Source organism: Scyliorhinus torazame, chromosome 3, assembly GCF_047496885.1.
Source record: "Scyliorhinus torazame isolate Kashiwa2021f chromosome 3, sScyTor2.1, whole genome shotgun sequence".
In the NCBI taxonomy this organism is placed as follows: domain Eukaryota; kingdom Metazoa; phylum Chordata; class Chondrichthyes; order Carcharhiniformes; family Scyliorhinidae; genus Scyliorhinus; species Scyliorhinus torazame.
This window is the reverse complement of record NC_092709.1, coordinates 315,326,423-315,469,898: the sequence shown is the minus strand read 5'-3', so window position 1 is coordinate 315,469,898 and position 143,476 is coordinate 315,326,423. Positions and strand designations below refer to the sequence as shown.

The following is a 143,476-nucleotide window of genomic DNA, read 5'->3' as shown; positions in this document are numbered from 1 at the left end:
GGGCGAACCGGGACCGCCACCACAACTCGAGCCACGTGCGGCAAGTGGGCACCGCCATCTTCCTTCTCCAGGGCCACGTGCGGCCTCTGGGTGCCGCCATCTTGTTCCCCGGGGACCACGTGCAACTGATGGGTGCCGCCATCTTGTACACCTCCAGCCATGTGCGACCAGTGGGTGCCGCCATCTTGGCTGGACTCTCAGGACCCCTACTCGGGTAACCACACACCGCCCGAGGAAAACATCCAAATTTTGCCACGACTTGCCTCGGTGACCCTGGACCAGTCTCGGCCCCGAATACTCTCGACTGCAACAACGACCATGCTCATCAACGGACATAAAACATCCTGCCTGATTGACTCCGGGAGCACCGAGAGCTTCATACACCCCAATACGGTAAGGCGCAGTCAACCAAAAAATCTCCCTGGCCTCCAGGTCTCACTCTGTAGGGATCAAAGGGTTCTGCATAGCGAACCTCACGGTCCAGGGAAGGGAGTTTAAAAATTACCGGCTGGACGTCCTTCCTCACCTCTGCGCTGCCACGCTCCTAGGGTTAGACTTCCAATGTAACCTCCAGAGCTTAACTTTTAAATTTGGCGGCCCTATACCCCCCCTCACTGTCTGCAGCCTCGCGACCCTCAAAGTCGATCCGCCTTCCCTGTTTGCGAACCTCACCCCGGATTGCAAACTCGTCACCACCAGGAGCAGACGGTACAGTGCTCAGGTCCGGAGTGCTTCATTAGGTCGGAAGTCTAGCAGTTACTGAAGGGAGGTATTATTGATGCTAGCAACAGTCCCTGGAGAGCTCAAGTAGTGGTTGTAAAGACCGGGGAGAAGCATAGGATGGTCATCGATTATAGTCAGACCATCAACAGGTGTATGCAGCTCAATGCGTACCCTCTCCCCCGCATATCTGATCTGGTCAATCAGATTGCACCATACAAAGTCTTTTCCACGGTGGATCTAAAATCCGCCTACCACCAGCTCCCCATCCGCCCTAGCGACCACAAATACACTGCATTCGAAGCAGATGGGCGGCTCTGCCACTTCCTAAGGGTTCCCTTCGGTGTCACAAATGGAGTCTCGGTCTTCCAACCAGAGATGGACCGAATGGTTGACCGGTACAGTTTGCGGGCCACGTTTCCGTACCTCGATGACATCACTATCTGCGGCCACGACCAGCAGGACAACGACACCAACCTCCGAAAATTCCTCCATACCGCAAAAATCCTTAATCTGACATATAACGAGGACAAATGCGTGTTCAGCACCGACCATCTAGCCATCCTCGGATCCCGAACGCATGCGCCCCTCATGGAGTTCCCCCTCCCCCACTGCTCCAAGGCCCTGAAACGCCTGGGCTTTTTTTCGTATTATGCCCAGTAGGTCCCCAACTGTGCGGACAAGGCCCGCCCACTAATTCAATCCACAATTTTTACCCTGTCGGCAGAGGCTTGCCAGGCCTTCAGCCGCATCAAAGCGGACATCGCAAAGGCCACGATGCACGCAATCGATGAATCCCTCCCCTTCTAAGTTGAGAGCGACGCATCCGACATAGCTCTGGCAGCCACCCTCAACCAAGCGGGCAGACTGGTGGCCTTCTTCTCACGCACCCTCCATACTTCAGAAATCCACCATTCCTCAGTTGAAAAGGCGGCCCAGGCCATCGTAGAAGCTGTGCGGCACTGGAGGCATTACCTGGCCGGCAGGAGATTCACTCCTCACTGACCAACAGTCGGTTGCTTTCATGTTCAATAATACACAGCGGGGGAAGATAAAGAACGATAAGATATTACGTTAGAGGATCGAGCTCTCCACCTACAACTATGAAATCTTGTATCGTCCTGGGAAGCTAAACAAGCCTCCTGATGCCCTATCACTCGGCACATGTGCCAATACACAAGTGGACCGCCTCCGGGCCCTCCACGAGGACCTCTGCCACCTGGAGGGTCATTCGATTCTTCCATTTCATTAAGACCTGCCCTACTCCATCGAGGAGGTCAGGACCGCCACCAGGAATTGCCAAATCTGCGCGGAGTGCAAGCCGCACTTCTACAGGCCAGAGAAAGCGCACCTGATAAAAGCTTCCCGTCCCTTTGAACGCCTCAGCATGGACTTCAAAGGGCCCCTCCCCTCCATCGACTGCAACACGTACTTCCTGAACGTGATTGACGAGTACCCCCGGTTCCCATTCGCCATCCCCTGCCCTGACATGACTGCAGCCACCATCATAAAAGCCCTACACAGTATCTTCATGCTGTTTGGTTTCCCCGCCTACATACACAGATAGGGGGTCCTTCTTCATGAGCGACAAACTGCGTCAATTCCTGCTCAGCAAGGGCATTGCCTCGAGCAGGACGACCAGTTACAACCCTGGGGAAACGGGCAGGTGGAGAGGGAGAACGGAACGGTCTGGAAGACCGCCCTACAGGCCCCATGGTCCAGGAATCTCCCAGTCTCCCGCTGACAGGAGGTCCTCCCGGATGCTCTCCACTCTATCTGATCACTGCTGTGTACCACAACCAACCAAACCCCTCACGAACGTCTCCTTGTCTTCCTGAGGAAATCCTCCTCCGGGACCTCGCTCCCAACCTGGCGGGCAGCTCCGACTTGTGCGCCCGCACGTGTTTGCATCTCTTAGCCAGCTTCTAATCCATGCTGCCAAGGACCCATCAATCCCAAATATTTTTAATTTGCTAATCAACCTGTCATGTGGCACTGTATAAAATGCTTTCTGAAAGTCCAAATACACAACATCCATGGCACTTCATCCACTGCCTGTCACTTCATCAAAAAACTTAATTAATTTAACATGACCTGCCCTTGGTAAAGCCATGTTGACTATCAAGTATTAGCTTATTTTTCTTTAACTGTATATTTATCTCATCCCATATTATGGCCTCCATCAGTTTTCTCATTATTGATGTCAAGCTGACAGGTCCATAGTTTCCTGGATTATCATTTGCTCCTTTCTTAAACAATGGCATCAAATTTGCAATCCTCCAGTCCCCCGGGACTAATCCTATGTTCAGAGATGTCTGGAAAATTTCTGCCAACGGCTCCGCAATATGCTCCCTTCCCTCTCTCAGCAATCTAGGATGCATCCCACCCGGGCCTGGCGACTTCTGTACCTGGAGTGTTGACTGCCTTTTTAGCACCTTTTCTTGATCTATCACTCAGTTGCTCAACACCCACATTTTCAACTGGGACATTGTCACCATCTTCTAATTTGGTAAAGACAGAAGCAAAGTACTCATACTACCACTGCCATACCCTCCGCTTCAGTGACCAGTTTACCCCACTTGTCCCTAATGGGCCCTACTCTATCCTCCACTAATCTTTTACCATCCACTGTTTTATCCACCAAATTGTGTTTCCAGTCAACCTGCTCCAGTTCAGCTTTTCCAATCTGGGATCTTAATCCATGAATGATTTTTATCTTTTTCTAACCTAATATTGAATCATATTATATTATGATCGCTACTTCCCAATGACTCCCCAACTCTGAAGTTCTCCACTTGCCCTGCCTCATTTCGTAGGACCAGATCCAGCACAGCTTGCTCCCTGGTAGGACTGGAATGTGCTGTTCCAGAAAGTTTTCCTGCACACTCTGCAGGAATTTCTCCCCTTCCGTGCCACACACTCCACCCTTTTCCCAGTCTACCTTAGGGTAATTGAAATGCCCAACTATCACAACCCTACGTGCCCTGCAGGTTTCCATAATCTGCCTACAAATGCTCTCTTCCCTTCCTCCCCACTATTTGGAAAACTATAGTAAATACCAAACAAGGTCACTGCTGCCTTCCTATTTCTCACCTCTAACCATATAGATTCTAATTCAGGAACTGCATCTCGTTCAAGAGCTATGATATTACCTTTGACTAAGACTGCTACACCTCCTCCCTTCTTACCCACGCTGTTCCTACTAAAAACCTTATAACCGGGATGCTAAGCACCCAGTCCTGTTCTGGCTTGAGCCATGTTTCTGTCAATGCTCCTGTGTCATATACCCCTAAAGCAATGGCAAATATTTTTGCAGGGATCTTTTAATATTTTTGCTGGGATCTTTTAGGGAATCATTACAAGTGGAAGTTACGAAGAAACACCAAACTAGCCATTAGAAGGGCTCAAAACATCTGGAAATTGTAGGTCAATAAACTAGAGGTTGCAAACTATCTGCAAGCATACTGTGGAAGTCCTAGGCATATGAAATTAACAGGGCAATGGATAAATCATGCTTTCAGGAGATAGCAAAGCCTGTAGAAAATTCAGTGGATTGTATTATAAGCGTTGAAATCTGAAAATCGCTTATTGTCACAAGTAGACTTCAAATGTGAAAAGCCCCTCGTCGCCACATTCCAGCATCTGTTTGGGGAGGCTGGTACGGGAATTGAACCCGCGCTGCTGGCCTGCCTTGGTCTGCTTTAAAAGCCAGCTCTTTATCCCTGTTCTAAACCAGCCCCATGATAATTGTTCCCAAATATACCACTTTTTCTTCCAAAATCTGGGCCTTTTTGGGGTTGACTTTACAACCAATTGAATGTAATAGTGCCAGGGGTTCGGACAGAAGCTCAATGTGCTCTTCCTTAGTGTCTGTCTGCAGTAGTAGATCGTCTACATACTGTAACAGACATTCAGGGTGAGAACATTTTGCTAATCCAAATGGAGGGGGAGTTGTGGAATCCTTGTGGCAGGCATGTCCACGTGTACTGCTGTGCTTTAAAGGTGAAGGCAAATTTGTACTGGCACACCTTTGCCAATGGAATGGACCAGAATCCATTACTGATGTCCAAAACCGTGAAGTAGCGGGAATTGAGTCCCTGCTTGAGCATGGTCTTGGGACTTGTTGCTACGGTGGGGGCTGCTGCGGGGGTGACTTTGTTGAGCTCCCGATAATCAATGGTTAGTCGCCATGATCCATCGGGCTTTCTCACTGGCCAAATCGGGGCATTATTAGTGGAGGCTACTGATCTAAGTACGCCCTGCTCTAATAAGCTCTCTATTACTTTTATGACTTCTCCCTCTGCCTCTTGGGGAAATCCGTACTGTTTCTGGGGTCTAGGGTCAGGTCCTGTTACTTGTACGGAGCCAGTCATCCGTCCACAGTCGTGCTTGTGGGTCGCGAATGCTGACCTGTTCTTTTGCAGGACTGCCCTAATCTGCTTGTCCGTGCTAAGCGTGGTGGGGTTGAAACAAAATTCGGCTACGGCGCTAATTTTGTTCATATATTCGCCTATGTTGAGCATTGCAGGGGCTCTTGCTGATTTTGCCATCTTCCAGACACACTGGTTGACTGGATCGAATGAAAGGTGGTGGGAATTCATGAAATCAATTCCCAGAATGTGTTCTGCTGTGTGGGGCAGGTCTACTAAAACCACGGGGTGTTTGGTGGTGATGTTACCAATTTGAATGGGTACAGGGGCTGTGATGTGTCCCTGCTGTGAGTGGCCTGTGAAGCCACTGAGGGTGATTGTGGCTGTAGTGGACCACGTGTCTTTTTGAAATAGGGTGGAGGAATTTTAAAAAAAAAATTCTCCTCCTTTTTCACATTTTCTCCCACATTTACATCCATCAACAATAAACAATAATCAGCAAGATATGTCAGTCCCCATAATAACAACGATCCCATCCGCCCACCAACCCCCAAACCTCAACCCGCATGTTTACATAAACAAATGACAAAAAGGAATCAGGGATTACCCGTAGTCACCCGTAATCTTACACAGCTCTCCCCCCCCCCCCCCCCCCCCCCCCCAGTCTCCAGCTCCTCCCGTCCACGGCCTCTTGTAAAACTCCTCCTCCCAACCTCGGTTCCTTCCCCCCAACTTTCCACCCCGGCTAGACCACTCTGACCCTGTTCTGCCAGGCTCCAATGGCCGCAGCCCCTCCCCCCACCTCACTCCCGTTCACTGGCCGGCTTAAACCGGCCAGCGTGGAGGCCCCCGCCCGGGTCCCTTTCCCACTTGCCCGGCCCTAGGAAAGCCCAAAGATCCCCTTTTAGCACACAAACCCCGCATATCCACCTACACCCCAAAAAACCCTAATTTCGAGTGAATGTCCCGTCCCTTCCCTTGTCCAAATATATAACACATTGGCTCCTTTAGTCTCTACACCCGCGCGCAGTGATACAAAAAAGAAGAAAATACAGTCATGAGGTTACATCGGCACATGGCCATTCCTCAATTTGTCAGTTCTGCCACAGTCCTTCTGCCTTCGCAAACTCCTCCGCTGCTTCTGCCGTTCCAAAATAAAAGTCCCTGAGCTTGTAAGTCACCCTCAGCTTCGCTGGATATACAATGCCGCACCGCACCTTGCTAATGTACAGTGCCCTCTTCACCCGGTTGAAGGCAGCCTGCCTCCTTGCCAGCTCCACCGTAAAGTCCTGGTATACACGTATACCAGCTCCAGCCCACTGCACCACCCGCTTCTGCTTGGCCCAGCTCAGGACCTTCTCCTTCACACTGTACCTACGGAAGCACACAGTCACTGCCCTTGGCGGCTCACTCGCCTTTGGTACAGGCCTCCACGACCGATGAGCCCAATCCAGTTCATATCGGGAGGGATCCTTCCCCCTCCCCCAATAGTTTTGCCAACATCGCGGCAAAATACTCAGTCGGCTTCGGTCCTTCAACTCCTTCGGGCAGCCCCACAATCCTCAAATTCTGTCGCCTGGATCTGTTTTCCAGGTCTTCCATTTTTCCTCGCAGATCCTGGTTAGTATCCATCACCTTCCGCATCTCTTTCCCCATCGAGGCAAGTTGATCACCGTGCTGCAATAACGTCTCCTCCACTTCCTTCAGCGCCTCCCCTTGCTCTCGCACCTCCGCCACTGCACTCGCCCCCTCCGTCCTCACCGGGGAAACCGCCTCCTCCACCAGCACACTCAAAACCTCCCTCATCTCCTTCCTCACCGTCTCCATGCATTTCGCAATCTGCGCCAACTGCTTTTCAAATTCCGCAGCCATCACCTTAGTTATTTCTTCAGCCGGAAGCAGTGCGGCCTTCCCTGGTGCTCCAGCCTCCATTTTCCTTGGTGACCCCGCGGTGACCTTTCCACTCCCCGACGGACCTTCAGCTGGTTTTTTTCCGGCCGTTTTCTTGCTCACCCTCGACATTTTTCTTTGTTCTTTATTTCCTCCTGTGCCTTCACTGTGCCTCCTCCGTGCCTTCTCCCTGCTTCTGCCGCCTCCGTGGACCCTGGGACCGGGCTTAAAGCCCCGAAAATGCCGTTGCCGAAAGGGAGCCCTCCATTGTTAGGCCGCCTCCCGCCCGCCATCACCGGAAGTCTCAGGGTGGAGGAATTTATGGTGGTTCGGGACCCTCCTGTGTCCCAGAGAAATTCGATAGGCTGTCCCCGAATTTTCGCTGCAACTATGGGTCGTCCTGACCTATCCCAAAGGGTGTCACAGACCCAACTGGGGGAGCCCGTACACCGTCAGTCCGTTCCGGTCAAGTCCGTCTGATCCAAATGGGCGCTAACGCTATGGATGGGCTCTGTCTTTTTCTTAATCAGAGCGCCTGTCTGCGGGGCTCTCTGTGGCTTTTTAGGGGCATTGCACTGTCCGAAGTGTCCCAACTGTCCGCAGTTGTAACACTCTACTGACTTGGGTGGGGGGGGCTGTTCTTTCCCTCATTTACCCATGCGGGGTTCTGGTGTGTTGTTTTTACTGCTTGCATATCTGCGCCGGCCTGCTTTTCTTCGGTGTTTTGAACTGTGGGTTTGCTCTGAACAGATTGGTCCCAAACGCGGGACAATCTTTTCACCACCCACTTCTCGTTATGGGCCTCTTCTGAGGGATCATAACTAGTATAGGCTTTCTGTCCTGCATCTGTGGCATGGGAGATAAGGGTGCGGGTCCATTTGGCCATGTTGTCTGGGGATAAATGGGCGCGGTCTACGTCTCCGAAGACTGCTGCGAAGTGAATCCACAGGCGTCCAGCGAACGCTGTGGGGTGCTCAGATTTCTTCTGCCTACATTTATTGAGGCCATCTACGGGGTCACCCCGGTTATACCCGATCGCATCCAGGATCGCGGTATGCATTTCTGCAAGGGTGCCTCCTCCTACGTTCTGTGGGTCGGGAAGGGCTGCTGCTACCGACGGATCTAAACTTAAAACCATGAGCTTTACATGCTCTCTCTCGTCCAGGCCGTACATGTTCGCCTGATGTCTAACTGTGGCAAAGAAATGGTGGGGGTCTGAGGCGGGGAGGAACGGTGTTATCTTCTCGCACGCGTCCCGTAATTGGGTCACTGTTAAGGGGGTGGAATATAGATATTCCGCATCGTCTGATGTGGCGGTGCGGTGGGTGGTTACAGGGTTCATTGGAGCCTGAACTACCTGCTGTGTGGGGGGTTGGGGTGCTTTTCTCTTTTGGGTCTTTCCCTGCGCACATGTTCACTGAACATATCTCTGCGCTGTTTCTTGTAACTCTTCCCAATCAGGGCCGTCTTCCTGGTCTAACTTTTCCCCAAAGGTTTCCTGAAATCCTTTCTGAACAGAAAGCAGTGATTGCAGCTCTGCAATCTGCTTCCGGCACTTTGCGTGATCTAAGGTGCTCTGTCTTTGTTCTGTGGTGGCAGCGTGGAGTGCTCTTAATGCTGCTTTTAACTTCCGGGTGCGGCGATGACCAGCTGAGGCGCACGTTTCGGCAGCTCCCGGTGAAACGGACTTTTGGGCTCTTGATAGGAGCCCCAACGGCAATTTTAACGGCTAAAAACACCGTGCGGTAAACCAGAAGGGAATTCCCCCTGGACACGGATGGAAAAAGGAGAGGAAAGTGGCCGGATTGCAGCGGATCCTTTGGAACAGCGGCAAGGAAGGCAAGCAAAAACCAAGATGGCGTCGGAAGGTGGCAGTTTCACATGGGGCCCTGAACAACAAGAGTTCTTGAAATGCTGCGTGGAAGAGATAAAAAAGGAAATGAAGAAAGAGCTGTTGGCCCCGATACTACAGGCGATTGAAGGGCTAAAGGAGCAACAAAAGACCCAGGAGCGGGAGCTTTGGGTCATGAAGGCGAAGGCAGCCGAGAATGAGGACGATATACAGGGCCTGGTGGTGAAGACGGAGATACAGGAGGCACATCAGAAACGATGTGTGGAGAGGTTGGAGGCACTGGAAAACAACGCAAGGAGGAACAACCTGAGGATTCTTGGTCTTCCTGAAGGTGTGGAGGGTGCGGACGTCGGGGCATATGTGAGCACGATGCTGCACTCGTTAATGGGAGCGGAGGCCCCGGCGGGTCCGTTGGAGGTGGAGGGAGCATACCGAGTTATGGCGCGAGGACCGAGAGCAGGAGAAACTCCCAGAGCCATAGTGGTGAGATTCCTCCGTTTTAAGGATAGAGAAATGGTCCTTAGATGGGCGAAGAAAACTCGGAGCAGTAAATGGGAGAACGCGGTGATCCGCGTTTATCAAGACTGGAGTGCGGAGGTGGCGAGAAGGAGGGCGAGCTTTAATCGGGCCAAGGCGGTGCTTCATAAAAGGAAGATAACATTTGGAATGCTGCAACCGGCAAGACTGTGGGTCACATATCAAGGGAGGCACCACTACTTTGAGACGGCGGATGAAGCGTGGACTTTTATTGTAGAAGAAAAACTGGAATGAGTGGATTATTAAAAAGAACGTTTGGACAAAGTGGTGAGGCGAATGGGGGGGGGGCGAAGAGGGGTTTTATGTTCTAATCCTGCGGTGTGGTAACTTTTCTCTCTCCCACAGGGGGTGATGGGGGGAGGTGGGGAGGGAGAGGAGATGGGGCGTTGGCCATGGGGGGGCGGGGCCAAGGGAGAAGCGCGGGCTTGGCTCCCGCGCTATGATAATTATGGCAGGAATAGAGAAGCAGGAAGGAGGGGGCGTCGCACGGTGCGAGCCGTGGTCACGGGGGGAAGCCGAGGTCAGCCAGAGTTTGCTGACTTCTGGGAGCAACATGGGGGGAGTAATTACGCTAGCGGGGGGTCTAGCGGGGGGGGTGGGAGGGGGGAATTACTGGGTTGCTGCTGCTGGGGAAAGGGGGGAGCGGGTACAGGAGAGGATGGGCGGGGGGGCACCGCCTGGGGGAGATACAGCTGCGTGGGAACTGGGTGAGAAGCTGGAAAAAGATGATGGCTAATCGGCAAGGGGGGGGGGGGGTGGGAAGCCCCCCAACTCGGCTGATCACGTGGAACGTGAGAGGGCTCAACGGGCCGATAAAGAGGGCACGGGTACTCGCACACCTTAAGAAACTTAAAGCAGATGTGGTTATGTTACAGGAAACGCACCTGAAACTGATAGACCAGGTTAGGCTGCGCAAAGGATGGGTGGGGCAGGTGTTCCATTCGGGGCTAGATGCGAAAAACAGGGGGGTGGCTATATTAGTGGGGAAGCGGGTTATGTTCGAGGCAAAGACTATAGTGGCGGATAACGGGGGCAGATACGTGATGGTGAGTGGCAAACTACAGGGAGAGACGGTGGTTTTGGTAAACGTGTATGCCCCGAACTGGGATGATGCCAATTTTATGAGGCGGATGCTAGGACGCATTCCGGACCTGGAGACGGGAAAGCTGATAATGGGGGGAGACTTTAACACGGTGTTGGAACCAGGGCTGGATAGGTCGAAGTCCAGGACTGGAAGGAGGCCGGCAGCAGCCAAGGTGCTTAAAGATTTTATGGAGCAGATGGGAGATGTGGACCCGTGGAGATTCAGTAGACCTAGGAGTAAGGAGTTCTCGTTTTTCTCCTATGTCCATAAAGTCTATTCGCGCATAGACTTTTTCGTGCTGGGTAGGGCATTGATCCCGAAGGTGAGGGGAACGGAGTATACGGCTATAGCCATTTCGGATCACGCCCCACACTGGGTGGACCTGGAGATAGGGGAGGAAACAGGAGGGCGCCCACCCTGGAGAATGGACATGGGACTAATGGCGGATGAGGGGGTGTGTCTAAGGGTGAGGGGATGCATTGAAAAGTACTTGGAACTCAATGACAATGGGGAGGTCCAGGTGGGAGTGGTCTGGGAGGCGTTGAAGGCGGTGGTTAGGGGGGAGCTGATATCAATAAGGGCACATAAAGGGAAGCAGGAGAGTAAGGAACGGGAGCGGTTGCTGCAAGAACTTTTGAGGGTGGACAGACAATATGCGGAAGCACCGGAGGAGGGATTGTACAGGGAAAGGCAAAGGCTGCATGTGGAATTTGACTTGCTGACTACAGGCACTGCAGAGGCACAATGGAGGAAGGCACAGGGTGTACAGTATGAATATGGGGAGAAGGCGAGCAGGTTGCTGGCACACCAATTGAGGAAAAGGGGAGCAGCGAGGGAAATAGGGGGAGTGAGGGACGAGGAAGGAGAGATGGAGCGGGGAGCGGAGAGAGTGAATGAAGTGTTCAAGACATTTTATAAAAAATTATATGAAGCTCAACCCCCGGATGGGAGGGAGAGAATGATGGACTTTTTGGATCGGCTGGAAATTCCCAAGGTGAAAGAGCAGGAAAGGGTGGGACTGGGAGCACAGATCGAGGTAGAAGAAGTGGTGAAAGGAATTAGGAGCATGCAGACGGGAAAGGCCCCGGGATCGGACGGATTCCCAGTCGAATTTTATAGAAAATATTTGGACTTGCTCGCCCCGGTACTGACGAGGACCTTTAATGAGGCAAAGGAAAGGGGACAACTGCCCCCGACTATGTCTGAAGCAACGATATCGCTTCTCTTAAAGAAGGAAAAGGACCCGCTACAATGCGGGTCCTACAGACCAATTTCCCTCCTAAATGTGGATGCCAAGGTCCTGGCCAAGGTAATGGCAATGAGAATAGAGGAATGTGTCCCGGGGGTGGTTCACGAGGACCAAACTGGGTTTGTGAAGGGGAGACAGCTGAACACGAATATACGGAGGTTGTTAGGGGTAATGATGATGGCCCCACCAGAGGGTGAAACAGAGATAGTAGTGGCGATGGATGCCGAGAAAGCATTTGATAGAGTGGAATGGGATTATTTGTGGGAGGTGTGGAGGAGATTTGGTTTTGGAGAGGGGTATGTTAGATGGGTGCAGCTATTGTATAGGGCCCCAGTGGCGAGTGTGGTCACGAATGGACGGGGATCGGCATATTTTCGGCTCCATAGAGGGACAAGGCAGGGATGCCCTCTGTCCCAATTACTGTTTGCACTGGCGATTGAGCCCCTGGCGATAGCGCTGAGGGGCTCCAAGAAGTGGAGGGGAGTACTTAGGGGAGGAGAAGAACACCGGGTATCTTTGCATGCGGACGATTTGCTACTATATGTGGCGGATCCAGCGGAGGGGATGCCAGAAATAATGCGGATACTTGGGGAGTTTGGGGATTTTTCAGGGTATAAATTGAACATGGGGAAGAGTGAGCTGTTTGTGGTGCATCCTGGGGAGCAGAGTAGAGAAATAGAGGACCTACCGTTGAGGAAGGTAACAAGAGACTTTCGTTACCTGGGGATCCAGATAGCTAAGAATTGGGGCACACTGCACAGGTTAAATTTAACGCGGTTGGTGGAACAGATGGAGGAAGATTTCAAGAGATGGGATATGGTAGCCCTGTCAATGGCAGGGAGGGTGCAGGCGGTTAAGATGGTGGTCCTCCCGAGATTCCTCTTTGTGTTTCAGTGCCTCCCGGTGGTGATCACGAAGGCTTTTTTCAAAAGGATTGAAAAGAGCATCATGGGTTTTGTTTGGGCCGGGAAGACCCCGAGAGTGAGGAAGGGATTCTTACAGCGTAGCAGGGATAGGGGGGGGCTGGCACTACCGAGCCTAAGTGAGTACTATTGGGCCGCTAATATTTCAATGGTGAGTAAGTGGATGGGAGAGGAGGAGGGAGCGGCGTGGAAGAGATTAGAGAGGGCGTCCTGTAGGGGGACTAGCCTGCAGGCTATGGTGACAGCCCCATTGCCGTTCTCACCGAGGAACTACACCACAAGCCCGGTGGTGGTAGCTACACTGAAGATTTGGGGACAGTGGAGACGGCATAGGGGAAAGACTGGAGCTTTGGGGGGGTCCCCGATAAGAAACAACCATAGGTTTGCCCCGGGGGGAATGGATGGGGGATATGGAATGTGGCAAAGAGCAGGAATAATGCAACTGAAAGATCTATTTGTGGATGGGAAGTTTGCGAGTCTGGGAGCGCTGACCGAGAAATATGGGTTGCCCCAAGGGAATGCATTCAGGTATATGCAACTGAGGGCTTTTGCGAGGCAACAGGTGAGGGATTTTCCGCAGCTCCCGACACAAGAGGTGCAGGACAGAGTGATCTCAAAGACATGGGTGGGGGATGGTAAGGTGTCAGATATATATAGGGAAATGAGGGACGAAGGGGAGACTATGGTAGATGAACTAAAAGGGAAATGGGAAGAAGAGCTGGGGGAGGAGATCGAGGAGGGGCTGTGGGCGGATGCCCTAAGTAGGGTAAACTCGTCGTCCTCGTGTGCCAGGCTAAGCCTGATTCAGTTTAAGGTATTACACAGGGCGCATATGACTGAAGCGCGGCTCAGTAAATTTTTTGGGGTGGAGGATAGGTGTGCGAGGTGTTCGAGAAGCCCAACGAATCATACCCATATGTTTTGGTCATGCCCGGCACTACGGGGGTTTTGGATGGGGGTGACAAAGGTGCTTTCAAAAGTAGTGGGGGTCCGGGTCGAACCAAGCTGGGGGTTGGCTATATTTGGGGTAGCACAAGAGCCAAGAGTGCAGGAGGCGAGAGAGGCCGATGTTTTGGCCTTTGCGTCCCTAGTAGCCCGGCGCAGGATATTGCTAATGTGGAAGGAAGCCAAGCCCCCGGGGGTGGAGACCTGGATAAATGACATGGCGGGGTTTATAAAGCTAGAGCGGATTAAGTTCGTCCTAAGGGGGTCGGCTCAAGGGTTCACCAGGCGGTGGCAACCGTTCGTCGAATACCTTGCGGATAGATAGATGGAAGGGGAAAAAGAAGGCAGCAGCAGCAGCCCAGGATTTTGGGGGGGGGGGTGGGGTGGGGGGGGGGTGGGCGGGTGTAACTTGTGACAAGGCAGTTGCCAATTAGGGCTAGTTTTCATTTTTGTTATTTAATATTTATTCATTTTTTGTTTTTTGCTTATATAAAATAGGTCATTGTTATTTGTGCTGTTATAATATTGTGTAAAGGATGCACAATGTACTGTGTTGGTTGACCAAAAATTTTCAATAAAATATTTATTTTAAAAAAAAATGCTGCTTTTAGATCGCTACACTGTCTCTGTAACGCTTCTACCTGTTTTTCTGTCTCTTTGAACAGGACTGCACGTTGCGTGTTTTGATAGGCCTTTGCATACTGCGACTGGAAACTGCTTAAGACAAGACTGGTGACCTCGTTTGGCGTCAGCCACCTCTTTATCCTTTGCTGCGAATTTTCTCCTTAATTCTAAATTCTCTTTCTCAACTTCACTCACATCGACTTTACTCATCTGATGTATGCCCTCAACTTCTTTGCGGAGCGTCTTGACGACCTCCTCTGTGCCTCGCAATTGTACCAAACAGGCCATGATTGCCATCGGCTTGCGAGCTTTTCCCAAGCTCTTTTTGTGTATCTCGCTCAGGTTCTCCCACCAAGTATGCCCTATACTCCGGGACCTGATTCCTCATTAATCAGAACTGCTTGAACACTTGTGGTTTTCTGTTTCCAATTGGGTTTCTAATTCAAATTTCTTGGGTTCTCCCGGAGTGGTTTTCCACTTCTAGATCGGGTCTCATCAGGATGTCGCCAAAATGTTGCTCGTTTTAGCCTTAGTTTAATTGCTCTTGTTCTGTCACCTTTGCTCTTGAGTCGCCAGGTATCTTTCTGATACCGCCACGTGATTCAAGTCCGAGTAATGATCAATAATCCAACACACCGCTTAGTAAGCGTTAAATCAATGCACATTTATTATATACCGTAATCAATACTTACCTTAATTCTACTTCTAAGTTACTTTCTACAACTAACAGGCCAATACTTAACTTTGGAAATGGCCCACCAGGTCAGGGAAATGAATGGCCTATCGTATGGGTTCTGAGCCTGCGGGATTCAAAGCTGGTACAGGTCGATAGTCAGGAGTGCCTATCTCGTAGCGAGCGTTGGAGTAAGACTTACTGTTTCTTGCAGCTGTTGTAGAGGATCAGCAGAAGGGTCTCGAAGGGTGCGGAGAGGAGAAGAAGGGTCGATTTGAACTTGGCCCCTATTCTTATAGTCCCCAGGGGCTTCCCGCCTCTCGGGGCAGACCTCGTACCTGGTTCCAAGTGATTGGACTTGGTCCCAATCACTTGGTTCGATATCCTCCAATGCTGGAGTGATTCCTTGATTGAGGGGTGGTCATTCCCCTCTTTGTGTGTAAGCTCCTGCTGGCGCCGAAAAGTCTGGGTCGGCTTTGTGTTACTAATTTGTAGCATATTGTCCCCGAGATTGCTACTTACTATGCAGATGGCTGGTGTGTTGATGGCTGCAGGTATCGATTCGGTCTGGCTTCCCCAGAGGCGAATACACTGTTTTACCTGCAGCTGTCTGTTTGAGTCCTGTTGGCCGATTTTCCCATCAGCCTCTTCCATTTGCCATTTTAAATGGGGGTTTGGCCATTCTAATCGAGAGTTAGCCATTTTACATGGCTACAACAGGGACCTGGGGTCTCAGCCACGTGATGCAGCAGTGCTAACCGCTGTGCCGCCCTTGAAAACTGAGAACTGTAGAGTGGCAAGAAGCTATATACTACTAGGCTAGGCGAACAACTAATGGTGAGAGCTTTGTTCAATGAAATGGGAAATGCAAATATAAGAAAGAATTGCCACCAGTATGAAGCTGGAGGCAGAACATGGTTTAGGAAAATAATTTTTAGGCATATGTAGCTCATTTCATGACTTTAAGATGCTTCAAAATAGTAATTCACTTCCTATGAAGTGTAGTCTCATGGGGAAGAACAGCAGAGAAAAATTACCAGTTCAACTTGTTGGTTATGTGATCAATGGTGCCAAGACACTGTACTTTTTAAATCAACAGTGCTGTGGACTTTTTTTTTACATCTATCAGAGAACAGATGAGGCACCTCAGATAATGCAGCTCTTCATTTTACGGTTATGCCGTCTTGTTTCAAACTCCTGCAGAGGGAATAGTTTCTACCCACCCCATTACATCAGTTAACCTCAAACACACCAGATCACCCCATAATCTATATTCAAGGGAATTCCAGTTGTCAAACGTAACCTTTCCTCTTAATTTAAAGCTTTTAGTCTTGCTCAGCATTCTAGCGAATTTGCACTGTATCCTCTCAAAGGCCAACAGATCCTTCCTTTGGTGTGATACTATGTTGAGGGAGATGTGTATGTTTTTAAAACCAAACACCAGCTGGATGAACATTTCCAGATGCCACATAAACTTGGTCCAGAACCCCCAAGACATGCAGCTGAAGTATTCCTGGAGCCAGTGTGTGAGATCCGGGAAGGGTGGCAAGAACAGAGTGCACTGACAAGGAAGCAGGGCTCTAACTCGTCACTGAGCCCTTTATGTGGAAAGGTCAAATTCCCTCACTATGAAATCTATGTCTAGTGAAACAAGGACATTGCTGACGTCATCGCTCCACCGAGATATTAAGGACATTGCTGCCAAGACATTCAACATTTTGATAAGTAATTGTTATTTCTATGGTGTGTGTAAAAAACGTGTGCTCAACTCTTTAATTAAAACAATGAATTGATAACAAAGCAGCAGCACCTGGAGTAAGGTCACCTCAATAAAACAGACACACATGACAAAAAGGAGGGACTAATTGAGGAGCTAGAAGGGGCGACAGCATAATCATTACCAACTTCTCTGGAAAAAATGGGAGCAGCAGTTGTTGAACTCAATGTTGAACACCGTGCCAGGTCCAAAGAGGAAGTGTTGTCACTTGACAGCCTCCCACCTGATCAGACCTTTGTTTTTGTTCATTCTCCCCTTTCCCTGTCCATACTTCAAAACGGGATGTATATCTAACGTTTTCCAGTTCTGATGAAAGGTTACTGGTCCTGAAACAGGAATGGTTTCTCTCACAAATTGTGGTTTCTGTAGCTGATCATATGAAATTGAATAACAGCAACTCCTTCCTTTCGTGGGTTTGAACACACTGCCAATCATACTTACCAACCTGTCACTTTCCAAATGAATATCAAGATCACATCAAATGTCTTATGAACAGAACATTATTTGAACAAATAGGATTTCTTGTCCTGTCCAGAAGACAGTAAGGAAAATATATCTGTCAACCTGCTACCAAATTTTTTTTTGGCAATGGGCAAAGGCATATCTGACATGCCTGACTAACCAGGATTCATATAATAAGAATTTCCAGCCTTCAGGAACCAGCAGAGACCTTGTTAGCAGTAGCACAGTGGTTAGCACTGTTGCTTCACAGCTCCAGGGTCCCAGGTTCTATTCTGGCTTGGGTCACTGTCTGTGCAGAGTCTGCACGTTCTCCCCCTGTCCTCGTGAGTTTCCTCCGGGTGCTCCGGTTTCCTCACATAAGTCCCGAAAGACATACTATTAGGTAATTTGGACATTCTGAATTATTTCGCTGTGTACCCGAACAGGCGCCGAAATGTGGCGACTAGAGGCTTTTCACAGTAACTTCATTGCAGTGTTAATGTAAGCCTACATGTGAAAATAAAGATTCTTATTATAAGATGAGCTAATACTGCAAAAAAAAAAAAAAAAAAAAAAAAAAAAAAAATCTAATTTCAAAGAACTGCATCAACACCCTTTACATTTCTACGTCATAGCTCTGGCCACCGAGATAGCGTGCCTGCAAGGACAAGGACTCTTCTATTAAACTGCAATATTCTAGACCGGGAAAATACATCCTTTGTCCAAAACGTCGAAGAAGTGTGAGGTGTGACACATCATCTCCCCCAACCTGTAATATTGCTGTGTGGATCTGAACCCTGGCAGTCTCCCATTTTACCACCCATCAAGTAGCAGCAAAGAGAGTTCTGTCCAGGTAAATTGCCTGGCCTCATCTACATTGCATATTACTGGAACATCGAAACCCCTTTATTGGTGCCTATGGGACTAATTCATCTAATTCGTCCATTGTGGAAGTCCTTGCTTCTGGAAAGACTGATCAGCGTGCAAACCTGTGAAGATTATACCATTGGACCTTTGATTGATTCTAGATTCACACAAAATCCTACTATGGCCGGTATCCCTTTTGGGGATTAAGTCGCCAAACCCGCCGGAAAATGGGCAAGTATCACTCCTCCAGACTTTTTCCTCGATGGGGTGATTCTCTGTTTACTCGGGGGCTAGCAGAGCCCCGGCGTACGTCCTGCGGCGCTGGCTGCCGGTGGGGCCCTGCTGTACAGACCGCATGGCGACCGTAAGCGGTTCGGCGCATACGCATGGCGGCCCACCTCGGCGCGGATGCCGCCGACATGGCGGAGCCACACAGCGGGCCTCCGCGGAGGAAGGTAGGTCCCCCCCCCCCAAGATCGCGATGGCCTGCCGATCGTGGCCCCAATCGCAGGGCTGGCCACTGCTGAGCCCCGGCCCCCCCCGGGATTCAGATTCCCCCCCGCCACCCACCAGGACAGCCACCGCGGCCGCGGGTCCCAGCTCCTGCTGGGTGGTTCCAGATGTAAACCACGCCGGCGGGAGTTCGGCCGGTCGCCCGCGGAAAATCGCTGCGGGGCCTATTTCAGCGGCCCTCGACCTGCACCGCAGCGGTCGCGATTGCGCCTATTCTCCGGTCGCTGGAGAATCGGAAGCTCGGCATCGTAGCTGCGTGGCGGGAATTTCCCGCACCCCCAGCAATTCATCGACCCGGCGAGGGCTCGGAGAATCCCGACCCTTATTTTTATCATGGTCTTGTCCTGTACACCACCCCCTTTATCTCTTTTTTTGGGAGAGTACAAAAGAGGCCGACATTACAAATCACCTTTCCTGCTTTGTGCATGTGTAAAATAAATTAACCCCATTATTTTACCTTGGGTTTGCTGTAGGGTTATTAGTAGAGGATCAGATCACTCAAAACTGTAGGGTTGGGGAAAATTTAAAAAACTTTTGTTTACAGGCGAGTATTGAGAGGAACAACCAGGGGTGTTTAAATTAATCCCCACCTCTCCGTAACGCTGTTGCGGGTCAGCTTGACTAAAGAGAAGCTTAAATTGACATCAAATACATACACATTCCTTTTCCCAATCACCTCACACAAGGCATGGAACAAGTCTGGCATTCAAACATCCACAATATGCATCTCAAACACATGGGGGAAGAGGGAGTTGAAAAAAAATAGTTTTTTCCCACAGGTTTACAAGGAAACATACAGTGCCGTAAGGAGGGAGGACATAGAACATAGAACGATACAGCGCAGTACAGGCCCTTCGGCCCACGATGTTGCACCGAAACAAAAGCCATCTAACCTACACTATGCCATTATCCTCCATATGCTTATCCAATAAACTTTTAAATGCCCTCAATGTTGGCGAGTTCGCTACTGTTGCCGGTAGGGCATTCCACGGCCTCACCACTCTTTGCGTAAAGAACCTACCTCTGACCTCTGTCCTATATCTATTACCCCTCAGTTTAAAGCTATGTCCCCCTCGTGCCAGCCATTTCCATCCGCGGGAGAAGGCTCTCACTGTCCACCCTATCTAACCCCCTGATCATTTTGTATGCCTCTATTAAGTCTCCTCTTAACCTTCTTCTCTCCAACGAAAACAACCTCAAGTCCATCAGCCTTTCCTCATAAGAGTTTCCCTCCATACCAGGCAACATCCTGGTAAATCTCCTCTGCACCCGCTCCAAAGCCTCCACGTCCTTCCTATAATGCGGTGACCAGAACTGTACGCAATACTCCAAATGCGGCCGTACCAGAATTTTGTACAGCTGTAACATGACCTCCTGACTCCAGAACCAATCCCTCTACCAATAAAGGCCAACACTCCATAGGCCTTCTTCACAACCCTATCAACCTGGGTGGCAACTTTCAGGGATCTATGTACATGGACACCTAGATCCCTCTGCTCATCCACACTTTCAAGAACTTTACCATTAGCCAAATATTCCGCATTCCTGTTATTCCTTCCAAAGTGAATCACCTCACACTTCTCTACATTAAACTCCATTTGCCACCTCTCAGCCCAGCTCTGCAGCTTATCTATGTCCCTCTGTAACCTGCTACATCCTTCCTCACTGTCGACAACACCACCGACTTTAGTGTCGTCTGCAAATTTACTCACCCACCCTTCTGCGCCTTCCTCTAGGTCATTGATAAAAATGACAAACAGCAACGGCCCCAGAACAGATCCTTGTGGTACGCCACTTGTAACTGAACTCCATTCTGAACATTTCCCATCAACCACCACCCTCTGTCTTCTTTCAGCTAGCCAATTTCTGCTCCATATCTCTAAATCACCCTCAATCCCCAGCCTCCGTATTTTCTGCAATAGTGTACCGTGGCGAACCTTATCAAACGCTTTACTGAAATCCATATACACCACATCAACTGCTCTACCCTCGTCTACCTGTTCAGTCACCTTCTCAAAGAAGGAGGAGATACTTGTTGGGCTGAAAATAAGCTAAGTGAAAGTGGATTTTCAGGCAGGGCCTTACAGGAAGGGGAAGAAGGGTTTAGGAAAGAAATGCCAGGGCATAGCGCCAAGACTCATGTCCAGAACATACTAGCATAGGTATTTGATCCTGCTCCACCATTCGATGTCATGGCTGATCTGATTTTAACTCAGCTTCACATTGCCACATACCCCCAATAAACTTTGAATATTCTTGACTAACAAGGGAGTCAAACTCATGGCCCAAAAGAGAAAGGATTTCTCCTTGTATCCATCTTAAATGGTCGACCCTTTATTTATAAACTGTGTCCCCTAGTTCTAGTCTGTCCCACAAGGGAATCACCTTTCCAGCATCCACCCGGTCAAGTCCACTCAGAGACTTTAGTATGTTTCAGTAAGATTACCTCGTTCATCTAAACTCCAATGGATACAGACCCAACCTTTCATAATAACACCCCCTCCAAATCCAGGTATCAGTCGAGTGACCCTTCTCGGAATTGCTTTAATATTGCTTTAATGCATTTATATCCTTTTTTTTTTTAAATGGATCAAAGCTGTACACTACTTCAGATGTGGTCTTACCAATGTGCTATACAACTGTAGCATAATGTTCCCACTTCGATCTTCAATTCCCTTTCCAATAAATGACAACATTCCATTTGCCATCCTAATCACTTGCTGTGCCTGCATACTAACCTTTTGTGGCTCATGCACAAGGACATGCTGATCCCTCTATAATCGCAGGGTTTTGCTCTCTTTTTAATATGCTGTTTTTCTATTCTTCCTGCCAGAGCGGACAATTTCTCACATTATACTCCATCTGCCAAATGTTTGACCACTCATCTCATTTATATCTCTTTACAGATTCCTACCCACCTTTCTACACAGCATGTTTAGTCACCATAGACCCTTCGTCCAAGTCATTGACAGAAATTGTAAATGGTTGAGGTCCCTGTGGCACTCCGTCACATCGTGTCAACTCAAAAATGACCCAGTTATGCCTACTGTTTCCCGTTAGCTAACCAATCCTCTACCTACCTACACTTCTGGAGTATTGTGAGCAGTTTTGATCCCCATATTTAAGGAAAGATATTATTTCATTGGAGGTGGGTCAGAGAAGGTTCAATAGGATGATCCCCGGTGTGGCGGGATTGTCTTTGAGCAAAAGTTAAACAGGTTGGGACTCTACTCATTGGAATTTAGAAGAATGAGAGGTGATCTCATTGAAACATGTAGGATTCTTACGGAGTTTGATAGGGTAACTGCTGAGAGGATGTTTCCTCTCATGGGAGAGTCTATGACCAAAGGGTAGAGTCTCAGAATAAAGGGGAGCCAATTTAAGACTGAGATGAGCAGGATTTTCTTCTCTCAGAGGGCTGAGAGTCTTTGGAACTCCTTATCACAGAGAGCTGTGGGGGCAGAGTCCGTGTGTATATTTAAGGCTGAAATAATAATAATCTTTGTCACAAGTAGGCTTACATTAACACTGCAATGAAGTTCCTGTGAAAAATCTCCTACACGCCACATTCCGGTGCCTGTTTGGGTACACAGAGAGAATTCAGAATGTGCAATTCACTTAGCAGCACGTCTTTCGGGACTTGTGGGCGGAAACCGGAGCACCGGAGGAAACCCATGCAGACACGGGGAGAATGTGTGGACTCCGCACAGACAGTGAACCAAGCCGGAATCGAACCTGGGACCCTGGGCGCTGTGAAGCAACAGTGCTAACGACTGTGCTACCGTTGATCAGTAAGGGGATCAATGGTTACGGGGCAAGGGCAGGAAAGTGGACGTGAGGAATGTTGGATCAGCCCTGGTCCTATTGAATGGCGGGGCAGGCTCGAGGGGCTGACTGGCCTAGTCCTGTTCCTATTTCTTATGGTTTATGCTAATATGCTAAACCCCCCCAAACACCATGAGTCTAATTTTGCATAGTAACCTTTGACTTGGCACCTTGTCAAATGCCTTTTGAAAATACCAGTATTAGGCGGCACGATGGCGCAGTGGTTAGCACGGCTGCCTCACCGCGCTGAGGACCCAGGATCGGCCCACTGTCTGTGAGAAGTTTGCACATTCTCCCGTGTCCGCGTGGGTCTCGCCCCCACAACCCAAAAGGATTTGCAGGGTAGGTGGATTGGCCAGGCTACATTTCCCCTTTATTGGGGGGAAAGAAAGAAAATACAAGGACGCTACATCACAGGATCCCCTTTACCCACATCACTTATTAACTTCATCAAAGATTTGTAACAAATTAGTCAAATACGATTTCCATTTCACAAATCCAGGTAGCCTCTGCCTGATTGCATTTAGATATTTTCTGCTATAACTCCCTGAATAATAGATTCCAGCATTTTCCTTATGACAGGTGAAGAGAGGGTGGTGGAAGGGGAAGAGAAAGAGAGAGATGGGCTAGTGAAGGTTATTAAGTGAAGCGGTGTGTCGCTATGAAGGGATGTAAATACAAAAGATGGTTTCAGATTTCAAGTTTTCCAAGAGTAGTGAGCCAATGTGAGGACTGTAGCTGGGATGAGGACTAAGTGAAACAATGTGGGAAAGTTGATTTTCTTTTTCAAAAATGCAATAAGGTACTCGAGATGGGGGTCTGGCCAAGGCTCTGCACAGCTGGAACAACTTCATGCACCTTGAGATTCAGGCCAAACATTCCGTTAATCTTCCAGTTTAGCTCACAGATACGAGGAGCTGTTAGTCATTTGTGCACTAGGACAGTCAAATACTTTTGCTTTGCAGCTGTTCCTAGTCTCTTGCCCTTAAAAAATAAATTCTGGATTTGTCTTCCTCAGATTCAAAGTGGGTAACTTCGCATTCCTCTAGATTGAACTCCCATCTGCCAGAGTTCAGTCCACACACTCAGGAGAGCACCATTTCCTGGTGCTTCCACACCAGCCTTTTTCTAAAAAAAAAGAATCAAAATCACCTGAACAGCGTTAGATTGAGCGTATTCTTTTCCTGCATCAGATATATGTGGGACTTCATCCAAGTCTTCCCACCACATTGCAAATATGCGGCATCCACAGAAAAAGGGTTATTCTAACCCTTCCTGATTAATCAATGCTTCACGCACAAAAGAACGTAACCAAAATGGGATTAAAATAAAAACAAGAACATTAAAACCTATTTTGATATTAAAAATGGAGGCTGAGCTGAGTCTCAGAAACATGTTGCTATATTGTGTTTAAAACAAATTATCTGGTGTATAAAAACCATCGTACACAACCTGTAAACAATTCTACTGATTAACTTGTCATTTTCCAGAACGCAAACCTTCAGTTGCACTCTTCTTAAACCACACACACACAAAAAATGTACAAAGCAAACAAACCGACTGGTGTGGATCCCGAGTAATCAAAATTCAATTTACAATGCATTTCCTTTACCTTCGGAAGGACTTTCTGTTTAAAAAAAGCAGCTTGGATAGAATCCTCAACTTAACAGCAGCAAGTAAACCTCAAAAGAAACAAGACACTTGCTTATTGATTAGTACATAGGTTGCATACAAGACTGAAAAAAGTTGCTTTCAAATTCAACGTTCCAGCAACAATAAAATAAAACAGCAGACTGGATGAAAATTACAGTCGAGCATCACCAACTTCAACTAAGTAAACCAAACACAGCTTGAACTGGGCATTAGTGTGAACCCATAATTTACTCGGAGGTAAACTTAGAAAGAAAATGGATCTCTTTGTACAGTACTGGTTTCTCCAGCAATTCAATTTGCTTATATTGCATAATATGTGACATGGTTTTGGAAAATCTCCTGTAGAAATCACTCTCAGCCACCCAATACCGTGCAGCAAATGCTTCCCCTATTTCGAATACTCATCAATGCTTATTCCTCAATAAGTTTTGAATTTAAAAAAACAACCGGAAGTCACTTTAGAACTCTCTGAGGACCTGGATTCAATCCCAGGCCGGGTCACTGTCCGTGTGGAGTTTGCACATTCTCCCAGTGTCTGCGCGGCCCCCACAACCCAAAGTTGTGCAGGATAGGTGGATTGGCCACGCTAAATTGCCCTTTAATTTAAAAAAATACAGAATCCTTGGCTTTTTAAATGTGTTAAGGCAGGAGAAGGCACCGCCACAAACCAAATAAGGTCATTTTATCCGCTTCACTGAGGCAAAATATTTAAATCAGCATTGTGTGAACTGCAGAACCGAAGATTAAATTTAAACAATCCCAATTCCGTACGTCTTTCATTCTTGACTGGTTGTACCCTTTCCAAGTGGCTTAGCTACATTTAACCAGTAAAAGGCCCCCACCTCAAGTATATACAAAATTAATGTGATAAAGTAATAATAAAAAACAAAAGCAGAAGATACATGGTGTCTATCACAATCTGCTGCGTGTGGATAGCAGAATGTCAAAACTAGAATCATAGAATTTACATTGCAGAAGGAGGTCATTCCGCCCATCGAATTTGCACCGGCTCTTGGAAAGAGCACCCCGCTTAAGCCCTCGCCGCCACCCTATCCCCGTAACCCCACCCAACCTTTTTGGACACGAAGGGCAATTTATCATGGCCAATCCACCTAACCTGCACATCTTTGGACTGTGGGAGGAAATCGGAGCACCCGGAGGAAACCCACGCCGACACGGGGAGAACATGCACACTCGGCACAGACAGACCCAAGCTGGGACCCTGGAGCAGTGAACCAACTATGCTAACCACTGTGCTACCGTGCTGCCCCAACTAAATGTATGTTGGACATTGTGCACCATTGGTTAAGCTGGTTAAAGGAGCAGCATCCATTCGTGACTGACGAAGCAACGAGGATACATTCAGGCAGGATTCAGTTTGTTTTTAAGCAGTGACAATGGTAGAAAATGGAAATTTGTTTTCCAACAGAACACACACAGACGTACCGCCAATTACAGCAGAGGCACTGAAAATAACATCCGCAACTAATTCACAGGGGGCTACCCTTTCTATTGGATCCCAGTCGTCTGCTCCAACCTCCATAGTAACCACAAATAAGTTTTTAATCCAAGGTACTTCTCCAGATACCTGTGTCCCAGTACACAATCTCTCTTTGGGAATGTCGGTAGGCCGAAGCACAATGCTACAACCACAAAAAAGAAAATTTGTTTGCTACAAATAGGATGTGGAGTTTACAGACCACCTTCATTTCTCAGTTTTACAAAATAAAAGTAAATTACAGATACTATATTGTGCTTGTTTCCACCCCATTCACGAGAAAAGTTCAACCTGTTTAATGCAAAGATATCATCACGTTGCTTCCTTGAACAAGTCATTTTCTTCTTTTAAAAAAAAAGTTGCCCGTAAGATTATGGTGAAGTTTTTTTCAGGACAACCCAGATTTTAATTGCTGCTTCAGACTGGTGTCTTGAGAAGGCTGGATTCGTGAGCTTTTAACATCCCAACAGCATCCTTCACTGCATGGTAGATAATATTCTTCACCTGTACACAAAATGAAAAACACAAATGTATCACAGAAATCCTATTTCTCCCCGCCCTCATTATTTCAAGCATTGTAGGCATCACTGGCAGAACCAGCATTTGCTAGCCATCCCTTTTTAAAAAAATATATTTATTAAAGTTTTTTACACAATTTTTCTCCCTTACAACCTTACAAACAATAACCCCCCCCCCCCCCCCCCCCGGTAACAAAAAAAAAGAAACGAGAAATCGCGCGGAGCAAGATATATACATGGCAAAATAGTATATTTACATAGCTTTGTACACTGGCTCTCTCCCGTACGTGCCAGTTTCCCCGACTCTTCATGCTATCTCTTGCTCATCCACCCCCCAGGCAGCTCCCCCTCCCCTCCCTCCCAGGTTGCTGCTGCTGCTGACCGACCTGCCTCTAACGCTCCGCGAGGTAGTCTAGGAACGGTTGCCACCGCCTGTAGAACCCCTGCGCAGACCCTCTCAAAGCGAACTTAATCCTCTCCAACTTTATGAACCCAGCCATCTCGTTTATCCAGGCCTCCACGCTGGGGGGCTTCGCCTCCTTCCATATTAGCAAGATCCTTCGCCGGGCTTCTAGGGACGCAAAGGCCAAAATACCGGCCTCTTTCGCCTCCTGCACTCCCGGTTTTGCTATCCATCCCTAATTGCCCTTGAACCGAGTGGCTTGCTCAGCCATTTCAAAAAACAGTTTAAAGTCTGGAGTCACATGTAGGCCAGACCAGTTAAGGATGGCAGATTTCCTGCTCTTAAAAGGACATTAGTGAACCAGATGGGTTTCTGATTTACATCAATCGCAATCAACTGTGGCTGTCATCGTCAAAATGACTCCGAGGAGCTTTCAATTTTATTAATGGAATTCAAATCCCACTGGTTGGTGGATAGGAACCGGTGTCTCCAGGGTATTGGCCTGGGCCAGTGACATTGCCACCACACAACCAGCTCCCCCGATACGGTTACCAAACATTCCACTACCCAAAGCTACAAATTCTTACACCTGATTGACTAATCGGAGTCACAAATTAAGTCAAGCCCTAAACATTGTTCGGATTTTTTTAGGTGGATTGTGGCGGTAAGATGTCTCCATGAGCCGCAGTAGTCCATGTGGTGTAGGTACATGCACAGTGCTAATAGGGAGGGAGTGCCAGGATTTTAACCCAGCGACAGTGAAGGAGCGACGATATATTTCCAAGTCAGGATGATGAACGACTCGGAGGGAAACTTTGAGATGGTGGTGTCCCCATGTATCTGCTGCCCTTGTCCTTCCAGTTTGTAGCGATCGCGGGTTTGGAAGGTGTCGCCTTAAGAGGCATGATGAGCTGCTGCGGTGCATCTTCTAGATGGTACACATTGTCATGGAGTCATTGCATTTTACAGCACAAAAAAGAGGATCTTCAGCCCCATCGTATCTGCACTGGTCATCAAGCACCTATCTAATCCCATTTTCCAGCCCTTAGTCCGTAGCCTTGTATGCTATGGTGTAGCCTTGTATGCTATGGTGTAGCCTTGTATGCTATGGTGTAGCCTTGTATGCTATGGCATTTCAAGTGCTCATCTAAACGCTCCTTAAATGTTGTGAGGGTTCCCGCCTCTACCCACTGTGTGTTTGTGGTGGAAGAAGTGAATGTTGAAGATGGAGGATAGGGCGGCGATCAAGTAGGCTGCGTTTTCTTGGATGGTGTCAAGCTTCTAAGAGAGTGTTGTTGGAGCCACACTCATCCAGGCAAGTGGACATAATATACGCATTCTACTACCCATTTTGTGGTCTCCAGTTACCACACCATCACACTCCATCTACAAGACTCAAGTCAAGAGTACAGACTCTGGGGAGTCAGTGGAGTCACAGAGAATTCGCAGCTGCTGTCCTGCTCTTGTAACCACAGTATTCTATATGGGTGGTTCAGTTCAGCTTCTGGACAATCTGGATTTGGATTTTGTTTATTGTCACGTGTACCGAGGTACAGTGAAAAGTATTTTTCTGCAAGCAGCTCAACAGATCATTAAGTACATGAAAAGAAGCAGGAAATGCTATATGGGCTGGGGGAGAGAGACAAGGCCACGACAGGAGCTGCGCCATGGGGGGGGGGGGGGGCGGGGCAGGCTTTGGAAAGCACGGGGTTGTCTTTCCCGCGCGCGGCAAGAAAGGCGGGAAGGGGAACAAAGGAATGTACATTGATTGGGAGATTCCCACACGGGGGGGGGGGGGGGGGGGGGGGGGGGGGTCAAAGGGATGGCGGGGGAAGCCAGGGTCAGCAGGTGTCAAAATAGAGGGGTGGCAATTCTGCTGGGAAAGCATGTGTCATTTGAGGCCAAGACTATCGTAGCGGATAATGGAGGGAGATATGTGATGGTGAGTGGTAGGTTACAAGGGACGTGGGTGGTGTTGGTAAATGTATACGCCCCGAACTGGGATGATGCTGGATTTATGAAGCGCATGTTGGGGCGCATTCCGGACCTGGAGGTAGGAGGACTGATAATGGGAGGGGACTTCAATACGGTGCTGGACCCAGCACTGGACCGCTCCAGATCTAGGACGGGGAGGAGGCCGGCGGCGGCCAAGGTGCTCAGGGGGTTTATGGATCAGATGGGGAGAGTGGACCCATGGAGGTTTGCAAGACCACAGGCCAGGGAATTTTCTTTTTTCTCCCACGTGCATAAGGCTTACTCCCGGATAGATTTCTTTGTTCTGGGCAGGGCGCTCATCCCGAGAGTGGAGGGGATGGAGTATTCGGCCATAGCCGTTTCGGACCATGCCCCGCACTGGGTGGAACTGGAGCTGGGAGAGGAGAGGGACCAACGCCCGCTGTGGCGGCTGGATGATGAGGTGGTGTGTGGGAAGGTGAGGGGGTGTATTGAAAGGTACTTGGAGGCAAACAACAACGGGGAGGTGCGAGTGGGGGTGGTATGGGAGGCGTTGAAGGTGGTGATCAATCAGGGGAGAGCTGATCTCCATCAGGGCTCATAGGGAGAAGACAGAGGGAATGGAAAGGGAGAGGTTAGTAGGGGAGATCTTGCGAGTGGACAGGAGATACGCAGAGGCCCCGGAGGAAAGATTACTTGGGGAAAGGCGACGGCTCCAGACGGAGTTTGACCTGCTGACCACGGGCAAGGCGGAGGCACAGTGGAGGAAGGCGCAAGGGGCGACCTACGAGTATGGGGAAAAGGCTAGTCGGATGCTGGCGTACCAGCTCCGTAAGAGGGCGGCAGCGAGGGAAATAGGGGGAATCAAAGATGGAAGAGGAGCCACGGTTCGAAGTGCGACGAAAATAAATAAGGTGTTCAAGGCCTTCTATGAAGAGCTGTACAGATCCCAGCCCCCAGGGGGGGGAAGGGGGGAATGAGGCGATTTCTGGACCAGCTAGGGTTCCCGAGGGTGGAGGAGCAGGAGGCGGTTGGTTTGGGTGCACCAATTGGGTTGGAGGAGTTGAGTAAGGGTTTGGGGAGCATGCAGGCGGGGAAGGCCCCGGGGCCGGACGGGTTCCCGGTGGAGCTCTATAGCAAATATGTGGACCTGCTGGTCCCGCTACTAGTGAGGACCTTCAACGAGGCAAGAGAGGAGGGAACCCTGCCCCAGACAATGTCGGAGGCGACAATCTCCTTGATTCTAAAGCGAGACAAGGATCCACTGCAATGTGGATCGTACAAGCCGATTTCGCTCCTCAATGTGGATGCTAAGCTATTGGCGAAGGTACTGGCCACTAGGATTGAGGACTGCGTCCCGGGGGTGATTCACGAGGACCAAACGGGATTCATAAAGGGCAGGCAGTTAAATACCAATGTGCGGTGGCTCTTAAACGTGATAATGATGACATCGGAGGAGGGAGAGGCAGAGATAGTGGCAGCTATGGACGCGGAAAAAGCCTTTGACCGAGTAGAGTGGGAGTACCTCTGGGAGGTATTGCGCAGGTTTGGGTTCGGGGGAGGGTTTATTAGATGGGTTAAGCTCCTTTACAGCGCCCCGGTGGCGAGTGTAGTGACGAACCGGCGGAGGTCGGAGTACTTTCGGCTGTACCGAGGGACGAGGCAGGGGTGCCCCCTGTCCCTCCTGTTGTTTGCATTGGCGATCGAACCCGTGGCCATATCGCTTAGGGAGTCTAAGAAATGACGGGGGATAGTCCGCGGGGGAGAGGAGCATCGGGTATCGCTATACGCGGATGACCTGCTGCTATACGTGCGGACCCAATGGAGGGGATGGTGGAGGTCATGCAGACTCTGAAGGAGTTTGGAGAGTTCTCGGGCTACAGCTTTATGTAGAGAAGAGTGAGCTTTTTGTATTACAGGCAGGGGACCAAGAAAGAGGGATAGGGGACCTACCGCAGAGGAGGGCGGAGAGGAGTTTTCGGTATCTGGGGATCCAGATAGACAGAAGTTGGGGGGCCCTACGTAAACTGAATTTGACGAGGGTGGTGGAGCAAATGGAGGAGGATTTTAAAAGATGGGACATGCTCCCGCTCTCGTTGGCGGGTAGGGTGCAGTCGGTCAAAATGGTGGTCCTTCCGAGGTTCTTGTTCGTGTTTCAGTGCCTCCCCATCGTGATCACCAAGAGCTTTTTCGAGAGAGTAGGTAGGAGTATTATGGGGTATGTGTGGGCAAATAAGACCCCGAGGGTTAGGAGAGGGTTCTTGGAACGCAACAGGGACCGAGGAGGGTTGGCTTTGCCAAACCTAGGGAGCTACTACTGGGCAGCAAATGTGGCAATGATCCGCAAGTGGGTCATGGAGGGAGAGGGGGCGGCATGGAAGAGGATGGCGATGGCGAGGATGTAAAGGAACGAGCCTGGGGGCGTTGGTAACGGCACCGCTGCCGCTCTCGCCGACAAAATACACCACAAGCCCGGTGGTGGCGGCAACACTAAGGATCTGGGGCCAGTGGAGAAGGCACAGGGGTGCAATGGGAGCATTGGTGTGGTCCCCGATCAGGGGTAACCACCGGTTTGTCCCGGGGAAGATGGACGGGGGGCTCCAAGGCTGGCATCGGGCGGGGATAAGAAGAATGGGGGACCTGTTCATTGACGGGACGTTTGCGAGCCTAGGGGCACTGGAGGAGAAATTTGAGCTACCCCCGGGAAATGCATTTAGATATATGCAGGTGAGGGCTTTTGTGAGGCGAATTTCCCTTGCTCCCGGCACAAGAAGTTCAAGATAGGGTGATCTTGGGGATATGGGTCGGGGATGGACGAGCGGGTGATGGCATGGAGGGTGGGGAGAAACGGTACGTGCGGCCAAGAGCCAGTGTATAAAGCTATGTAAATATACCATCTTGCCATGTATATATCTTGCTCAGGGAGATTTTGCGTTATTTTGTTACGGGGGGGGGGGGGGGGTTACTGTTTGTAAGGGGAAAAAATTGTGTTGTTAAAAAAACCTTAATAAAAATGTTTTTTAAAAAAGTACATGAAAAGAAAAGGAAATACAAAACATACATAATAGGGCAACACAACATATACAATGTAACTACATAACACCGGCATCGGGTGAAGCATACAGGGGTGTAGTGTTAATGAGGTCAGTCCACAAGAGGGTCGTTTAGGAGTCTGGTAACAGTGGGGAAGAAGCTGTTTTTGAGTCTGTTTGTGCGTGTTCTCAGACTTTTGTATCTCCTGCCCGATGGAAGAAGTTGAAAGAGTGAGTAAGCCGGGTGGGAGGGGTCTTTGATTATGCTGCCCACTTTCCCCAGGCAGCGGGAGGTGTAGATGGAGTCAATAGATGGGAGGCAGGTCCGTGTGATGGACTGGGCTGGGTTCACGACGCTGAGATTTCTTGCGGTCTTGGGCCGAGCAGTTGCCATACCAGGCTGTGATGCAGCCAGATAGGATGCTTTCTATGGTGCATCAGTAGAAGTTGGTACGGGTTAATGTGGACATGCCAAATGTCCTTAGTTTCCTGTTGTGCTTTCTTGGTGGTAGCGTCGACGTGGGTGGATCAGGACAGATTTTTGGAGATGTGTACTGCTAGGAATTTGAAGTTGCTAACCATCTCTACCTCGGCCCCATTGATGCTGACAGGGTGTGTATAGGACTTTGCTTTCTAAAGTTAATGATCAGCTCTTTAGTTTTGCTGGCATTGAGGGATAGATTGTTTCGCTGCACCACTCCACTAGGTTCTCCATCTCCCTCCTGTATTCCGACTCGTCGTTAGTGGGCCGGATCTCGTTATTTGAGATCCAGCGCACTATGATAACCCCCAAGATGTTGATACAATGCTGATGCTAAGGTTAAATCCTTTCTTGTTGAGATGCTCATTGCCTGGCACTTGTACGGCAAGCAACATCCGTGCCTCACATCAGCCCAAGTGGGGCTGGTTTAGCACAGGGCTAAATCGCTGGCTTTGAAAGCAGACCAAGGCAGCCAGCAGCACGGTTCAATTCCCATACCAGCCTCCCCGAACAGGAGCCGGAATGTGGCGACTAGGGGCTTTTCACAGTAACTTCATTTGAAGCCTACTTGTGACAATAAGCAATTTTCATTTCATTTCAAGTGTCTCAACCAAACAAATAGCACTTCCAAGAGTGGAAAATGGTCCCAAAACCTTCCAATTCAGAAGCAGGAAATGCCACCAATTGAGCCACAGAATGCATTCCCCTGGCCACATAAAGCATGCAATGCTTAGAAACAATATTCAGAGTTAAATGGTGAATGCCTTGTATTTAATTTGGGGCGAGCTTTAACTTGTATTCCAGGAAAGGAAATAATGACTTTATTTAGATTGTGCTTTCGACACCCATCACAGGTCTTAAAAGATTTTTAGACGGACACTTTTCGAAGTGTAGTCACTATTGTAATGTAAGAAACATGGCATCAGTACTCGGCAAACCCCCGTAAGACCACACCTCTTAAGACAGTGCAGCACTTCCTCGATACTGCTCGGAGGGCCAGCCTCGATCTTGTGCGCCTGCCCTGCAGTGGGGCTTGAACCCAGGCCCTTTGTGATTCAGAGTCGAGGGTGCTACCAACCGAGCCACGGCTGAGAAACTTAACCAACTGTGGCTTCCAGAAAAGCACTGGCCTGTAAACAAATCACCTCGAGAGCTGATTTCAGGTACCTGCAGCTTATCCTCGTGGTTGGTATGCGTGTGAGAGAGGTGTCGAAACTCCTGCGTAAGACGGAAACAGTGTCTGACATGTTCAGTAGAAACGAAATCCTCTGCCACTTTGATGCAACTGTACAAGTTGTGAACCTGTAGCAAGCAACATAATATATACTTAAACATTAATCCTATGAAACAAAACTAAAATTACACTTCTGTAAGTGCAGCAGGACTAGATTCCAGCCGCAAGTCTCTTCCCACCTCCTCCTGAAGGCAGTGGTTCATACTGGGCATTTTCTCATGTGCAACATGAACCCCCAATTCAGAGGCCAGTTGCAGTTGTACCTTTACCAAACTTAGCACAGACAGGAAACTTTCACAAATTGCATGGAGCAATAGCATACTCGCCAACAGCTATCCGGGTAGCTATTCAGTAACATTTGGCACAACTTAATAGTCTGCAACTCTGTCTCAGGTTTTTAAAAAAATGTTTAAAAAGAAAATATTGAATAGGCATGAATAGAGCCAATCACCTATCAATCTATTGCCCAGAATTAAGTGGCAATGGGGAAGAAGCAGAAAATGGTACATTAGTTATAATCCCCCCCCACCCCAGTCTAAATATCTGAGGGAACTGGACACTTGGCAGATCCAGGCCCCACCACTCGGGTTACACTAAAAACTTTTTAGTAGCGTTCCACGCTTCCTGTACATATGTAGCTAGATTTAACAACCATTCTGTCAAGTTCATCGAAGTAAGATCCACTGGATGCAGAGATCACACTTTTTCTAGGATTGGAGGAAGGAGAAGTAAGCAAGCCAGTTAACACAGGGCTCTCCTGCACATATCTTGGTGCCCAGGCACGCAGGAACAGATCTTTGGTTTAACCTATTGGTCAGACAATGGGGAACAGCTGATCTATACAGGGTAGTAATAAACAAGGTTTGGGGGGTGGTGGGGGTCACGAAGAGGAGAAGAAAAAAAGAGATAAACACAGTTTTTTTAAAACTGTAGACAAAAGGTGAACCATCACTAACCTGGTGAGGAGCTCCAGCTGGGATGAATACCACATCACCTAGGTACTGCACAATGGCCCAACCCTGGACACCATATTCCTGATAAAGTCTCTTGCGTAGAGTCCTGTCCAGGTACCAGCTTTGATCATGAATGGGATCATGGTCTGGAGGGTTCTCTTGATCCTGTTCTTCTGCCACCTGAAACATTGGACAGTGCGTTGTATGTATCTAGCTGCAATCATTCACAGCTCCAGTCAAGTCAGCTGGGTTAAAAAAAAGAATCCGAACTGTTCCAGTCAATCACCAGATTTAAAACAGAGATGAGAAATGATTTCTCTCAAAGAGCTGTGAATCTGTGGAATTCACTACCCCAGAGTGTGGTGGATGGCTGCTCACATGGAACGTCAGAGGGCTGAATGGGCCGGTCAAGAGGGCTCGCGTATTCGCGCATTTGAGGAGGTTGAAGGCGGATGTGGCAATGTTACAAGAGGCACACCCGAGGGTAGTGGATCAGACTAGGCTGAGGAAGGGGTGGTTCGGGCAGGTATTTCACCCGGGGCTAGACTCTAAAACTAGGGGGGGGGGGACTAGGGGGGGGTTGCGATCTTGATCAATAAGTGGGTGTCATTTGAGGTAGGGAATATAATGGCGGACTCAGGGGGCAGGTATATCACGGTGAGTGAGAAGCTGGAGGGGATGCCGGTGGTACTAGTGAATATCTATGCACAAAATTGGGATGACGCAGAAGTTATGAGGCAGGTGTTGGGGAAGATTCCGGACCTGGACCCGCATAAGCTGATCATGGGGGACTTCAATACGGTCATTGATCTGAGGTTGGATCGTTCGAGTTCAAGGACAGGGAGGGTGCCAGGAGACCATCCAGAATTATTTTGAGATAAATGATACGGGGAAAGTTTCGGCAGCAACGGTATGGGAAGCGCTGAAAGCAGTGGTTAGTGGGGGGAGCTAATTTCGATTCGGGCTCATAGGGAGACGGTGGAGCGGGTTGAGATGGATAGGCTGGGTAGGGAAATACTCCAGGCGGATAGAAGGTATTCTGAAGCCCCGGAGGCGGGGTTGTTGAAGGAGCGGCAGAAGCTTCAGATGGAGTTTGGTCTGTTATCTACAGGGAAGGCGGTGGGGCAGTTGAGGAAGGTGAGGGGGGGCGGTGTATGAGTATGGGGAGAAGGCCAGTAGGATGCTAGCACACCAGCTCAGGAAAAGGGGGGAGGCCAGGCAGATAGGAAGAGTGAAGGACAGAGGAGGGAACACGTTCTTCGACGCAGCAGGGGTGAATGGGGTGTTCAGGGAGTTTTATAGTCGGCTGTATGAGTCGGAACCCCCAGCTGGGATGGAGGGGATGAGGCAGTTTTTGGAAGAGTTGGAGTTTCTGAAGGTGGAGGAAGGGTTAATGGAGGGGTTGGGAGCCCCGATCGGGATTGTGGAAGTAATAGCGGGATTGGAGGCCATGAAGTCGGGCAAGGCCCCGGGACAGGGCGACTACCCTGTGGAATTTTACTAGAAGTTTTCTGGGATGCTGGGTCCGCTGCTGGTGAGGGCATTTAATGAGGCTGGAGAGGGAGGTGTCCTTCCCCCAACAATGTCGCAGGCTTCGATATCATTGATCCTGAAGCGGGAGAAGGACCCAGAGCAATGTGGGTCATACAGACCCTACTGAATGCCGATATCAAATTGCTGACCAAAATTTGGCCTCTAGGATGGAGGATTGTGTTCCGGGGGTGGTGGGGTTTGTTAAAGGCAGGCAGCTAACGGCCGACGTTAGAAGGCTCCTAAACGTGATCATGATGTCCTCCGAGGGAAGGGAGGCAGAGGTAGAGGTCGCTATGGACGCGGAAAAGACCTTAGACCGGGTGGAATGGAATTATTTGTGGGAGGTCCTGGGACGGTTTGGGCAGGGCTTTGATGACTGGGATCGATTGCTGGACCAGGCACCAGTGGCGAGTGTGCGGACGAACCAGGTGAGTTTGGACTATGTTGGGCTGCACCAGGGGTGAAGGCAAGGTTGTCCTCTCTTCCCACTGTTGTTTGCCTTGGCTGTAGAGCCATTGGCGATGGCGCTGAGAGCGTCTAAGGAGTGGGGATATTCCGCGGGGGGGGGGGCCCCCCCGCTATTTGCAGACAACCTACCCATGTATATTTCTGACCCGTTAGGGGGGATGGGAGAGATTATGCGGATCTTAGGGGAATTTGGCCGGTTCTCGGGGTACAAATTGAATGTGGGTAAAAGTGAGGTTTTTGTGATCCAGGTGAGGGGCAGAAGTGGAGACTGGGGGAGCTGCCATATAAAGTGGTGGGAGGGAGTTTCAGTTACCTAGGGATTCAGGTGGCACAGGAATGGGAGCAGTTACATAAATTAAATTTGACCCGGATAGCCCGTGAGGAAAGAAAGTGTTGCCGGAGCGGAGCCGAGGGGGGTGGGGCTGGCGCTGCCGAACTTTAGTAACTACTACTGTGCGGCAAATACAGCCATGATTAGGAAGTGGGTAGTGGTGGCATCATGTAAGGGCACAGGTTTGGGGGCATTGGCAACAGCTCCTCTGCCGTTCTCGCCGGCCCGGTACTCCACAAGCCCAGTGGTAGTTGGGGCTCTTGAGAGTTTGGGGGCAGTGGCGGAAGCATATGGGAGTGAAGGGAGCCTTGGGTATGGGCTCCAATTTGCGGTAACCACAGGTTTGTCCTGGGGAGGCTGGATGGGGAGTTTCGGAGGTGGCAGAGAGCAGGGATTGAGAGGCTGGGGGATCTATTTATTGATGGGAGCTTTCCATGTTTAGTGGATTTAGAGGAGGAGTTTGAATTGCCGGGAGGGAATGGGTTTCAATATCTGCAGATAAGGGATTTTGAGCAAAGGCAGGCTTCGACCGTCCCGATTCTACCGCCACAGGTGATACAGGACAGGGTAGTTTCTAGAATGGGGGTGGGGGAGGGGAAGGTTTCGGAAATCTATAAAGAATTTACGGAGTGGGAGGAAACCCAGATAGGTGAGCTAAAGCGTAAATGGGATTGAGGGATTGCCGAGATCTGTATGAGCAAGTTTTTTGGGGTGGAGGACAGGTGTGTGAGGTATGCGGGAGGGCCCGCAAACCATGTCCACGTTTTGGGCATGCCCGAAGTTTAGGGGATACTGGCAGGGATTTGCGGATGTCATGTCCACGGTGCTAAAAACCAGGGTGGCGCCGAGTCCAGAGGTGGCAATTTTTGGAGTGTCAGAAGATCCGGGAGTCCAGGGGGCGAGAGAGGCTGACGTTTTAGCCTTTGCCTCTTTGGTAGCTCGGAGATGAATACGGTTAGCATGGAGGGACTCGAAGCCCCAGAAATCAGGGGTTTGGGTTAGTGACATGGCTGGGTTTCTTAGACTTGAGAAAATTAAGTTCGCCCTGAGAGGATCAACGTGAGGGTTCGTTCAGAGGTGGCAGCCGTTTATCGACTTCTTCGGAGAAAATTAAACTGTCGGCAGATTCAATAAGGGTGGGGTGGGGGGGGGGGGGGAAATCAGGGGGTAGGGAGGAGTCAGGCTATTTTGTGTCTAGAGTAGGCGGGAACAGTGGGAGATGGAGGGATGTGTTACGCACTGAACTATGTTTACATTTGTATTTGTATTGTTTATTGCTATAAAATCATAAGTGCCTTAATAAAATGTTTTTAAAAATAGAAGACTACAGCACAGAAATGGCCCTTTGGCCCATTGCGTCTGAGCCGGTCAGAAACAACCACCCCTTCTAATCCCTTTTTGCAGACCTTGACCCATAGCCTTGTATGCTTTGGCTGAGATGAGGCAATGCAATTGGAGGTCATCTAGTGAACTCCAATGAATGTGAAATTCACTGAAGATTGTGACTCTCACACGGAGGGTCACAGAGATTGGCTTGATGGCCCTTGGCAAGAGTGAAAGAGAAAAAGGGCACAGCTGGAATACTGAAGTCAGCCACATTGTGGGAAAGAGGTTGCCGAAGACAGAAGGTTGGGTGCCATTTAGCAGGTTGAAACAGCCAACAATGCTGCGCCATGTGGAATCAGAACGGTCAAAGAAGTTTTCTTTTGGCTGGGATGGGGAAGAATGAGGGCCAAAGGATTTGTGGCAGGTCGCAAGGTGCAAACCGTAAAGGATGATTAGAGATGGCCACCTGAAACAGTATTATCTCCCCCATCTCAGCAATCCCTCGATCCTCCTGGAAAACAAGACACACAAATCCCGTTTCTCTTGCCAGCGACTGCAATCTCAGAATAATTACAAATGTTCTCTGCCAAACCTCAACCTTCTCCCCCATCCTACCTTCCTCAGTAGATCTCGGATCTTCTCTGCATCTTTGGCGGAGTAAATGTGCCACAAGGCACCAGGCCTTTGACTGGACTCTGTGAAGCGTTTTATTGTTAACTCATCTGCATCGCCATCCTCCATGGTCTTCAGAATTTCTATAAAAATAAAATGAGTCGTAAACCAAACTCAGCAGGTCCTACATCATCAGTGGAAAGAGAAGCCGAGTTAACGTTTCGAGTCCGTGTGATTCTACTTCAGATCTCCCTGCTGGCAGTGACTGATATTTCTGCTACAACTAATCAGCAGCTAATACTATTGGAATATTAATGCAAAGCATTTGTTTGATTTAAAAAAAAAAACTAGTTTCCCCTCTACTTCCAAAAGTCTGAACTGGTCCTCAGCCAACATCTACATGCCTGCACTTTTCTCCAGCACTCTCCGAATGTCACTCAGAAACAGAAGACCTGGCTATTTTTGTTCTTCCGCATTCTATTCAAGGATACTGGGAGGTTAACCAGCCAGTGTCTTCAGCAGTGAGTCAGTCAGCTGGATCATTAACTCAACACAAACCAGGGTTAGCCCGGGATGTTACTGATTTCTGGTCCACTATCAAACCATCGCCAAAGGGCCTCCGCCGGCCGGCGTGGGTTGGCACACGCGCAGGAGCGCCAGCGTGTGCTGGCGTCATCCCAGCGCATGCGCAGGGGGGTTCATCTCCGCCTCAGCCATCGCGGACTGTTACAGCGGCCGATGCGGAGGAATAGAGGGCCCCCACGGCACAGGCCCGCCCGCGGATCGGTGGGCTCTGATCGCGGGCCAGGCCACCATGGGGGCACCCCCCTGGGCCAGATCTCCCCACCCCCTCCAGAGGACCCCGGAGGCCACCCGCGGAGCCAGGTCCCGCCGGTAAGAACCTGTCGTAACATACGCCGGCGTGACCGGCCGAAAACGGGCGGCCACTCGGCCCATCGTGGGCCGGAGAATCGCCGGGAGGGCCGCTGCTAACGGCCGCCGACCGGTGCGGCGCGATTCCCGCCCCCACCAAATCCGTGGCGGCAGAGAATTCGGAAGTCGGCGTGAGCGGGATTCGCGCTGCCCCCCGGCGATTCTCTGACCCGGCGGGGAGTTGGAGAATCCCGCCCCAGTTGTTTCGGTGCAACAGTGAAGGATATGGAGGTTTGCCCACAAAAGAAGTTAGTTTCCTGCCACAGAACCAACATTTCATAGGGGTAATTTGCTTTAAAGAGAAATGTCCGTCTGCATACTTGGATACATTTAAGCCTTACAGTACATGCTCCAGGCTGCCACTCTGATGCAGTACTGAGGTAGTGCAGCATTGTCAGAGGTCCCAGGTTTTCAACAGGCTTCAATTAGAGCCTGTCTGACCCCTTCGACACAGCTTTAAAAAGGTCTCATGATACTACTGAAAAAAGCAGAAGTTCTTTCAGTGCCCTTAGCAACATGTTCCCCTCAACAACTACCACCGTTGCATTGGACTGAGAGATAATCAGCCAGATCATTGGGAGAACAGCCCTGATCATTTAAATTATGCCATAAGGAGCCTTTGTGTCCATGCGGGAGGGTAGACAATCCCTCAGTTTAATGTTTCATCTGAAAGACAGCATCACAAGAGTGCAGCACTCCCTCAGTACTGTACTGGAACATCAGCAATCCCACGAAAGTTACATAATGAATTGCTGTTCAGCAATTTCATTTCAAAGTAGCTTATTTGGCAGGTCAGAATCATTCAGCACTCACCCTCTTCATGGTTGGGCAGGCCACTGGGGATCCCAACGTACACCATAACATTAGCAGCATCTGACACGTCCAAGTGGAGGTTGGTCGTGCCAAACTTTCTATCTTCTGCTGATAATAATCCTAGAAGAACAGATGAAAGAGTTAACCATTTACGGTAAGAATCACCACTTCTTCAAACATGAGCTGACAGCGTTGAAAGGGGAAAAAACACAGCTCACTCACCGTAAGCATTGTACATCTTTGGTCCCAAATCAGGTCTGACAAAAAACTCTGGCAGCCTGGAGGCCAGGTTCAGTTTACCATCTCTTTTGGTATATTCAGGCAAAGGTAGATTATTCATCAGGTCATCAAATCTGTAATGAAAACAATCAAGACGGTAGGCAACCATTTGATAATTTGGACACATATTGTTGCTTTATCGATGACTCCAGACTTAACAACACTGCGTGAACATCTTCACCAAATAGATCCCAACATTAGCAGCTGCCCCAACTAAAGGCAGGCAGGGATGGATGATAAAATACTGGTTTCATTAGCATCGTCTATATCCCCAGAAAGAGCCAGAAAAGTCAATCAATTTCAGCAGGGTACAGAGATCGGAAATGTTATTTGTCTGCAGTGCATCGTAACCAGTTCTTTGACAAGTACATCTTTAGATCTAGTACCTAGAAAGCATCATGTCTCGGAAATCCTCCCCCGGGGGCCAGTCCTTCAGCTTCAGGGCCATCGGCTCCTTCTCTTTTGTGGCAAGGCGTCCTTAAAAAAGAAAAAGTTGGTGTAAAATCTCAAAATAAATCGTATTTTAACTTGTGGAAAATTTCTCCTTGTGCAAGATACTGGCATTTAAATTTAATGAAGTAGCTGAATGTTTGCTTTGGGGTTGCACTATCTCTCAATGGGGAGCAAAGAAGCACACATTAGATGCTGTAACAATTAAGCAGGAACATTTATGTAAACATCTTCAATGTGAAGAATCATTCCAAAGATTCCTGCCAAGCCAGGAATGCCAAGAGCCCTGTACCATAGAATTTACATTGCAGAAGGAGGCTATTCGGCCCATCGAGTCTGCACCGGTGCTTAGAAAGAGCACCCCACCCAAGTCCACACATCCACCCCATCCCCGCAACCCCACCTAACCTTTTCGGACACTAAGGGCAATTTATCATGACCAATCCACCTAACCTGCACATCTTTGGACTGTGGGAGGAAAACGGAGGAAACCCACGCAGACACGGGGAGAACGTGCAGACTCCGCACAGACAGTGACCCAAGCCGGGAATCAAAGTTTGGACCCTGGAGCTATGAATCAACTGGGCTAACCACTTGTGCTACTGTGCCGCCATACCAGCGATAGGTTACACCACTAACATTAACCCATAACCCATTTTTCTCTTTAAGATAATATGTTTCACCTACATCACATAGCTTGCAGTATCTGCGCACAGATAGAAACAAAGATAGCGGGCGGGATTTTCCGGTTGCACCCACCCCAAGACTGGAAATTCCCCGCCCCAGGTCAAGGGACATTTAAATAGTCAATTTTCCATGTCACCGTGCCAACTCCCTCGGTGGACAGAACTGGAAAATTTACCCCAATTAATGATTCACAATGTGGTCAGCACCTGTCAAAGGCTATCAACACCTCCTACTTGTCAGGTACCTTCCACTAGTTACTCCAATCACACAATGATTTATCTGAAATCTGCTATTTTGAAAAGGAAGAACACCTTCTTCTGCTGTGTTCAGGTGCAGAGTGTACAGCTAGCTTGATCTCCATGGTTCAAATACGTCAGGTGTCACCCGCGATGATGTATACCAGGTTTCAGTTTGAGGGGCCAGGTACTTTGTGGACACAGCTAGCCCCATCTGTACAACATATCCTGTATTTCGGGACTAAACAACAGGAGAGGAGTAATTTTGGTAATGGTTTTCTTTGGCTCCAGATGGTTGTTACATGAACAAGGGTGCCAATTGTGGTTCAATAGTAGCAGTCTTGCCTCGGAGTCCAAAATTCAGAAACAAACTCACAATCTAAGCGGATACTCCCGGGCAGTACTGAGTGAGTGCTGCGCTGCCGCCTTTCAGACAGAACCTCACCTGCCCCCTCAGGTAGGCAGAAAATACCCAAACTCCTCACCTCAAGCAACATCACTAAAGAACAGATAAATCTGGTAACGGTATTGCTGTGCATTTCCTACATGACAACAGTGACTCCACTTCAAAACTACAGTACTTCATTGGCTGTAAAGCACTTTAGCATATCTCGAGACTATGATGGATGCTAGTCAAGTCCTTTATCAACACGACTTACGTGAAAGATCTTCAAACCCATCCCAGAAATCTCGGATCTTTGCACCAGCGATAATAGTGTTAGTTCTGCAGTCAACCAGGTCGGCATCCTGCTCTCCAAACTCTTCCCCAAATGCTTCTGGCTTCCAGAGTTCTTCTCGTAGCTTCATGTGGACACCAGATACGATTACAGGCTATATTTAAAAAAAATCCAAAATGTAGCTAAAAGGCATCCAAGTGTGTAGTGAAGAATAAGAGCAGTCGGAGGCAGGGAGCGACAGAAGGCAAGTTTACTGTTACGCCAACAAGTTCAAGTCATACAGCGCCTTTAACCACTTAGCAGACTATCGCAGGGGATTTCACAGAAACATGGTCAGGCCGAATTTTGACACTGGCCGTTCGGGGTTATTTGGGCAGGTGACCAAAGATCTGGTCAAAGAGGTCTCGAAAAGGAGGAAAGAGAGGTGGAGAGGTGAATGTGATCTCAAGGTAGGGGGAAAAAACCATGGTAGATATGTGAGGTAATCCATTTTGGGCCAAACAAGGATAGATCAGAGTACAATTTAAATTGTGAAAAACCAGAAGGTGGAGGTCCAGGAAGCGATGTACAGAGATCACCACCGCTTACAAAGGATAGAAACGGAAAATTGGAAGGAGGTAAAATTGGTCACAGGGAGTTGTAATGGGACCAGAAGGCAGGAGAAACAAAGCAAAGCATCGGGTATGTGTCGAATGCGGAATGTATCAAAAAGGCAAAGTTAAGGATGCTCTACCTGAATGCGCGCAGCATTTGTAACAAGGTAAGATGATCTAATGGCACAGATAGGGGTAAATGGGTATGGTATAATTGTCATTAAAGAAACATTGCTACATGGCGACCAAGACTGGGAACTGAATATTCAAAGATATTCGATGTTTAGGAAGGACGGGCAAGGAATGAGGTGGAGTTGTGCCACAATAAGGGATAGGATCAGTGAAGTAGAAAAGGAGGATCTCAGATCGGAAGAACAATATGTGGAATCTGTTTGGATGGAGCCCTGAAACAGCAAACGGCAGTGGTCATTGGTTGGAATGGTTTATAGTCCACCGAATAGTCATGACAATGTGGGGCATAGTATTAATCAGGAGATGAGAGAAACATGTTGCATGTGCAATACTGTGATTATGGGGGACTTCAATTTGCACGTGGACTGGTTAAACCAAATGAGCATTAATGCTGTGGAAGAAGTGTTTCTGGAGTGTTTTAGGGATGGGTTTCCAGACCAGCAGGAGTCAATGAGACGATAGGCTATTCTAGATCTAGTATGCTATAATGAGAAAGGGTAATTAATAATATAGTTGTGAAAGAACCTTTAGGGATGAGTGACAACAGAATATTACATTATGTTTGAAAGTGAGGAAGTTCAATCTGAAGCCAGGGCGTTAAAGTTGAATGAAGGAAATCATGAAGGCACGAGGGACAAATTGGCTGAGGTGGATTGGCAAAATACATTAAAAAAGGTATGACTGTGCATAGGTAAAGGGTGGATGACTGGTTTAGCACAGGGCTAAAGAGCTGGCTTTGAAAGCAGACCAAGGCAAGCCAGCAGCGCGGGTTCAATTCCCGTACCAGCCTCCCCGAACAGGCGCCGGAATGTGGCGACTAGGGGCTTTTCACAGTAATTTCATTTGAAGCCTACTTGTGACAATAAGCGATTTTCATTTCATAGGTAAGGGTGGTCTTCAGAGACCATCACATATCTTACAGCTTACATTCCTTCAGAGTGCAAAAATCAAAAAAAGCCAGCCAACTGTGCCTGACAATGAAGTTAAGGAATGTATAAGATTAAAAGGCATGTTTTTAAAGTTGCCAGAAATAGTAGTGAACCTGGGGATTGGGAGGACTTACAAATACAGCAAAAGGCCAAGAAACTGATAAAGAAAGGGAGAACAAATATGCAAGCAATTTAGCAGAAACATAAAAGTACGGCTGATCTCATCTCGGCCTCATCGCCACTGTCCTGCCCGTTCTCCTTAATCCTTCATTCAACCAATTACTAATTAAAATTCTGTCTGTCTCCTTCTTAAATTACTCAATGTCCCATTGGGCTTGGAGAAGATTTAGGTACCCATTGAAGCATGTGCAGCAGGAAGGCAACGGACTGGATGGGTTCTCGGTGGAATTTTCTAAGTAGCCTTTGGATTGGGTCTGTTGTTGCTGGGCATGTTTAGGGAATCATTGGCACGGGGCACCCGTCCAGAGATACTGGGGCAGGCATCCATCTCACTTCTCCTGAAGAAGGATAAGGACCCCACAGAGTGTGGGTTGTATCGTCCAATCTCCCCGTTAAATGTGGATGCCAAGTTACTGGCCAAGGTATTGGCATTAAGGTTGGAGCCACGAACCTGCCTACCATCATTGACTCGATTTACATCTCCCGCTGCCTGGGGAAAGCGGGCAGCATAATCAAAGACCCCTCCCACCCGGCTTACTCACTCTTCCAACTTCTTCCATCGGGCAGGAGATACAAAAGTCTGAGAAGACGCACGAACAGACTCAAGAACAGCTTCTTCCCCGCTGTTACCAGACTCCTAAACGGCTTTCTTATGGACTGACCTGATTAATACTACATTCCTGTATGCTTCACCTGGAGCAGGTGCCTATGTATTTACATTGTGTACCTTGTGTTGCCCGATTATGTATTTTCTTTTAATTTAATTTAATTTTCATGTACTAAACGAACTGTTTGAGCTGCTCGTAGGAAAATACTTTTCACTGTACCTCGGTACACGTGACAATAAACAAACAAAAACAAATCCCTTGACTCGAGGAGGTAGGAGGGGGAAGATCAACAGGGTTTGTGAAAGGGCGGAGGTGGTCGGCAAACACACATCGGTTGCTGCATGTGGTGCTTACCCCTGCGACCGTACCAGAGATCACACTGGTTAGCACTGTTGCTTCACAGCGCCAGGGTCCGAGGTTTGATTCCCGGCTTGAGTCACTGTCTGTGCAGAGTCTGTGTGGGTTTCCTCCCACAAATCCTGAAAGACATTCTGAATTCTCCCTCAGCGTCCTCAGAGTGTGGCGATTAGGGGATTTTCAGAGTAACTTCATTGCAGTGTTAATGCAAGCCCACTTATGACAATAGAGATTATTATTATTGTATCATTGGACGTGGAGGTGTTCGACCAGGTGGAGTGGGGGTACCTTTTTGCAGTTTTGGAAAGGTTTAGGTGTGGTTGCTATGTGTGGCCCCGTTTGCTAATGTCTGTACCAACACTATGAGCTCCAGGCCGTTCCGGTTGGGGTACGAGGCAGGGGTGTTCGATGTCTCCCTTGTTGTTTGCGTTGGCAATCGAGCTCAAATGCGTTGAGTGGGATCATTAAGAGGTGGGGTGGAACATAGGGTGTAGTTACATGCTGACGATTTGCTGCTGTATGTGAGGGACCCGGGGTTGTCTATTGTGGGTATCTCGCAGAGATTTGATGCCTTCTCCTGTTACAAGTTGAACATTGGGAAGAGCGAATATTTTGTGGTTAGTGCATCAGGGAGGGGAGCTGGATTGGTGGGGGATGGAGTTGGCTGTTTCGGTTGGCGGGGACTATTTTTCGATACCTAGGGGCCCAGATGGTGAGGGACTGGGGGTGGCTTCGGAGGTTGAATTTTACAAGAGTCTTTTTTTTTGAGGGGGTGGAAGTTAGGTGCGAACGCTGCTCGAGGGGGCCCGCAAAGCTGTTCTAAGCTGATGGGTATCTGGAGGTCCTTTTTTGACACGGTCAGTGATCCTAAATATTGAGTTAGAGGTACTGCCGCTTGGTGGCTATTTCTGGGTTTCGAATGTGCTGGAACTTCAGACGGATGCGAGCGCGGATGACCTTGCCTTTGCCTCATTGATGGCACAGAAGCATAGCCTACTGGGTTGGAGGTTGTGGACACTGCTGAGTGCCTAGGCACAGCTAGGGGATTTGATGGGGGGTTTTGCACTTCGAGAAAGGTCAAACCCACCAGAAGGGGGTCATTTAAGGGTTCTATCAGAGCTGGCAGTCCTCTGTAATGTATTTCAGAGAATTGGTCACTGTTAGCTGTTGTGGGGTGGGGGTTGTTGTTTCATGAGTTGGAAGGTTGTTGGGGGAGCGGGGGGCTTGTGTGGGGTTGGTGTTTCATTGAAGATATTTGTTCGTATGGTTTGTAGTTTTGTATAAAATGTTTGTTTTTTTTAAATTAAATTCCAAAAACAAAAGGTAGAGAGAAAACATGAAACTACACACCTGCTAGCCTCACATCAGTGGCAGGGAAAATGCTGGACTCTATTATAAAAGATGTGATAAAAAGGACACTCGGACAATCAGGATCTGATCAGGCAGAGTCAGCATGGGTTTACAAATGGGAAATCAAACTTGGATTTTTGAAGAAGTTGTTACTAGCAAATGTCAAGATCCTGGATCAGACCCCAACGTTTGTTCGGGTACCAGACAAGAATCCAAACACATTTTTTCATTTTGTATAACTGCGTGGAAAGCATATTTGACCCCAGGAGTCGTGACTCTGACCCAACAGGTATCTTTTATTGATTTTTACCTTTTCATGGGGGTGTGGGTGTCACTGGCAAGGCCAGCATTCGTTGCCCATCCCTAACTGCCCTTGCTCGGCATCTTCAGAGGGCTTTTCAGAGTCAACCACATTGCTGTGGGCCTGGAGTCACGCATAGGCCAGACCAGTGTAGCCACCTAAGTTGGCCAACTCCCGATGTAAAATGGAGAACAGCAAAGGCTGAAGGGAAATTCAGCCAACACAGGCAGAAACCAGCAGGTGCAGGTTTGCTGTGTATTTAACTCTGCAAAAGCCCAGACAGCATCGATACCAGCGGCCATCAGCATAACAATGTAGCAGCCATCTACATACTGATGAGCAATCCCCGAGAACAATCGCAACATTTAGGACAAACCAAGCTAAGCCAGACTCCCCGGCGCCAGCAGGAGCCAACACAAAGGAGGTGAATGAGCACCTCAAGACCGCCCATCAATCAGGGAACCGCTCCAGTATTGGAGAAATCGAACCAAGCGATTGGAACAAAGTCCAATCACCTAGAACCAGGTACAGGGTCCGCCCCGAAAGGCGGGAAGCCCCTGGGGACTATAAAAGTTAAGCCCCAAGTTCAAATCGTTCTTCTTGACCGGGTCACTCAGCAACGTGAACCAACCCTTGACAGTGACCGGTGCAGCTGCCGCCAATATCCAGCAAGTCTTAAGTCAATGCTCGCTACGAGATAGGCGCTCCTAGCTACCAATCCGTACCAACTTCGAATCCCGCAGACTCAGAACCCGAACGAAAGGCCATTTGTTCCCCTGACTTGGTGGGCCAGTCCGAAGCTAAGTATAGGCCTGTTAGTTGTAGAAATAGCTTAGATGTAGAATTTGTGCACGAGTAGCGATTACTGTGTATAATAAATGTGCTTTGATTTGAATCTTACTAATCGGTGTATTGAGTTATTGGTCATTACTTGGACTTGAATCTCGTGGCGGTATCATAAAGATACCTGGCGACTCGATTGCAAAGGTTATAAAACAGAGCCAATTGAACCAACCAAAAGTTAGCAACACCAGGTCGGGGTGAAAGATTTCCTTCCTTAAAGGACATTAGTGAACCAGATGGTTTAAAAAAAAACGGCAATCGACAATGGTTTCATTGTCACCATCAGACTTTTCATTCCAGACTTTTAACCCATCGTCTGCCATGGTGGGATTTGAACCCAGGTCCCCAGAGTATTCTCCTGGGTCTCTGGATTACTAGTCCAGTGAAATTACCACTATGCCACTGTCTCCCTTTTTCCAAGTTAATTTATGCACAGAATTAACCATACGAGCAAAGAAAATAGTTAAACAGTTCTTACGCACCAGGAAAAACTTAAACTTACACCTTCATCATAAATATTCCAACAAAGTAACCCCAATAGAGTTCAAATGCTACTTATGCTTACAAGGTAGATGAGCTTGTGGCCCAGATTGTGACTGGCAGGTATGATGTGGTAGGCATCACAGAGACGTGGTTGCAGGGGGTTCAGGACTGGCATTTAAACATCCAGGGATTCACAACCTATCGAAAAGACAGAGAGGTGGGCAGAGGGGGCGGGGTTGCCTTGTTAATTAGGAATGAAATTAAATCAATAGCACTAAACGACATAGGGTCAGATGATGTGGAGTCTGTGTGGGTAGAGTTGAGGAACCACAAAGGCAAAAAAAACATAATGGGAGTTATGTACAGGCCTCCTAACAGTGGTCAGGACCGGGGGCACAAAATGCACCACGAAATAGAAAGTGCATGTCAGAAAGGCAAGGTCACAGTGATCATGGGGGACTTCAATATGCAGGTGGATTGGGTAAATAATGCTGCCAGTGGACCCAAGGAAAGGGAATTCATTGAATGTTTACAGGAGGGCTTTTTGGAACAGCTTGTGATGGAGCCCACGAGGGAACAGGCCATTCTGGACTTAGTGTTATGTAATGAGCCAGACTTGATTAAAGATCTTAAAGTAAGGGAGCACTTAGGAGGCAGTGATCATAATATGGTAGAATTCAATCTCCAATTTGAAAGAAAGAAGGTAGAATCAGATGTAAAGGTGTTACAGTTAAATAAAGGTAACTACAGGGGCATGAGGGAGGAACTGACGAAAATCAACTGGGATCAGAGCCTAGTGGGAAAGACAGTAGAACAGCAATGGCAGGAGTTTCTGGGAGTAATTGAGGACACAGTACAGAGGTTCATCCCAAAGAAAAGAAAGGTTATCAGAGGGGGATTAGGCAGCCATGGCTGACAAAGGAAGTCAGGGAATGCATCAAAGCAAAAGAGAAAGCCTATAATGTGGCAAAGAGTAGTGGGAAGTCAGAAGATTGGGAAGGCTACAAAAACAAACAGAGGATAACAAAGAGAGAAATAAGGAGAGAGAGGATCAAATATGAAGGTAGGCTAGCCAGTAACATTAGGAATGATAGTAAAAGTTTCTTTAAATACATTAAAAACAAACGGGAGGCAAAAGTGGACATTGGGCCGCTCCAAAATGACGCTGGTAATTTTGTGATGGGAGACAAGGAAATAGCTGAGGAACTAAATAAGTACTTTGCGTCAGTCTTCACAGTAGAAGACATGAGTAATATCCCAACAATTCAGGAGAATCAGGGGGCAGAGTTGAATGTGGTAGCCATCACAAAGGAGAAAGTGCTAGAGAAACTAAGAGGTCTAAAAATTGATAAATCTCCGGGCCCAGATGGACTACATCCTAGAGTTCTAAAGGAGGTAGCTGAAGAAATAGTGGAGGCGTTAGTTATGATCTTTCAAAAGTCACTGGAGTCAGGGAAAGTCCCAGAGGATTGGAAAATCGCAGTTGTAACCCCCCTGTTCAAGAAGGGAACAAGGAAAAAGATGGAAAATTATAGGCCAATTAGCCTAACCTCGGTTATTGGCAAGATTCTAGAGTCCATTGTTAAGGATGAGATTTCTAAATTCTTGGAAGTGCAGGGTCAGATTAGGACAAGTCAGCATGGATTTAGTAAGGGGAGGTCGTGCCTGACAAACCTGTTAGAGTTCTTTGAAGAGATAACAAATAGGTTAGACCAAGGAGAGCCAATGGATGTTATCTATCTTGACTTCCAAAAGGCCTTTGATAAGGTGCCTCACGGGAGACTGCGGAGTAAAATAAGGGCCCATGGTATTCGAGGCAAGGTACTAACATGGATTGACGATTGGCTGTCAGGCAGAAGGCAGAGAGTTGGGATAAAAGGTTCTTTTTCGGAATGGCAACCGGTGACGAGTGGTGTCCCGCAGGGTTCAGTGTTGGGGCCGCAGCTGTTCTCTTTATATATTAACGATCTAGATGACGGGACTGGGGGCATTCTGGCTAAGTTTGCCGATGATACAAAGATAGGTGGAGGGGCAGGTAGTATTGAGGAGGTGGGGAGGCTGCAGAAAGATTTAGACAGTTTAGGAGAGTGGTCCAAGAAATGGCTGATGAAATTCAACGTGGGCAAGTGCGAGGTCTTGCACTTTGGAAAAAAGAATAGAGGCATGGACTATTTTCTAAACGGTGACAAAATTCATAATGCTGAAGTGCAAAGGGACTTGGGAGTCCTAGTCCAGGGTTCTCTAAAGGTAAACTTGCAGGTTGAGTCCGTAATTAAGAAAGCAAATGCAATGTTGTCATTTATCTCAAGAGGCTTGGAATATAAAAGCACGGATGTACTTCTGAAGCTTTATAAAGCATTAGTTAGGCCCCATTTAGAATACTGTGAGCAATTTTGGGCCCCACACCTCAGGAAGGACATACTGGCACTGGAGCGGGTCCAGCAGATTCACACGGATGATCCCAGGAATGGTAGGCCTAACATACGATGAACGTCTGAGGATCCTGGGATTATATTCATTGGAGTTTAGGAGGTTGAGGGGAGATCTAATAGAAACTTGCAAGATAATGAATGGCTTAGATAGGGTGGATGTAGGGAAGTTGTTTCCATTAGCAGGGGAGACTAGGACCCGGGGGCACAGCCTTAGAATAAAAGGGAGTCACTTTAGAACAGAGATGAGGAGAAATTTCTTCAGCCAGAGAGTGGTGGGTCTGTGGAATTCATTGCCACAGAGGGCGGTGGAGGCCGGGACGTTGAGTGTCTTTAAGACAGAAGTTGATAAGTTCTTGATTTCTCGAGGAATTAAGGGCTATGGAGAGAGAGCGGGTAAATGGAGTTGAAATCAGCCATGATTGAATGGTGGAGTGGACTCGATGGGCCGAATGGCCTTACTTCCGCTCCTATGTCTTATGGTCTTATAAATGAAGTTAACATGAACTAAAAGGGAAATGGGAAGATGAACTAAAAGGGAAATGGGAAGAAGAGCTGGGGGAGGAGATCGAGGAGGGGCTGTGGGCAGATGCCCTAAGCAGGGTAAACTCGTCGTCCTCGTGTGCCAGGCTAAGCCTGATTCAGTTTAAGGTATTACACAGGGCGCATATGACTGGAGCACGGCTCAGTAAATTTTTTGGGGTGGAGGATAGATGTGCGAGGTGCTCGAGAAGCCCAGCGAATCATACCCATATGTTTTGGTCATGCCCAGCACTACAGGGGTTTTGGATGGGGGTGACAAAGGTGCTTTCAAAAGTAGTGGGGGTCCGGGTCGAACCAAGCTGGGGGTTGGCTATATTTGGGGTTGCACAAGAGCCGGGAGTGCAGGAGGCGAGAGAGGCCGATGTTTTGGCCTTTGCGTCCCTAGTAGCCCGGCGCAGGATATTGTTAATGTGGAAAGAAGCCAAGCCCCCGGGGGTGGAGACCTGGATAAATGACATGGCAGGGTTTATAAAGCTAGAGCGGATTAAGTTCGTTCTAAGGGGGTCGGCTCAAGGGTTCACCAGGCGGTGGCAACCGTTCGTCGAATACCTCGCAGAAAGATAGATGGAATGGAAAAAAAGAAGGCAGCAGCAGCAGCCCAGGATCGGGGGGGGGGAAGGAACCAGAAGGACTCTCAGGGTTGTTAATATATACTGTATAATATGTATAGGTCGTTGCGACAGATAATTATATATTGGACTGTTAAATTATATTTTTGGAGAGTGTTACTTGTGATAAGGCAGTTGCCAATTAGGGTTAGTTTTCATTTTTGTTATTTATTATTTATTCATTTTTTGTTTATAAAATAGGTCATTGTTATTTGTGTTGTTATAATATTGTGTAAAGGATGCACAATGTACTGTGTTGGTTGACCAAAAATTTTCAATAAAATATTTATTAAAAAAAATAATAAATGAAGTTAACAGAACAAATTTACTTGATTCACGGTGGAGAGACTTTTTGGAAAGAGAACCTTTCGAGAGCAACCTGAAAATCCTTCTGTCTTGTCAGAAGCTCTTGCTCAACCGGACAGCATTTGGCAAAACTGCGGTTATTAATAATAATAATAGCTGGACTTCCGGTTGCGGCGATGACCAGCTAAGCCGCACGTTTCGGCACCTCCCGTTTCAACGGACCTTTGGGCTCTTATCGGGAGCCCCAATGGAAATTTTTTACGGCCAAACCCAGTGTGAGGCGACAAAGGAAGGAGTCCCCACGGGTGTGGATGGAAAGAAGCGATAGTAGTGGCCAGATTGCGGAGGATCCTCTGGAGCAACGGCAGAGAAGAGAAGGGAGAAGCAAGATGGCGGCTGAGGGAGCCCAGATGGTATGGGGCCCGGAACAGCAGGAGTTCCTCCGACGATGTGTGGAGGAGCTCAAGGAGGAGGTGCTGGCGTCGATGTTGCTGGCGATTGAGGGATTGAAGGAGACGCAAAAGACCCAGGCGATGGAGCTCCGTGGAGTGAAGGCAAAGGCAGCCGAGAATGAAGACGAGATACAGGGCTTGGTGGTGAAGACGGAGACGCACGAGGCACTACATAAGAGGTGAATAGAAAGGCTGGAAGCCCTGGAAAATAGCTCGAGGAGGAAGAATCTAAGGATTTTGGGTCTTCCCGAAGGGACAGAGGGAGCTGATGTTGGGGCGTATGTGAGTACGATGCTCCTTCCTTTAATGGGAGCTGAGGCCCCGACGGGCCCCCTGGAAGTGGAGGGAGCATAACCGGGTCCTCGTGAGAAGACCAAAGGCAGGGGAAATACCGCGAGCAATAGTGGTGCGGTTCCACCGCTACAAGGACAGGGAGATGGTCCTGAGATGGGCTAAGAAGACACGGAATAGCAGGTGGGAGAACGCGGTGATCCGCGTGTATCAAGATTGGAGTGCGGAGGTGGCGAGAAGGAGGGCGAGTTTCAATCGGGCCAAGACGGTGCTCCACAGGAAGAAAGTAAAATTTGGAATGCTGCAGCCGGCAAGACTGTGGGTTACACACCAGGGCAAACACCACTACTTTGAGACAGCAGAGGTGGCGTGGACATTTATTCAAGAAGAGAAGTTGGACTAGATTTGAGGAATTGATGTTTGGAAAGAAGTAGCGAGGTGGTGGCAAAGAAATGCAAAGGGGGGAGAGGGGGAGGGTTTATCTGTAAAAATGTTAGACGGGAGAATTCCCCCCCCCCCCCCCCCCCCCCCCCCCCGAGGGGGGGGGACACACAAAGAAATGTGGGCGCCGGTGGGGAAGGGGACAGGGAAGGGGAGAGGGAGATGCGCCACTAGGGGCGGGGCCGAGAGGGAAGCGCGGGTTTTTTTCCCGCGCTATGGAAATTGCGGCGGGAAAAGTGGGCGCAGGACACTCCTCACACGCAGGGAGGCCAAGGGTAAACGGGGGAAGCTGAGGTCAGCCAGAGTTTGCTGACTCAAGGAAGCAATATGGGGGGAGCAATCAAGCTAGAAGGGAATCTAGCGGGGGGGGGAACTAACTGGGTTGCTGCTGCTGAGGGTAAGGGGGAGCTGATACGGGATGGGATGGTCGGGACGGGAGGGCGCCGTCTGGGGGACAAAAGGGTGCGTGGGACCCGGGTGAGGAGCTGGTTTAAAAAAGGGGATGGCTAGTCGACGATGGGGGGGGAGTGGGGGTGTAAAGGGCCCCCCAACCCGGTTGATCACGTGGAACGTGAGGGGGCTGAATGGGCCGATTAAGAGGGCAAGGGTATTTGCGCACCTAAAGAGACTGAAGGCGGATGTGGTTATGCTTCAGGAGACACACCTGAAATTGGCGGATCAGGTCAGATTAAGGAAAGGATGGGTGGGACAGGTATTCCACTCCGGCTTAGATACGAAAAATAGAGGGGTGGCAATACTGGTGGGGAAACGGGTATCGTTTGAGGCTAAGACCATAGTGGTGGACAGTGGGGGCAGGTACGTGATGGTGAGTGGCAGATTGCAAGGTGAGAAGGTGGTGCTGGTGAACGTATACGCCCCGAACTGGGATGACGCGGGTTTTATGAAGCGTATGTTGGGGCGCATCCCGGACCTAGAGATGGGAAATTTGGTAATGGGGGGGGGGGGGGAGAACGGGGACTTCAACACGGTGCTGGACCAGTCCAGATCTAGAACCGGGAGGAGGCCGGCAGCGGCCAAGGTGCTTAAGGGGTTTATGGAGCAGATGGGAGGAGTAGATGCCTGGAGATTTGCTAGACCGAGGAGTAAAGAGTTTTCCTTCTTCTCCCACGTCCATAAAGTATACTCCCGGATAGACTTTTTTGTCCTAGGAAGGGCACTGATCCTGAAAGTGGTAGGAACGGAATATTCGGCTATAGCCGTTTCAGATCACGCCCCACATTGGGTGGATCTGGATCTAGGAGAGGAGAAGGACCAGCGCCCACTTTGGAGATTAGACATGGGGCTGTTGGCGGACGAGGGGGTATGTGGAAGGGTGAGGGGATGTATTGAAAGATACCTAGCGGTCAATGATGATGGAGCGGTCCAGGTGGGAGTAGTATGGGAGGCGCTGAAGGCGGTGGTTAGGGGGGAGCTGATTTCCATAAGTGCCCACAGGGGGAAACAAGAGGGTAAAGAAAGGGAGAGACTGATTGGGGAGATTCTGAGGGTGGATAGGCAATATGCGGAAGCCCCGGATGAAGGGCTATACAGGGAAAGACGGAGACTACAGACGGCGTTTGACCTGCTGACCACGGGTAAGGCGGAGACGGAGTGGAGGAAGGCACAGGGAATACAATACGAATATGGGGAAAAGGCGAGCCGATTGCTGGCCCAACAACTTAGGAAGAGGGGGGCGGCGAGAGAGATCGGAGGAGTTCGGGACGGGGAGGGAAGGATGGAGCAGAGAGCAGGGAGGGTGAACGGGGTGTTTAAGTCATTTTATGAGAGGCTGTATAAGTCCCAACCCCCGGAGGGGAAAGAGGGAATGATACACTTCCTGGACCAGCTGGAGTTCCCGAGGGTTGAGGAGCAGGAGGTGGCAGGTTTGGGAGTGCAGATTGAGGTGGAGGAGGTGATTAAAGGAATTGGGAACATGCAGACAGGAAAGCCCCGGGACCAGATGGGTTCCCGGTGGAATTTTACAGGAAATATGTGGACCTACTGGCCCCACTCCTGACGAGAACCTTCAATGAGGCTAAGGAAAGGGGGACACTACCCCCGACAATGTCGGAGGCGACGATATCGTTGATCCTGAAACGAGACAAAGACCCGCTGCAGTGCGGGTCATACAGGCCCATCTCCCTCCTAAATGTAGATGCCAAGTTACTAGCCAAAGTGATGGCGACAAGGATAGAGGACTGTGTCCCAGGGGTGGTACATGACGACCAGACAGGGTTTGTTAAAGGGAGGCAATTGAATGTCAATATACGAAGGTTGCTGGGGGTGATGATGATGCCCCCACCGGAGGGGGAGGCGGAGATAGTGGTGGCGATGGATGCAGAGAAGGCATTTGATAGAGTGGAGTGGGACTACCTGTGGGAGGTACTGAAGAGATTTGGATTTGGAGAGGGGTTCATCAGATGGGTTCAGCTCCTGTACGGGGCCCCGGTGGCAAGCGTGGTTACAAACAGGCAACAATCCGACTATTTCCGATTACATAGGGGCACAAACAGGGCCTGTCCCCGTTACTGTTCGCGTTGGCAATCGAGCCATTGGCCATAGCGCTGAGGGGCTCTAAGAAGTGGAGGGGGTGCTCAGAGGAGGAGAGGAACATCGGGTGTCATTATATGCGGATGATTTGCTGCTATATGTGGCGGACCCAGTGGAGGGGATGCCAGAGATAATGCAGACACTCAGGGAGTTTGGAGAGTTCTCGGGATATAAATTGAATATGGGTAAGAGTGAACTTTTTGTGGTGCACCCCGGGGAACAGGGCAGGGGGATAGACGACCTGCCGCTGAGGAGAGTAGCAAGGGATTTTCGATATCTAGGGATCCAGGTGGCCAGGAACTGGGGAACCTTGCATAAACTTAACTTGACGCGACTGGTAGAGCAGATGGAGGAGGACTTTAAGAGGTGGGACATGGTGCTCCTGTCATTGGCGGGTAGGGTACAGGCGGTTAAAATGGTGGTCCTCCCGAGGTTTCATTTCGTCTTTCAGTGCCTCCCCATACTGATTACAAAGGCCTTTTTTAAGAAAGTGGACAGGAGTATTATGAGCTTTGTGTGGGCTGGAAAGACCCCGAGGGTAAAGAGGGGGTTCCTGCAGCGCAGTAGGGACAGAGGGGGATTGGCACTGCCGAGCCTGAGTGACTAATATTGGGCCGCCAACGTGTCCATGATATGTAAGTGGATGAGGGAAGAAGAAGGGGCGGCGTGGAAAAGGCTGGAGATGGCGTCCTGTAAGGGAAGGAGTTTAAAAGCACTGGCGACGGCGCCGTTACCATTCCCCCCGAAAAAATACACCACAAACCCAGTAGTGGAGGCGACTTTGAAGATTTGGGGGCAGTGGAGACGACATAGGGGAGTGACGGGTGCCTCGGTGTGGTCCCCGATAAGGAACAATCACAGGTTCGTCCCGGGGAGGATAGATGGGGGATTCCAATCTTGGCAGCGAGCAGGAATTGGGAAGTTGAAGGACTTGTTCTTGGACGGGACGTTCGCGAGTTTGGGAGCATTGGTAGAAAAATACGGGTTGCCACCTGGGAATGCCTTCCGATATATGCAAGTGAGGGCATTTGCGAGGCAACAGGTGAGGGAATTTCCGCAGCTCCCGGCGCAAGGGATCCAGGACAGAGTGATTTTGGGGGCATGGGTCGGTGAAGGTAAAGTGTCCGATATATATACAGGGAAATGAGAGACGAGGGGGAGACGATGGTAGAGGAGCTGGAGGGTAAATGGGAGGAGGAGCTGGGGGAAGAGATTGAGGAGGGGCTGTGGGCAGATGCCCTAAGTAGGATAAATTCCTCGTCCTCGTGTGCCAGGCTTAGTCTGATCCAATTCAAGGTTCTACACAGGGTGCATATGACGGGAGCAAGGCTGAGTAGATTTTTTGGAGTGGAGGATAGGTGCGGGAGGTGTGCGGGAAGCCCGGCGAACCACACTCACATGTTTTGGTCATGTCCGGTATTGCATGGGCTCTGGGTGGGTGTGGCAAGAGTGATCTCAAAGGTGGTGGGGGTCCGGGTCGAACCGAGCTGGGGGTTAGCTATATTTGGGGTTGCAGAAGAGCCAGGAGTGCAGGAGGCGAGAGAGGCCGATGTTTTGGCTTTTGCGTCCCTCGTAGCCCGGCGAAGGATTCTACTTATGTGGAAAGAAGCCAAACCCCCGGGCGTGGAGGCCTGGATAAACGACATGGCAGGGTTTATAAAATTGGAGCGAATAAAATACGCACTAAGAGGTTCGGCTCAAGGGTTCACCAGGCGGTGGCAACCGTTCCTTGACTATCTCGCAGAGTGATAAGGGAAAACAGGAAAGACAGCAGCAGCAACCCAGGGGGGAGGGTGTATTCGGTGTTTGGGGTTTGTTTTTTTGTTTTTTGTTTCCATCCTAGTTGTTTATATTTATTTTTTCAGTATTATTATTTCTCATTTCTTGTTCTTTTTCTGCACTTGTTGTTAGTTTAATATATTGTTTAAATAACGGTCACTGTACATTTTGTTACAAAGTTGTAAAAATGGAAAATTCTTTTTGATCGAAAAACTTTAATAAAATATATATTTTTTAAAAAACAATAATAGCTTATTGTCACAAGTAGGCTTCAATGAAGTTACTGTGAAAGCCCCTAGTCGCCAAAATCTATATCAAACTGGAAAACTGCAGACAGACCTGGCTCCTCCCATTATTTACATCATCTTTATGTTCCATCACCTGCTGAGCTAGGACTACATACAAGCCCACATAAATTATCTACTCTCCAGGAAATCTCCAGGAATCATTACAATGTTGCATTAGGCATCTCTATGAAAACAAGTAAATGTCCAAATTACCTAACAGCACGTCTTTCGGGACGTGTGGGAGTATCGATAGGGTGGAGTGGGAGTATCTTTAGGGGTGGAGTGGGAGGAAAACGGAGGAAACCCACGCAGACACAGGGAGATCGTGCACACTCAGCACAGACAGTGACCCAAGCTGGGATCGAACCCGGGTCCCTGGGGCTGTGAAGCAACAGTGCTAACCATTGTGCTACCGTGCCACCCATATCCATACTTCATATTCCAGCATGTGCAGTATTTTGCTTTTAAGCTAAGTGATCAAATTATGTGGTCTATTGATTATAGGAAGTAGGACGCATGCTGCAGTTAGGGAGCTGCAGCAATCCGCAGCAGAGTCAGAACGATAATGAAGTACAGTGACAACACAAGAAGCAGCCAAAGCCTTTGCATGTAGGCCCCTGGCTGGGGACACAATGTAAACTAGCAGAAAGTTAGCGAGAGGGTAGAAGAACAAGCACAATGATGAAGAGGAAAGTATTGCAACCCCAGCCAGAGTAAAGGTAATACCTACTTGCTTATTGCTCGGTACTCTTGCTAAAATGGTCCGATGTTGATTTTATTCACAGAAAGTCAATATCAAATCACAATCGAGCCTCACACAGATGCTCGCACACCCCTCTAGGCATTGTTTAAACATTTCAGGCTCCATACTTACATGCCCTTGCTTCCAGCACTCTCTGAAAATATTCCAATTGTTCTTGTTGCTTGGATCTTGCAAGCACAGCAGACGCCCGCCACAGTACCAGGTGTGAGGGGTATCCGAGCCAAAAATCAGCACTTTCCCGGGCGCAGGCTTGGGGACATCTTGGTTATCACACATTTTGCTCGGCGCCTTTGACCCGTCACTGGAGGGTTTGCTTTGCACCAGCGAGGCAAAGATGTCATCAAGGAGGTTGGAAGTGCTACTTGATCCTGTATCAGACTAATACAGAAACATGTTTCTTTTAATTAGTGTTAGATCTGCACTTCTGTTATTGTATATCTGTGACATACAACTAAACATGCAGAAATTTTGACTACATGTCTCAGGTGCAAAGTAATTTTATTTGTGTATCTATTGATCGAGTATAAAAGGTGTTCTTGTTACAGAATTTAAAACATTCTCAATTTAGCCCCTGCAGAAGGCTTGGTCGAGATGACTGACTTAGTAATTCAAAATACAGTCACAATTCTTAGGTACAGTTCAAGACAAGCTGCGCAGTTTAAGATAGAATGAGAAAGTAGCAAATAGATAAGATAGGATAGTCAATAGTAGAGAATGATTCTAGAATGGAATTTTCAGTCCGTTACCATGATTTTTAAGAAGTTTGTTATCAATCTAAGTCAATTAATGCGTTGATTGGTTTCAATCAGTCTTTAATACATTTGATTTGATCAGCGCGTTTGTCAATCCAGTAAAAGAAACATTATTTCAGCAATCTTAGAATTAACAGTTATGTTGCTTCAACACATTCTTTGGTGGTGTTTATCATATATTGGTATGTGACATCTATGCTTATCATATATTGGTATGTGGTTTATCCAGGGCACGTAGCTGGATGATAGCCAATTCTCTCTTTCGGACAAAGGACTGTTCATGTACATATTCAGTGTCAACCTGACCTTGTTAGAATGTTGCATTTGCTAGTTCTTTTGCAAGCTGTCTGCTTTTTACAAACAGATATTTATTTTGTAGTCATGGTGGAATCCATATTTGACTGACTTTATGATTGCCTTTAAATCAATTATTAATTAACCCTCTTTTACCGTTAAGAAATAGTTAGTTTCATTCAATTAGTATCCGAATGTTCTTATCCAGATATTTTACAGGAGGAAAGCTAGTTCAGACAAACTGGCCACCCACCAGCACCAACTGTAACAACAGAGGCTTTAAGGATGACTGGTGTGGGAACAGCATCCTGTTGGCACAGCAGATTCCCATTTAATGTTTGGTGCATTTGGAGTCAGGACTTGGCAATGCCGCATTAATTACTCATCCCAAAGTGCCTCGGGAATGTGGCGGTGAGGTACTTTCTTGAAGCAACTGCACTTCCCAACTCAGTGGCTTGTTCGGCTGCTTCAGAGGACATTCAAGAGTCAACCACACAATGTGGGAATGGAGTCATAGGTACAGAGGAGGTGACTGGTGGCCTTCCTGAAGATTATTAGGTGAACAAGTTCAGCGCTTGGTGACAATAAAAAAGTTGGCACTTAATTTTGATTGTTTTTGGATTATGAAAAATCTATTCAATTCAATTTTGAATTTAAGATGCTGCCGTTTGAAGGGACCATCTCTGGGTTATTAGTCCAGAACCATAATTTTTTTTTAAAATAATTTTTTTTTTTTATTAAAGAGTACCCAATTCTTTTTTCCCCCCAAATTAAGGGGCAATTTAACGTGGCCAATTCACCTACTATGCACATCTTTTGGGATGTGGGGGGTGAGACACACGCAGAATGTGCAAACTCCACACGGACAGTGACCCGTGGGCAGGATCGAACCCAGGTCCTCAGCACTGTGAGGCAGCAGTGATAACCACTGGTCCAGAACTATAATTGATGCACTACCATACGCATGCAAAAAAAAAAAGAGACAATCTGACCCTACTGGGCAGTGTTATACTCGATTTGAGACTATTTAATGCCATCAAGTTCAGAGGGGCTGCTTCACTATCAGAGATGTATACTTTCTGATAAGATAGGGGCTGGTTTAGCACAGTGGGCTAAATCGCTGCTTTGCAATGCAGAATAAGGCAGTACGGGTTCAATTCCCGTACCAGCCTCCCCGAACAGGCGCCGGAATTTGGCGACTAGGGGCATTTCACAGTAACTTCATTGAAGCCTACTTCAATAAGCGATTATTATTATTAATATTATTAAGATATTAAGCGGAGGCCCCATGTACTCACTCTGGTAAAGATCCTCTGGCACTATTTCAAAGAGCAGAGGAGTTCTCCCCAATGCTCTGGCCAATACCGATCCCTCAACCAACATCACTAAAATGATATGGTCATTATCATTGTGAGATGTTTGCCATGTGGCCGTTTCCCAAATTACCACACTTTTTTTTTTTAAAAGCGCATCACTGGTTGTAAAATGCTTCAAGGATGTTGTGAAGTAAAAAAGGTGCAAATCTTCACATTCACCCCCACCCTACCCACACTATTGCTTTGCATCTGCAGCTAAACGAATTTCAAGATTCCTTCCCTTTGACTTTGAGCCAGAGACCTGTACCATTTGACTACCAACCAACAAAAGGTCAACACAGTTTTTGTGGACGGGTCATATGGACTTGAAACACTGGGCGGGATTCTCCCCTACCCAGCGGGACGGAGTGGTAGGAACCACTCCGGCGTTGGGCCGCCCCAAAGGTGCGGAATCCTCCGCACCTTTAGGGGCTAGGCCAGTCCCGGAATGGTTGGCACCCCGCCGGCTGGCGTGGAAGGCCTTTGGTGCCACGCCAGCCGGGGCCGAAGGGACTCCGCTGGCCGGCGCGAGTCCACGCATGCGCGGGAGCGTCAGCGGCTGCTGACGTCATACCCGCGCATGCGCAGGGGATGGGTCACCTACGCGTCGGCCATGGCGGAGGCCGACAGTCGGCGCGTAGGAAAAGAGTGCCCCCACGGCACAGGCCCGCCCGCGGATCGGTGGGCCCCGATCTCAGGCCAGGCCACCGTGGGGGCACCCCCCCCGGGGCCAGATCGCCCGGCGTCCCCCCCGAGGACTCCGGAGCCCGCCCGCGCCGCCAGGTCCCGCCGGTAAAGGACCTAGTTCAATTTACGCCAGCGGGACCGGCATAGAACCAGCGGGACTTCGGCCCATCGCTAGCCGGAGAATCGCCGGGGTGGGGCCACCGACCAGCGCGGTGCGATGAGATTCCCGCCCCCGCCGAATCTCCGGCTCCGACCCGGCGGGGGGTCGGAGAATCCCACCCAATAACTCTGATTTGCTCCCTCCACAGATGCTGCCAGACCTGCTGAGTTTATCCAACATTTTCTGTTTTTATAACAAAAGACAATTTTCACTCAAATTGCACTGAGTACAACAGCTCACAGTGACAGACGCAGAGTGATGATTTGTTGTAATTTGCCACATTTTAAAAGTAAACTTGCAAAATCTTGTAAAAAGCAGAGAAAGACAGGCAGAGGCCCAGCAAATTCCCGAGAGGCTGTACGAGACTCACCTTCCCCAAGCTGGAGGACAGGAGGTTTCTCAGTGAGCCGGTGGTGCTGCAGCTACTGGGCGTGAGGGTTAACAGACTGTTGAATGTTTGCAGCGATGCTGCAGGCTTCGACACGGCGCTCAAGGAGTCAAACAGGCCAACGGGCTTGATCTCTCGATTCAGCGAAGGTAGCTGTCGGCTTCCTGTAGGAAATATTGAACCGGTTAATGTGGGGGGGGGTCTGGATTTTGGGTACTGTCGACAAATTTCGAATTGATTCCTTCCCTGAATGGGGTTTTTAAACATTTGGCCCAGAAAATTTACACTAATTAAAACACAAGCTGGAATTCTGTTTCATGCATTCAGATAAAAAGTTTCGATAGCCAAAATGTTACTTTTTGAAGGTGTAGTGAAATGGAGAGCACTGAAGATAAATACAGACAAACACAAGTAACTATTCTTCATCATCTCTTGAACCCTCCACCTTGATGAGCGGAAAAGAGGTTTGGAGGTCATTAGAAAGAAGGGGAGCAGAGGGATAGATGTTGGACACAGCGCTGAACATAACATTTTGTCAAGATGTTAAAGTTTCTCGCTCTCCACAGATTCTGCAAGACCTGAACATTTCCAGTATTTTCTGTTTATTAAAAAGATCTGGGGCGGGATTCTCTGTCCGATGCTCCGCCTCCGTCAGGAGCAATTACCGATGGCGAGTTTCATGTAGGTCATAGAATTTAATGTGCCATCGAGTCTGCACTGGCCCTTGGAAAGAGCACCCTACTCAAGCCCACACCTCCACCCTATCCCGCAACCCAGTAACCCCACCTAACCTTTTGGACACTAAGGGCAATTTGTCATGGCCAATCCACCTAACCTGCTCACCTTTGGACTGTGGGAGGAAACCGGAGCATCCAGAGGAAACCCACGCAGACACCCGAGGCCGGAACTGAATCTGGGCCCCTGGAGCAGAGGGCCAGCGGTGCTAACCACTGTGCCACAGTGCCGACCACTTGTGGTTTTAAAAATTGGGAAACAGGCGCCACGGCTGCCGAGGGAAAGAGAGCAGGTAGGACATGTTCCCAGAGGCGCGATTGTAGGCTGGCTGGGAGGTAGAAGCAGGGGAGTGACCAGGAGATGGACTGTGGGGACTGGGTGACGCCCCCACAGAACCGGGACATCCAGGCCGCGGCCTATAAGAACAAAGAACAAAGAACAAAGAAATGTACAGCACAGGAACAGGCCCTTCGGCCCTCCAAGCCCGTGCCGACCATACTGCCCGACTAAACTACAATCTTCTACACTTCCTGGGTCCGTATCCTTCTATTCCCATCCTATTCATATATTTGTCAAGATGCCCCTTAAATGTCCCTATCGTCCCTGCCTCCACTACCTCCTCCGGTAGTGAGTTCCAGGCACCCACTACCCTCTGCGTAAAAAACTTGCCTCGTACATCTACTCTAAACTTTGCCCCTCTCACCTTAAACCTATGCCCCCTAGTAATTGACCCCTCTACCCTGGGGAAAAGCCTCTGACTATCCACTCTGTCTATGCCCCTCATAATTTTGTATACCTCTATCAGGTCGCCTCTCAACCTCCTTCGTTCCAGTGAGAACAAACCGAGTTTATTCAATCGCTCCTCATAGCTTATGCCCTCCATACCAGGCAACATTCTGGTAAATCTCTTCTGCACCCTCTCTAAAGCCTCCACATCCTTCTGGTAGTGTGGCGACCAGAATTGAACACTATACTCCAAGTGTGGCCTAACTAAGGTTCTATACAGCTGCAACATGAAATGAAACATAAGGCAGCAATCATGCTGCGCACTCCACTGACCACCATCAGTGGCCTGTGGTTGAGCAGTGACACCGGCCGGATGGGTGCCCCCACCCCACACACTAGGTACCACCGGTCAGCAGGGCATCACGCGGCCCACCCAAGGGCAACGCGACAGTAGTCCCTGCAGGAGGTTGCCAGACGGGGGCTGCGCAGTGTACTGCTGGCATGGATCGGGCCAACACCGGTACCCCTATCAGCAGGGATGGGCGCCTGTCAACAGGGACAGACACCAAGGCCAGAGGCCCCTACAATACGGGAAACAAATGGACCAGGGGGAACGGCTGGTTGTGGGGGACATGTGGGGACAGGGGCTGCAGTGCAGACCAGGGCCACTGTGTAGTGCGGTGGACCTGGTTGGACACGCTTTACGCACCATGGTAACATGTCTGCCTTTGACCCAGAATCCAACCAGGAATGGTGGCCTTCATCCTGGCCTCCACTGCCTTGGGGGGGATGCACGGAGAGTGTACAAGCAGGAGCTGCTTGAAGACGACCCTGCAGCAGCGGAACCTGCCCCACAGAAACAGGACTTGCCGGTGAGGATGGATAGCCGGTCACCCTAACAAGCCGAGGAGGTGGGACGGAGGTGCTGCATCAGGTCTCGTGTGTACAGGCAGCGCCCGTCACTAGAGGACCTGCCGGAACAGGCATGCTGTTGAAGACTCCAGCCAAGCAGGGGAACCATACAACAGATCTGCCGGATCATGGTGCACTGGCACCATGGGGATATGGGGGAGGACATCTGCTTCCGGTGGCCGGGAAGGTGACAGTCGCCCTGAACCCAGGTCCTTCCAGGTGCCGAGTGGGCCCTGTCTGAGATCTCACAGACCTCAGTCACGGAGACCCTATACCCGCTCAGCACAATGTATCAAATTCAATGTGGACCGAGCCCACCAGGACGCCCGGGCAGCAGGGTTCACCATCATCGCCGACATGCCCCGGGTCCAGTGGGTGATCGACTGGATGTATGTCCCCTACGCGCACTGGCTCATGACAGGCTGCTCTTCACTAACCAAAAGGGGTTCCACTCGATGAACGTGCAGCTGGTGTGTGACCAGCAGGTGCACATGATGCACGTCGGCGCCCAATACCCGGGCAGCGTGCACGGCACCTTCATCCTGGCACAGTCAACAGTTCCTGACTTTGTTGCAGCACACTCCCAGTGAGGGCTTGGCTATTTGGCGACACGGGTTATCCACAGCGGTCGTGGCTGATGACGCCTATCCGAAGGTCAGACAGATGCAGAGACCTGCTACAACTATGCTCATGCAGCGAACAGGGGCGTGATCAACCGGTGCTTCGACATTCTGAAGATACGGTCCAGGTGCCTGGACCACTCTGGAGGAGCCCTCCAGTGCAGCGCGAGGAGTGTCTCCCATGTTGTGGTGGGCCTGCTGTGTCCTCCACAACATCGCGCAGCAGAGGAACGATGTGCTGGAAGAGGAGGATGAACGCCAGGCTCGTCCAATGAGGAGGATGCAAGGGCGAGGATGGGCAGGATATGGGGCCCCGGATTCTTCTGCCCCACTCGCCGCAAGAACACCACGGGCAAGAGACCGACAATGGAAAAATCCATTGACCTCGGACGGGATTCTCCAGTCTCTGGGCGAACATGGCCAGATAATCCCGCCCATAGTCTCTGAAACAAAGAATCCCGCCCCTGAAGGGAGTTCAAGAATTACTGCTGTAATATCTCACTGCTACCACTAGAGGATGCAGAGGGGCAAGGAAAAATTCAAATAGTAAAAGACTTATTCACCGATCCAGAATTGTAATGTCATTTTCCTCAGGTATTTCATACAAGCCATGAAGTACGACTGCGATTAGAAGACTGCAATCTAATCAAGCCATTTACATGATATATAGTCACTGAAAAAAAAAATTCAAGAGCAAAGCTCAGGCAATTTATATTCATCTTCTGAACTTGGTGATTACCATCTTGTTAATCATTCCAGGATTTTAGAAGGCTTCGTAAATTTTATGAGGTGATTTCATTCCTTCTTTTAGTGCAGTCAGCACTAGCTACTACTGTTAACATTGGCTAGATTATTGATGTGGGATGATGTTCAAATTGAATTAATAAATGCTGGGTCACTACTGTAAGCTTATCGAAAAGTAAATAGCAATGATTACAGGAACATTCTGTAACGACTGTAACATTCCACCCCACCCAATTAATCTCAAAAACCTTCGGCCATGGATCACATTACTCACATCGGAGGAACAGAATTCCACCAGTCATTTTTCTATTATATGTTTTTTCTGAACGGCTCACGGCATAGAAGCAAATGACACAGGTCCTTTGCAATGATCTGCTGCATGAACCATATTATTCTACCAGTGGCAGCACTGCTGCCAGTTGCAGTTGCTGCACTGTGAGAGGGTACAGAGATGTTGCCAGGACTGTAGAGCATTGGCTACTGGGGTGGATCGGATGGGCTGGGGCAGTGTTCTACGGAGCGAAGGGAGAGGTGTGTGGAATTTTGTTCCCCTTGATTGAGGGCGGGGGGTAGACCCATGGCCAAGGGATGGGCATTTGGGGTGGGACGTTTGGAGGAGGGGATTTGGCAGGGGAAGAGACGGATTAACATCGCAGGTGAATGAGGCTACCTTTAACATCGCTCAGGCCCATAATCCATGTGAAGGGAGAGTCCTCTTTCTTCTTCAGGGTTGTTGCAGCAAAGGGGGCAGTTATGTTACTGCTGGTGCTCGTCACACTTGGTGTAGAATTGCATTCAGGGGTTGCTGGTTTATTACAGGTTGATCCTTCGCTAGTATTGAATTTCTGGAATACAGGCAAAAGACATTCAAAATTCAATAGAGGACATTCACAGTAAAACACACCTCTGGCATACTCTCTTTCAAAACCTGGCATGTGAGAAAGGGGAGAACCACGAGGGCCAACATAATGGTGGTGGTGGTGGTGGAGGGGACGACATGAGAAAACATGTTTACATTAATTATGGGACCTGGGGCTGCCACGTGGCACTGAGGACCCGGGTTCGATCCCCGCCCGTGTGGAGTTTGCACATTCTCCCCATGTCTGCGTGGTTCTCAACCCTACAACCCAAAGATGTGCAGGATAGGTGGATTGGTCACATTAAATTGCCCCTTAATTGTAAAAAAAAATAATTGGGTACTCTACATTTTTTTTTTTAAAGTTATGGGACTGGGTGTCACTGGCTATACCAGCATTTATTGTCCATCCGCAACTGCCCTCGAGAAGGTGTTGATTTTCCTTCTTGAATCACTGCAGTCCCCGAGGTACAGGTACATCCACAGTGCTATTGGGAGGGGGCTCCAGGATTTTGACCCAGCGACAATGAAGGAACGGCGATATATTTCCAAGTCAGGGTGGTGAGTGACTTGAAGGGGAACGTCCAGATGGTGGGGTGCCCAGATAGCTGCTGCCCTGTTCCTTCTAGATGGTAGTGGTCGGGGTTTGGAAGATGCTGCCTGAGGAGCCTTGGCAAGTTCCTGCAATGCATCTTGTAAATGGTACACACGGCTGCTACTGTGTGTCGGTGATGGAGGGATTGAATCAGAGAATCCACGGCACGGAGTCAGGCCCTTCGGCCCAAACTGGTCCATGCCAACCAAAAAGCCCATCTAAGCTAACCCCATTTGCCTGCATTTGGTCCATGTCCCTCTAAACCTTTCCTACCCATGCATCTGTCCAAATGCCTTTTAAAATGTTGTCAATGTCCCTACCTCAACCACTTCCTCCGGCAGCTCATTCCACATAAGTACCACCCTGTGTGTAAAACAAGCTGCTCCTCAGGTTCCCTTAATTCTTTCCCCTCTTAACTTAAACCTATGCCCTCTAATTCTTGATTCCCCAACCCTGGGAAAAAGGGTTCACCCGATCCATGCCTCTCATGACCTTATACACCTCGATAAGATCAACCCTCAGTCTCCTACGCTCCAAAGAAAAAAAGTCCTAGCCTGTCCAATCTCTCCCTATAACTCAGTCCCTTGAGTCCTGGCAACATTCTTCTAAATCTCTTCTGCACTCTCTTCCGTTTAATAGCATCTTTTGTATAGCAAGGCGAACAAACTGAACATAACACTCCAGGTGCAGCCTCACCAACATCCTGTACAACTGCAACATGAACTTCCAAACCTCTATATGCAATGCCCTGACTGATGCCAGCATGCAAAAGCCTTCTTCACTGCCCTGTCTACTCGTGACTCCACCTTTAGAGAACCGCGCACCTGAACTCTCAAGGTCCCTCTCTTCCACGATACTCCCCAAATATTATTCACCGTGAAAGTCCTACCTTGATTTGACTTTCCAAAATACAGCATCCTGCTGCAATTTTTTATAACCTTCCTCACGGTCGACATACCACCTATTTTAGTGTCACCTGCAAACTTATCAATCGTGCCTTGTACATTCTCATCCAACTCGTTGATATAGATAACAAACAGCAATGGGCCCAGCACTAAACCCTGAGGCATGCCATTAGTCATAGGCCTCCAGTCCGACAAACATCCTTCCACCACTACCCTCTGCTTCCTACCATCAAGCCAATTATATATCCAATTTAGCAGCTCTCCCTGGATTCCATATGATCTAACCTTCAAGAGCAGCCTACCATGTGGAACTTTATCAAAATCCTTACTGAAGTCCATATAGACTACGTCTACCACCTTGCTCTCATCAAACTTCCTGGTCACTTCATCAAAGAACACTTTTTTTTTTTTTTTTAATTAAAAAAAATTGTTGTGAAGGTTTTCATAAAATATCAATAACAAAATGAAAAAGGAACCCAACAGGGTTAAGTACAAAACACAGTCCAGAAAAGCAACTCTCCATACCTCCCTTCCCCCTGTACATAAATAATAAATTAACATTAACACCCCGACTTAACACAACAGGTATATACACCCCCTCAGACCCTCCAGTGTAAATAACAAAAACAAAAATAAAGTAAACCCCCCCCCCCCACCCGCTGCCATTGACCAATGTCTACCTTTCTGACAGGAAGTCTAAGAACGGTTGCCACCGCCTAAAGAACACTTGTACCGACGCTCTCAAGGTGAATTTCACCCTCTCCAACTTAATAAACCCCGCCATATCGTTGATCCAGGATTCCACGCTTGGGGGCCTCGCATCCTTCCACTGAAGAAGAATCCTTCGCCGGGCTACCAGGGACGCAAAGGCCAGAATACCAGCCTCTTTCGCCTCCTGCACTCCCAGCTCCTCGGCGACCCCAAATATTGCGAGCCCCCAGCCCGGTTTGACCCTGGATCCTACCACCCTCGACACCGTCCTCGCTACGCCCTTCCAAAATTCCTCCAGCGTTGGGCACGCCCCGAACATATGGGTGTGATTTGCTGGGCTCCCTGAGCACTTTGTCCTCACCCCCAAAAAAACTGCTCATCCTTGTCCCGGTCATGTGTGCCCTGTGCAGCACCTTAAACTGTGCGAGGCTGAGCCTCACGCACGATGAGGAAGAGTTCACCCTCCCTAGGGCATCTGCCCACGACCCTTCCTCAATCTCTTCTCCCAACTCCTCCTGCCACTTACCTTTCACCTCCACCACCGAGGCCTCCTCCATCACCTGGTAAGTTTCCGAGATCTTCCCCACTCCAACCCCCCCGCACCCCCCCCCCCCCCACCCCTCCCTGAGAGTACCCTGTCCTGCACTGTGTGTGGCAGCAGCCGAGGGAATTCCACCACCTTCCACCTGGCAAACGCCCTTATCTGCAAGTACCTGAAGGTGTTCCCCGGGGGGGAGCCCGTACATCTCCTCCAGCTCACCAAGGCTCACAAACTTCCCGTCCACAAACAGGTCCCCCAACCTTCGTATCGCTGCCCTGTGCCACCCTGAAAACCCTCCATATGTTCTCCTTGGGACAAACCGGTGGTTCCCCGGTATTGGGGTCCACACCGAGGCCCCAACTTCCCCCCTGTGCCGTCTCCACTACCCCCAGATTTTGAGGGCAGCCACCACCACCAGGCTCGTGGTATACCTCCTTGGAGGGAACAGCAACGGCGCCGTTGCCAGCGCCCCCAGACTCGTACCCACACAAGACGCCGTCTCCAGCCTCTTCCATGCAGCCCCCTCCATCACCCACTTGAGCACCATCGTCGTATCGGCAGCCCAGTAGTACCAACAGAGGTTGGGCAGCACCAGTCCCCCCCCATCTCTATTCCGCTCCAGGAACACCCTTCTCACCCTCGGAGTCCCATTATACTCCTGTTGACCCGCCTAAAGAAGGCCTTCAGGATTATCATAGAATTTACAGTGCAGAAGGAGGCCATTTGGCCCATCGAGTCTGCACCGGCTCTTGGAAAGAGCACCCTACCCAAGGTCAACACCTCCACCCTATCCCCATAACCCAGTAACCCCACCCAACACTAAGGGCAATTTTGGACACTAAGGGCAATTTATCATGGCCAATCCACCTAACCTGCACATCTTTGGACTGTGGGAGGAAACCCGAGCGCCCGGAGGAAACCCACGCACACACAGGGAGGATGTGCAGACTCCGCACAGACAGTGACCCAAGCCGGGAATCAAACCTGGGACCCTGGAACTGTGAAGCAATTGTGCTATCCACAATGCTACCGTGCTGTCCCTAAATACGATAAACATGGGGAGGCACTGGAACAGGAACAAAAACCTTGGGAGCACCGTCATTTTGACTGACTGCACCCTACCCGCCAAGGACAGCGGCAACGCGTCCCACCTCTTGAACTCCTCCTCCATTTGCTCCACCAGCCTTGTGAAATTAAGTCTATTCAGGGCCCCCTAGCTCCTGGCCACCTGGATCCCCAAATACCTGAAGCTCCTCTCCGCCCTTTTTAGTGGGAGCTCGCCATCCCCCTCTCCTGGTCCCCTGGGTGAACCACGAACAGGTCGCTCTTCCCCATGTAGAGCTTGTACCCTGAAAAATCCCTGAATTCCCCCACCGGGTCCGCCACATATAGCAGCAAGTTGTCCGCCTAGAGCGACACCCTATGATCCTCCCCACCCCGCACCAACCCCCTCCAGTTCCTCGGCTCCCTCAGTGCCATAGCCAGGGGTTCAATCGCCAGTGCGAAGAGCAGGAGGAACAGGGGACACCCCTGCTTCGTCCCTCAGTGCAACCGAAAGTACTCTGACCTCCTCCTGTTCGCGGCCACACTTGCCATCGGGACCTCATACAACAGCCTAACCCACCTGACAAACCCCTCCCCAAACCCAAACCTCTTCAGCACCTCCCACAGGTACCCCCACTCTACCCTATCGAAGACTTTCTCAGCGTCCATCGCCACCACTATCTCCGCCTCCCCCTCCCTCGCCGGCATCATGATAACGTTCAAAAGCCTCCGCACATTCGCGTTCAACTGTCTCCCCTTCACACACCCCGTCTGGTCTTCATGGATGATCTGCGGCACACAATCCTCAATCCTCGTGGCTAAGACATTCGCCAGCACCTTGGCATCTACATTTAGCAACGAAATTGGTCGGTAAGACCCACACTGCAGGGGATCCTTGTCCCGCTTCAGGATCAAGATCAGTGCCCGGGACATCATCGGGGGCAAGGCCCCCCCCTCATTGAAGGTCCTAACTAGCAACAGGTCCATATATTTTTTATAGAACTCGACCGGGAAACCGTCTGGCCCCGGTGCCTTCCCCGCCTGCATGCTTCCTATTCCTTTGGTCAGCTCCTCCAGCCCAATCGGGGCCCCCAATCCCGCCAGCAGTCCCTCCTCCACCTTCGGAAACCTCAATTGGTCCAGGAAGCGGCCCATCCTTCCCTCCTCCCGTGGGGGCTCGGACCGGTACAATTCCTCATAAAAGTCCCTGAAGACCCATTGATGCCAACCCCACTCCACACCACACTCCCTCCCCTGTCCTTAACTCCCCCGATCTCCCTAGCTGCGTCCCGCATCCGAAGCTGATGTGCCAGCATCCGGCTTGCTTTTTCCCCATACTCATAAATCTCCCCCTGGGCCTTCCTCCACTGCACCTCCGCCTTCTTGGTGGTCACCAGGTCGAATGCGGCCTGGAGACTGCGCCTCTTCCTCAACAATCCTTCCTCGGGCACTCCGCATACCTCCTGTCTACCCTCACCATCTCCCCCACCAGCCTCTCCCTCTCCCCCCGCTCCCACCTCTCCTCGTGGGCCCTAATGGAGATCAGCTCTCCCCTAACCACCGCCTTCAGCGCCTCCCATACCATCCCCACTCGGACCTCCCCATTATCGTTGGCCTCCAGGTATCTCTCTATACTTCCTCGGACCCGCTTGCTCACTTCCTCGTCCGCCAACAGCCCTACCTCCAAACGCCACAACGGGCGCTGGTCCCTCTCCTCCCCCAGCTCTAAGTCCACCCAAAGCGGGGCGTGGTCCGAAATGGCTATCGCCGAATACTCGGTATCCTTTACTCTCGCTATCAGCGCCCTGCTCAAAATTTTAAAAATCGATTCGGGAATAAGCGTTATGGACACGTGAGAAGAATGAAAATTCCCTAGCCCCCGGCCTTGCAAATCTCCAAGGGTCCACCCCTCCCATCTGGTCCATAAACCCCCTCAGCCGCCGCTGGCTTCCTACCCGTCCTAGACCTGGAGACCAGTGCCGGATCCAGCACCGTGTTAAAGTCTCCCCCCATTATCAGGCCCCCCACTTCCAAGTCCGGGATCCGACCCAACATGCGCCGCATAAAACCCGCATCGTCCCAGTTCGGGTCATACACATTGACCAGTGCCACCCTCTCTCCCTGCAGTTTACCACTTACCATTACGTACCTACCACCATTATCTGCCACGATTCTCGACGCCTCGAATGACACCTTCTTTCCCACCAAGATCGCCACCCCTCGATTTTTGGCATCTAGCCCCGAACGGAATACCTGACCTACCCACCCTTTCCTCAATCGTACCTGGTCTGCCACCTTCAGGTGTGTCTCCTGGAGCATAACCACATCCGTCTTCAGTCCCTTCAGGTGCGCGAACACGCGGGCCCGCTTGACCGGCCCATTCAGTCCCCTTACATTCCAGGTTATCAGCCGGATCAGGGGGCTACCCGCCCCCCTCCCCCGCCGACTAGCCATAACCCCTCCCCGGCCAGCCACGCGCCCGCACCCCACGCCCGGCCCGTTCCCCACGGCGGCAGACCCCCGTCTCGAACCCCCCCCCCCCCACTCGCTCCAGCCCCCCCTTGACCTTAGCAGCAGCAACCTGCCCTAACCACCCTCACCGACCAGAAAGAGAAAACGCAAAGAAAAAGAAACCAAGAGCAAAGGGCCCCCCCTCAAAAAGTAACATATCAACCGCAGTCCCCAAACACCCATCCCAAACCTCAATCTGTGTCCAACGTCTCGGCCTGAACAAAGGCCCACGCCTCCTCCGGAGAATTAAAATAATGGTGCCGGTCCTTGTAGGTGACCCACAGTCGCGCCGGCTGCAACATGCCAAACTTCACCCCCTTCCTGTGCAGCACCGCCTTCGCTCGATTGTACCCGGCCCTCCTCTTCGCCACCTCTGCACTCCAGTCCTGGTATATTTGAACCTCCGCGTTCTCCCACCTGCTGCTCCTCTCCTTCTTGGCCCACCGGAGCACACACTCCCAATCGACGAACCGATGGAACTGCACCAGCACCGCCCGCGGAGGCTCGTTAGCCTTGGGCCTCCTCGCCAGCACTCTATGGGCCCTTTCCAGCTCCAGGGGCCCCTGGAAGGACCCCGCTCCCATCAGCGAGTTCAACATGGTGACCACATAGGCCCCCACGTCCAGCCCCTCCAGGAGGCCCAGAATCCGCAGATTCTTCCGCCTCAACCGATTCGCCATCTCCTCGAACCGCTCCTTCCATTTCTTGTGGAGCGCCTCATGCGCCTCCACCTTTACCGCCAGGCCTAAGATCGCGTCCTCGTTGTTGGAAATCTTTTGTCGGGCCTCGCGGATCACCACCCCCTGGGCCGTCTGTGTCTCCAGCAGCTTATCAATAAAAGCCTTCATCGGCTCAAGCAGGTCCGCTTTAATCTCTCTAAAGCAGCGCTGGATGCCCTCCTGTTGCTCCTGCGCCCACTGCCTCCACGCTGCCTGGTCTCCGCCCGCCGCCATTTTGTTCTTCTTCCCTCGCACCTTCTTCGGGTCCACCACCACCTTTTTAGTTACCCCTCTCCTGGTAAAAGCCATACACTGTCGGGGAATTGTTGTAATCTCCTTCCCACACCGGGAAACGTCGAAAAAGTGCCATTGGGGGCCCTGAAAAGAGCCCAAAAGTCCGTTTTTGCGGGAGCTGCCGGATGTGCGACTTAGCTCCGCATAGCCGCAACCAGAAGTCCTCATCAAAGAACTCTTAACAAATGTTTGTAGATGGTGCCAATCAAGCGAGTTTCTTTGTGCACAATGGACCATCAACCAACACAGAACATTCAAATCAGGAGGGCAAAAAGGGGACATGAAATTGCTTTGGCAAATAATGCAAGGGAGAATTCAAAGAGATTCTACAAATACATAAAGGGGAAAAGAGTAACTAGGGACAGAGTAGGGCCTCTTAAGGATCAACAAGGGCATCTATGTGCAGAGCCACAAGAGTTGGGTGAGATCCTGAATGAATATTTCTCATCGGTATTCACGGTGGAGAAAGGCATGGATGTTAGGAAACTAAGGGAAATAAATAGTGATGTCTTGAGAAGTGTGCATATTACAGAGGAGGAGGTGCTGGAAGTCTTAAAGCGCATCAAGGTAGATAAATCCCCTAGACCTGATGAAATGTATCCCAGGATGTTGTGGGAGGCTAGGGAGGAAATTGCGGGTCCCCTAACAGAGATATTTGAATCATCGGCAGCCACAGGTGAGGTGCCTGAAGATTGGAGAGTGGCGAATGTTGTGCCCTTGTTTAAGAAGGGCAGCATGGAAAAGCCTGGGAACTACAGACCGGTGAGCCTAACGTCTGTAGTAGGTAAGTTGCTAGAAGGTATTCTGAGAGACAGGATCTACAAGCATTTAGAGAGGCAAGCACTGATTCGGGGCAGTCAGCATGGCTTTGTGCGTGGAAAATCATGTCTCACAAATTTGATTGAGATTTTTGAGGGGGTGACCAAGAAGGTAGATGAGGGCAGTGCAGTAGACGTTGTCTACATGGACTTTAGCAAAGCCTTTGACAAGGTACCGCATGGTAGGTTGTTGCAGAAGGTTAAAGCTCACGGGATCCAGGGTGAGGTTGCCAATTGGATTCAAAATTGGCTGGACGACAGAAGACAGAGGGTGGTTGTAGAGGGTTGCTTTTCAAACTGGAGGCCTGTGACCAGTGGTGTGCCTCAGGGATCGGTGCTGGGTCCACTGTTATTTGTGATTTATATTAATGATTTGAATGAGAATTTAGGAGGCATGGTTAGTAAGTTTGCAGATGACACCAAGATTGGTGGCACAGTAGATAGTGAAGAAGGTTATCTAGGATTGCAACGGGATCTTGATCAATTAGGCCAGTGGGCCGACGAATGGCAGATGGAGTTTAATTTAGATAAATGTGAGGTGATGCATTTTGGCAGATCGAATCAGGCCAGGACCTACTCAGTTAATGGTATGGCGTTGGGGAGAGTTATAGAACAAAGAGATCTAGGAGTACAGGTTCATAGCTCCTTGAAGGTGGAGTCGCAGGTGGACAGGGTGGTGAAGAAGGCATTCGGCATGCTTGGTTTCATTGGTCAGAACATTGAATACAGGAGTTGGGACGTCTTGTTGAAGTTGTACAAGACATTGGTACGGCCACACTTGGAATACTGTGTGCCGTTCTGGTCACCCTATTATAGAAAGGATATTATTAAACTGGAAAGAGTGCAGAAAAGATTTACTAGGATGTTGCCGGGACTTGATGGTTTGAGTTATAAGGAGAGGCTGGATAGACTGGGACTTTTTTCCTTGGAGCGTAGGAGGCTTAGGGGTGATCTTATAGAGGTCTGTAAAATAATGAGGGGCATAGATAAGGTAGATAGTCAACATCTTTTCCCAAAGGTAGGGGAGTCTAAAACTAGAGGGCATAGGTTTAAGGTGAGAGGGGAGAGATTCAGAAGGGCCCAGAAGGGCAATTTCTTCACTCAGAGGGTAGTGAGTGTCTGGAATGGGCTGCCAGAGGTAGTAGTAGAGGCGGGTACAATTGTGTCTTTTAAAAAACATTTAGATAGTTACATGGGTAAGATGGGTATAGAGGGTTATGGGCCAAGTGCGGGCAACTGGGACTAGCTTAATGGTAAAAACTGGGCGGCATGGACTGGTTGGGCCGAAGGGCCTGTTTCCATGCTGTAAACTTCTATGATTCTATGATTCTAAATCCATCACAGAGTCACTGCACTGCCCACATGACTACAGAAGATCATCTAGCAAGCGTACCGAGGTGGGGAATAAGGGCTGGGATTCTCCGGTATCTGGTGGGCAGGCTGTACCAGCGCCAAAGAGTGGCGTGAACCACTCCGGCGTTGGGCCGCCCGGAAGGTGCGGAATCCTCCGGGGCGAGACCGGCGCTGGAGTGGTTGGCGCTGCGCCAACTGGCGCCGAAGGGCCTCCGCCAGCCAGCGCGAGTTGACGCATGCCGGCACGAGTTGCGCGCATGCGCAGGAGCGCCAGCGTGTTCCCAGAACCGCTGGCATGTTTCCTGCGCATGCGCAGGGGGTTTCTTCTCCGCGCCGGCCATGGCGGAGCTTTACACAGGCCGGCGCGGAGGGAAAGAGTGCCCCCAGGGCACAGGCCCGCCCGCAGATCGGTGGCCCCCGATCGCGGGCCAGGCCCCCCAGTGGCGGGTTGGAGAATCCCACCCAATGTCTCTTGTAAACTGCGTACACAGCCACTCAGCAACACAACGAGTACCACACAGCTCACTCAGGTTGTCCTCTTTCAGATCCTGTGCATGCCGAGCCACGGAAAATAATGTAACCCAAAATAATGCACGCAGACGGAGAAAACTTAGACAGAACATGGAAAAGGAATAAAAGTAGTCCAAAACAGATTGCTGCACCGTCGTCATGCTGTGATACAACAGGGTGGCATGAAGCTCAGTCATTGCAAGAAAATAAAAGCCAGATTGCCAGCACCTTTATAAAAACAGATGATTTGTTATACAAGAAAGGAAACCACCAGCACATGTTGCCTTTGGGATTTCTTTTTTTTGTTGAAATTTTTTAATTTAAAACAAATTTGTAATATTTCCAGAGAGAAAACAGGCCCGATGCAAAGGGCCTTAACATAGTGAAAACAAACAGTGGGAAAGAATAAACATGTTAATAAAGCACTTCCCCTGTCAGCTCGGTTTGCCCTGCCCCACGTATTCAACTAAACTAACATGGCTCTAAATTTGAGATCTTTATTTCAAGAGCCACACCACTGACCCGAGCACAACATCGAAGCTGATACACCAAGTGCAACAACAGAAGGAGTGCTGCTCTGTTAGTGGTCCCACCGTTCAGAATGGGCTGAAGTGTAGTCACTGTGGTTAACGTAGGATAAGTGGCAGTCAGGTTGGCATGCAGCAAGCTCCCACAAACAGCAAGGTAATGACGGAGGGGAGTGCTGGGGGGGTGGGGCCAGTAATGCCGACTGAGAGCCATCCAACACTTTATCCTTAAAAGAAAGAGGCTCATGCTCTGACTTTCAGAATTCTTGCACATATTGATAGAATGAAACTTCAAATTAATTCAGGATGCCCGTTACCTGATCTGTCTCAGTGGCCATGGGAGGTTTAACCAAAGGCTTGTTCTTCCTCAACGTACATGGACAGTTGGATTTTATGCCCCATTTTCCCCTCGTAGAATGAACAATGTTTCCAATCTGATACAGGGCTGAAACCAAAAGGTGGAAAAAAATGCATAAGAATTAAGTAGAAGGTATTTTGAATGGATCAGCAGACTGTTATCACTAGAACAACCTTTATCCTGGTATTTAATGGATTCACGAAGATTCAGATTGTTGTTAAATTGCTTCAGGTGCCTAAACAATAGTCATTGAATGTCCACAGGCAGGAACCAAATTACATACATAGGATAATGTGCAGCTGGAATGGAGATAGCAGCCGAGAGTGGTGGCTGCCGAGTTATTGCACAATTCAATCTCAAGACAGTTTTTTAAATATTTAAAGTACCCAATTATCTTTTTCCAATGAAGGGGCAATTTAGCGTGGCCAAGCCACCGACCCTGCACATCTTCGGGTTGTGGGGGTGAGACCCACACAGTCACGGGGAGAGAGTGCAAACTTCACAAGGACAGTGATTCAGGGCTGGGATCGAACCTGGATCCTCGGCGGCATGAAGCAGCAGTGTTAACCACTGTGCCACGTGCCGCCCGTCGGACAGGTAAGTTAGAGATGTATTCATTTGACAGGAATAAAGTGAGATATGCCTAATAAATCATCAGAAATCCATTGCCGGTTTGTACAAGCTTCAGGGCAACTAAACGTCCTGGACTCGGAGGAGCAATATACCGATGTGCAAACACATGGCAGGTAGTGATATTGGTTGGAACACTGATATTTTCCATTAATTCCAGTTATAGTTCAGTGAAGAGCTTCAACCATTGACAATAAGAGGCTGATCTATGCACTTCAGGTAAGATAAGTTCACCTTTTGTGAAATTACTGTACATGATTCAGAACCTCTTCTACGTGCGAAAGAATGGATCAGTGTCAGCAGGGTTGGGAATGGATGCACAGAGATGGGGCTGCTCCACCATTCAATGACAACATGGCCGATTGGATATAATCCTCAACTCCACTTTCCCCCTTTATCCCTGTAACCCTCGATTCCAAATATCCAGCATTGATAACAGATGCATTGCACAATGCCAGTTACTGGTTTTCTTACAAACTAGAGTTATTCATAAAGGTTTTACTCATCGGCACGAGAACAGACCAATCTTCACAATTACGTAAACGTGCTGAGCAAACACGGCCTTACCTGAACCGGGAATAATCTGCGTCGGCATCAGCTTCTCTGGCTCATGGGCATGGCCATTAGCACATTTCAACCAGGAAAACATTTCCTCTTTGCCATCTGTGCATCCGGTTGTGGTGTGGAGTGGGGAGGAGGAGGAAAAAGATTTTAAAAACGTTACCATCACTTACTGAAAAATCAAGTTGCCATTTCACCGGTGGCATTACACGTGCATACAATTCATTATTCACTGAACATAGACACTGACTTGGACGAAAGAAAAGGTCAGCAGCAATCCTGAAATGTAATAGTGCTCAGACACAATGATGGAATGGTGGCACTCTTTCTACAGCCTATTTACACTTCAAAAAGGACTCCATCGGCCATGGAGTGGACATCCGGAAGTGGGGAAAGGTACTATACACAGATGGAACATTCCAGGCAGCGACATTCAAATAAGTCTTCACTGCTCAATTCCATGGTCATAGACACAATGATGTTGCACTAATACAAGGTGCATGTTCCAGGAGGGAAGTTAACTATTTAAAGATGATGGGCAAAGTCCAGTTCACTCCAGTTTACCTTGCTGCGGATTGGTTTTCTTAATCTTGTAGCAATCGAGACACACCCCAAAGCCACACTTGGGACACACCCAGTGGATGTTGAAGAGTGTTGTCTCGCAGGCATCGCACATTTCTCGAATACCTCGTACCGCTCGCTTCCATGCGATCTTTTCTAAAACAGACAGACAGATAGATGTCATGTGAGAGCACCTTTATGAAATGGGTGTTTATAAATGGGTGTGCATATAAATATCTGTAGTCAGAGTACCTTTAAGAAATGGGTGTTTATTACCGCAGTGATGTCAAAGAGTGGGTGGAGCTGGGCTGTCTGTCAGCTTTTTACTTTCGTTTTTGAGCAGGCTGCAGGGTGTGTTTTAGTTTTGTTTTCAGTGTTGGAGCTGAAGCCAGACCAAGCAGGTGTACTGCTGTTCTCTCTGCCATCAAAAGACTATCTCTTGATCATTTGGTGAATTCAGAATTATAAATGTTCTCAGTAGTGAATGTAAACCAAATGTGCTTCTGTTGAAAGGTGTTTTGTGTCACCTGGATGTTGTTTGGGAAGTTACAAAAGATTACTTAGTGTTGTATTCTTTGGGGGTTGTTTTTGAATTAATGGTTGCTAAGATGTTCACTGTATGTTTTAAAAAGGTTAACTTGAGTTCATAGAATAAACATTGTTTTGCTTTAAAATACTTTTTCATTTCTGCTGTACCACACCTGTAGAGTGGGCCGTGTGCTCCCCATACTACAATCTATTAAAAGTTGTGGGTCAGGTGAACTCCATGATACACTTTGGGGTTCTCTAAACCCTGGCCCATAACATAGAACAAGATCCTTTTCCCTGCTCGTATTACCATTTCTACTGCATAGCGATAGAAAAAAAAAGAACGCTTACCGAACATTCCACATTTGAAAATCAAAGACTATACACTTCAAACTTAACAACCTGATCAACAGCCTTAAGAAAAACCCCAGTTTTTCAGAAATCACTCACTCTTTCAGGAACAGGGGCCATCATTGATCAAATGGAGGAGGGAATTAATTATGACCCAATCCCATTTAGTCTGTTAGTGCAACAAGACACTCAAATCTGTCTACCTCCTTTCAACTCAAACACTCCAGCCAATTCCAATAATGTAACATTTTCCCCCTCCAAGTTTTGAATTCTAACTCAGCAACAGCCTTTCGCCTTCATTTTTCAGGCACCTTTCTAAGCGGGACGGTCACCGAGGAATCCCAAGACGTCCCTCGTTTCTTTGTTCCGAGGGTGAAGAAATGGGGTTTATGAAGTTTACAGAACATTTTTTTTAAAATGATGAATGTGGGACTCGGGTCCCAAGTGAGTCACAAAAGCGGAGCATTTTTTCATCCAAGTTAGGGTTGGAGCAAAAATGTGGTCGAGCACTAAAAGAAAAAGCTGCAGTATTGAAAAACAAATACATTTTGGTTTTTGAGTTCAGGATTAAATGAAGGGAGGGGTCAGTAAGCCTCAGACAACAATCCGAATCAGCCATGATCTAACTGAGGGATGGAATAAGCTGGAGAGGTTGACTGATCTGGTTCTACCAATGCTCTTCCACATTTCATACTTCCTCATCATATTCCAATCAGTCTTTCCCGGATTGAGAAAAAAACATGACCTCATACCAAACACCACGTGCTACAGTTTTGCCTATTGACTCAAGTAATCTTCTTTGATGTGGCCGGCAGTGACTGGTGGGGTCCTGCAGGGATCAGTGCTCGTGCCCCAGCCATTCACAATATACATCAATGATTTGGATGAGGGAACCAAGAGTAATATTTCCAAGCTTACAGATGACATGCAACCTGGTGAGGAGGATGAAAAGAAGCTTCAAGATGATTTAGACAAGTTGAGGGAGTGGGCTAATCATGGGAGTTGCAGTATAATGTGAACAAATGTCAAGTTATTATCCATTTTGGATGGAGGAACAGAATGGCAGAGTATTATTTAAATTGTGATAGATTGGGAAATGTTGACGTGCAAAGGGACCTGGGTATCCTTGTACACCAGTCACTGAAACTGAGCATGCAGGTACAGCAAGCAGTTGGGAAAGCAAATGGTGGGCGTCATTCTCCGACCCCCCAGCCGTGAATCCCGCCCCCGCCGGTTGCCGAAGTCTCCAGCACCGGAGACTGGGCGGGGGCGGGAATCGCGCCGCGCCGGTTGGCGGGCCCACCCGCTCGATTCTCCGGCCCGGATGGGCCGAAGTCCCGCCAATAAATTGCCTGTCCCGCCGGCGTAAATTAAGAGTACCTATTTACCGGCGGGACAAGGCGGCGTGGGCGGGCTCCGGGGTCCTGGGGGGGCGCGGGGCGATCTGACCCCGGGGGTGCCCCCACGGTGGCCTGGCCCGCGATCGGGGCCCACCGATCCGCGGGCAGGCCTGTGCCGTGGGGGCACTCTTTCCCTTCCGCTTCCGCAACAGTCTCCACCATGGCAGAGGCGGAAGAGACTCTCCCCACTGCGCATGCGCGGGAAACTGTCAGCGGCCGCTGACGCTCCCGCACATGCGCCGCCCGGAGATGTCATTTCCGCGCCAACTGGCGGGGCAACAAAGGCTGTTTCCGCCAGCTGGCGGGGCGGAAATTCCTCCGGCGCCGGCCTAGCCCCTCAATGTTGGGGCTCGGCTCCCAAAGATGCGGAGCATTCCGCACCTTTGGGGCGGCGCGATGCCCGTCTGATTGGCGCCGTTTTGGGCGCCAGTCGGCGGACATCGCGCCGTTTGGGGAGAATTTCGCCCGGTATCTTGGCCTTCACTGCAAGAGGACTGGAGTACAGGAATAAGGATGTCTTACTGCAGTCGTACAGGGTACTGATGAGACTTCACCTGTGTGCAGTTTAGGTCATTTTATCAAGAAAGGATATACTTAAGAGACCCTACAGCATTGGTTCATCAGACGGATCCCTGGGATGGCAGGATTGTCGTACGAGGAGAGATTGGGTTAATTGGGCCTGTATTCACTGGAATGTAGAAGAATGGGAAGGGACTTCATTGTAACATATAAAATTCTGGAGGTTAGGATGTTATTTCCTCTGGCTGGAGGGTTTAGAACAAAGGATCACAAACTCAGGACACGAAGTAGGCCATGGTAGCAGTGGTTAGCACTTCTGCCTCAAAGCTCCAGGGACCCGGGTTCAATTCCGGCCTTGGGTGACTGTCTATGTGGTGTTTGCACTTCCTCCCAGTGGCTGCGTGGGTTTCCTCCGGGTGCTCCAATTTCCTCCCAAGTCCAAAGATCAGAATGTGCAGGTTAGGTGGCTTAGTCATGCTAAAATTGCCCCTTAGTACCCAAAAGATTAGGTGGTATTACTAGGACGGCCTAGAGTGCTCTTTCCAATGGGCGGTGCAGACTCGATGGGCCGAATGGCCTCCTTCTGCACTGCAGCAATTCTATGATTCTACTTAGGACAGAGACACAAAGAGAAATTTCTTCTCCAGGGTGGTGAACCTGTGGAATTCTCTACCACTGAAGGCCTTGGAGACCAATTCACTCAATACATTTAAGAAGGAAATAGATACGACACGGGGTATGGGAACAGCGCAGGAGTATGGCGTTGAGATAGAGAATCAGCCATGATCATATTGTATGGCGGAGCAGGCTCAAAGGGCCGAATGGCCTACTCCTGCTCCTATTTTCTTTGTTTATAACTTCCCATTCCCAGGTGTACAGCTTACTGTGCCTAAATTAGTATCGTTTGTAAGCTTGGACAACTCTCTATACCTTCATCCAAGTCATTAAAAAAACATGGTGAAATGCTGGAGCCACAGCACAGATCTCTACTTTACACATCCTGTCAAATCAACCAAACGTTCCCTTTATCCCTGCCTCCAACTTCACAATCAATAACAAATACGTAAAACAAAGATTTACCTCCTATCCATTGCCTTTCAATTTTGCTAATAATGGTACGTGAAACCTTACCAATTACCTCCTGGAGGTTCAGATAGACAACATCCATGCACACTCCCCTATCTAGCATGTTAGTGACCTGCATGTTCAATTGGATTAGCCAAACATGAGCTACCATTCGCAACTCCATGCCGACACGTCCAATTGCTCAGTTACTCTCTCACTGCAGACAGGATTTCAGAGACTTCCTCATAACTGATGATAAAACAGGAAATCTGTCGTCGCTTGGTTTCTCATTTTCTCTTCAATAATGGAGTGGCATTTAAATGTAATCTTAACAATACAAAAGAGGCAACTCCTGAACAGGGGAGACTTTGGAAAAATTCTGTCTTCTTCACCTACAATTTCCTCACTCATTTGGGTATCTTGGGGTGGAAAGTTCTGGCAATTCTGTCCATCTTGATTCTCATTTTTTACTCCATTCCCATGATTTTATTTCTTCAATTATATTAAATCCATAAGTCTTCCTCTCCGACTTATTTCAATATCCTTTATTACACTGTTCGCACATTACATATTATATCCTCTTCGGTGAAGCTGGATATAAAAATGTTCATTTGGGATCACGTGATGTGAGCGCGGGAGTGGCTGCGTTTTTATGAGCTCCGGCTCTGCTCATCTTTCAACCTTTATTTTTCCCTTGTGCACTTCTTTTTTGGTCTTTTCTTGGTCTGTATGGTTAGTGCAACGTAGCAGGAGTTGCTGATCAGTGTTTCATCTTTATTGAGTCAAGCTGAAAGGTTTTAATCCTCATTGATTATCCTCATGGCAGCTCGAGGAAGTTGGTGTGGGCCTGGTCTTTGGCGGCGCAGTCACGTTTGAGAGGATTCCTGCCCTACCAGTACGATGGTCATCCACAGAAGATGACTGCCAGCCATGAACTTAATCTGTTTGAATGGCTTGATTCCGCGACGGGGGGTGTCAAAGTGCAGCTTTGGGAGTTGCGAGGTGTCTTTATGGAGGTAGCGGCGGTGCATATGGAGGTTCTTGCGACAGAGCTTTGCCTTTGGTGGAGACACGACTCCACGGGGTTGAGGTCCTGTTGCTTTGCCTGTTGTCCAACGTGAGGAGTGCAGAGGAGGGGGTCTCTGGTGAGATGGTGGAGAGATCCCCGGCCGAATTTGAGAACTGGCTGCCATGGTTCGAGGGTCCCGATCTGGATAACGCATTTAATCCAGTCTTCGAAGCCTGGCATTGTGGTGGCTCTGCAATGTCTAGTTCTGTGTGGTCCTGTTCCTGATGCCGGCTGGGAGGGGTGGGGGCTAGCCGAGCCTGCCGAGCTGACCGCCTGGGCCAGGTCGAGTCGGCAAGCTCGAAGTAATGAAGTTCCTGTTCTGATGTTCGGATTGTTGAAACCCTTAGAAGTTCCTGAGGGATGCTCTCCGTTACAGATCCTGCTTTATCCTTGATGTCTACTTTCTTTGTGCGCCAGTGGAGTGGACTTGACTTTACTCAACTGATAATCATGATGTTGTTTGTTATTGTTATTTTATTTGCATTGTAGTGAATGGGGAGATATCTGGCATTGTTAATTATCCTAAATTAGTACGGTTGTATCATGTTAAGTGGATATTGCATGTGGGATTTTTGCAGTTTCTTTACCTTTTGTATCCTTGTTGGTGGGTAGGAGGAGAAAAGAGAGGAGAAAGAGGAAGAGAAGAGGGCGAGGGGTTAGCCCAGGCGGATTGTGTTTTATTCTGCTCAGGACGTGGTGGTGGGTGAGTCAGCATGAGCGGTCCCTCGGGGGTTGGTTTCTTGGATTGGCCCATCTTTGTTTGTCGCAACATGGTGGATCAGAGAGGTTAGTTCTGACAGTTCATTTTTCTTCGGAGGTGAGGTGTTAGGAGCATTACATATAGTTTTGATGCCTTTTTGCACTGGTGGTGGTAGTGTGGGCATGAACAAACAGATCAATTTTTGGGTGGCAGAATCATATCATACAATCATACAATTTACAGTGCAGGAGGCCATTCGGCCCGTCGAGTCTGCACCAGTCCTTGGAAAGAGCACCCTACTTACGCCCACGCCTCCACCCTATCCCCGTAACCCCACCTAACTTTTTTGGGCAATTTATCATGGCCAATCCACCTAACCTGCACATCTTTGGACTGTGGGAGTAAACCGGAGCACCCGGAGGAAACCCACGCAGACATGGGGAGAACGTGCAGACTCCGCACAGACAGTGACCCAAGCTGGGAATCGAATCTGTGACCCTAGAGCTGTGAAGCAACAGTGCTAACCACAGTGCTACCGTGCTGCCCCGCTATCCTTTCCTTTATTTGATGATCTCAGTGGTTAGGAGGTGGGGGGGGGGGTTGGCCTTTGTCCTGGAGTTGGAAGATGTGGAGGTTTGTTCCTTCACTCTTGTTCTTGCTCTCTTTTTACTCTCTCTGTGGGAGAGTATAGATGATTAATATAGGTCTGGTTGTACCTGGTCCTCCCCTCTCATTCATCCTTGTCTTTTGCCATCTCAAACGGGAGGGGGCTCTCGAACATGAGGGCGACTGCCTGTTCCGGTCCACGTCTGTAGAAGAGTTCAAATGGCGGTGTAAGAGTTAGCCGAATTCCCCTCAGTACTGGGGATCTTGGGTATTATTTTCTCCTTCGGTCATTCGGTTTTTAAACTATGGGTGTGATGTCAGTCTAAATTATTGCCTGAATCCTGCTCAGATGCAGACGGGTTATTTATTCACGGGAGGAAACCTACTGGGACATTTGTCCCCGATTCATCCAGTCCTGATGATCGTAACGCTGTAACGATGCCATCTTGAGTGGTCCCTACAGCTGAGATTTTTTTCCACTTTTGCTCATTTGTGTAAAACTTTTTAAAAGTCTTTATTTAACAAGCCTCCACTTCCAATAGATGGGGGATAGTCAGTTAATGCCTGCACTGAAAGCAAGAGATATAAAATCACCTCCAGGTACAATCTTACTGATCTGATTTCAGCAGTAGCCTGGTTAAAAAGTCACATTTTAATAGAGTTGGACTGAACTAGATATCTCACAATTTTACAAAAAGTCAGTCTGCTCTTCTCTAAAACATATAAAATTAGCCAAGTAGCTCATGACTCCCACGGGTACATTAGCTCTAATCAACCATGTTCAACTGAGGATCCCAGCACCAAATACACTAACTTCTTTGTTGCATATTGTCAGCAACCGTCAGCAAATGGTCCCTTCAGTGCAGCAGCATACCAGCAGTATGTGTTGATGGAAGAAGTTGAGAAACATATTCTAATTTCGCATTTTCTAGGATAACAATTCTAATATAATGTTCAGCTCAAAACCAAAAAAACCTACCAAATGCACATGGGAAGCACACCCTGTTCACAGTGCAGGTCATAGATTATCATAGAATTTACAGCGCACAAGGAGGCCATTCAGCCCATCGAGGCTGCACCGGCTCTTGGAAAGAGCACCCTACCCAAGGTCAACACCTCCACCCTATCCCCCCATCCCCACAACCCAGCAACCCCACCCAACACCAAGGGCAATTTTGGACACTAAGGGCAATTTAGCATGGCCAATCCACCTAACCTGCACATCTTTGGATTGTGGGAGGAAACCGGAGCACCCGGAGGAAACCCACGCACACACGGGGAGAATGTGCTGACTCCGCACAGACAGTGACCCAAGCCGGAATCGAACCTGGGACCCTGGAGCTGTGAAGCAATTGTGCTAACCACAATGCTACCGTGCTGCCCCCAACAGGTCAACAGGAGTCCGAAGGAACCCAACTTCTACTAGTTTCTAGTATAGCCCATCCTCTCTCTCTCTCTCTCTTCCTCCGATTAATTTAGCCTCCAATTAAATATTGGGAAGACTGAAGCCATTGTTTCCGGTCCCAGTTCCAAACTTGGGTTTCCTAATTAACCGATCCCATCCCTCTCCCTGGAAACAGTCTGAGATCAAGCAGGTCCGTCCACAAGTCCCAAAAGACATGCTTGTTAGGTAATTTGGACATTCTGAATTCTCCCTCAGTGTAACCGAACAGGCGGCGGAATGTGGCGACTAGGGGATTTTCACAGTAACTTCACTGCAGTGTGAATGTAGCCTACTTGTGAGAATAATAAAGATTATTATTAAAAGGCTTCACAAGGCCTCAGCATCAGGTGCAGCAATGGGCTCTATATGATAGGTAAATGTTGTTGCAGAGGGTACAACACCGATTCACTCTGGTGTACAAAAATACAAAGGGATCGAGAGAAAATTATTTGCCCATTAAGCGGCGAGGCTATGGATTGTTGCATGGTTAGTGTTTGAGGCAGAAATCTTAACATTGGCTCGCTGGACAGGGAACAAGGGCTGGGGGTGGGTGGAAATGAAGGGATACAGGTATAGGATAGGCAAATGTGATTAGGACCATTTGCTTGTGTGAATGGGGGTGGGCAATAAATGCTGGCTGAACCGGCAAGGCTCACATCCCATAAGTTAATTTAAAAAAAAGAATGGTAGACATTGGCACAGTCAAGTACCTGCTTGAATCTTGTAATTTCCATGTAGTCCTACTAAATCAGATTTTCATTCAACAATAATTTTCTGTTGCGAATATAGACAGGATTTGGGATCCTTTCAGCCCAATGGTTTTCTTTTAATTCAAATTTGCTTGAAATCATATCTGGCTTCAAACCGATTACACAAAACTAAGAGAGCAAACAATGTCATAAATACTTACTGCAAGGTTCCACCAACTTCAGCGCTTCTTTTTCAGACATAACCAATTGGCAGAAGTGGTCTCCAATATTAGCCAAAATGTACTTGGAAGTATCCAGGTCCAAGCCCTCAACGTTACCATCGGGGGGTATCCACAAGTGTAAGGCTTCTGGATCACACTGGTTTGGACTGAGGAATCCTTCTGCACGCAGCACTCCATGTTTGTTAAAATGCAACCTATAACAACAAGACATTATTGAAATTTATCGAGCGGTTTATAATGCCACGGTTTGTGGGAAGGATACGATATTTGCAAATGTTCAGGCAAATTATTGAGCAGAGGAAAATCATACAGTCTATGCACCCATGCCAGTTCTTGGAAACAGTTGCCAATTAGCCCATTCTACTGCCTTATTCCCCCCTCCCAAATATTTTCCTTTTCAAGCACATGTATCCAATTCCCTTTTAAAAGTTACTACTGAAAATGCTTCTCTTACCAGCACCCTGTCAGACAGTGCCTTTCCAGATTATATCTAAGCAAAACATTTTTCTTAAATCTATTTATCCCCAATCTACTTGGAATCATGTTTTAACATAAATGCTAAAAATAATTAACAAAAATGTTCACACTGAATTAGAAGATTACTATTCTGTGCCTCAAATGGAGGGAACCATGACTTCAGAAAGTAAGGGGTGATGAATTTTGATTGTACATTTAAAGATTTTAACGCCTGGTGTGTGGGCAGGTCTTTCTCTTACAGGATAATATTACCCAGGCACAGTACCCACCAAGCACAGGTTACCTTCCATTGGCAACAGGCCACCAACAACAGGAATCCAGACAATTTAAAAAGGGTCCATAATCACCATTTGAGCCCTTCTCTTGAAACTGTCAACAGGACTTTAATCAAGTGGCCACTTGTTACATGGCTTGCTTAATTGGGAAAAGACAATACCCATTGAACTGTGATGCCCCTTATCAGCTGAATAAGTGCCCAGGAGCGTATTCTGGTGTGCACAGTGCACCCAGCTAGGATCAGATGATGGGACAGAGTCTTGCAGGTGAACCGGAAACCTTTGTGCTCTGTATGGTTTAGTGCACCACATCATCATAGAATAGAATTTACCATGCAGAAGGAGGCCATTCAGCCCATCGAGTGTGCACCAGCTCTTGGAAAGAGCACCCTACTTAAGCCTATACCTTCCCTATCCCGTAACCCAGCAACCCCACCTAACCCAAGGGCAATTCAGCATGGCCAATCCACCTAACCGGCACATCTTTGGACTGTGGGAGGAAACCGGAGCACCAGAGGAAACCCACACAGGCGCGGGGAGAAGGTGCAGACGCTCTGCACAGACAGTGACCCAAGCCGGAAATCGAAACTGGGACCCTGGAGCCGTGAAGCAACTGTGCTAACCACTGTGCTACTGTGCCGCCCATGATTGGAAGTGGTCAGGTACAGATGTCCAGTTGGACTTGCAGTGAGAAACACACCTGGATCAAGTTAATGGGTTAATACAGTGAAGCATCAGGAAGGCGAGAGATTATGCATCTTTTGGTTCATCAGAAAAGCCAATGCTCACTTTCTGAAGTGGAAGAACCTGCAGAAGACAGTGGAATCGGCCTCATCTCTGTATCGATGGTGACTGGCCAAGCGACATTCTCTGCACTTGTGCAGATGGGGAGCAGTGTTAATACAGGAGCCATCTTGGAGGAAGGACTCGCCACTCTGCTGCAAAGCCCGGACTTTCTGAGCATCATTCAGCACTGACTGGGAGGCATTGGCTAGAAAATACAGCAATATCCATCAGTAAGCAGTAATCCATTAGATTGCAGACAGACCTGCACGCACGGCAGGCTTTCACCGTCACTGCTAACCAGAGCTGGTTTATGCACACAGGCAGCTTTTCAGCCAAACAAACAAATGCAGCAAAACATTGAACACTCCTTCTGGCCCTTCAGAATACCTCATCGCCCCACTCCAGGACCACCTCTGACTCACAGCAGCTGACCGTTAATATTAAAATACAGCCTGCCATGTAACTGCCCGCTGCCCCAGCTGCTGTATATACCCCAGGAGTGCTGCCTCAAATTATTTAAAAGCCAAATCAAAACAAGGGATCTAACGTTTGGGAAGGCCAGCTCAAGGGCACCGGGCTCACCCAGTGACTCAGTAATGTACTGGACCGAGGTACGCAAACAAGGAAGTCCTCACCAGTATTTCCCAAGCCTCTTGCAGCTGCGTTACAATTGGCACCATGGCAAGGAAAAGAAACACCAAGTCAATACTGCCCGCTAAGTGATACTTTATAATGGTCTAGACCAGAGGCAGAAAACTTGGTGTGTGGAATCACTTGCAAAACAGGCAAACAAATACAAGAGAAAGTACCATTCAAATTCTCAAAGGGTACATCAGCTGCCAGAATGATACCAGGACCGCACGGGTTAAATTACAAGGAGCGGTTACCTAACTCATGGGTTATAGTCCCTGGAATTTATACGGTTACAGGTTGACTTGATTGAAGCTTTCACGATATTAAAGGGAACAGATGGGGTAGATAGAGAGAAACAATGTTTAGAGAGTCTAGGATTGGAGGTCAATAATCTAAAAATAAGAGCCAGCCCTTTCAGCGGTCACAAAGGGGTGGTAGAAGTTTGGAACTCTTCCAGAAATGGAAACAAGTCAATTGTTAATTTTGCATCAGATGTTGCCAGATTTGTTAACCAAAGATAATAAGGGATAGGGGGGCAAAAGCAGTTAGGTCATGCATCAGCCACCATCCAGTCAAATCAAAATGAAAAAATGAAAATGAAAATCGCTTATTGCCACAAGTAGGCTTCAAATGAAGTTACTGTGAAAAGCCCCTAGTCGCCACATTCCAGCGCCTGTTCGGGGAGGCTGGTACGGGAATTGAACCGTGCTGCTCGCCTGCCTTGGTCTGCTTTAAAAGCCAGCAATTTAGCCCAGTGTGCTAAACCAGCCCCGGTGGCGGACAACCTGTCCTGTTTGTCGAAAATGTATTTTACTCGACCATAAGAATTACTCACTCCTGCCTCTTCCTTTGAAGAGAGTAGTTCTCAGCAGGTCACCTCCTTCCCCTTTCTGCCTCCGACTCGGAGACCAAGTTTTGTGGAACGCCGAATTCCTCAAACCCTTTGGGGTCAGGGGCTCAAATCCTAGTTCTGCACTCATTCCAGACGAGCAGCTCAAGTCACTCGTTGTACTTTCTGTATCACTTTCATTGCCGTCGATATGTAGCCGGGAACTCGCCAGTAAAGCCTTGCTGTCTTTTGCTTCCATGTGCTCGGAAAGGCCGAAAGATGGAGTGGCGGCGTGCTGACCACATGAACTGGCCGAAAAGACACTGGATGGGTTAAATGCTGGAGGTGAATGGGACTGAATGCTAGTTGCTGTGCCGGCCTTCGTGTTTGCAGCCGGAAGCAACACCTTGCAGTTTGAAGGCTCACTCGTCAGAACGCTTGCTACCTTCTCTTGGTGAAGGGATTTTTCATTCTCACATCTTTCAGGCAGACTGTCTCTCGAAGTCTGAAATGGCACTTCTGTTGGCGAAGGTTTCGCGGTGCAGTTACTGGACAATCCCGACCACGACTCACGCTTGTCCAGACCACCAGTGTCGGAGTGGCCCCCCGCTGAAGGTGGTTTATGGTGACTGTCCACGAATAATGTTGACCTATTGGAATCTGGACAGATGGGGTTAACCTTCCGGTTGCTTACAGGAGTGAACTGCCTTTCACTCAGCTCTACTCCCATTCTTTGCTCTTCAACAGTCCTACAAAAAAAAGAGAAGATTGACTGCCAAATAGTAACACTTGGCGGCTGATGAAACGCAGGCTGCGGCCTATTGCACAATTGCATTAATCTGGCTTCACATGATCATACGGAACATACATATGGAGTGGGATCAGTAGGCCATTCAGGCCCTTGAGTCTGGTCCGCCATTCAATAAGATCATGGCTGACCGGATTGTGGCATCAACACATTCCGCCTAACCAGATAACTTTTGACTCTTCTCAAGTCAATAAATGAATATTTCATTTTAAGCTACACAAATTTGATTCGCTCAGGAGGGAAGCAAATATGTTGAGCAAAAGGGTATTTAAACATGGCGATAAACCAGTGGTCCTAGCAGAGACTAATCCCCTTTTGGAATGATACAAAGCTGATACATCGATGCCAGCTCCTTCAAGAGGGAGAATGAAAACATTTCCTGATAATGCTGTCGAAAAAGGTTCCTTCTGAATGGATTCTCCTGCAGCTGTGAAGGCATCAGACTAACATTTGAGCGTAGATGTGAAAAGTTAAATAAACTTTGCAGCAACGAATATAGAGTTTATCTTCGCCTCCAGGTTTAATCAGACCACTTACCCTTGGGGTACCACCGCAGTAATGGCTGGAGGCGAATTCGCAGGCGGAGGGGTAGTCTGTCTCAAGTCTTTACTCTCAGGAGTCGTAGCAGCACTGCCTAGCAGCACGTCACCCAAAGTGGAGTGAATAAATTGAGCTGCACGAATCGTTCTGGAAACCTACAGCAGGAGCAAAGCATTAACCCAGCAACAACTTCAAGTCAAAGACACCACCTCATCCTTTGGATGGCACACGGACAAAACAGGACATTCAACAACTGTGAGCGCCCAAAGGGGAAATGGGGGTGGAAAAACTCATCTCCCATTCTTAGAAGAAGTGAAAAATATGCAAGATTCTCTGATCCCATTAACTACTGCCTGACACATCAGCTTCGGAAGCAGGAGGCAGCGAGGGAGATTGGGGGAGTTAGGGATAGGGGGGGGAACACAGTGCGGAGTGCAATGGGAATAAATGGGGTATTCAGGGACTTTTATGAGGAGCTGTATAGGTCTGAGCCCCTGACCCGGGGGGGGGGGGATGCGCCGATTTTTGGATCGGCTGAGGTTCCCGAGGGTGGAGGAGGAGCAGGTTGTTGGGCTTGGGGCACCTATTGGGCTGGAGGAGCTGGTTAAGGGGTTGGGGAGCATGCAGGCAGGGAAGGCCCCGGGGCTTTCTCGGTGGAATTCTACCAGAAGTACATGGACCTGTTTGGCCCACTACTAGTGAGGACTTTCAATGAGGCGAGGGAGGGGGGGCCCTACCTCCGACAATGTCTAGGGCTGATCTAGCTGATCCTGAAGCGGGGCAAGGACCCATTACAGTGTGGGTCGTAGAGGCCGATCTCGCTCCTCAACGTCGACGCGAAATTGTTGCCGAAGGTGCTGGCTACCAGAATTGAGGACTGTGTCCCGGGGGTGATTCGCGAGGACCAGACGGGATTTGTGAAGGGTAGACAGTTGAACACCAATGTGCGGGGGCTCCTCAACGTAATTATGATGCCTGCAATGGAGGGGGAAGTGGAGGTAGTGGCGGCTATGGACGCAGAGAAGGCCTTCGATAGGGTGGAGTGGGAGTATCTTTAGGGGTGGAGTGGGAGTATCTTTAGGAAGTGTTGAGGAGGTTTGGGTTCGGGGAGGGGAGGGGTTAGGCTACTTTATAAAGCCCCGGTGGCGAGTGTGGCCACAAACCGGCGGAGGTCGGAATACGTTCGGCTGTACCGGGGGTCAAGACAGGGGTGTCCCCTAGCCCCCTTGTTGTTCGCATTGGCAATTGAGCCTTTGGCCATGGCACTGAGGGAGTCCAGGAACTGGGGGGGGGGGGGGGGGGGGGAAAGAGAGAGAGAGCGAGAGAGAGAGAGAGAGAGAGAGAGAGAGAGAGAGAGAGAGAGAGAGAGAGAGAGAGAGAGAGGAGGTACACCGGGTGTCGCTGTATGCCGATGACCTGTTATTGTGTGGCTGACCCAGTGGAGGGGATGCCGGAGGTTATGCGGATCCTCGGGGAGTTTGGGGACTTTTCCGGATATAAGCTTAACGTAGGGAAGAGGGAGCTCTTTGTAATTTACCCAGGGGACCAGGGAAGGGAGATAGACGAGCTTCCGCTGAAGAGGGCGGAAAGGAGCTTTCGGTACCGGACGATCCAGGTGGCTCGGAGTTGGGAGGCCCTGCACAAGCTCAATTTAACGCGGCTGGTGGAGCAGAAGATGGAGGAGGAGTTTAAAAGGTGGGATATGTTGCCACTGTCGCTGGCGGGTAGGGTGCAGTCGGTGAAAATGACGCTCCTTCCGAGGTTCCTCTTTGTGTTCCAGTGCCTTCCCATCCTGATCCTGAAGGCCTTTTTTAAACGGGTCAGCAGGAGCATCATGGGATTCGTGTGGGCGAATAAGACCCAGAGGGTAAATAGGGTGTTCCTGGAGCATAGCAGGGACAGAGGAGGGCTAGCCTTGCCCAATCTATGTGGGTACTACTGGGCTGCCAAAGTGGCGATGATCCGTAACTGGATAATGGAGGGGGAGGGGGGCGGCGTGGAAGAGGCTGGAGATGGTGTGCTGTGTGGGCACGAGTCTGAGAGCGCTGGTGACAGCGCCGCTGCCGCTCCCGCCGACAAGGTACACCACGAGTCCAGTGGTGGCGGCGACTCTGAAAATTTGGGGGCAGTGGAGGCACCACAGGGGTGAGGTAGAGGCCTCGGTTTGGTCCCCGATCTGAGAGAACCATCGGTTCGTCCCGGGGAGAATGGATGGGGGGTTTCTGAGCTGGCATCGGGCAGGGATTAAAAGAATGGGGGACCTGTTTATAGATGGGACGTTTGCGAGCCTTGGGGCGCTGGAGGAGAAATTTGGGCTGCCCCTGGATACGCCTTCAGGTACATGCAGGTGAGGACGTCCGTGAGACGGCAGGTGAGGGAATTTCCGCTGCTTCCAGCACGTAAGATTCAAGATAGGGTGCTCTCGGGTGTGCGGGTTGGAGAAGGCAAGGTCTCGGCGGTCTATCAGGAGATGCAGGAAGAGGAGGAGACCTCGGCGGAGGAGCTAAAGGGTAAATGGGAGGAGGAGCTTGGGGAGGAGATAGATGAGGTTCTGTGGGCTGATGCCCTGGGTAGGGTTAATTCTTCGTCCTCTTGCGCCAGGCTCAGCCTAATACAGTACAAAGTTACTCACAGAGCGCATATGACAGGGGCGAGGTTGAGTAGGTTTTTTGGGGTAGAGGACAAGTGTGTGAGGTGCTCGGGGAGCCCAGCAAACCACGGTCATATGTTCTGGGCGTGTCCAGCACTGGATGGGTTTTGGAGGGGCTTTGCGAGGACTGTGTCTAAGGTGATGAACACCCGGGTCAGGCCGAGCTGGGGGTTAGCATTATTTGGGGTATCGGAGGAGCCGGGAGTGCAGGAGGCGAAAGAGGCCGGTATTCTGGCCTTTGTGTCCCTGGTAGCCCGGCAGAGGATTCTGCTACAGTGGAAGGATGCGATGCCCCCAAGCGTAGAAGCCTGAATCAGCGACATGGCAGGGTTCATTAAATTGGAGAGGGTAAAGTTTGCCTTGCGAGGGTCTGTGCAAGGGTTCTTCAGGCCGTGGCAACCGTTCCTAGACTTTCTCGCGGAACGTTAGGAGGAGGTCAGCAGCAGCAGCAACGGGGGGGGGGGGGGGGGGGGGGGGGGGGGGGGGGGGAAGAGTTTGTACATTGGGGGAATTTGTGATATAAAAGTGTACAATGTTGATCTGTGTGTTTTATGCTTTTCTTTTTTCTGTAAGGGGGGTGGGTTTTGTTGAAAATTTGCTAAAATTGAATTAAAATATTTTTAAAATAAAAAAATTCAAACTACTGCCTGACCATTTTCGAATTGGTCAGGTCAAGGTATTTCGTCCAAATCCTCAACCTGTAAATCACACGTCCACTGAACCTCAGAAAACGTTGCCGAATTAATTGTTACCAAATTACTGTAAACATGTCTGGTTTGGTGCTTTTCTGTTTGTTCATTGGAGAGATTGGTGGAGTACAGGGCTGGGTGGGCAGAGGGGAAACAGGTGTCAGAGAGTTTCCCTCCTGAACCACCGGAGAAGTTTCAGAGACGAACCAAGAGTTATTTTAAATCATCTGATGCAAATGACAGGTTAGTAGAGGCAGTGGGCACACAGCATAGCCAGTGTTGCAGCTGAACCAACTTATCATTTTACTGAACAAGCTTGTGTACTTGACAACCATGTTGTCTTTGCCAGTGTTGATGCTCCAAATGAGCTTCCTCCCAGTCTTCATCACCTTCATTCTGTCTGACCACACATTTTAACCCCTGCAAACTGGAAGTCATCCAAAGCTTTGCGGTCACAGCGTCCTTACTCTCACCGAGTTCACCCCTCACCTGTGCTCACTGGCTCCCAGTCAAGCAACACCTTGGTTTTATAATTCTTGTCCTCATTTTTCCAACTCCTCCACCCCCCTCGTCCCTCTCCCTACATCTCTAATCAATCCCTGCAACAAACCTCAAGAGAGATCGCAATCGTCTCATTCGGATCTCCAGCATCCCGGATTTTCATTGCCCCACCACAGATGGCCAGTCCTTGAATTTTCCTCCCTAAACCTCACCAACTCTACCTTTCAGACATTCCTTAAAGACCTACCTCCTTGACCAGTTTTTGGCCATCTCTTTTGGCAAAGTCAGGTTTTGCTTTACAATGTTCCCCTGCAACTCCTTGGGATATTGTGTTTCATTAGAGGTGCTATATAAATACAAGGTAGCTGTCGGTGTTAAAGCTGTCAGCATATCCCAGAATTGTTTTGTCCTTTATATTTATCGCGCTTCCCGTTCACCGCATCTGTCCCGTTCACCTCAACTACTCCTTAGAGTCATAGAACCATAGAATTCCTACAGTGCAGAAGGGGGAATTAGCTCAAATGGTAGAGCGCTCGCTTTGCACGTGAGAGGTCGTGGGATCAATGCCCATATTCTCCACTTTGATTTAGAACAATACGGTAGCACAGTGGTTAGCACGGTGTTACTTCACAGCGCCAGGGTCCCAGGTTCGATTCCCGGCTTGGGTCACGGTCTGTGCGGAGTCTGCACGTTCGCCCCGTGTCTGCGTGGGTTTCCTCCGGGTGCTCCGGTTTCCTCCCACAAGTCCCAAAAGATGCGCTGTTAGGTAATTGGGATATTCTGAACTCTCCCTCAGTGTACCCGAACAGGTGCCAGAGTGTGACTACTGGGGGCTTTTCACAGTAGCTTTACTGCAGTGTTAATGTAAGCCTACTTGTGACAATAAAGATTAGGAGACCATTCGGTCCATCGAGTCTGCACCGACCCTCTGAAAGAGCACCCTACCGAGACCCACTCCCCCACCTAACCTGCACATCTTTGAACACAAAGGGACAATTTTATCATGGCCAATCCACCTAACCTGCACATCTTTGGACTGTGGGAGGAAACCAGAGCACCTGGAGGAAACCCGCACAGATTTGGAGAGAACATGCAAACTCCACACAGACAGTCACCCAAGGCTGGAATTGAACCCAGGTCTCTGACACTGTGAGGCAACAGTGTCCACCGTTGTAGGGACGAGAGCCACATTCTTACCATTTTCTAGCCAAAGTTCCTACTGAATTCACTGTTTTTCGCCTGAATGCTGGTTTCGCCATTTGTTATCTTACATTTATAGCCCCTAGGTTTGTCCTCTCTACGAATGGGAACATCTTCTCTGCCTTTACCCCATCAAATCCCTTGATAATATTTGGTCTTTTTTCTAGAGGAAAATGCCCCCAGCCTATTCAGCCCTTTGACATAACCTCACAGGTTGTATGATGCGTGAGAGTCTTAGTTTTTCACCTTCTGGTCTAGAAGTGCGCACAGTATACTATTCATATCAGCCAAATAATTCAACAGTGCGCATTCCAGCACTTCATTGTCCATGATCAGCCTCAATACAAGCTGTCAATCTGCAAAATTAAATCTCATCAGAATCAACACCACTGAAAGAAGAAAAGCAGTCAGAAAAATAAGCCTTACTTCAAAGGATGAGCAAGTGGTCGTTTCTTTTCTTGACTGTATCGAAGAATGTTCAGGTTTCTGAAGTCCAGAAAAGACAGGCTCTGCACACGGCGATGGACCTGCCTCTCGAAGGGGTGTCAGAAAGTTAGTCCCCGGCTGAGGTTTGTCCTCAACCACTAACGTTCTTCCATTATCAGTCGCCCAAGTTGAGAAAACATGATTAAAACTATTCCAACTGTTGCCGAACCCAAACAAAGGCTTTGGTTTTTGAGGAGCCGCAACCTTCACGTTTCCAATACCTTCCTTTGTAAGTAGTCCATTTAGGTGGCAAGTTCTGGATTCTAGGAACTGGCTCACTTTCACATTATTGTGTCTTGTGAATGATCCTGCATCTGAAGGCGGCGATTGCTCATAACTGCATTGGTCCTCACTTTGCTCAGTCACTCCAGAGTTGCGTTCTTTCCTCTCGGTCAACGTAATGCACTTTTTTCTCTTTACTCCACCGTCATTGTGGCCATCGGCAGACTTTCTTTTTGTACAGCATGCTTTTACGGATTTATCTGCACACAACGATTCTGAAGTTAAAGCAGGGAGTTGGAATTGCAATCTATTGCATACCATTGCTGCAGTATAATGCAAAGAGTGCAACCTTTATCAGCAACGATGTATGCCCAATCAAGGCCAGTGGGCACTTTATTTACTTCCCAACCCAGTTTACACCAGCTGTTTTCATTATAGGTGCGGTCATGAATTTATGTTGGAGATAAGAGTAACAGCAGAATGGGAGGATTTACAATGAAGACTGAGGTACGCACACCCTGCTCAATTATTCCTCAACTTCCAATGCTGCTTCCCCTGAAATCTACACTTGGTTTCGACTCCCTGCTCCCATTTTAACTGCTAGGTGTATAAACTCTGCAGCAGGTGACCTGAAAAAATGGTCACTCACCAACTCTTTTTGTGCCGGCAAGCTAGCTGCTCTTTAAGATAGGGTCCCGAGTATTCCAGGGTTTTGACCTCGTGACTGCGAAGGGGAGGTAGAGTTGGGTGTCATCAGCATACATGTGAAACCTAATGCTTCGCTTTCGGATGATGTCGCCGAGGGGCAGCACGCAGTTGAGAAATAGGAGGGCAGCAAGGGTAGATTGCGCCTAGAAGAAGCAACAATGTAGGAGAAGGATGAAGGACGATTCTCTGGCTGCTGTTAAGATAAATACGAATGGAACCTAGTGAGAGCAGTCCAATCCAGCTGGACAACAGTGGAGAGACAGCAGAGAATACAGTGGTCAACCGTGTAATGGGCTGCTGACAGGTTGAGAAGAACAAGGAATGATAGATTAAGTTTATCGGAATCACATAGAAGTTTACTTGTGACTTTTACAAGAGCCATTTGGTACTGAGGCAGGGGAGAAAACCCAACTGGAGGGATTCAAACATGAAGTTCCGAGAAACAGAAACATGGATTTGAGAGAGGACTACACGTTCAAGGATTTGAGGATAAAGCTAAAGTAGAGATGCGACAGGACAGTGGGGTCAAGCAGGTGTTATTTTAAGAACAGGATTTTCTTTTTTGCTGCGTAAGTGGCCAATTGCTTGGAGCCTGAAAAACTCAATGAAACTATCAGTCACTTAACAGTGATTAACATCTAAATTAACCTGGGACCTGCTCAGACCATTTTCTCCAAAGAGTCTCTGAGGGGTGGCCTACGAGAGACCGATCAGGTTAGCAAGTAGGCAAGAAACCACAGAGAGTCGTGAAGACAACCCAGTCCATCGCGCAAACCTGGTCTACACCTCCCGCTGCCTTGGGAAAGCAGGCAGCATAATCAAAGACCCCTCCCACTCAGGTTATTCTCTCTTCCCTCAGGCATGAGACACAAAAGTTTGAGAACAGGCACTAACAGATTGAAAAACAGCTTCTTCCCCACTGTTACCAGACTCCTGAATGACCCTCTAAAGGACTGAACTGATCTCTCCACGTATCTTCTCTATTGAGTAGTACTGCACTCCGTATGCTTCAACCAATGTCTATTGTGTGTTTATGTATGTCCTATGTTTTTCATGTATGGAATGATCTGCCGGGACTGGATGCAGAACAATACTTTTCACTGTATCTTAGTACACGTGACAATAAATCTAAATCTAAAGCTTGTGTCTATACCCCAACTCATCCATAAATACCAACATGAGAGATAGTTAGGGCACAAAAACAAAACAGTCAACTAGAAGTGCCAGCCACTCACCAAATTCCATTTCATCATTGGTCAGTGCCTCAATATCTTCATTATGAAGAAAAGCCATGTGTATCAAAGCAGGGTCAACTGTTTGCTTCTCCGGAAACTGCAACAGTTCAAAAAAAAAAATCCATGCTACTTAAATCCACCTTGGAAAGCTCACAAAAAAAAAAAATTGTCAAAGCAGATCGTCTACTGGAAGAGCAATAAATTAACAAAAGATTTAAATTCACAATGTCGCCCAGTCTTGGAGGTTAGGGGCTTAGGAATCAGACAGCATTCTTTAAAACACAACCAAACACAAGGTAGGTTATACAAATTAAGTACAGATTCATGAAGCAATACAATTGGAAGGGTTAGCTTCGACACCAATGGGCAGCTATCAAGTTTAGCATTGAGTTTAGCTTATGAAGGAATTTTTGCAACTTTCCCCAAAGATATTCCTTAACCTCAATATTTTAATCTCTCAACAATAAAACCCTGTTTATGATTATAAAGAATCTAAATAAAATTATCCAATTAATCACTCTGGGCTGCAGGGTACAAGTAATATCCAATGTGTCACTACTAAAGAGAGCAATATACTTGAACAGATACTAAAGCTCATCTTCACTCAAGGACTTAAAGTTGTTTTTATTTGAAACCCCACCATTTATGAACAAAAAGTGACAGATTAGAAGAGTACATGTTTGATCGTGAGACTCCATAAATTTGTGCAGAAAGAAAATTCTACAGTGGGCCAGGGAGAAGCGTAGCTGCGACTGGGTGGAAAATAACGTCCGGTTTATCAGGGCATCGGAGCCGAGTTGGCAAAACGGCAGGCAGGTTACAACAAGGCCAAGGCGGTGCTGTACCGGGGGCAGATCAGGTTTGGGGTGCTCTACCCGGCGAAATTATGGGTGACGTTCGGAGGCTGAGAGTATTATTTTGAGACACCAGAAGCGGCCGAAGACTTCATGAAGGACTATATACTGGGGGAGAACTGAGTGAACAATACTTGGGAACCGGCGTGCTGGCACTGTGTAATGGTCAGGAGCATGTTTGAAGTGGGTGTAGGGATTGGGGGATTTTTGCCGTTTTTTTTTTGGGGGGGGGGGGTCTGTTCAATGTTGAGATTGTAAGGAGTTGTAGGGGTTAAAAGTTTATGTTGGGATGGATGTTCCCGTCCCCCCTCCTGTTTCATGGGACTGTTTGTGTTTAACATCTGTTTGTTTGCTTTTGGAGAAGGCTACCTGGAGTTCAGGGGAAGTCCTTGTTTGGGTGGGGGAGGGTAAGGCCAGCAGGAGGCCTTCTTCTTTGAGCTGAGTGGGGGATGGGGGGGGGGATTCATTAGGATGTGCCTTTGGGCAGGGGCAACCTCGCTACCAGGTTATGCTGGTGAACGGAAGTGAGGTGGTGGGGGCGAAGGCCAAGAGGGGTGGCCAGGGGGAGGGGGGAAAGGGGAAGGGGGGGGGGGAAAGAAGGGGAAGGGGAAAAGCCGGGGGTTTCTGCAACGCGGCAGGTGGTGAGAGATGACATGGTCAAGGGTGAAGAAAGTGGCCACCTGGGGTGGGCTAGATACTGAGTGGAATTAAAAGGGCAGGAGTTAAGTGGGGAAGATGATGGACGGTAGAGGCGATTGGAGGCGTAAGCCTCCGGTAAGGTTGGTACCGTGGAACGTCCGGGGACTGAATGGCCCGGTTAAAAGGTCGCGGGTGTTCGCGCACCTCAGGAGCTTGAAAGCGGGGGTTGTCTTTTTGCAGGAGACACACCTCCGTGTGAAGGACCAGGTTAGATCAAGGAAGGGGTGGGTCGGGCAGGTTTTTCACTCGGGGTTTGATTTGAAATCGAGGGGTATGGCGATTTTAATGAGCAGAAAAATGGGAATCGTGAGTGCGAAGGAGGTGAGGGATCCAGGTGGGAGATGTGTGATTGTGAGTGGGGTATTGGAAGGGGCACCGGTAGTGTTGGTAAATGTGTATTCCCCAAATTGGGATGATGTGGGTTTTATGAGGGGTTGCTGGTAGCAATCCCGGTTTTGGCCACTCACCAGTTGATCATGGGAGGAGATTTTAACTGTGTCCTGGAGCCGAGGGTGGATAGATCGAGCCCCAGGTTGATGGGTAGGGTACAAATGGCAAGGGAGCTGGGGGGGGTTTATAGAGAGGATAGGTATGGTGGATCCATGACACTTTCAGAACCCAGGGGGAAGGGAGTATTCCTTCTTTTCACAATTCCATAAGGTGTATTCGAGGATTGATTACTTTGTAGTGAGTCGGGAGATTTTGGTTGGGGTGGAGGGTGCAGAGTATGCGGGGATAGTTATCTCGGACCATGCACCCCACTGGCTGGATATTCGGTTCAGTACGGGACGAGAGCTGAGGCCAGGGTGGAGGTTTGACTCGGGGCTGTTGGCGGATGGGGGTTTTTGCGATAAGGTGCGGTTGCCGATTAGGGATTATGTGGCGTTCAATCAGAATGGGGAGGTGTCGGCGGGCATTTTTTGGGAAGAACTGAAGGCAGTGGTCCGGGGAGAAATCTCATTTACGGTTCGTGCGAAGAAGGAAAGGAGGGTGGAACATGACCGTCTGGTGAGCGAGATAGTGGAGGATGAAAAGGGAATATTCGAGGGTGCCCACCGTGGAGGAATTGGCGAGGAGGAAAAGGTTGCAGGGACAATTTGACAGGCTGACAACGGAGAGGGCGGTAGGGCAACTGTGTAGGGCAAGAGGGGTGCAATACGAGTATGGGGAGAAGGCGAGCCACATGCTGGCGCACCAGCTGCGGAGGCAGGCTGCGTCCAGGGAAATACTGAAGATCTGGACTGGGGATGTGGTGTCAGAGCCAGGGAAGATAAATGAGGCATTTAGAGAGTTTTTAACTAGGGACTTTATGAGGCAGACCCAGGAGGAGGAGGACATGGGATGGTTTCTGGACGAGCTGGAATTTCCCCAGGTGGAGGAAGCAAAGAGGCAGGTGTTGGAGGAGCCCGTGGGGCTGAGGGAGGTGCTGGATAGTATCAGGGGTATGAAGTCGGAGAAGGCCCCTGGGCCGGATGGGTACCCGGCAGAATTTTACAAGGAATTTGCGGCGGACCTGGTACCACATCTGTTGGGGGCGTTTAATGAAGCACTGGAGAAGGGGGAGTTGCCGGAGACGATGAAGCGGGCAGTAATCACACTAATCCCAAAAAAAGGGAAGGATCCGGTGGAATGTGGGCCGTATAGACCCATATCACTATTGAACACGGATGTGAAAGTATTGGCTAAGTTGTTGACGGGGAGGATGGAGGATTGTGTCCCGGGGGTGGTTGCAGAAGATCAAACAGGCTTCATGAAGGGCAGGCAGCTCGTGAGTAATACAAGACGGCTGTTGAATGTGGTGATGAATCCGTCGGTGGCTCTGGTACCGGAGGTGGTGGTGTCCATGGACGGGGAGGAAGTATTTGATCAGGTGGAGTGTCGATACTTGTTCGAAGTTTTGAGAAGGTTTGGGCCAAGATTTGTGGCATGGGTGCGGTTGCTGTATGTGGCGCCAAGAGCGAGGGTGAGGACGAATGATATGAGCTCACAAAGCTTTGACTTACACAGGGGTACGAGGCAGGGGTGCCCGCTGTCACCGCTGCTGTTTGCGCTGGCCATAGAGCCATTGGCGATGGCTCTCAGGGGGTCGGCAGAGTGGCAGGGGATAATGAGGGGACAGAGGGAGCATCGGGTGGTCCCTCTACGCCGATGACCTCTTTCTGTATGTTTCGGATCCGTTGGAGAGTATGGGAAGGATTATGGGCCTGTTGAGGAGGTTTGGACAGTTCTCGGGGTACAAGCTGAATGGAGGGAAAAGCAAGCTATTCCCAGTGAATGAGCTGACACAGCGGGCTAATTTAGGGGGGGATGCCATTTACGGTAGCGAGGGATAGGTTTAGGTACTTGGGGATTCAGGTAGCGAGGGAATGGACGGGGCTCCATAAGTGGAACTTAACGAAGCTGGTGGAAGAGGCCAGGGAGGATCTTAAGAGGTGGGATACACTGCACTTAACGTTGGCGGGGAGGGTCCAAGCAGTGAAAATGAATATTCTGCCGAGGTTCTTGTTTATTTTTCAGGCTCTCCCGATCTTTATACCAAAGGTCTTTTTTTGGAAAGTGGACACAATCATCTCTGACTTTGTATGGGTAGGAAAGGTGCTGAGGGTGGGGAGGACTCTGCCACAGAGGCAGAGGCAGCAGGAGGGGTTGGCGTTGCCAAACTTGCTTCATTATTATTGGGCAGCCAATGTGGACAATGTGCGGCGGTGGTGGGAAGGAGAACGGGTAGAGTGGGTTAGGATGGAGGAGGAATCTTGTAAGGGGCCTAGTTTGAGGGCTATGGTGACGGCAGCATTGCCAATGGCTCCGAGTAGGTATTCAGTGAGCCCGGTGGAGGGCTGTCGGTGCTTACGCCGCTGTGCGAGAATCATGGATTTGAGTCAGGGGGATGGATAGTGTGTACAGGAGGTGAAGGGAAGTGGGGCTGGACAAGGTGAGGGATTTGTATTTGGAGGAAGGGTTCGCTAGTCTGGAGGAGCTAAGGGAGAGGGTAGAGCTGCCGAGGGGGAGTGAGTTCAGGCATCTACAGGTTATGGACTTTGCACGAAAGGTATGGAGGGGGTTCGGGGGTGTGGACGGGGGCCAGCGAATCATGCGCACATGTTTTGGGGTAGTGAAAAATTGGGAAGATTCTGGGCAGGAGTGTTCGCGGTCTTAGCCAGGATAGTGGAGGAGGGAGTGGACCCGGACCCTTTGGTGGCGATATTTGGGGTTTCAGAGAAGCCGGAGCTCATGGAGAGGAGGAAGGCCGATGTCTTGGCCTTCGCCTCTCTGATTGCACGCCGACGAATTTTGCTGGAGCGGCGGTTGGCATCGCCACCGGGGGTAGCAGCATGGTTGGGTGACCTGTATGAGTTCCTGCGGTTAGAGAAGATAAAGTATGGGTTAAGGGGCTCAGAAGGGGAGTTTGAGAAAAGGTGGGAGATGTTTGAGGTGCTGTTCGTCGCAGGGGGGTGGGGGGGTGTAAAAGGAGGAAAGTCTGTACAAACTGGATAGTTGATTGTTGGGAAGGATGTTTCCCGGGATGTTTATTTGCTGTAACCTACTTTGATACAAGTTTGAATAAAACGGGTTTTAAAAAAAAAAAAGAGTACATGTTTAACTGCTGTCAAAATACTTTCTTTACCTGTTTGCTTTTAATCTGCATTAATCGAGTTGTAGAATCCTGATGAGTCACTGTGGCTGGGCACCAATGTGTAGCAGATTTCAAGTCAAAAACCTTAACTTTATAGCCAGCCAGATTGCTATTACCTGATAAACAGAGGAACATAGATTGAAAGTGAGCACTATGGTTGCCAATTATTCATAGAGGTTCAGAGTACCATTTTGTAGAGACACTAATTAGATCAAATTTACTTAATTATTGAAAACAATTAGCTCATTCCCATTTCAAAAGTTGAAAGTGTGGACCGTCTGATCAAGACTATTTTTACACCATTAGTATCCGAATAGTTTAATACCAAGTACGTCAGTCACAAATCTAGTCAACGTGCAGGTGAACTCGTGTCTGCCTCACTGAGCTCTTAAATGTGCCTAGGCCAATCTCTTCAAAGGCAGACTAAGACTTTGGAGATAAAAAGTTGGATATGAATCGTTAAAACTGTTCAGGGGAGGCAATGGCATAGTGGTATTATCGCTGGGCTAGTAATCCAGAGACCCAGGGTAATGCTCTGGGGACCCAAGTTCAAATCCCACTAGGGTGGTGGTGGAATTTGAATGCAATAAAAATCTGGAAATAAAAGTCTTATGATGGCCATGAAGCCATTGTGAAGCCCATCTGGTTCACTAATGTCCTTTAGGGAACAAAATCTGTCGCCCTTACCTGGTCTGGCCTACATGTGACTCCAGACCCACAGCAATGTGGTTGACTCTTACAATGCCCTCAAGGATGAGCAATAAAGGCTGGCCGAGCCAGCGACCCCCACATCCCATGAACGAAGAAAGAAAAAAAAAAAAATTGGTAGCATGTGTACGTACAGTCCAACAGTTGCATTGAAATTAATTACATTCAATGCAACTCGACTCAACATAATAGAAAATACTTGACTTACAGAATAACAATTGCATTCAGCCCAGAGTATAAGCACCTCTCCCTGCAGACTTTTCCCTCTGTCAGCTTAACTCCAGTATCCAGTTGCGGTCAAACTGACTATCTGCCCACCAAAAAACAGATTCCGCCCACCAAGATTGTCAATGATTCCCCAGTGAGTTTAGATGGAGAGAGTTGTCACAGGAACACAGTGGGAACCATTAGTAATAATAATAATCTTTGTCACAAGTAGGCTTACATTAACACTGCAATGAAGTTACTGTGAAAATCCCCTAGTCGCCACACACCGGCACCTGTTTGGGAAGACTGAGAATTCAGAATGTCCAAATTACCCAATTTCGGGACCTGTGGGAGGAAACCGGAACACCCGGAGGAAACCCTCGCAGACACAGGAAGAACGTGCAGACTCCGCACAGACAGTAACCCAAGCCGGGAATCGAACCTGGGACCCTGGCACTGTGAAGCAACAGTGCTAACCACTGTGCTACCATGCCACCCTCAAATTATCTTTTATTGACTCCAGCATACCATTTCAGGTGCCCATCTTACATTGTAATCTATTATTCCAAATGCATCGCCCTGTGAATTTAATCCTTTGAGAACTAAACAGAGGGTGGCACAGTGGCACAGTGGTTAGCACTGCTGCCTCATGGCACCGAGGACCCGGGTTCTATCCCGGCCCCGGGGCACTGTCCGTGTGGAGTTGACACATTCTCCCCATGTCTGCATTGGTCTCACCCCCACAATCCAAAGATGTGCAGGGTAGGTGGATTGACCACGCTAAATTGACTCTTAATAATAATTGGGTACTCTAAAATCTATTTTTTAAATTAAGCTTAGAGCAAGTGGCATGTTGAACACAACGTTAGAATCATAGAAGAATGCATAAAGTGCAGGAGACCATTCGGCCCACTGAGTCTGCACCGACCCCGCATAAGCCCAATCCCCTGCCCTATCCCTGTAACCTCACCCAACCTTTGGACACAGAGGGGCAATTTAACATGGCCTATCCACCTGAGCTGCGCCAAGGATTCCTCCACCTTGCCCCATATAACCAGAAATCATGACATTTGGAAACAGAGGGGACTAGCCACTTTGATTGTTTTTTGAGTTTCACTCCACAACTGGGGCAGGTCTGAATGATGGTTACCACCCAAACACCACCGTACCCATGTCAAGTGCCCTGCTGTGCATTTTGTGTTTCTTGTTTCAGATCTCTCACTATGAAGATTTTAGTTCAGACGCCAGTTAGGATTTCTGCAGGTTCACGGACACCCAATGTGCCAAGAGCAATCATTGTCATTTCCACTTCAAAGAAAACTTTACTTGCAATGAACACAGAGGAAAACCAATGACAATACAAACAGGTCTTCAAAGTTACTAACAAGTAAAGATTCATAATTCTTTGGAAAAAAGTAGGATATTTACCATATAGGAGAAGTTCTTGTGTTGATTTTTTAATGAACCAGTCCTTAATCTTGGCACAAATCTCCTCATTGTCCTGGAGGTGTTTTGCCCAGCAATCCTTATTCATCTATTGAACAATGTAATATATATTTTTTTTAAGATTACTCTACAAAAGTTAAACTTTACACACTTCAATTTTGATTTACAAACTTCAACATTTAAGCAAAGTGTTTTACTGAAAAGGCAGGGAAAGAACACAGAAATAGGCAGTCAGTCACTGAATGGCCTTAGCACAATCACAATTTTAGGTCTTGGTTGTATAGAAGATATTGCAATGGGATTGATTTCAGAAGGCAATATTACAATTGGGCACTATTCATTCTGAAAATCAATAAATAATTTTGTTTCTTAAAAGTACAGGCCAAAGTACATAATGAGAAGTGGTTGTTTTACAAAGTCACAAGGCATTTTTATATTTTATGTTCAGACTCATGCTGCCACCGTTTTGTACCTTAATCATCACCTTCACAGTAGGGCTGCAACACAGCTGTGACTTATCTCATCCCAAGATGATGTCCACACACATAAGCTGGTCAGGATCAAGTGAGGGAAAACCACCTCATATGTTTTGCTCTGTAACCCACCTGTGGTACAGCACATGACTGCAGAACTACCTAGCAGCACCTTACAAATCTGCAGGACTCTACACTGGAGCCCACCGTTTTTACCCCAGGTTGGGTGTGCAAATATGGGAGAAATCCCAGGTCCAAACCTTTAAAAATGCTGTTGTCCAGTGGGCGAGACGGTTTAGAAAGGAAACTAGCCCCCCAGGAAATGCCTTTAGATATATCATAGAATCATAGAATTTACAGTGCAGAAGGAGGCCATTCGGCCCATCGAGTCTGCACCGGCTCTTGGAAAGAGCACCCTACCCAAGGTCTACACCTCCACCCTATCCCCATAACCCAGTAACCCCACCCAACACTAAGGGCAATTTTGGACACTATGGGCAATTTAGCATGGCCAATCCACCTAACCCGCACATCTTTGGACTGTGGGAGGAAACCGGAGCACCCGGAGGAAACCCACGCACACACGGGGAGGATGTGTAGACTCCGCACAGACAGTGACCCAAGCCGGAATCGAACCTGGGACCCTGGAGCTGTGAAGCATTTGTGCTATCCACAATGCTACCGTGCTGCCCAAATATATGCAGGTGAGGGCTTTTGTGCGGCGACAGGTGAGGGAATTCCCGTTGCTCCCGGCAGAAGAAGTTCAAGATAGGGTGATCTCGGGTGTATGGGCCGGGGAGGGCAAGGTGTCGGAAATACACCAGGAGTTGAAAGAAGAGGGGGAAGCCCTGGTAGAAGAGTTGAAGGATAAACGGGACGAGGAGCTGGGGGAGGAGATCGAGGAAGGTCTGTGGGCTGATGCCCTAGGTAGGGTTAATTCTTCCTCCTCGTGTGCCAGGCTCAGCCTGATACAATTTAAGGTGGTCCACAGAGCGCACTTGACGGGGGCGAGGTTGAGTAGGTTCTTTGGGGTAGAGGACAGATGTGGAAGGTGCTCAGAGAGCCCGCTGAACCATGTCCATATGTTTTGGTCATGCCCGGCACTGGAGGGGTTCTGGAGAGGAGTGGCGGGAGCATAATCTCAGGTGGTGAAAGTCCGGGTCAAGCCAAGCTGGGGGCTAGCAATATTTGGAGTAGTGGACGAACCGGGAGTGCAGGAGGCGAAAGAGGCCGGCATTCTGGCCTTTGCGTCCCTAGAAGCCCGGCGAAGGATCTTGCTAATGTGGAAGGAGGCGAAGCCCCCCAGCCTGGAGGCCTGGATAAATGATATGGCTGGGTTCATAAAGTTGGGGAGGATTAAGTTCGCCTTGAGAGGGTCTGCGCAGGGGTTCTACAGGCGGTGGCAACCGTTCCTAGACTATCTCGCGGAACGTTAGAGGAAGGTCGGTCAGCAGCAGCAGCAACCTTGGGGGCGGGCGGGGGGGGGGGGGGGGGGGGGGGGGAGACACTGCCTGGGAGGGTGGATGAGATGAGCAAGAGATAACATGAAGAGTTGGGGAAACTGGCACGTACGGGCGAGGGCCAGTGTACAAAGCTGTGTAAATATATCATTTTGCCATGTATATATCTTGCTCTGCGCGATTTCTCGTTTTCTTTTGTTACGGGGGGGGGGGGGGGGGTATTGTTTGTAAGGGAGAAAAATTGTGTTAAAAAACTTTAATAAATATATATTTTTTTAAAATAGAAAGGAAACTAGCATAGGAGTCAGAGCACGTGATTTGGAAAGGAGGCTGCTGGGTGCAAAGGCAGGCTGGGCAGTTGGCCTGCCCCGGGGCTTCCAACACGGTGTTCGAAAATAGGAAAAAAACACATCCCTGCAACCCTCAACTCTCGTGCCCCATCCATGCCACCTCATAGCTTTATGTTCCTCCATGGCAAGCTATGTTCCCCATGGCCAGTTACAGCCCCTTTGTGCCAACTCATGCTGTTTTTCCCCCACCCCCCACCCCTTATATCTACCAGGTGAACCACAGGCATCAAGGCAAGGGCAGACCTCAGGATCCAGGAGTATCTATTTCAGACTTCACTATATTGAAAAACACCTCATCATAAAAGCTGATTTACATTTGCATTCATTCAACTAAATATGACAACTAACATTTCATTTAAGTGCACAATCCCTTATAACAATGAACACTGGAATTCATAGTCCCACTTTGAAGAGTCTATAGCCACTTGTCAATCAAACTGTGAAACCCTACTGTGATAATGGAGATTGTAAAATCAAACATACGCACCAATCCAGTCACGTAAATCCTCAAGCTTATGTCAACCCGACATTTAGTTCTCATTTTAAGAAGTTTATTCCATGTCATTTATGTTGTGGCAATAGCTGTAAGCTACAGATCACCATCATAACCTCTAAACACAGAGGCCAAGAGGCAGGAATAACAGAAACTGCAGTTTCCATTAGCTCAGTGTAATGAATGGAAATGCTCCAAATAGTTACAGCAGTTAATGTCGTGTGTGTGGGGGGGGGGGGGGGGGGGGGGGGGGGTGGCCGATGCAAGCGGTCTTTCTAAAAGGATTTTGAGTTCTAATAAATTGGCATGTCATTTCTCTGACACTTTAGATATATGTTAACCCATTTATCTCTAAAACACAATGGTCCTTTATGAAATCAGTAGTGTCCATAAGACATAGGAGCGGAAGTAAGGCCATTCGGCCCATCGAGTCCACTCCACCATTCAATCATGGCTGATTTCAACTCCATTTACCCTCTCTCTCTCCATAGCCCTTAATTCCTCGAGAAATCAAGAATTTATCAACTTCTGTCTTAAAGACACTCAACGTCCCGGCCTCCACCGCCCTCTGTGGCAATGAATTCCACAGACCCACCACTCTCTGGCTGAAGAAATTTCTCCTCATCTCTGTTCTAAAGTGACTCCCTTTTATTCTAAGGCTGTGCCCCCGGGTCCTCGTCTCCCCTGCTAATGGAAACAACTTCCCTACGTCCACCCTATCTAAGCCATTCATTATCTTGTAAGTTTCTATTAGATCTCCCCTCAACCTCCTAAACTCCAATGAATATAATCCCAGGATCCTCAGACGTTCATCGTATGTTAGGCCTACCATTCCTGGGATCATCCATGTGAATCTCCGCTGGACCCGCTCCAGTGCCAGTATGTCCTTCCTGAGGTGTGGGGCCCAAAATTGCTCACAGTATTCTAAATGGAGCCTAACTAATGCTTTAAAAAGCTTCAGAAGTACATTCCTGCTTTTATATTCCAAGCCTCTTGAGATAAATGACAACATTGCATTTGCTTTCTTAATTACGGACTCAACCTGCAAGTTTACCTTTAGAGAATCCTGGACTAGGACTCCCAAGTCCCTTTGCACTTCAGCATTATGAATTTTGTCACCGTTTAGAAAATAGTCCATGCCTTTATTCTTTTTTCCAAAGTGCAAGACCTCGCACTTGCCCACGTTGAATTTCATCAACCATTTCTTGGACCACTCTCCTAAACTGTCTAAATCTTTCTGCAGCCTCCCCACCTCCTCCATACTACCTGCCCCTCCACCTATCTATCTTTGTATCATCGGCAAACTTAGCCAGAATGCCCCCAGTCCCGTCATCTAGATCGTTAATATATAAAGAGAGCAGCTATCCTATCCCTATCCAGTGATCCCTAGAATCCTATCCCTTCTAGTTTGGCCTCCCAGCACAATTTCAAATGATCCTATCTGGTGTCAGTTGGTTTTGTTAAATCAAAAATGCATTCCCTCCCATCCCTCTCCGCATAGAAAGGCACAAAACAATAAATCTTTACAAAGGCCTACCTAAAACATTGACAAGCTAAATCAAAGCCCAAAATGGTGTATTGGCAGAAATTGGAACGTCAATGCAGAATATAGTCTTGGATCAAGTTGCAAGAATGGCAGGTGTGGTACTGGAGCAATCCTCTGAAGTTGAACAAGTGACGTATTACTGAGTTTCAATCTCCAGTCATCTCATTTCATGGAACAGTCAGCTTGGGTGTGGCAGAAACTCATGGATTCGAGCCCCAGACCACGTCCACATGCATGTTGGAGCGCAAAGCGCTACATTATTGCGGGACATTTAAAGTGAGTTCTGGTAACAGTTTGTTAAATAGGCAGCATGGTCAAATGAAATAAAGGACCTTCTTCATCCAAAGTTAGTGTGAAATTGGTTACCTTTAACGGCTGAAGAGGGATTTCATCTTGCAGAAACATTCGGTACTTGTCCGTGAGAAATTCCACAGGAGTCACCGATCCAAAACCAACTTTGTCCATTAAGCATTTAAAAGTCTGAAACACAATCAACACAACTTAAAAACTATTTTCAGTCGGAGACATGAAAGACTTAAAAATGTATTTAAGCTACTAACTTTTTTCGAGGCAGAGATGAAGATGATTGATGAGGGTAGGGCAGTGGATGTTGTCTATATAGGACTTCAGTAAGGCCTTTGACAAGGTGCCTCATGGCAGACTGATACAGACGGTGAAGTCACACCGTGATCATAGGTGAGCTGGCAAGATGGATACAGAACTGGCTGGGTCATAGAAGGCAGAGGATAGCAATCAAAGGGTGCTTTTCTAAATGGTTGTGACTAGTGGTGTTCCTCAGGGATCAGTGCTGGGACCTTTGCGGATATATATATACACACACATGTGATTTGGGGGAAAATGTAACTGATTTGATTCGCAAGTTGGCGGACAACACAGAGGTTGGTGGAATTGCAGATAGCGATGAGGACCGTCAGAGGATACAGCAAGATATAGATCGGTTGGAGACTCAGGTGGAGGGATGGCAGATGGAGTTTAATCTGGACAAATGTGAAGTAATGCATTTTGGAATGTCGTACAGATGGGAAATATACTGTAAATGACAGAACCCTTAAGCGTATTGATAGGCAGAGGGATCTGGGTGTACAGATACACAGGTCACTGAAAGTGGCAACACAGGTGGAGAAGGTAGTCAAGAAGGCGTACAGCATGCTTGCCTTCATCGGCCGGGGCATTGAATTTAAAATTTGGCAAGCCATGTTGCAGCTGTATAGAACCTTAGTTAGGCCGCACTTGGAATAGTGTTAGATTCTGGTCGCCATACTACCAGAAGGATGTGGAGGCTTTGGACAGGGTACAGAAAACATTTACCAGGATGTTGCCTGGTATGGAGGGCATTAGCTATGAGGAGACGTCGGAAAACATGGTTTGTTCTCACTGGAACGATGGAAATTGAGGGGTGACCGGATAGAAGTCTACAAGATTATGAGGGGCATGTACAGAGGGGATAGCCAGAAGCTTTTTCCCCAGGGTGGAAGAGTCAATTACTTGAGGGCATAGGTTTTTAAAAAAAAATTCTTATTCTCCTTTTTCACATTTTCTCCTGAATTTACACCCACCAACAATAAACAATAATCAGCAACAGATATGTCAATCCCCATATCGATAACAACGATCCCATCCTCCCACCAAACATCAGCCCACATGTTTGCATAAACAAATGACAAAGATGAATCAGGGATTACCCATAGTCACCCTTAATATACACAGCCCCCCCCCCCTCCCCCCAACCCTCCCATCCACCCCCCCCAACTAATGTTCGATGTTATCCAGTTGTTGAAAGTGCATTATGAATAATGCCCATGACTTGTAGAACCCCTCCGTCCTTCCCCTCAGTTCAAACTTAACCTTCTCAAGGGTCAAGTATTCCAACAGGTCCCCCCGCCACGCCAGGGCACAGGGTGGAGAGGCTGCTCTCCATCCCAGCAGGATCCGCCTTCGGGCGATCAACGAGGCGAAGGCTACGATATCTGCCTCCGCACCCGTTTCCTCCTGGGGACGCGTGTCCACTTTCACGTGCACCACCTTGGAAATTACCTTAAATACCTTCTTCCAGTACTCCTCTAGCTTTGGACAGGACCAAAACATATGAACGTGATTTGCGCCCCCCCCCCACCCCCCGCAATGCTCACACACATCTTCTACTCCTCCAAATAATCGGCTCATCCTCGCCCTCGTGAGGCTCTGTATACCACCTTCAGCTGTATCAGCCCCAACCTCGCACGAGATGGAGGCATTTACTCTCCGGAGCACCTCACACCAGACCCCGTCCTCTATAACCTCTCCCAGCTCTTCCTCCCACTTTGCTTTGATCCCTTCCAGTGATGCCTTATTCTCTTCCAAAATAGCTCCGTACACCGCTGACACTGCCCCTTCTCCAGTCCCCTTGTCGTCAGCACCTCCTCCAGCAATGTGGAGGCCAGTTCCTCCGGGAAGCTCTGTATTTCCTTTCTGGCAAAATCTCAAACCTGCATGTATCTAAACATTTCTCCCTGCTCCAGCCCATACTTTGCTTCCAGCTCCCTCAATCCTGAAAACCAACCCCTAAGAAACAAATCTTTGAGCGTCTTAATCCCCTTCCCTTCCCATTTCCGAAAACTTCCATCCACTTCCCTGGCTCAAATCTGTGGTTTCCCCGAATCGGCATTTCCCTTGACCCTAAACCCAACCCGAAGTGTTGGCGAAACTGCCTCCAGATTTTCAATGAAGCTATTATTACCTGATCCCCGAGTATTTCCCCGGAGCTATCGGGAGCGGCGCTGTTGATAGTGCTTTCAGTCCTGACCCCCTGCACAAACTCACCTCCATTCTGACCCACTGGAATCAACCCCTCTGACCCAGCTCCGCACTTTCTCCACATTCGCCGCCCAGTAGTAGTACATCAGGTTCGGGAGACCCAAACCCCCTGCCTGCCTTCCCCTCTGTAGCAGCACCTGTCTCACTCTGGCCACCTTCCCACCCCACATGAACGAGGTAATCCTTCCCTCAATCTCCCTGAAAAAAGACTTTGGCAGGAAAATCGGTAGGCATTGAAAAATAAACAGAAATCGCGGCAATACATTCATTTTAATCGCCTGTACCCGACCTGCCAGTGACAGAGGAAGGCCATCCCACCTTGCCAGATCGGCTTGCACTCTCCCCCACCAAACTAGTGATGATGTACCTGCAAAGCCTCCCCCACTCCCGGGCAACCTGCACCCCCAGATATCTAAAGTGAGTCCCTGCCCCCGGCCGAGACACCACAAAGTACTCACTCTTGTCACGATTTAGTTTGTACCCCGAGAAAGACCCAAACAATATTCCCCCTACCGACGCACTCAGCTCCGACACATACAGCAGCAAGTCGTCGGCATATAAGGACACCCTGTGCTCTATCCCCCCCCCGCACTATTCCTTTCCATACTCCCGAACTTCTCAATGCGATGGCCAACAGCTCAATCGCAAGTGCAAACAGCAGGGGGGGACATAGGACATCCCGGTCTCATCCCACGGTGGAGAGAAAAGTATCTCGAACTGATATTATTTGTGCGGACACTCGCCTTCGGCTCCTTAGCTTTACCCAGTTCACAAATCTTGGTCCAATCCCAAACCGCTCCAGAACTGCCATCAAGTACCCCCATTCTACCCGGTCAAACGCCTTCTCGGCATCCAATGCCACAACCACCTGTTTCCTTCCCCTCTGCCGGTGCCATAACGGCGTTCAAAACCCTCCTAATGTTCGAAAAAAGCTGCCTCCCTCTCACGAACCCCGCCTGATCCTCACCTATCACCTTCGGAAGGCACTCCTCCAGCCTACCCGTCAGTACCTTCGCCAATACCTTTGCATCCACATTCAGAAGTGATATGGGCCTATACGACCCACACTCCGTCGGATCCTTATCTTTTTTTAGTAACAGGGAAATAGATGCCTGCCCCAAGGTTTGTGGCAACATCCCCTTCTCTATCGCCTCTTCAAACATCCCCACCATCAGGGGTGCCAACTTATCCTTGAATTTTTTATAATATTCCACCGGAAAACCATCCGGCCCTGCCACCTTTCCTGACTACATACTCCCAATCGCATCCTTTATCTCCTGCTCCACTATTGCTCCTTCTAATGTAGCCCTGTCCCCCTCCCCTAGCCTCGGGTACTCCAACCCGTTTAGATATTCCTGCAACTCACGGTCTCCCACTGCATCTCACAGGTGGCTCGGACCTGCACAACCTCTCATAAAACTCCTCAAAAACCTTGTTAATCCTCTCCGGAGCCACCATCAACCTCCCTGCCCTATCCCTCACCTGAAGAATTTCCCTTGCTGCTGCTTCCCTCCAGAGCTGACCTGCTAACATACTGCCTTATCTCCATGTTCATAAACTGTGATGCTCGATCAATAACTCCTGAGACGAGATTGGAGACAATTGAAGGTTTTATTGCACTAAATGTTTCCCCCAGCAGCGCAGGTACAGAATGCAGCTGCTGGGGAGACACAGGCTCTTATACTCCTCCGCCTTACTGGGCGGAACCAGCAGGCAGGCTTCACCAATGAAAACAGCAGTCTCAGGTACCTCCCACACCAATGGTCTTACAGCATTATTCAGGGTACCGTAATACCCCTAATACCGACTACCACAAACTGCACCCCTTGCTCGTCTCAGTTGCCGCACGGCCTTCCTGGTGGACAGTCGGTCGAAGCTCGCCTGTAGTTTCTAGTTGCTTCCTCTTTTCCAGCTTTGCTGGGTCCCCATCTTCTGCATAACTCCTATCTACCTCCAACATCTCATCTATTACTCTCTGCTGCTCCAACCTCTCCTCTTTGTCCACCCTGGCCTTAAACGAAATTACCTGACCCCTCACCACCGTCTTTAGAGCCTCCCAGACGACTGCCTTCGACACCCTCACCTGTCCAGCTGAAACCTACATATTCCTTAATCACCTTTCCAATTTTCTCACAGAACACTTGGTTCCCCAAAAGCCCCACATCCAGTTTCCACCTCGGCCTCTGCGCTACCCCCGTCTCCAGTACCATATCCACCCAATGCGGAGCATGATCTGACACTGCAATTGCCGAGTATTCGACCCCTTGACCACAGCCAACAAAGCCTTTCCCACCACAAAAAAGTCGATCCGCGAGTATACCTTATGGACCGCTGAGAAAAACGAATATTCCCGTTCCCTTGGGTGCAGGAACCTCCAAGGGTCCGCCCCTCCCATTTCCACCATTAGCCAGCCAGCGCCTTCGCCCCCCCCTGATGGGACCAGCGAGCGCGGCCGTGATTTGTCCAACCTGGGCTCCTGCACCAAGTTCCAATTCCCCCCCCCCACAATCAGCTTGTGTGTGTCCAAGTCGGGAATGGCCCCAAACACCTTCTTCGCGAATCCCACATCGTCCTAATTGGGACCGTATACACTTAACAGCACCACTAACCTCCCCTCCAGCACCCCTGTCACAATCACATATTTAACCCCCTGATCTGCCACCACCTTCTCCATTTGGAAGCGTATCCTTTTGCTGACCAACACCGCTACCCCTCGAGCCCTTCCATCAAATCCAGAGTGAAACACTTGGCTAACCCAGCCCTTTTTAAGTCTCACCTGGTCCTTCCCCCTCAAGTGAGTCTCCTGCAGCATTGCTACATCGGCTTTCAAACTTTTAAGATGTGAAAGTACCCTTGACCTCCTGACCGGACCTCCTAGCCCTCTCACGTTCCACGTGACTATTCTTACTGGGGGCCTCTCACCCCCCCCCCACCTTTCTTATCCACCATCACCATACCACCGAGCCCTGCCCCATAAGCCTGACCCGCCCCTGTCCATTGTTAACATCGAACCCCTTCCCCCCCCCCCTCCCAAGAACCCCCCCCCTTACATTTCCCCCTGAAAAACCATCTCCCAGCATCAATCCCTCCTCCCCCCCGCCCCCCCCCCCCCCTCCCCCTCGCTCGCCTCATAGGCCCATTGAAGCCTGCTATCCAGGCTCCAACGTCCGCAGCCCTCCTCTCACCTCACCTCCATTCACTAGCGGACTTCACGAGCTCCCCCCGCCAAGAGATATCGTCCCCTTCCACCCAGTCCCAGAGAAAGAAAAAAAAACAAAACCAACAATCCAACCCATACAATTCACTAACATAAGATTTAACCGTCGCAACACAGAATGCCAATCAACCCACCATTAACTTGAATTCTGTAACAATGCAAAGAGAAGTAAATTACAATACACATCAGTAAAAAGAAAGTGGTGGCATTTATACATTTTCCAGCAGCTCAAACACAGTCCACAGTCTCTCTTCCAGTTCCGCTCCTCACGTCTGTCCCAAGCCTTCTGCCCTCACGAACGCCTCCGCTGTCTCAAAATAAAAGTCTTTGGCGTTATACACCAAATCGCACCCCCTTCTTGTACAATGCCGCCTTCACTCGCCCAGACGCCGCTCGTCTTTTTGCCAACTCCACCGTCAAGTCCTGGTTGATCTGAACCGCAGTACCATCCCACAGCACCTCACGCTTCTGCTTTGTCCAGCTTAATACTTTCTCCATCACGCAAAACATATGGAAGCAGATAATTACTGCTCTTCGCGGCTCGTTCACTTTGGGCTTCGGCCTTGATGACCGATGAGCTCGGTCCAGTTCGTACCGGGAGGGGTCCTCACCCTCCACTATCAGGTCCGCCAACTTCTTAGCGAAGTATTGCGTTGGCCTTGGGCCCTCTGTCCCTTCGGGCAAGCCCACAATTCTCAAATTGTGCCGCCTTGGGCGGTTCTCCAAGTCTTCCAGCTTTGCTCGGAGTCCTCTGTTGGCCTCCACCACCCTCCGCAGCTCGTCCCCCATCGAGGTGACCTGGTCGCTGTGTCGTGACACGGCCTCCTCCATTCTCGCCCTGCTCTCTCACCTCGGCCGACGTCTTTGCCACCGCCACCCTCACCGGGGCGATTGCCTCCTCCACCAATGACTTCAATGCGATCACCGTCTCCTTCCTCAAGGCCTCCATGTACCTCGCGAACTGCTTTTCCAGCTCCACCACCATCACCTCGGTCATCTTCTCCACTGTAAGTAGTGCGGCCCCGCCTTGCGGTTCGGCTTCCGCCATCTTGTCAGCACTTTTGCTCGTCTTCTCATTCAGCGGCGAACCCTCATTTCCTCCTTTCATCGACGCTGCTCTTCGCATCCTTTAGCGGCTTATTGTTTTTTCTTTCTTTCTCTCCCCTTCCGCCCTTCAGCAATCTGAATTATTATTTTTTTTGAAAACAATTTTTCTTCCTTCACACACAGAAAAAAAGGGGGAAAAGGGGAGAAAAAAAACTTTCACCAAACTTCTTTAAACCTTCTTTCTCTTCTCCTCTACATTCCTCCAGAGCTCCCCTGGAACTGGACTTCAGCCTTCTCACTTCGTCCTAGGTGGGAGCCATCCGGTGTGGGGCATCCCACCTACATCGCGCCCTGGCCTCGGGCCTGCTGCCTTGGCCTCCTTTTAGCTCCGCCCCCACCGCTCCGAACTCCACGCCGTGCCGGGCCTAGCACCTCAGCCCCCGCCGCCCGCGCGGGGTTCTTCGCCGGTGTTTAAACTGGCCCCGCTATCTGCCCGTGACGGCCTCAAAGGCTGACGATAGTCGGGGTTGGGTGATGACTCGGGGAAATCCCCGAAATCGTGGCCACCGGCAGGAGCTCTTCTTGCTGCAGCCGCCCTGCTTGCCTACGCCACCGGAAGTCCTCACAAGGTGCAAGGTTTAAAGGAGGTGTACGAGGCAAGGTTTTTTTCTTTAACGTAGAGGGTTGTGGGAGCCTGGAACTCGCTGCCGGGGAGATAGTGGAAGCAGATACGATAGTGACTTTTCAGGGACGTCTTGATAAATACATGAATAAGGTGGGAATATAGGGATATGGTCCCTGGAAGGGTAGAGGGTTTTAGTTCAGACGGGTAGCATGGTTGGTGCAGACTTGGAGGGCCGAAGGGCCTGCCCGAGACCATGCAGACGCTGCGACAACGAATGAACGGACATCGTGCGACAATCACCAGGCAGGAATGTTCCCTTCCAGTCAGGGAACACTTCAGCAGTCAAGGGCATTCAGCCTCTGGTCTCCGGGTAAGCGTTCTCCAAGGCGGCCTTCAGGACGCGAGACAACGCAGAATCGCCGAGCAGAAGCTTATAGCCAAGTTCCGCACACATGAGTGTGGCCTCAACCGGGACCTGGGATTCATGTCGCATTACATTCATCCCCCACCATCTGGCCTGCAAAATCCTACCAACTGTCCTGGCTTGACACAATTCACACCTCTTTAACCTGGGGTTACCCCATCTCTGGACCTGTAAAGATTTAATCACCTGCTAATGTTCACATTCCAAGCATTGTCTGGCGTCTTTGAATCCGTCTATATATATGTTTCTGGAGCATACCTCTTCATTCACCTGAGGAAGGAGCAGCGCTCCGAAAGCTAGTGACATCGAAACAAACCTGTTGGACTTTAACCTGGTGTTGTAAAACTTCTTACTGTGCTCACCCCAGTCCAACGCCGGCATCTCCACATCGTAATTTTCTTTGTTCCACATAGGAATGGCTGCTGCATTAATTTGGGTGAGAGACAGTGCTCCATTTCTCATTATGGAATTGAAACTAGAATATTGGCTCTTGACTGGTGTAACAATCTCGTGGTTCCATTGAAACTGATATCGTAATTAATAGCCCATGAAATAAAAGGGACAGTCACCGCGTGGATACAGAGTTGGCAGAGTGACAAGACAGTGCAATGGTGAACAGCTGTTTTTCATACTGGAGCAAAGTATATAATAGGGTTCATGGGGTCAATATTAGAACCACTAATATGGTTCCTTGATCGATATTGATGACCTTGTCAGGGTGTACAACACAAAAGGGGAAGTATTGGGAGCTGTGGGGGAGAGAGTGATAGGCTTCAAAAGGCTGGTGGAATGGACCAATACGTGCCAGATAAAATTTAATTTTGTCAGGAAGAACGAGGAGGGACAGTATAAAATTCTAAAAGGGGATGCAGGTACAGGACAAATCACTGACGTTGCAATGGCAGATTGAGATTGGATTGAAAAGCATATGCATGGGATGCTGCTGGGGATAAGAGAGGACAAAAGCAGGGAAGTTATGGTGAAGCTTTCTAAGCAATGGTTTAGCCTCAACTGGAATATTGTGTCCAAATCTGTAAAGCACAATTTAGCAAGAATGCGAAAGCAACAGAGAGTGCAGGTAAGACTCAGGAGAATGTTCCCACAAATGAGAAAACTGCAGTCACAAACACAGACTGGAAAAGCTGGGGACGAAAGGGTCGAGAGGAGATTTGATAGAGGTTTTCAAAATCATGAGAGACCTTGACATGGTAGATGGGCAGAATGATCACGAACCAGAAGACACGGATCTAAAATGATTGGCAGGAGGAGGAGGAAAAACGTTTTCCGCACAAGTGGTTAGGATGTGGAATACTCTATCTGGGATTGTGGGGGAAGCAGGTTCAATTGTGGGCGTGATCTACCGGCCACATTGCCCTTGGGCCCATTGAATCTGCTCAATGCATGAAAGACACCGGACCTGCCTACTTAATTTGCCAGCACTTAGCCTTGAATGTTATGACATGCCAAGTGCTCGTCCAGGGACTTTTTAAAAGATGTGAGACAATCCCCTCTACCACCCAGGTAGAAGTTGAACGGTGTTGGGCAATTAAACAACTCACTGGAGGAGAAGACTCCTCAACTATCCCCATCCTCAAAAATGGAGGAGCCCAGCAAATCAGTGCAAAAGACAAGTTTGAAACATTTGCAATAATCTGTAGTCAGAAGTGCCAAGTGGACGATCCATCTCGGCCTCCTCCAGTGGTTACCAGCATCACAGATGCCAGTCTCCAGCCAATTAGATTCACCCAAAGTAATATCAAGAAACAGCTGAAGGCACTGGATATTGCAACGGTCCTGACAATATTTCAGCAATAGTACTAAAGACCAGCGCTCTAGAACTTTTTGCAATCATAGCCAAGCTGTTCCAGTACAGCAGCAACACTGGCATCTACCTGACAACATGGAAAATTGCGCAGGTATGCCGTGTACACAAGAAACAGGAAAAGCCCAACTTGGCCAATTGCCACCCTATCAGTCTACTCTAATCATCAGTAATCTGACGGAATGCATCATCAAGCAGCACTTTCTTAGCAATAACCAGTTCACTGATGCTCACCAGGGCCACTCAGTTCCTGAACTCATTACAGCCTTGGTTCAAACATAGACAAAAGGTCTGTACTCAGAGGTGAGCTGAGTGTGACTGCCCTGGATATCAAGGCAGCATTTAATCGAGTATGGTATCTATCAAGGAACCCTAGCAAAACTGGAGTCAATAAGAATCGGGGAGGAAACTCTCCACTTACTGGAGTCATACCTATCACAAAGGAAGTTCGTTGTGATTATCAGAGAATTTACAGTGCAGAAGGAGGCCATTCAGCCCATCGAGTCTGCACCGGCTCTTTCCAAGAGCACCCTACCCAAGGCCGCTGGAGTTGGACGGGGCACATCGGGTGCTGGCGAAGAAGCCCCAGGCAAATGAGCCGCCAAGGGCGATGGTGGTGAGGTTCCACCGGTTCACAGACAGAGAGCCGGCAGGGCGTGGTTGGGGGGGGGGGGGGGGGGGGGGTGAGAGCCCCTCCAATCCGGCTGATAACGTGGAATGTGAGGGGCCTGAATGGGCCGGTGAAGAGGGCTCGAGTGTTCGCGCACTTAAAGGGACTGAAGGCGGACGTGGCCATGCTCCAAGAGACACACCTGAAGGTGGCGGACCAGGTCAGGCTAAGAAAGGGATGGGTAGGACAGGTGTTCCACTCGGGACTGGACGCGAAGAATAGATGGGCCAAGAAGGAGCGGAGCAGTAGGTGGGACAATGCAGAGATCCGAATATACCCGGACTGGAGCACGGAGGTTGCAAAGCGGAGAGCGGGTTTCAACCGGGCCAGAGCGGCGTTGTACCGGAAAGAAGTGAAATTCGGAATGCTGCAGCCAGCGCAACTGTGGGTCACATACAAGGACCAACACTATTACTTCGAAACGCCTGAAGAGGCGTGGACCTTTGTACAAGCCGAAAAGTTGGACTCTAACTGAGGGTTTGTGAGGGTGGGGGATGTTTTGGGGTTTGATGTGTGATGGTTGTTGTATATAGGGGGTCAATCACGCGCAGGAAATGTTACATGGGCTGGGGGAAGAGAGACAAGGCCGTGACAGGAGCGGCGCCAGAGGGGGCGGAGAGGGGTTTGGAAAGGCGGGAAGGGGAACGAAGGAATGCTTATGGATTGGGAGACTCCCACACGGGGAGGTCAATGGGACGGCGGGGGAAGCCGGGGTCAGCAGGCATCAGCTGATTTACGGGAGTGAAATAGGGGGATCAAAAAAGCTAGACAGGGGTCTTGGGGGGGGCGGGGGGTTGCTGCTGCACTGGCCGAAAGGGAATGGGACACAGAAGAGGTGGTCGGGACAGGGGTCCCCCCTCCGGGGGACTGGAGGGTGAGGGAGGCATGGACACGGGACTGGCCCAGAAAAGGAGATGGCTAGTCGGCAGGGCGTGGTGGTGGTGGTGGTGGTGGTTGGTTGGGGGGGGGGGGGGGGTGTGAGAGCCCCTCCAATCCGGCTGATAACGTGGAATGTGAGGGGCCTGAATGGGCCGGTGAAGAGGGCTCGAGTGTTCGCGCACTTAAAGCGGACGTGGCCATGCTCCAAGAGACACACCTGAAGGTGGCGGACCAGGTCAGGCTAAGAAAGGGATGGGTAGGACAGGTGTTCCACTCGGGACTGGACGCGAAGAATAGAGGGGTGGCAATATTGGTGGGAAAGCGGGTGTCATTTGAGGCCAAGACTATTGTAGCGGACAATGGAGGGCGATATGTAATGGTGAGCGGTAGGCTGCAAGGGACGTGGGTGGTGTTGGTAAACGTATATGCCCCGAACTGGGATGATGCAGGATTCATGAAGTTGCATGTTGGGGCGCATTCCGGACCTGGAGATAGGAGGCCTGATAATGGGAGGGGACTTCAATGCAGTGTTGGATCCAGCACTGGACCGCTCCAAATCAAGGACTGGAAAGAGGCCGGCGGCGACCAAGGTACTTCGGGGGTTTATGGATCAGAGGGGGGAGTGGACCCATGGCGGTTTGCAAGGCCGCAGGCCAGGGAATTTTCTTTCTTCTCCCATGTACACAAAGACTACTCCCGGATAGATTTCTTTGTTCTGGGTAGGGCGCTCATCCCGAGGGTGGAGGGGACGAAGTATTCGGCTATAGCCGTTTCGGACCATGCCCCGCACTGGGTGGAACTGGAGCTGGGAGAGGAGAGGGACCAACGCCCGTTGTGGCGGCTGGATGTGGGACTGCTGGCGGACGAGGTGGTGTGTGGGAAGGTGAGGGGGTGTATCGAAAGGTACGTGGAGGCCAACGACCACGGGGAGGTGCGGGTGGGGGTGGTATGGGAGGCGTTGAAGGCGGTGATCAGGGGAGAGCTAATTTCCATTAGGGCTCATAGGGAGAAGACAGAGGGTATGGAAAGGGAGAGGTTAGTGGGTGAGATTTTGAGAGTGGACTGGAGATACGCAGAGGCCCCGGAGGAAAGATTACGTGGGGAAAGACGACGGCTCCAGACGGAGTTTGACCTGTTGACCACAGGGAAGGCGGAGGCACAGTGGAGGAAAGTGCAGGGGGCGACCTACGAGTATGGGGAAAAGGCTAGTCGGATGCTGGCACACCAGCTCCGTAAGAGGATGGCAGCGAGGGAAATAGGGGGAGTCAAAGATGGAAGGGGAGCCACGGTTCGGAGTGCAACGAAAATAAACAAGGTATTCAAGGCCTTTTATGAAGAGCTGTACAGATCCCAGCCCCCAGCAGGGGAAGAGGGGATGAGACGATTCCTAGATCAGCTGAGATTCCCAAGGGTGGAGGAGCAAGAGGTGGCTGGTTTGGGGGCACCAATTGGGTTGGAGGAGCTGAGCAAGGGTTCGGGGAGCATGCAGGCGGGGAAGGCCCCGGGACCGGACGGATTCCCGGTGGAGTTCTACAGAAAGTACGTAGACCTGTTGGCCCCGCTACTGGTGAGGACCTTTAATGAGGCAAGAGAGGAGGGGACCCTGCCCCCGACAATGTCGGAAGCGACAATTTCTTTGTCCTAAAGCGGGACAAGGACCCACTGCAATGTGGATCGTACAGGCCGATCTCGCTCCTCAATGTGGATGCAAAGTTGTTGGCAAAAGTGCTGGCCACGAGGATCGAGGACTGTGTCCCGGGGGTAATCCACAAGGACCAGACGGGATTTGTAAAGGGCAGGCAACTAAACACCAATGTGCGGCGGCTCTTAAACGTGATAATGATGCCATCGGAGGAGGGAGAGGCGGAGATAGTGGCAGCTATGGACGCGGAGAAGGCCTTTGACCGAGTAGAGTGGGAGTACCTCTGGGAGGTGCTGCGTAGGTTTGGGTTCGGGGTAGGGTTTATCAATTGGGTTAAGCTCCTTTACAAAGCCCCGATGGCGAGTGTAGTGACGAATCGGCGGAGGTCGGAGTACTTTCGACTGTACCGAGGGACGAGGCAGGGGTGCCCCCTGTCCCCCCTGTTGTTCGCATTGGCGATCGAACCATTGGCCATGTCATTGAGGGAGTCTAATAAATGGAGGGGGGTGGTCCGAGGGGGAGAAGAGCATCGGGTGTCGCTATATGCGGATGACCTGTTGCTTGACGTGGCGGATCCAATGGAGGGGATGGTGGAGGTCATGCAGATTCTAAGGGAGTTTGGGGAGTTTTCGGGCTATAAGCTCAATGTAGGGAAGAGTGAGCTCTTTGTATTACAGGTGGGGGACCAAGAAAGAGGGATAGGGGACCTACCGCTGAGGAGGGCGGAGGGGAGCTTTCAGTATCTGGGGATCTAGATAGCCAGGAGTTGGGGGACCCTACATAAACTGAATCTGACGAGGTTGGTGGAGCAAATGGAGAAGGATTTCAAAAGATGGGACATGTTACCGCTCTCGCTGGCGGGTAGAGTGCAGTCGGTCAAAATGGTGGTCCTTCCGAGGTTTCTGTTTGTGTTTCAGTGCCTTCCCATCGTGATCACTAAGGCCTTTTTTAAGAGACTAGGCAGGAGTATTATGGGGTTTGTGTGGGCGAATAAGACCCCGAGAGTAAGGAGAGGGTTCCTGGAACGCAGTAGGGACCGAGGAGGGTTGGCGCTGCCAAACCTGGGGAGCTACTACTGGGCAGCAAATGTGGCGATGATCCGCAAGTGGGTGATGGAGGGAGAGGGGGCGGCATGGAAGAGGATGGAGATGGCGTCCTGTAAAGGAACGAGCCTGGGGGCGTTCAGATATATGCAGGTGAGGGCTTTTGTGAGGCGACAGGTGAGGGAATTCCCGTTGCTCCCAGCACAAGAAGTTCAAGATAGGGTGATCTCGGGTGTATGGGTCGGGGAGGGCAAGGTGTCGGAAATACACCAGGAGTTGCAAGAAGAGGGGGAAGCCCTGGTAGAAGAGTTGAAGGGTAAATGGGAGGAGGAGCTGGGGGAGGAGATTGAGGAAGGTCTATGGGCTGATGCCCTAGGTAGGGTTAATTCCTCCTCTTCGTGTGCCAGGCTCAGCCTGATACAATTTAAGGTGGTCCACAGAGCGCACTTGACGGGGGCGAGGTTGAGTAGGTTCTTTGGGGTAGAGGACAGATGTGGAAGGTGCTCAGGGAGCCCGGCGAACCATGTCCATATGTTTTGGTCATGCCGGCACTGGAAGGGTTCTGGAGAGGAGTGGCGGGAGCAATATCTCAGGTGGTGAAAGTCCAGGTCAAGCCAAGCTGGGGCTAGCAATATTTGGAGTAGTGGACGAACCGGGAGTGCAGGAGGCGAAAGAGGCCGGCATTCTGGCCTTTGCGTCCGTAGTAGCTCGGCGAAGGATCTTGCTAATGTGGAAGGAGGCGAAACCCCCCAGCCTGGATAAATGATATGGCTGGGTTCATAAAGTTGGAGAGGATTAAGTTCGCCTTGAGAGGGTCTGCGCAGGGGTTCTACAGGCGGTGGCAACCGTTCCTAGACTATCTCGCGGAGCGTTAGAGGAAGGTCGGTCAGCAGCAGCAGCAATCTTGGGGGGGGGGTGAGCAAGAGATAACATGAAGGGTTGGGGAAACTGGCACGTACGGGTGAGGGCCAGTGTACAAAGCTGTGTAAATATATCATTTTGCCATGTATACATCTTGCTCTGCGCAATTTCTCGTTTTTTTTTGTTACGAGGGGGGTTATTGTTTGTAAGGGAGAAAAGGTGTTAAAAAACTTTAATAAATATATATATTTTTTTTTTTTTTTTAAATTGAACCAAAATGATATTAGATACTGTATGAAGCATAGACATTGCTAGGTCTATAGAAGGCAAAATCAAACACTAGTGTTTTGTGCTTAAACAAAGGAGATTACAATGGTATGAGAGAAGAGCTGGCTAAGGTAGACTGGGAGCAAAGACTTTATGGTGAAACTGTTAAGGAACAGTGGAGAACCTTCCAAGCGATTTTTCACAGTGCTCAGCAAAGGTTTATACCAACAAAAAGGAAGGACGGTAGAAAGAGGGGAAATCGACCGTGGATATCTAAGGAAATAAGATGTGGAGATGCCGGCGTTGGACTGGGGTGACAACAGTAAGAAGTCTTACAACATCAGGTTAAAGTCCAACAGGTTTGTTTTGAATCACTAGCTTTTGGAGCACTGCTTCACCGGAGGAAGGAGCAATGCTCCGAAAGCTAGTGATTCAAAACAAACCTGTTGGACTTCAACCTGGTGTTGTAAGGAAATAAGGGAGAGCATCAAATTGAAGGAAAAAGCATACAAAGTGGCATAAATTAGTGGGAGACTAGAGGATTGGGAAATCTTTAGGGGTCAACAGAAAGCTACTAAAAAAGCTATAAAAAAGAATAAGATAGATTATGAGAGTAAACAAACATGCTCAGAATATAAAAACAGATAGTAAAAGTTTCTACAAATATATAAAACAAAAAAGAGTGGTTAAGGTAAATATTGGTCCTTTAGCAGATGGGAAGGGAGATTTAATAATGGGAGATGAGGAAATGGCTGAGGAACTGAACAGGTTTTTTGGGTCGGTCTTCAGTGGAAGGCACAAATAACATGCCAGTGACTGATGGAAATGAGGCTATGACAGGTGAGGACATTGAGACAATTGTTATCACTAAGGAGGTAGTGATGGGCAAGCTAATGGGTTAAAGGTAGACAAGTCTCCTGGCCCTGATGGAATGCATCCCAGAGTGCTAAAAGAGATGGATTGGGAAATTGCAAATGCACTAGTGATAATTTACCAAAATTCACTAGACTCTGGGGCAGTCCCAGCGGATTGGAAATTAACAAACGTGACACCGCTGTTTAAAAAAGGAGGTAGGCAGAAAGCGGGTAATTATAGGCCAGTGAGCTTAACTTCGGTAGTAAGGAAAATGCTGGAATATATCATCAAGGAAGAAATAGCGAGGCATCTGGATGGAAATTATCCCACTGGACAGACGCAGCATGGATTCATAAAGGGCAGGTATTGCCTAACTAATTTAGTGGAATTTTTTGAGGACATTACCAGTGTGGTAGACAACGGGGAGCCAATGGGTGTGGTATATCTGGATGTCTAGAAACCTTTTGACAAGGGGCCACACAAAAGGTTGCTGCATAAGATAAAGATGCATGGCGTTAAGAGTAAAGTAGTAGCATGGATAAGAGGATTGGTTAATTAATAGAAAGCAAAGAGTGGGGATTAATGGGTGTTTCTCTGGTTGGCAATCAGTAGCTAGTGGTGTCCCTCAGGGAATCAGTGTTGGGCCCACTATTGTTCACATTTTACAGAGATGATTTGGAGTTGGGGACCAAGTGCAATGTGTCCAAGTTTGCAGACTGCACTAAGATGAGTGGTAAAGCAAAAAGAAGTGAAGAGGATACTGGAAGTCTGCAGAGGGATTTGGATAGTTTAAGTGAATGGGCTAGAGTTTGGCAGATGGAATACAATGTTAACAAATGTGAGGTTATCCATTTTGGTAGGAATAACAGCAAAAAGGATTATTATTTAAATGATAAAATATTAAAACATGCTGTTGTGCAGAGGGACCTGGGTGTCCTAGTGCATGAGTCGCAAAACGTTGGTTTACAGGTGATTAAGGCAGCGAATGAAGTTTTGTACTTCATTGCTCGAGGGACTAGGGAGGTAATGCTGCAGCTGTATAAGGTGTTAGTGAGGCCACACCTGGAGTATTGTGTTCAGTTTTTGTCTCCTTACCCGAGAAAGGAAGCACTGGCGCTGGAGGGTGTGCAGAGGAGATTCACTAGGTTAATCCCAGAGTTGAGGGGGTTGAATTACGAGGAGAGATTGAGTAGACTGGGACTGTACTCGTTGGAATTTAGAAGGATGCGTGGGGGAATCTTAAAGAAACACACAAAATTATGAAGGAAACAGATAGAATAGAGATGGCGGGGGGAGGTTGTTTCCACTGGCGGGTGAAAGCAGAACTAGGGTGCATAGCCTCAAAATAATGGGAAGTAGATTTAGGACTAAGTTTAGGAGAAACTTCTTCACCTAAAGGGTTGTGAATCTATGGAATTCCCTGTCCAGTGAAGCAGTTGAGGCTCCTTCATTAAATGTTTTCCAAGATAAAGATAAATAGTTTTTTGAAGAATAAAGGGATTAAGGGTTTATGGTGTTCGTGCTGGAAAGTGGAGCTGAGTCCACAAAAGATCAGCCATGATCTCATTGAATGATGGAGTAGGCTCGAAGGGCCAGGTGGCCTACTCCTGCTCCTAGTTCTTATGTTTCTGTATTATGATTTTTATGCTATGTACCTTTGGTATTGTATGTTTCGTGTTGGAACGTTTGGTAAAGCAAAGGATTAATTGCTGGGTTGGGTTTGAATGGGAGCTTACTGCTTGTGGCTAGGTATAAATGAAGATGCCATGTGATTGGGACAGCATGTTGCATGAAACTAGACATTTATAGAGACAAAAGGGTAAGAAGTTAAAATGACTAAATGGAAACTAGAGCAATTGAAAATGGAGTCCATCTGTGGAATATATAAATTAACAATCAAGACAGGAAAAGGACAGTTAAATCATAAGGGGGTCTGCACACTCGTGTTCTTTATACTTAGCGTATTAAAGAAGTTAATACTATTGAGGAGGAGGATAGTGTAGAGTTTCAAAAGGGCATATACAGGTTGGTGGAATGGGTGTTCAAGTGGCTGATGAAATTCAATGCAGAGAAACAATAAAAAATGACGGGTACAATCCTAAAGAGGGTGATGGAGCAGAGGGAGGTACCTGGCTGTATATGCGCATAAATCATTGAATGTGGCAGGACAGATTGAGAGAGCAGTGAATAAAACATACACAATCTGGGTTTTACCAATAGGTGCTTACAATACACCTGTTGGTTTAGAATATCTTTGTTGCCCATCAAACTTTTCTGGTCAAGAACATTCATCCAAACCAACAACACTTTAAAAAGAATTCCTCACCAATACAGGCCACTGCACACCATCTGTAGTTTCTCTTGGAGATTTCCTTTCAGCCAAAACTAACTGGTGTTCGATCAGGAAGACCCTTAGCTCCTCATCATGAAGTTTTATCCACCTACACCAACTTTCATCAAATTCTAAAAATACCTGAAGTAGGGAAAGAGACATAAGTGAATATAGTCAATTAATCCACCATTACCGAACATTTTAGACTAATTTGAATGCAGTACAAAGTGCTACACACTTGCATAATCAGGGCCTTTACCAATTATACATATAAAACTGAAAACAATTCTCAGTTAACCAGCAAAGAGGGTACTCCAAAGAGCAGATTCCTCCATCATGCTGTATTAACTAAAATATTATTACAATTATAGTTCATCCTCTGTGCTTTTCCAACCTGTTCGATGCTCTGTAACTAAAAAGCGGGGAAAAAAATCTTTTTGGAGCTTCCATCTTAAGAGGAGGTATCAGTTCAAACGATACCCAACAACCTGCTCCGAAAATGCTGTTCATATTTTGACAGTAGTGATAAGCTGCACCACAGCAGCTGAAACAATCAACTGCATTTGAAAATAAACTACATTCAAAAACAACCCACAACATTATTTATATTTATTTATTTTTTTAAAAGGGGCAGCACGGTGGCGCAGTGGGCTAGCCCTGCAGCCTCACGGCGCCGAGGTCCCAGGTTCGATCCCGGCTCTGGGTCACTGTCCGTGTGGAGTTTGCACATTCTCTCCGTGTTTGCGTGGGTTTCGCCCCCACAACCCAAAGATGTGCGGGCTAGGTGGATTGGCCACGCTAAATTGCCGCTTAAATGGAAAAAAATGAATTGGGTACACTAAATTTTTTTTAAAAACATTTTTTAAAAAGCCAATGTGCCCTTTCTAGCAATGTTAATTGATCCTTTTTTTTTTTTAAATTCCAGGATCCTGCTTTGCATCCTTGCCAATAAGCTAATCAGTTCTTTCTCGGACATATCCTACCTGTGCACTAAGTATTGTTGAAATCCATCCAATAGCTTTTGGCAAATATTGTTTACAAACATGGGTAGACACAATACCTCTGCCACCTTCAATGGTGGAAGCAAAAATAAAATAAACTATTGCATTGACTGCGGCTTACAATAAACTTTATAAAAATGGGCATCAGCATTTTTCATAGTCTAGCAGTTGGGTCGCTTTATTTCTGTAACATTAGCAAGTTATGCGAAGGTCCACTCAATTTTCCAGACCTACAGCACAGCAGGTAAGATAGGTTTTAAATTGAAAAAAATAATTTGAATGTTTGATCATCTATGCAATTTTTGTTGGGAAAGAAATGTCTAGCAGGAAGCAGCAACATCTTAAAATAAAACTCATTCATACTACCACCGTTAAGTTCCTATCGTTCAACCCCCTATCTCACCTTAAAAAACGAAGCTAGATCCATATACAAGAAAGGTCTACGCTGACAGGGTAAGATGGTTTTTTAAAAATCTGTTCATGGGACGTGGGCATCGCCGGCTGTGCCTGTGTTTATTGCCCATCCCCAATTGCCCTCGAGGGGGCAGTTAAGAGTCAACCATATTACTGTGGATCTGGAGTCGCATGTAGGCCAGACTAGGTAAGGACGGCAGGTTTCATTCCCTAAAGGATGGTTTTTTCCAGCAATCGACAATGGTTTCATGATCATCATTAGACTTTGAATTCCAGATTTTTATTGAATTCAAATTTCACCATCTGCAGCAGTCGGATTTGAACCTGGGTCCAAAGAGCATTACTCTGGGCCTCTTGTTTACTAGTCCAGTGACAGTACCACTACACCACCACCTCCCCAGTAAGGTGGGAGGAGGCTTACAATGGGACATTAGCACCATTGCAGAGGTCAAACAGTTTGTTTCTGTGCTGTACATGTTATGTATGCAGAGAACTGTCAATCAACCCACCCCATAATTTATTTTCACCTCCTCCTCTGGTAAAAGATTCATAATTAGCATACAACAGCAAACAAAGTTTTATTCAGATAAATATTGTGGAGCTCTGCCTGGAGGTCTTCTCACCCTTTCAAACTTATTTAACCTGTTATTTACTCCATTCCAGTGTTTTTCAAACTTTTTTGCCGGGACGTATTTTTTACCAACCGGCCATTCTTCAGCACCCATGCCAGCCGACCTTCAGGACACACCGTTTTGTCTCACCTTTAATGCGACAGGTGAGCCTGCTTGGTCTTCACAATCTCACTCCAATCAGGTTCAGAAGAGGAGGGCTATGCGCACATCGGGTGCAGAGTTCAGCCGATTCCTTTGCGCTGTCTTAATCTTTGTGAGAACGGAAAATCCAACCTCACACATGTAGGTCGTTGTGAAGGGCAAAAGCAACAAAATGCTTGTTTTACTCAGCACTGGATACTCCTCAGAGACGCTACTGCAGAAGGCTGACAGCCTTATTGACTTGTGGCGTGTATTAAGGTGCTGTCACAGGTGAGGTGCAGAAGTTCAGTTTCTTCATTTGGTGTCAGCTGCAAGGTATAGACCCTGGGGTAACATTTCTGCTGAGGACTTCAGCTGACGATTTAAGTTCTCGCTGTATCTTTTGAAAAATATCAAGAGGTTTGTCCTCGAACTCACCATGCTTAGTCTTCAAACACCTTTGACGTTTTGAGGATTTCAAACTTTTATTTGCCAGTACATATAAACACACATGGGCTTTCCATCCTGATTAGCACTGGCATAATTAATAAAGCCACGCCTTAAAAAAATCATCTTTATACTGCTTTTTTCCTGATTTCAGCTTCTTCTTAACGAGTTGTTCACCAGAGGCCCTGGGGCTCACACCAGAACTGCTTTGTCCTGCTGTGGACTGTCCTGAGCAGATCTCTCCAGCAGATTTAGTTGTGCGATCCTTGCCATTTGTGTCTTTGGCCCTCTCTTCCTTATCACAAAACAATCCATTTTCAATTATTCACTGCTGGCAGCTACAAAATGGAGGAATCTCGGCCTGGTGATTTTGCGCCCAAAACACATGACATGTGTAGAAGGAGCGTGACCTTCTCTACTGCTGCTTCTGGTGGGAGGACTCCGTCGTTTGTTTAAAAAAAAACTGCCTATGGGACAATTTGCTAACGTTAGGAGGCACCCGTCTCCGTCCCCCCGGGTTCCGGGCCTGCACACTGCCAAATCCGGCAAAGGGGGCACACGTGCGTAGGATGGCCAGCAATCTCGAAAGTCAGTCGCAGCCGGCATTTTTAAAAGCTGGTCATGGTCGTTCCTTCTGCGATCCGGGACGCCACGACCGATCGCTCCACGACCCACCTGCGGGTCACAGCTTTGAGTTTGAAAATCCCTGCTCTAATCATTATGTTGACTTCAAATTTGTAACCAGTTTCATGCCTTTGTAACAGAAGAACTCCACAAAAGCAGTTACAATGGTAATTTTATGTTTTACTTCTGTTTTGTTCCCCTCCTTGGAATTATGAACTTGTGTTAAACGATCTGCCCATTCAGGTGGGTGCAGCTATTTGGAAGCAGAGCAGGGAGTATACCTGACGTTTGAGCCAGCACTTATCCCTCAAATCAACATCACACAAGAAACTGGTTATGGTCACACTGCTGTTTGTAGTTGCTTGCTGAGCGCGTTTCCTACATTACAAGTGACCACACCCCAAAAGCACTTAAAAAGTAAAACACGACAGAGGCTAGAATCTGAAACAATGAGGATGCTGGAAAAACTCAAGCGGTTCTGGCAGCATCTGTAGGGAGAGAAAACAAGTTAACGTTTCAAGTCCATTTGGTTCTTCATCAGATCATTTTTTGCCCATCCCTAGTTGCCCTTCAGAAGGTGGTGGTGAACTGCCTTCTTGAACCACCAGTCCCCGAGGTGAAACACAGTGAAGGAAAGGCGTTAAATTTCCAAGTCAGCGTGGTGAATGACTTGGAAGGGAATCTCCAGGTGCTGGTGTTCCCAGGTATCTGCTGCTCTTGTTCTAAATAGTATGGGACGGCATGGTGGCGCGGTGGTTAGCACTGCTGCCTCACATCGCCGAGGACCCAGGTCATTGTCCGTGTGGAGGGTGCACATTCTCCACTTGTCTGCGTGGGTCTCGCCCGCTCAACCCAAAGATGTGCAGGATAGGCAGACTGACCACACTAAATCGGCCCCTAATTTTTATAGTGGTCGTGGGTTTGGAAGGGGGTGCCTAAGGAAGTGGGGCGGAGGGGTAGTACTGTCCAGGTCTTGCTGCATTTGGACATGGACTGCATCATTATCAGAGGAGTCGCGAATTGTGCTGAACATATGTACAGTCATGGACAAAGGAGTCACGGGTTAAGGGGTGACAGGGAGGAAAGTAGTGTTACGGCTACATTCAGGTCAACCATGATCTTACTGAATGACAGAGCAGGCTCGATTGGCTCTTGCTCCTATTTCTTATGATCCTAAAGACTTAGGGGCTCACAAATTTTTGAAGATTGCAGGACAGGTTCATAAGCTTAGCATGCAAGACTTGTGACTTTATAAATAGTGGCAGGTGTACAAATGTAGTGGGTTGCAGTTTCAATCATTAAGCTTCTAACTTCAGCTACCTGGAGTAAAACTGGAAATGATTGGTAAGTATCCAAAATGGAGGTCCTATTTTAAGGTACAGAAGGCCAGATCAGACCAGCACGGGTTGTAGCCACCTGAGTTGCCCAAGTCCCGATTTAAAATGACAAACGGCAAAGGCTGAAGGGAAATTCAGCCAACAAAGGCAGAAGCCAGCAGGTGCAAGTTTGCTGTGTATTTAACTCTGCAAAGGCCCAGACAGCATCGATACTAGCAGCCATCTGCATAATAATGTAGCAACCATCTACATACTAATAAGCAATCCCTGGGAACAATAGCAACATTTGGGACAAACAAAGACTCCCGGCGCCAGCAGGAGCCAACACAGAGGTTAACGGACACCTCAAGACCGCCCATCGATCAGGGAACCGCTCCAGTATTGGAGAAATCGAACCAAGCGATTGGAACAAAGTCCATTCACCTAGAACCAGGTACAGGGTCCGCCCCGAAAGACGGGAAGCCCCTGGGGACTATAAAGTTAAGCCCCCAAGTTCAAAACGTTCTTCTTGACCGGGTCACCCAGCAACGCGAACCAACATTGACCGTGACCGGTTCAACTGCCGCCGAGAGATCGTAAGTCTTAAGTCAATGCTCGCTACGAGATAGGCGCTCCTAGCTACCAATCCGTACCAACTTCGAATCCCCCAGACTCAGAACCCGAACGAAAGGCCATTTGTTCCCCTGACCTGGTGGGCCAGTCCGAAGCCAAGTACAGGCCTGTTAGTCGTAGAAGTAGCTTAGACGTAGAATTTGTGCATGAGTAGCGATTACTGTGTATAATAAATGTGCTTTGATTTAAATCTTACTAATCGGTGTATTGAGTTATTGGTCATTACTCGAACTTGAACCTCGTGGCGGTATCATAAAGATACCTGGCGACTCGAGAGCAAAGGTTATAAAACAGAGCCAAGTGAACCAACCAAAAGTTAGCAACAGGGTCATTCCCCAATATATACTGTTCTTTTCCTTCTGGGCAAAAGCATCTCCTAGAAACCGAAAGAAAAACAAGATCATTTTGGAACAGTGGCACTGGAGTACGTTTGGGAGAAAGCTGTCCTGGACCACAAGGGTCTAGGATTCAGAAATAAAAACAGAAAACGTAAGGGCAGGCAGCACATGTGGAGAGAAAAGCAGAGTTAATTTCCAATCATCTCACCAGCCATCTCACAAAAACTTGCTACTCTTTTCCTTTCTTCACTCTGAAGCATATAAAAAAGATGCTACATACATGTATGCTCTGTATTGCTACCTGCTAATCCCGGAAAGTTAAACAGTCCTAAACATTAAACCAGAAACAATTTGTATGTCAGAACTAGAAAATATTTTGACCATGTCTTGCTGTAAACTATGATATGAAATCAGTTGATCTCAGTAATTCGGAGGCTAAGTTTAGTTTATTGGGAATGATAAGAGTGTGAGAGATTGTACTGTAATTTCCCCGATAAGAACTTTTTAAGCAGTAGGAACAGGAGTAGACATGGTCAAAATATGGTCCCTCAAGCCTGCTCCACCATATGATCATGGCTTACCTTCTTCAACTCCCATTTTCCCACCGCCACCTCGCTCCCCCAATTTTCTGGTTTTAAAAAATGTACTTATCCCAGCCTTGAATATGTTCCACCAAGCTCTGGGGTAGACAATTCCAAAAGGTACACATTTCTTTAAATGAACAGGATTCCTATCTGTTCCAAATGATCAACCCCTTATCCTGAGGATGTGCCTCCATGTTCTAGATTCCCCCAGCCAGGGCAAAATACATTTTTTAAATCAATTTGTTCATGGGATGTGGACTCTGCTGGCTAGACCAGTATCTACCACCCCTCCCAATTGCCCTGAAGGTGCTGGTGAATTGCAGTCCAGTGCTATTAGGGAGTGAGTTCCAGGATTTTGACCCAGCGACAGTGAAGTAACGCCAATGTATTTCCAAGTCAGGATTGTGAGTGACTTGGAGAGGACCTTCCAGATTGTGGTGCTCTCATGCATCTGTTGTCCTTGTCCTTCTAGATGGTAACGGTCATGGATTTGGAAGGTGCTGTCGAAGGAACCTTGGTGAGTTCCAGCAGTGCATCTTGTAGATGGTACACATTGCTGCCACTGTGCGATGGTGGACAAAGTGAATACTTGTGGATGGGGTGCCAATCAAGTGTGCTGTTTTGTCCTGGATGATGTTGAGATTCTTTTGTGTTGTTGGAGTTGCACTCATCCAGGCGAGTGGGGAGTATTCCATCACACTCCTGACTTGTGTTTCTTAGGTGGTGGACAGGCTTTGGGGGTCAGGAGGAGAGTTACTCGCTGCAGGATTCCTCGCCTCTGACCTGCTCTTGTAGCAAGTTTTTATATTTTTAAAATTTGCACAGCTAATCCAGTTCAGCACCTGATCAATGGTAAGTAAGCCCCTGGATGTGGATAGTGGATTTAGTGATAATTTGTTTCAATCCCTCTCGATATTTCTACCCAAGATATTTTTCTATAAACTGGATATAATAATTTCAGATTCTACATGGGCTAATAAAATTCCATGAAACCAAAGGTATTTTTAAAGGAATCGGCGGGTGGGAGGGCTGTCATTGCCCAATCTTTTATGTTATTATTGGGCAGCTAATATAGAGAAGATTCGCCAATGGTGGAAAGAGGAACATAGAACATACAATGCAGAAGGAGGCCATTCGGCCCATCGAGTCTGCACCGACCCACTTAAACCCTCACTTCCCCCCCTATCCTCGTAACCCAATAACCCCTCCTAACCTTTTTGGTCACTAAGGGCAATTTATCATGGCCAATCCACCTAACAAGCACGTCTTTGGTCTGTGGGAGGAAACCGGAGCACCCAGAGGAAACCCACGCAGACACGGGGAGGACGTGCAGACTCCGCACAGACAGTGACCCAGCGAGGAATCAAACCTGGGATCCTGGCGCTGTGAAGCCACAGTGCTATCCGTGGAAGAAGGCGGAATGGGTACAGGTGGAGGAAGCATTGTGCAAGGGGGTTAGTGTGAAGGCTTTAGCTGCTGCCCCACTCCCACTTACCCCAGGGATGTTTACAGAAAGTCCAGTGGTGGCATCGCCCTTAAAGGTCTGGAGCCAATTGAGATGATATTTTGGTCACCTCCTATTTCTGGTATGTAATTTTGTGTATTCGGGGAAGACAAGACAAAATGGTTTATTTTGTGTCCCACCATTTCCTCATTCCATGGTAATTTCTCCGGTATCTATCTCAAAGGGATCAGAAATTATTTTATCTACTCTTCTCCTTTATATATACTTACAAACATTTGTATATTTGATTGGTTTACTCAATGTTTTTCCTCGGCAACTGGTTAATGCAGGGATGCCAAGTTTTTAAATTAGCATCGAATTGACAGCTTGGAGGAACCTTCTGGCAAGGTGCACCTGTGTTAGTGCTGGTGCTGTCGATTCTAATCCCATTTTCCTGCTGTTTCTATGCTTTACAAATGCGGACTCAATTCTGCTTCAAGTGATGATGATTAGGTGACAGCACAGACACAACAGGCTGAAAGGCCTCCTTCAGTGCTGTAGCCATTCTGTGAATTTGCATTTATACAGTATCTTTCATATCTCCAGGAAATGCCAAAGTGCTTCGCAGACACTAAGTTACTATGAGATGAAGTCACTGTTGCTCTTTGGAGAAAAAAACCAGAAGATGAATAGCCAGCTAATCTGTTTTCATGGTGGATATTAGAAACATAGTGAGTATAAGAATTGGCAAGTCATGTTGCAGCTGTATAGAACTCGGTTTGTTCTCACTGGAACGACGGAGGTTGAGGGGCGACCTGATAGAGGTCTACAAAATTATGAGAGGCATAGACAGAGTGGATAGTCAGTGGCTTTTCCCCAGGGTAGAGGAGTCAATTACTAGGGGGCATAGGGTTAAGGTGCGAGGGGCAAGGTTTAGAGTAGATGTACGAGGCAAGTTTTTTTCTTTTTTACACAGAGGGTAGTGGGTGCCTAGAACTCGCTGCCGGAGGTGGTGGTGGAAGCAGGGACGATAGTGACATTTAAGAGGCATCTTGACAAATACATGAATAGGATGGGAATAGAGGGATACGGACCCAGGAAGTGTAGAAGATTGTAGTTTAGTCGGGCAGCATGGTCAGCACTGGCTTGGAGGACCGAAGGGCCTGTTCCTGTGCCGTACATTTCTTTGTTCTTTGTTCATAGAAATTGAAGCAGGAAGAGGCCATTTTGCTCTTCGAGCCTGCTCCGCCGTTCGTTACCATGACTGATCATCAAGTTCAATACCCTGATCCTGCCTTCCCCCCATATCCCTTGCCCCCTTTAGCCCCAAGAGCGATATCTAATTCCTTCTTGAAATTACATAATGTTTTGACCTCAACTACTTCCTGTGGTAGTAAATTCCACAGATTCACCTCTCTCTGAGTGAAAAAGTGTCTCCTCACCTCAGTCCTACCAAGGGTAGTATCATGACCGGTACAGGCTCGAAGGGCCCGTCCCTGTTCTGTCTTGTTCTTCAGTTCTGGACTCCCCCACCATCGGGAACATTCTTTCTTAATCTGCCCTGTCTAATCCTATTAGAATTGTGTACGTTGCTATGAGATCCTCTCTCACTCTTCTAAACTCCAATGAATATGATCCTAACCAATTTAGTCTCTCCTCAAATGACAGTCCCGCCATACCAGGAATCAGCCTGGTAAACCTTTGCTGCTCTCCCTCCATAGCAAGTATATCCTTCCTCAGATAAGGACACCAAAACTGCACACAATACTCCAGGTGTAGCCTCACCAGTGCCCTACACAATTGCAGTAAAACATCTCTATTCCTATACTCAAATCCTCTCCCTCTTGGAGGGACAACATACCATTTGCCTTCTTTACTGCCTGCTGTACCTGCACGCTTACTTTCTGCGACTGATGCACAAGGACACCAAGGTCTCGCTGAGTATCCACCTCTCTCAATCTACACCCATTCAAATAATTTGCCTTCCTATTTTTGCTACCGAAGCAGATAACCTCACATTTATCCACATTATGCTGCATCTGCCATGTATACGCCCACTCACCCAGCCTGTCCAAATCCCGCTGAAGCATCTCTGTATCCTCCTCACAGCTCACCCTCCCACCCAACTTTGTACATCTGCAAATTTGGAGATCATACATTTAGTAAGCGTGCAGGTACAGCAGGCAATAAAGAAGGCAAACTCATCCTTTCTCATTGCAACACCCAGTCCAAGGTGGCCTGTTCCCTTGTTGGTTCCTCAACATACTGGTCAAGAAAACCATCTTGGATACACTCCAGAAATTCCTCCTCTATTGTACTGAGACTAATTTGAGTCACCCAATCTATATGCAGATTAAAGTCACCCATAATCACAGATGTTCTTATTTCACATGCATCTCTGATTTCCTATCTATGCTATTCCCAACGTTACCACTGGTTTGCTGGTCTGTACACCATCCCTACGAATGTTTTTTACCCCTTGATGTTTCTTAACTCGACCCAGACAGATTCCACGTCATCTGTACTAATATTTTCCCTCAATATTGTATCAATATCTTCTTTAAATCAACAAATCCCAACTATATCATATCCCTTTACATCTATCTGCGCAATTTATTCATCCATTTTATTTTGAATGCTCCGCAAGTTCAGGCACAAAACCTTAAGGCTAGTCCTTTTAACGTACCTTGTCCCCATCCCTACTATTTTTACAGTATTATCTGATACAGGCCCTTGATTTCTCTGCCTATCACTTTTCTTATTCTCCTTTCTGTCTTTTTCTCTTGTTCTTGATTACCCATGCTCAGAATCCTTACATAGTCTCCCCGTCCCCCCTGCCATATTAGTTTAAACGTCCCAACCGCTGTAGCAAGACCCGCCCAAGGACATCAGTCCCGGCCCTGCCCAGGTGTAACCTGTCCAGTTTTTACAGGTCCCACCTCCCCCAGAACTGGTCCCAAATCCCCAGGAATCTGAAATCCCCGCCCTCACACCATCTCTTCAGCCACATATTCATCCAATATATTCTATTTCTACTCTGACCAGCACGTGGCATTTGTTGAAGGATGTTGAATGTTGGCCAGGCTATTTTTTAAGAAAAATACCCCAGTTCGGGCTCCAGTTTAATGTCTGATCTAAAAAACGTCAGCAACTTCAAAATGCAGCATTCCCTCGATATCACAATGAATTATCCTTGGAGAAGAGAAGGCTGAGAGGAGATTTTAATCGAGTAATTCAAAATCCTGAGTTGGCTGGGCACAGTAGCGAAAGAGAAACTGTTCCCACTACTGAAGGAAAAAGAATGAGGGCAGAGGTTGAAAGTAATTGGCAACAGAAGCAAAGGGTGACTGGAGGGAAATACCTTTTGTGGTGTGGTGTGAGTGTGGTGGAGGCAAGTTCAATCGAGGCATTCTAAAGAGAATTAGACTGTTATATGAAAAGGAAGAATGTGCAGGGTTATAGGGAGATAAAACAGGGAATGACACAAAGCAAACTGAGTCAGTGCCAAGCAAACTGAGTCAGTGCCGATAGGAAGGGCCGAATAGTCTCCTTCTGCACTGCAACAATTCTGTGATTCCCTTTTCTGGTTTCTGAAAGTCTCCCAATCCCGAGGCTGACCAATAATCTTTGCAACATGCAGCCTTTTTCTTTTAATCTAATAATATCCTGAATTTCCCCAGTAAACGCCGGATGAATCTTCTAGCCTGGAATTGTGTCTAATATCGGCACTCCACAAGCTAGTTCTCTTGGCTTTGCTTACAAGCACGAGTGTGACTTTCACACTGGCACTGATTGGAGTTGCTGGTTTCCGGCTCGTTTAATCCCCAACTCAAAAAAACATACCCAACAAGGTCGAGACTTGTCCCTTTTTATTGCTGCACTGCTGGATCGATGTAGTACGCTAGCTTTAAAAAAAATCAGGTACATTCAGTGATCGACAGCTGCCTAGTATGCTCTCCTCCTCAGAGTTCATCTCGGTAAAATTATAAACAAATCATAAGCAAGCCAACTGGAATATTCAATTGCACACCAGATTTATTAAGGGAAAGTTCTGGAAACCAAAGCAGCAAAAAGTGCTGATTGATACCGGTGGGAAAAGGAGGGGAGCAAGTTATATTATTCATTTTATTCTTACAGCAAAAAAAACATTTTCCACAAGCTTTAAAAAGTCACAGCCTGTTGATTCAAATGTCACAACTCACCGAAATGAGTTGGAACCGTGCACGTTATTAGCCCATAGCCCCCCCAACTTTTATTCCCCCAAATGCGGATCGAGCTGATTATCGATTGACCACCTTCGATGTGTATTTGTCGCGGGCGTGTTTGTCCTTTTTGAAAGGTTTCACAATTTCAAATAGAACTTTGCCAAGTTCACACTCACCGACAGATTGGGGTCTGCTAGATCCTTGTGGGAAGCGGCTCTGATGATTCCTGCCCTCCAGTCCCATTCTGACATTCGCTCGAGCTCCTCCCGGCTGAAGCTGGTGAGGACGCAGAGGAAGCGTCTTCCCACCAGGTCGAGGGGGGCAGCTCCTTCTTGCTGCTGCTGCTGCTCGAGGGAAGGCATGTGCCAACGTTCCATCCTCAGAACGTTGACTCGGGGTCCGGGCTGCACGCGACCTCGCTACATTCAGGGCACCCGCTGTAACAAGCCAACTCTCGCCGCCCATTGGCCGCTGGGTGGGGGGGGGGCGGGGACTCCAGGCTCCGCGTCAATCATTCACCCTCCGCCCGGCGGCGCCGCTGCCAAATAGCTCGGCGCCTCCAGCGCTTCCCCGGGCCGGGCAGCTCCGACGGCCAGCTTGTCCCGGCCGCTCACGGTGCACTGCCAGGCGGCACCGACGCCGCGGGCTTTGCAAAAGCAGGTTGCTGTCAGCCCGTGCAGGCGGCGGGCGACAATGTTTTGATGGGGTGCGAGCAGGTTCACACTACGTGCGGATCCGTGCGTAGCCACCGAGAGGGCTGGGCGGGGGGAGGAGAGCCAGCCTGGTCCAAACCCGCCCTCTGCAGCCCACAGAGCGCAGTGCAATGTGAAGCCCCTGGAAAAAGCTTTTTCCGTTGCAACTTACTCCCCTCGTCTACCTCGTTCGCCCACTTGTTGGTGCTCACAAAAAGCGGAGCGCTGCACCTGCTGGAATGAAAACAGAAATACTCAGCTGGCCTGGCAACAACTGCGGAGAGGGAACTTTCCAAAGTGACTTAAGAATTGTGGGGGTGCTTGTATCTTTTGTCTAAACTCTTGTTGTCCCCAGCTTGGACAGCCATTAAGATTCCTAGAACCCCTACAGTGCAGAAGGAGGCCATTCGACCCATCGAGTCTGCACCAACCCTTTGAAAGAGCACTCCATTCATGTCCACTCCACCGTCCAGCAAACCCCCCCCCCCCCCCCC

General features: G+C 48.7%; 1 protein-coding gene and 1 non-coding gene across 2 annotated transcripts; one reads left to right on the top strand and one right to left on the bottom strand.

Annotated features, from left to right (window-relative positions):
• Positions 1 to 23,669: 23,669 nt before the first annotated feature.
• On the bottom strand, positions 23,670 to 143,059 carry LOC140409249 (lysine-specific demethylase 3A-like). The gene is made up of 25 exons (XM_072497581.1): positions 142,467 to 143,059; positions 130,527 to 130,673; positions 112,401 to 112,514; positions 107,695 to 107,800; positions 105,343 to 105,467; positions 100,165 to 100,261; positions 97,940 to 98,481; positions 92,471 to 92,628; positions 91,132 to 91,874; positions 89,667 to 89,868; positions 88,105 to 88,319; positions 79,516 to 79,668; positions 78,958 to 79,053; positions 77,720 to 77,847; positions 66,689 to 66,863; positions 62,264 to 62,445; positions 58,757 to 59,023; positions 42,343 to 42,514; positions 40,697 to 40,787; positions 40,254 to 40,384; positions 40,032 to 40,151; positions 38,289 to 38,428; positions 34,019 to 34,195; positions 32,996 to 33,130; positions 23,670 to 25,945 (listed from the first exon to the last, which is right to left on the bottom strand). Exons 1-25 carry the CDS (start codon positions 142,665 to 142,667, stop codon positions 25,859 to 25,861), a joined length of 4,704 nt encoding a protein of 1,567 aa, XP_072353682.1. The 5' UTR covers positions 142,668 to 143,059; the 3' UTR covers positions 23,670 to 25,858.
• trnaa-ugc (transfer RNA alanine (anticodon UGC)) lies at positions 96,820 to 96,892 on the top strand. Its single transcript has one exon. It is a non-coding gene; the product is annotated as a tRNA-Ala (tRNA).
• Positions 143,060 to 143,476: the final 417 nt, after the last annotated feature.

Coding starts and splice junctions, on each gene's coding strand:
- LOC140409249 (XM_072497581.1), bottom strand. CDS start 142,667: ATGGAACGTTGGCACATGCCTTCCCTCGAGCAGCAGCAGCAGCAAGAA. Junction 91,875..92,470: donor ACTGCGGTGGTACCCCAAGG/GTAAGTGGTCTG, acceptor TTTTTTTTGTAG/GACTGTTGAAGAGCAAAGAA. Junction 77,848..78,957: donor GCAGATTATTCCCGGTTCAG/GTAAGGCCGTGT, acceptor TTTTGGTTTCAG/CCCTGTATCAGATTGGAAAC.